General features: G+C 62.0%; 4 protein-coding genes, 1 long non-coding RNA gene and 1 other non-coding gene across 9 annotated transcripts; 2 read left to right on the top strand and 4 right to left on the bottom strand.

The window, feature by feature from the left end:
* Positions 1–2,438: 2,438 nt before the first annotated feature.
* On the bottom strand, positions 2,439–4,857 carry LOC149999049 (lysosomal alpha-glucosidase-like). Its single transcript, XM_090257597.1, has 5 exons — positions 4,764–4,857; positions 4,646–4,698; positions 3,357–3,527; positions 2,872–3,024; positions 2,439–2,542 (listed from the first exon to the last, which is right to left on the bottom strand). Exons 1-5 carry the CDS (start codon positions 4,855–4,857, stop codon positions 2,483–2,485), a joined length of 531 nt encoding a protein of 176 aa, XP_090113723.1. The 3' UTR covers positions 2,439–2,482.
* Positions 4,858–4,956: 99 nt separating this feature from the next.
* Positions 4,957–13,895, bottom strand: GAA (alpha glucosidase). The gene is made up of 19 exons (XM_090291050.1): positions 13,374–13,895; positions 12,302–12,447; positions 11,772–11,937; positions 11,594–11,690; positions 11,097–11,216; positions 10,892–11,010; positions 10,672–10,803; positions 9,684–9,794; positions 9,378–9,491; positions 9,197–9,281; positions 8,661–8,778; positions 8,192–8,325; positions 7,945–8,096; positions 7,674–7,822; positions 6,885–7,026; positions 6,267–6,416; positions 5,875–6,039; positions 5,390–5,542; positions 4,957–5,060 (listed from the first exon to the last, which is right to left on the bottom strand). The coding sequence occupies exons 1-19, from the start codon at positions 13,890–13,892 to the stop codon at positions 5,001–5,003; spliced, it is 2,832 nt and encodes a 943-aa protein (XP_090147176.1). The 5' UTR covers positions 13,893–13,895; the 3' UTR covers positions 4,957–5,000.
* Positions 13,896–17,244: 3,349 nt separating this feature from the next.
* Positions 17,245–42,076, bottom strand: CCDC40 (coiled-coil domain 40 molecular ruler complex subunit). Its single transcript, XM_090257596.1, is given in 19 exon segments — positions 17,245–17,374; positions 17,376–17,549; positions 18,501–18,659; positions 18,946–19,134; positions 22,398–22,518; positions 23,987–24,078; positions 24,168–24,337; positions 25,334–25,547; positions 26,404–26,649; positions 29,597–30,023; positions 32,399–32,520; positions 34,500–34,622; positions 34,774–34,931; positions 37,635–37,854; positions 37,934–38,017; positions 38,660–38,820; positions 39,112–39,250; positions 41,292–41,867; positions 42,062–42,076. Coding segments are annotated over 19 exon segments (3,465 nt in total). The 3' UTR covers positions 17,245–17,299.
* A 4,334-nt stretch (positions 42,077–46,410) lies between these two features.
* On the top strand, positions 46,411–96,864 carry TBC1D16 (TBC1 domain family member 16). 4 transcript variants are annotated; one of them, XM_090290790.1, is made up of 13 exons: positions 46,411–46,482; positions 58,238–58,475; positions 59,432–60,029; positions 86,878–87,039; positions 87,879–88,026; positions 88,922–89,086; positions 89,293–89,669; positions 90,052–90,186; positions 90,795–90,981; positions 92,730–92,909; positions 95,102–95,248; positions 95,921–96,169; positions 96,300–96,864. In XM_090290790.1, the coding sequence occupies exons 2-12, from the start codon at positions 58,298–58,300 to the stop codon at positions 96,167–96,169; spliced, it is 2,526 nt and encodes an 841-aa protein (XP_090146916.1). In that variant the 5' UTR covers positions 46,411–46,482; positions 58,238–58,297; the 3' UTR covers positions 96,300–96,864. The 4 variants fall into 4 exon arrangements, with proteins under 4 accessions (XP_090146916.1, XP_090146918.1, XP_090146915.1 ...); XM_090290792.1 differs by having other exon boundaries at positions 89,521–89,669; positions 95,921–96,864; XM_090290789.1 differs by having other exon boundaries at positions 95,921–96,864.
* On the top strand, positions 79,142–79,246 carry LOC149999046 (U6 spliceosomal RNA). Its single transcript, XR_016507394.1, has one exon. It is a non-coding gene; the product is annotated as a U6 spliceosomal RNA (small nuclear RNA).
* Positions 91,039–93,273, bottom strand: LOC149999045 (uncharacterized). The gene is made up of 3 exons (XR_016513942.1): positions 92,736–93,273; positions 92,151–92,355; positions 91,039–91,794 (listed from the first exon to the last, which is right to left on the bottom strand). It is a non-coding gene; the product is annotated as an uncharacterized LOC149999045 (long non-coding RNA).
* Positions 96,865–110,975: the final 14,111 nt, after the last annotated feature.

Here is a 110,975-nt window from a genome sequence, read left to right as displayed (position 1 = left end):
GCACATAACAGGACTCAACCAGGGAATGCATCGATGAGTGGAACAACACATAGATGTCCCACTCTAAAATCAATCAATAGAAAACAACTTATGAGAAAGGCAGAAATAGCAAATGGGTAGATTCAAAGTACCTGCAGCAGCATCACATGGGACGCAAATTCCCTACCTCCAGTACCCAGTAAAAGCAAGCTACACCCAAAGCAAGCAGGAGAAAGTTTCAAGTGGAAGGTGAAATTATAGAAAAAAATCAAGGAAACCCAAAGTTGGTTCTTTGAAAAGATCAGTAGTGTTGTCAAATTTTAAGTGAGATTGACAAGGAAAAAAAAAGACTCGAATTACCCAAATCAGGAAAGAGCGGTGGTGGTACACCTGCCCTTCCAGAATAAGAAGGGTCACAACAGGAGACTGAGCAACAAGCACGCCAGCAAATGAGAACCACGGACAGGTTCCTGCAAAGCTGCTCCGGAAACTGGCTCCAGAGTGCAGTCAGGACGAGCGCAAAGCGGAGGCTCACGCGGGCCACGTGGGCTGCACAGCTGTACGGGTAGTGGCGTGGCAGTTAGGGGTGACCGTAACACGCGCGTACACTCGCGCTTACAGCTGCACGCCTCTGCCCCGGCCGCACAAAGGCACACGGTTTAAAGGGGACAACAAGGGAGGGAGGCACAGCCAGGGCCCCGCTCGCCACCCCGAAGCTGGAGCGGCCGCGGCCGACGAGCATCCAGCCGAGTGTCACCGGGGGCAGAGGGCTGCTTCATACAACGAAGGGCAATTTGTCAGGGCAATGCGGGAATTCTAAACACCTGTGCACCCAACCGCTCCCAAACGGGAAACCCAGGACACAAAAACTGAACCAAACGCACGGAGGAGGAGGCCAGTCCCGTTACTTCTGGGGCTCCGTGACCTCGTCCTGCCCACTGACGTCCCGGCTCCGGCCCGAGGGCCCGAGGAAAAGGGCCTGAGGCGTCTCGAGGAGGTGGGGGCAGGGGGAGTCTCCAGATGACAGAACCTACAACAAAGCCCCTGGAGAAATGATTGTTTAGGAAGAGGGGCATGGAGCATCGGTATTCAAGGCCACGTGCACTCCTCTGGGCGAGCAGTGAGTTTGGGGCAGGGGAGCTTCAAGAGCCCCGTTTACACAGCACCAAACGCGGGCATACTTGGGGCTGCCCTTGAGCAAACATCGCTGTGAGGAACTAAAGACGTGAATAAAGGAGAGACTGTCCTCATGGACTAGAAGAGGCACTTTTAAGACAGCAATTCTCCCCAGTTCATCTATAATTTGACACGACCCTAGTCAAAATACCATGAGACTTGTTTCGTAAAAACTGACAAGCTGCTTCTGAGACTTATATGGAAACACAGAGGACCGAGCACAGTCACAGCTGTGAAAACGTGAGCAGCGTTGGAGGCCTTCCACTCCCTGATATGAAGAAATGAGAAGACTTTTCCAGAAGAACACAGAAGAGTCAGTGACCTTGGATTTGGCAAGTATTTCTTTAAAAGGACATAAACATATACAAGTTGGACGCATCAAAATTAAAATCTTTCACTCTTCAAGGCCCGGCTGGGGTGGCTCAGTGGGTTGAGCGCCGGCCTGCGAACCAAAGGGTTTCAGTTCGATTCCCAGTCGGGGCACAGGCCTGGGTTGCGGGCCAGGTCCCCAGTTGGGCGTGCATGAGGGGAAACCACACACTGATGTTGCTCTCCCTCTCTTTCTCCCTCCCTTCCCCCTCTCTAAAAATATAAAATATTAAAAAGAATTTTCACTGTTCAAAAGATCGTTGTAGAAGTAAGAAGGCTGCAGACCAGCAGCAGGAGTGCGCAGAGCCCGCACAGTTGAGCGCTGCCCCTGCCACAGCCCGGGAACGTCCAGGGCCACGGGGGGCGGGGGGGCTGTCTGCCCCATGTCATGGCCTCCGGCACACCCTTCGTTCCCTGGATGCCTGAGGGACCCACAGGTGCCCCTTCCCTTACAAATAATTGCACTTAAAACAAAAAGGCCCCCCTGTTCTGTGAATTCTCCCGAGTCCCCCAGAGAGCAGCCTGCAGCGGCCACCCAGCCCCATCGTGTCCCCACAGAGAGCATCAGCAGAGCCACTCCGGTGGGACTTTGGGGTGAGGTACCATCTCGCCACCCACGGGCAGGCAGCCGCTGACCTCACTCATTCCAATGACCGCTACGGGGAGCAAGCCTCCCGGGGAAACTGTCCAAATCCAGGCGACCCTCAGGGCACAACCCGACCTGGGGTCTCGGCCGAACACTGATAGAGGTGCCGCTGGCCCTGAGCCCCAGCGCAGGAGGGACACATGGAGGGCGAGTCAGTGCCATGCGACATGGGGAGCAACGGGGCCGCGGGGAACTCAAGGTCCTCCTGCCGGGGCCCAATACTCCGTGGACCTAGTTAACACACGTTGCGTTCTGGGGTATTTAAATGCCTTTTAGAAATGACGAGAATTCTCGCCGCACGTATGCAATGTGTTAAGACCAGCTGATGAGAAACTTCTGGCCCATCATCAGCGAGACAGGGATGTCCAGGGCCTGGAAACAAGAAAGAACCATTGACCACCTAACACTGAGAGCGCTAAGCCCCAGGGCAAGGAGGCAGAGCTTATCACGGGGTGGGTGGGGGGAGCGTTTGGGGGGTACTGGCACCTGAATCAAGCGGTTTAATGAGTCGCCCTTAGTGTAGTCCTTCCCAACCCCCCCAAGGACCGAGTCCCTCCCTGCCCCTTGTGAGGCTGAGTGTTCTCTGGCTTCTAGACGGCATGTCCCATGATGCCAGGGCAGACACTGTCACAAGGATCCTTGGCCCCCCGACCCTCATGCGTCCTGGGGACAAGCCCTCTGGCCCGTCTGTGGGCTCTTGCCTGGGTTTCTGGGCTGTAGGTGAAGTTGGAGACAGGAACGCCATTGGAGAGGACGTGCTGGGGGGCCAAGGCCACCCCCAGGACAGTCACCCTCCGCAGCTGCAGGCCAGCGCCCTCGCTGTCCACGTGTACCAGCTCGTTTGCAACGGTGTCCTGGCCCCGCGTGAGGCAGAGAGAAGTGGGGTGTGAGCAGACGGCTCGGGCAGGGAGCCCCGGGGACAGCACTCGGGGAAGGGATGGCACGTACGGCAGCCCCAACCCGCACAAGCCCCTGGTGTCCTGGTCAGTGCTCGGGACCCCGCCGGGTTGCTTGGCACTCAGGCTCTGCTCCCCTGTGGGCAGACATGGCCTGCATCTGGGATGACCCTCCAGGGGGCAGGTGCCCCTCGTGGGACCCCAGGCCTGGCTCCCTGCAGCAGGTCGGGGCAGTCACGCCGGGACGGCCCCCATGCCCCACACCCAGCCCGGGCAGGGCCAGGACTCACATTCCTGGCCAGGAAGATGACCTGTGTGTAGGCCCCGCGCTCCAGCGTCCCCAGGCTCTCCGTGACCTCGTCCTGCCCACTGACGTCCCGGCTCCGGCCCGAGGGCCCGAGGAAAAGGGCCTGAGGCGTCTCGAGGAGGTGGGGGCAGGGGGAGTCTCCAGATGACAGAACCTACAACAAAGCCCCTGGAGAAATGATTGTTTAGGAAGAGGGGCATGGAGCATCGGTATTCAAGGCCACGTGCACTCCTCTGGGCGAGCAGTGAGTTTGGGGCAGGGGAGCTTCAAGAGCCCCGTTTACACAGCACCAAACGCGGGCATACTTGGGGCTGCCCTTGAGCAAACATCGCTGTGAGGAACTAAAGACGTGAATAAAGGAGAGACTGTCCTCATGGACTAGAAGAGGCACTTTTAAGACAGCAATTCTCCCCAGTTCATCTATAATTTGACACGACCCTAGTCAAAATACCATGAGACTTGTTTCGTAAAAACTGACAAGCTGCTTCTGAGACTTATATGGAAACACAGAGGACCGAGCACAGTCACAGCTGTGAAAACGTGAGCAGCGTTGGAGGCCTTCCACTCCCTGATATGAAGAAATGAGAAGACTTTTCCAGAAGAACACAGAAGAGTCAGTGACCTTGGATTTGGCAAGTATTTCTTTAAAAGGACATAAACATATACAAGTTGGACGCATCAAAATTAAAATCTTTCACTCTTCAAGGCCCGGCTGGGGTGGCTCAGTGGGTTGAGCGCCGGCCTGCGAACCAAAGGGTTTCAGTTCGATTCCCAGTCGGGGCACAGGCCTGGGTTGCGGGCCAGGTCCCCAGTTGGGCGTGCATGAGGGGAAACCACACACTGATGTTGCTCTCCCTCTCTTTCTCCCTCCCTTCCCCCTCTCTAAAAATATAAAATATTAAAAAGAATTTTCACTGTTCAAAAGATCGTTGTAGAAGTAAGAAGGCTGCAGACCAGCAGCAGGAGTGCGCAGAGCCCGCACAGTTGAGCGCTGCCCCTGCCACAGCCCGGGAACGTCCAGGGCCACGGGGGGCGGGGGGGCTGTCTGCCCCATGTCATGGCCTCCGGCACACCCTTCGTTCCCTGGATGCCTGAGGGACCCACAGGTGCCCCTTCCCTTACAAATAATTGCACTTAAAACAAAAAGGCCCCCCTGTTCTGTGAATTCTCCCGAGTCCCCCAGAGAGCAGCCTGCAGCGGCCACCCAGCCCCATCGTGTCCCCACAGAGAGCATCAGCAGAGCCACTCCGGTGGGACTTTGGGGTGAGGTACCATCTCGCCACCCACGGGCAGGCAGCCGCTGACCTCACTCATTCCAATGACCGCTACGGGGAGCAAGCCTCCCGGGGAAACTGTCCAAATCCAGGCGACCCTCAGGGCACAACCCGACCTGGGGTCTCGGCCGAACACTGATAGAGGTGCCGCTGGCCCTGAGCCCCAGCGCAGGAGGGACACATGGAGGGCGAGTCAGTGCCATGCGACATGGGGAGCAACGGGGCCGCGGGGAACTCAAGGTCCTCCTGCCGGGGCCCAATACTCCGTGGACCTAGTTAACACACGTTGCGTTCTGGGGTATTTAAATGCCTTTTAGAAATGACGAGAATTCTCGCCGCACGTATGCAATGTGTTAAGACCAGCTGATGAGAAACTTCTGGCCCATCATCAGCGAGACAGGGATGTCCAGGGCCTGGAAACAAGAAAGAACCATTGACCACCTAACACTGAGAGCGCTAAGCCCCAGGGCAAGGAGGCAGAGCTTATCACGGGGTGGGTGGGGGGAGCGTTTGGGGGGTACTGGCACCTGAATCAAGCGGTTTAATGAGTCGCCCTTAGTGTAGTCCTTCCCAACCCCCCCAAGGACCGAGTCCCTCCCTGCCCCTTGTGAGGCTGAGTGTTCTCTGGCTTCTAGACGGCATGTCCCATGATGCCAGGGCAGACACTGTCACAAGGATCCTTGGCCCCCCGACCCTCATGCGTCCTGGGGACAAGCCCTCTGGCCCGTCTGTGGGCTCTTGCCTGGGTTTCTGGGCTGTAGGTGAAGTTGGAGACAGGAACGCCATTGGAGAGGACGTGCTGGGGGGCCAAGGCCACCCCCAGGACAGTCACCCTCCGCAGCTGCAGGCCAGCGCCCTCGCTGTCCACGTGTACCAGCTCGTTTGCAACGGTGTCCTGGCCCCGCGTGAGGCAGAGAGAAGTGGGGTGTGAGCAGACGGCTCGGGCAGGGAGCCCCGGGGACAGCACTCGGGGAAGGGATGGCACGTACGGCAGCCCCAACCCGCACAAGCCCCTGGTGTCCTGGTCAGTGCTCGGGACCCCGCCGGGTTGCTTGGCACTCAGGCTCTGCTCCCCTGTGGGCAGACATGGCCTGCATCTGGGATGACCCTCCAGGGGGCAGGTGCCCCTCGTGGGACCCCAGGCCTGGCTCCCTGCAGCAGGTCGGGGCAGTCACGCCGGGACGGCCCCCATGCCCCACACCTAGCCTGGGCAGGGCCAGGACTCACATTCCTGGCCAGGAAGATGACCTGTGTGTAGGCCCCGCGCTCCAGCGTCCCCAGGCTCTCCCCATCGTCCCAGAAGAGCTCCCCTCGTGCCTCTCCACCTGAGGTCAGGGCCACGGCCAGCGCCATGGGCTGCTTGCGGGACTCTGTGGTCGTGAGGCCAGGGCCCTGGAGACCGGGCGGCACATGTCATCACTGCCAGCCCAGCAGAGGCCTCCAGACCAGGGCGGGGGGAGCCCAGAAAACCAGGGTCTGCAGGGCAGCCCGCAGCCAGGGGGCCTGGATGCCCACGGTGGCCGGCCTATCTGGGGCAGGGCCACAGCCCTTTGCAGGACTGACTCCTGGCCAAAGCGACCAAGCAGGCCCCACCCCCCACCCGGCCCGGCCACAGGTACCTGCAGGGGGATGATGTGCCCAGCGCGGAGGTGGAGGTTGATGGTGTCCAGGGGGGCTGGCAGTGTCACCCACTGCCCCTCGCTGTGGATGGCAGGCCTGAGGGGCGCCGCCGGTGGAGGCGGGAGGCTGCCAAGAGCCTCTACTGGCACCTGGACGGGGATGGCACATCACCAAGGGCTCTGGCCCGTGCCAGCCCCGTGTCATCAGGGGCTCCCGGCAGAGACAAGCTGGTGTGACCTCAGGGGCAGAGACCGGACACGTAGTGGGAACGGGGCATGAGAGGCCCAAACCCCTGGCCCGGGTGGGGGCAGGTCAGAGGACACTGGGAGGTCACGGTGTTGACAGCGAGAGCAGTGGGGTCTTGGCTCCGCCTGCGGCAGGGAGGCCAGCGGGACCCTGGTAAGTGACTGCTCGGCCTCAGTTTGCTCATCTGGAAAACGGGTCCCTGCAGGGACCGTGAGGGATGGCGCCAGGGAGCGCAGGGCAGGGGCAGGGGGCACTGTGGGCCACCAGGCAGGCTCGGCTGCCCTCTCCCCACCTGCCCCCGCCGCTGACAGGACAGCAGGGAGGGACCCCTCGGTCTCCCGGCCCCCCTGGGTCAGGGACCCTGGACTCACCGCCTGCAGGTCGTACCACGTGCCGGCGGGGAAGTAGCCCGCCACGTCCTCCCTCCCGGCCTCGAGCACCGGCGTGACGAGCAGGGCTGCTCCCCACAGGAGCTGGCGGTCCACGGTCCAGGTGCGGGGGTCCTCGGGGAACCTTCAGCGGGACGGACAGGCGGGCGGAGGCCTGAGGCTGGCGCTCGCTCACAAGCCCCGGCAGGAGGCCAGGGCGGCAGCCCGAGTGCTGGGCGGGGGGGGGCAGGGCTGCTTCCGGCCGCCTGGCCCCGAGAGCCGGAAACCCACTGCTGGCCGCCCAGGCCTTTCCTGCCGCTGCGTTTTCCCATTTAACTAGCGAACCCACCTGGGCCTCGGGGCTGCGTGGGGAGGGACAAGGGCCTGACGGTTCCAGGGCTGACTAATGACCTTGCCACATGAGACCCCTGCAGGCCACTGAGCTCAGACGCCACCCTATGGAACGGGTCCCCCTCGAGTGGCCCCAGGTCCCATCGGGGCAGCTTTCCTGGTCTGCGTGACCCGATGCTGCTCAGCGCTCTGTTCTGCACCCTGGGGTTTCTGGGCTTCAAATGCCCCCAGCCCTGCGCTGGAATCTAACGGGTGGGAACAGGGGACACGGGGGGCACCCCAGTAGGGAGAACCCCCTTTTGGCCTCAGCTCACTCTCCTGCAACTGCTCTCGCTTGGTTACGGGGATTCTGCAGCAGGACGGACTGGCCCTCCTCCCTGGGCTCCGGTCACCCCCTCCCCCGGCGCCTGTGGGCTGCTGTCCCCGGCCGGGGGCACTCACTCCAGGAAGAGCGGCCGGGCCACGGTGTCGCCCCTGGCGTGGGCGCCGTGGAACAGCGTGTAGAGGTGGGGCAGCAGGGCGTAGCGCAGGGCGAGTGCCTTCCTCATGGCTCGTTGTGCTGACTCGCTGAACCTGTACGGCTCCTGGGGCTGCGCGAGGGGGGGGGCAGAGGGGGTGAGAAAGCACTGGCCCAGGGCCCCGCGCCCCGCCCTGGGGCCGCCCCTCCCAGCCCGGCCGCACAAGGCTGGTGCCCCCTGGGCCGCGCCCCCACCAGGCTGTGCAGGTCATTGTGGTTCCGCATGAAGGGGTAGAAGGCCCCCAGCTGCGTCCAGCGCACACACAGCTCCTCCGACGTGTCGCCCAGGAAGCCGCAGACGTCGGCCCCCACCAGGGGCACCCCCAGCAGGTTGAAGAGCAGGACCTCTGCAGGGCGGAGTCCGAGGGGCCGGTTCAGAGCCCAGTGCCCGGCTCGGACGCCCCTCCGCGGGGGCCCCACCGCCGCCCGCCAGGGCTCCCACCTGGCACAGACGACGACAGCTGCTCCCAGCTGCTCCCCACGTCCCCCGTCCAGTGGCCGGCGTACCGGCCGTGGCCAGCGAAGGTTGAGCGGGAGATGACGAAGGGGCGTGTCCCCCGAGCCTTCACCAGGGCCCTGGGTGGGGCAGGGACAGAGAGCTGTGCGGGGCAGCCACGTGCCCCGCCACGCAGCGGGGACCGAGCTGGGGGTGGGGGGAGGCGAGGCCGCCGCCGCCATCTGCTGGGCGCGCAGCCCTGCCCGAGCCACCTGACCGCCCTCCCAGACGCTCTGGGTCACAGGGAGGACGAGCATCCCTCCCGGCTCCCAGAGCCAGAGGCCTGGCCAGCCCACGCCTTCCCCTGAAGTTCTGGGCGTGGCGTGGGGGGCGGTGCTGGGGCCACCGCTGAGCCCTGGGGGTGGCCTGGGCTCCCTCCCTGCCCCCCACCCCCCACCCCGCACGGGGCCCTCACCGGCTGGAGGCCAAGGCCTCCGTCAGCCCGTAGAGGTTGTGCAGGTCGTAGTGTGTGGACAGGAACTGGCGGCTGGAGGCACAGATGGTGGCTGCCTGGAGCGTCCCGCCAACCACCCCTGGGGGAGACGGCGCTGTTTTGGGGGAGCCTCTGCCCAGCAGGCTGGTGCCGCCCACGCCCTGGGAGCACCCTCGGACTCGGGGCACGTCCCCATAGTCTCCACTCTCCCAAAGACAGGAACAAGGTGGACACCGAGGGCCGCCCTTCGCGGAGCCCGGCCCGTGCGCCTGCCGCCGACCCACGTCCGTCGTCCCGTACGTGGGTCTAAGCCCGGAATGCCCGCCACCCTGCCCTCCCTCCACTGCGCAGCCGGGGTCCGCGTTACCTGCTGGCGTCTCCCACACCCGAACTCACGCCTGGGTCCTGCCCCTTTCCGGGCTGGCTGCGCCCATCAACTCCTCAGAACGACTGTTCTGAGTCTCCCAAAGCAGAGAACCCAATCACGCTGGGCCGGGCCGGCAGGTGGGAGGGCTCACCTGGCACGTAGGGCGGCTTCTCCAGGTCATTGTCGGGGCAGCCGTCCACGGAGCCCGTCACAAAGTTGGACGGCTCGTTCATGTCCTGTGAGGGAGGCCCCGGAGGTGGGCATCCACCCGGCACAGAGCGCGGGGCCAGTGCCCAGGCTTAGGGAACCCCCAGGGCTGGGACCTCACTCACGATCCACATGCCGTCAAAGGGCACCTGGGCGTGGAACTCGGCCACCATGTCCTGCCACCAGTCAAGGGCCTCGGGGTTGGTGAAGTCGGGGAAGGCGGTGGGCCCCGGCCACACCTGGGGGAGAGACCAGAGGGGTGAAGCCCAGGGTCCCCTGGCGGAAGGACTCACGGTGGCACTTCTTGTCAGAAGCCACCACCACCCCAGCCAGGACCCCACCCTGCTCTGTCCCACTGGACAACACCCCCTTGCTCAATAGCTTCCTGTTGCCAGTGGCCTGGGCCCCCGCTTTCTCACCCCTCACCCTACCTTCCCAATCAGCGGCTGCCCAGTCTCATTGGTGATGAAGACCCCCCTCCGCAGCCCCTCGTCATAGGGCCGGTAGCTCCCAGCGGGGCCAGAGCTGCTGATGGCGGGATCCTGGGGGTCAGAGAGGCCGGTGGGAGAGGGAAGCGCCCGCAGCCTCGGCCCCCGGCACTGGGACAAGGGGAAATGCTCCCGATGGAACGTCAGCGAGGTGCTGCCGCAGGACGGAGCTGCATGCGTCCCACACCACGAGCGTGGACGGGCCCCCGGCTGCCTCGGAGGTGGGGCAGGGCACCAGGCAGCTGGAGGTGGCACCTGGACTCAGGCCTGCCTCTGCTCTAGGGCCCGTGTTGTGCAATGAGCCTTTCTCTCCTTCAGGATAAAGGCAGAGAGAGGGCTGCGTCTGCCTGCCTGCTGAGTGGCCGCTTACGCTAGCTGCCCGCAGAGGGGCGGCGAGGGCGGGGCACCAGCGTCAGTAGACGAACTTCCTCTATGGGTGTCCGTGGCGGGGACCAGCCTCAGCCGCCCCTCCCCCCGCCTCTGGCTGCAGGCCTGGGATGTACCAGTCCCTGAAGGTCATCCCTGTGAGGATGGCCCAGGGCGGGTGTCTTCGTGCTGGGCCACCCAGTCCTGCCACCTTCCCCTGAGACAGAGCTGACCGGGAGGCAAGGCCAGGAGGCATTCGAGCCCCCGCACACAGCTCCACCAGCCCTTCCAGGGCTGGGGGGTGCCCGCTGAACACCTCTCGAGCAGCCTAAACCCAAAAGGATGCTGAGCAGCAGACAGACTCCCCAGGGGCCCGAAGCGGGGCATGACTGACCGCAGGGGCCGGCTCTGCAGACCTGACACCTCCCCAGGACGCTCAGAAAACAGCCCCAGTGACCGCACAGGCGGGGGCGGGGAGGGGGCGGCACCCGGGGCTGGAGCCACTGGGACTGGGGGGACGACGGCTCTTCTTCCCCCAGCGGCAGCCCCGCGGGAGGGCACTCACCACGATCATCACGTACCGCCGGCCACCACGGTGGAGCTCCTGGACCATGGCCGGGAAGTCCCTGAAGCCGTCCTTGTTGAACGTGAAGTCCCTCCGGGCGTCCATGTAGTCCAGGTCATTCCACTGGACGTCCTGCGGCACACGGAGCCGGGCACTGGGGGCCTGGGGTGCCCCGCAGCCCCGCCCACCCCCACCCCAAGGACCACCCCCCCGCACTCACCAGCGGGAAGTGGGCCCTGGTCATGTTCTCCACCACCTGGCGGGTGATGGCGGTGGAGGAGTAGCCCCAGCGGCAGAGGTGGAAGCCCAGCGCCCAGTAGGGTGGCATGAACGGACGGCCTGTGGGACCGACAAGAAAGGCCGGCCGAGTGGGTGCGTGGTGGGGGGCAGTGAGAGGACGCGCACGGGGCCGGGGGCGGGCCTACCTATGACGTCCAGGTACTGCCGCACCACGCTGCCGGGCTCCGGGCCCAGGAAGACGTACACGTCCAGGATCCCCCCCGTCGACCTCCAGCTGAGGGCCGGGCTTGGCTGCAGGACCACGTCTGAGGGGAGGAGCAGCCCCGGGGCTCAGGGACAAACGCCCGCCTGCCCCCGGGCACTTCACGGGGGGATGGGCCAAACCACCTCTGGAGAGGGGGCGTCCTCCTACAGGCAGCCGGGGCCAGCCGCGTAGGCGACCAGGGGCCCTGAGGACTCACTGAGGACCGTGCCGAGCGCTGGACCCCAGGACGCCCCTCGCTGGCCACGCCACAGCCCACTGGACTCGTTCCTTGAAGAGCCAATGAGGCCTGACCCCGGGCCACCGCCCCTCTCCCGTCCCCACAGCCAGGCGGGGCCTGTGCAGAGACCTTGCTCTGCGTCTACGGGGGAGGGGACGTGGCCACGCCCAGGGGAGCCCCTGGCCTGGGCGCTCGCTCACCCATGGCGTTGCTGTTCAGGAAGAAGACCCCGTGGGCCTGCCCGCTGTCCTCCAGCACCAGGTAGAAAGGGTGGGACCCGTACAGGTTCACGGCGGGCTGGGGCAAGAGGATATGGCACTTGGCTCTCTTGCCCGTGCAGCTCCTCCAGCCTGGGCCTCCCCCCAGGCGTCCCCTCACCGTGGGCGCGATGTCCCGGTTCCAGAGGGTGATCTTGGTCCAGTTGGTGCTCAGCATGAGGGGCCCGAGGTGCTCGGCGAGGCCGACGATGTGCCGGGACGGCAGCGAGGTGGACAGCTGCAGGAACTGGTCGGCGAAGAACAGCGGCGCCACCGTGGTGTTCAGCCTGCAGAGCGGGAGCCCATGGCCTCGCAGCCGCAGAGGCCGTTGCGGACCCTCCCGGAGAGCCCCCAGGCCCTGGTGTCTGCGGAGGAGGCCAGCTCCCGACGGGGCAGCAGCCACGTGACGCCCAACAACCCGGGCCCTGGCTCGGCGTGGAGAGCGCGCAGGCCGCCTCCGGAGCAGCGGTGCTGCCTGGCTGTGCCCACAGCGTCAGACAGACTCCAGGAGCCCTGGCCGCCGGCAGGTCGGGGTGAGGGCTGCCCCAAACGCTTCCTGGCCCTGCGGTGCTAGAGAGGAGACCCGAGACAGGGCCAGGGACAATGCCACCCCAACTCCCTGCGCCCCACACCCAGGGCCGGGGCACTCACAGCACCCGGCCGTCCAGCTTCCTCCGCACCACCACCCCAAAGGGGTCCTCAGAGAACTCCACGCTGTAGAGAGTGGACGGCGCCTGGCCGCGGACACGCGGGGTCTCCATGGGCACCTCATAGCGCCTGCTGGCGGGGTCTCTGATCTAGATGGGAACAGTGTGTCACGAGGCCAGTGCTGGGCCGGCAGCCGCCCCTGCAGCTGCCCACTCCACCCTTTCCCCTCCAGGGGAGCCGGGCTGGGGGTCAGTTCAAGCCCCAGCGCGGCCGTGCAGAGCGCGAGCCGGGGCCGCCGGCCGCCCTCCCGGAGCCTCGGTTCCCTCCCCTGCAGGGGCAGCAGCGTGCCTGCGGTGGGCGCCGGGTGGGACACAGTGCCCGGCGAGCCCACATTTCAGAGAAGTAACGTGGTTTTTAGGGTACGTCCCAGGTATTGCATGGGTCACACACCAAGAGCATCACTGCGTCCCCTGGTTGCCCGGCTCAGGGTCGCCACGTGTCCTGCCTTTTTCCCTGCTGACCCCCCAACACTACCCAACCCGCGGCAGCTGCACGAGCACGCACAGAGGCCCCGCCCTTGTCTGCCGCGCAGGGACCGCGCAGCGAACAACGGCGCTCTAGGTGCAGCTAAAACCACCGGGCCGTCTGAGCGGGTGTCAGCCCTCCCTTCGCGCCTGCACGTTCATTCCGTGGTGGCACCCTGCTCAGGGGCCCGGATGTGTCCCGGGGGCGGGGACCCCCCCCCCCACCGCCTGGAACGCCCCCTTTCCTCCCTCTCCACCTTCCCGCTTGCTGACTGCAGGTCCTGGTGAGACATCACCGTTGGAGGAGGCCTACGCTCTCCCACCACGCCTGAGCCTTGCCCTCCAGAGCAAGTTCTAGAACCTCCCAGTCACCGTCTTAGCGGCCACTGCTCCCTGAGTGTGGGCACTGTGTCTGCTCAGGCCAGGACTCTCAGTGGGGGCTGGGTGCACATCTGTGCTGTAGACAGACCCCTGGGGAGCCCTGTTGTCCTCTGTCCCCACACTCTGCCCTGTCCTCTCCGCACGGGCCCGGCTCCCCTCGGCCTGCCCACCGTGACGTGGAGACGGCTCTCCGTTTCCAGCAGCACATCCAGCTGTAAGGTCAGGATGTCCTTGGGGAAGAAGGTCGGGGCGGTGCGTGCCAGGCGGGCCGTGTAGCCGGTGTCTGTGGCGGTCAGGTTCCTCAGCCTGTAGCTCGGGTAGCTGGGGGGGAAGAAGCACCAGGGCGGCCCCATCTGGGAGCCCCGGGGCCGCCCGACAGGCACATAGCAGCAGCCCCGGGCCTCACACTGCTCCTGGGTGACGGCCCTGTCTGGGGCGCAGTCGAAGCGGCTGTCGGGGGGCGCATCGCACTGTGTAGGTGCTGTTCCGGGGCGGGGCCCTGGGGTGCTGGCTCCCTGCTGGTGGGCTCCATACTTCTCCTCGGGTTCTCGAGGGAAGTCATGCAGCTCTTGGGGGATCACCGCCAAATCGTGGAGCAGGATGTGCCCCAGGAGGACAGCGGTGGCCAAGGAGAGGAGGGCGCAGACCCCCAGCAGGGGGCGGGAGCAGGGCGGCCGCCTCCCGGTCATGGTCTCCGCAGTGGTGGGGACCGGTCCCAGGGGCCTGTGAAGAGAGGAACCAGGCTCAGCAGGGCAGTAGGGGGCGGCTGGGCCTCAGGGCCCCCCAGTCAGCTTCCAAACGTGACCCTGCGCAGTGGCCCGAGGTGAGGTCTGCAAGGAGGCCGGCCGGCTATCACAGGGCCAGCTGGCCAGCGCGACTCAGACGTCGGGGAGGGGAGAAAGGGAAAGGAGAGAAACGTCCCCAGCCGGGGGCTGCAGAGTGCCGTGCAATGTTACAAATGAAGCGCATTTAGAAGGTCTGTAGAAATGACTTAATGGCACACGAAGACCCACTTGCTAGAGTGACAAGTAGAACGAGCATGAACCAACGGCAGGCGGAGCAAGCCCGCTTCTGCATGGAGACTGAGGTTGTTAAGTTGTGACCAATGGGGTGCCCTTAGGGGCACTGGCCACCTCCCCTCTGTCCCCTTCCCGCTGACCTGCACGGGGTTATAGCCTGGGCAGCAGTCTCTGGCACTGTAACTGAGAGCAGCCGTCGGCAGTGGCAAAGGCACTGGAGAAAGGCCGGGCCCAGGACGCCCTCCCGGCCAGAGGTCAGGCTCGGGGACCCGGCTCGGCTAGGGGAGCCTCGGGGGTCCCGGGGGGGCCTCCCTGTGTTTGCTTATCTGTATGTCCTGAATGTTTTATACGGAACACTCTTGGTCTAGCTCCTCCGAGGAACACAGATACCACCGTGGGACTACGGGCGAGGGATGCTGTGAGGGGGTCCTTTCTGTCTGTCTGAGAAAGTGGGGAGTTGCTGGGGAGGCTGGGAGTCATCGCACCCCACGCAGCACTGACCCCACGGGAGGGCGGGCGCAGTGGCTGGGTCCAAGTGTCCCAGACCGCCACACAGCGAGGCCACAGGGTTGGAGGGGGTCCTGGAGCCCAAGCTGGCCACCTGGGGGTCCGGGGCTCCCAGAAGCGGCTTGCTCTAGTGTCACGGGCCGGAAGTCGCCTGCTCTCAGGACGGCGGTGGACTTCAGAGCCCAGCCGCCCAGCGGGTGCCACCCCGTCCCATTCTGACACCAGCTCCGGAGACGGCACAGACCCCACAGACTGAGGGCTCGGTCCCTCCCACAGGACCGCTGCCTCAGACGCCAGCCCTAAGTCCCGGGTGTCACCGGGCCTCCGACCAACCAGCTGTAAACTCAAGGGTTCACAGCCCCAGCCTCCTCGGGGCCAGTATTGGCTGTAACAAGTCACGGAACCCGGTTTGTCACATGGGACACAACTCAGGAGCCGCCAGGAGGTGAGGTGTGGGGGCAGGGGCGCGGGGCTCGCACGCCCTCCGGGGGCCACCGGCCTGGAAGCTCCCTGAACCCCAAGTGGCTTAGGGTTTCGCTGTGCAGGCACATTGATTAGGTCACTCACTGGCCACTGGTGATTAATCCCCAGCCCCTCTCAGCTCCCCAGAAGTTGGGGGTGGAAGCTCCCACCTTGAGCCCCCCTTGTCTTTTTGGGGACCAGCCCCAAACCGCGTGTCCTCTCATTAGCATATAAAAGACACTCCCCCCTCCCAGGACGCCAGGGGCTTAGGAGTGGGGGACAGAAACTAACTGGCTTTCCCACCGCGGGGTATCCCAGCCCCACCAGCCTTCCAGGCCCACGACCCTTGTGATCGCGGTGACTCGGAAAGCAGGGACCTCGGAGCCCAGCAGCGTCCGCGGTCCGGGCTCCTGGGCCATGCCCGCCCCCCACGCAGAGCTCAGAGGCGGCGGAGGCGCCGGCACTGGCGGGACTAGCACCCCATCCCCTGCCGCGGCTTCCATCCACAGCCCGGGAAGAGACCCCAGAGTGGGGAACCGGGAAAGCCGTGGGGGGGGGGGGTGACAACGTAGAAAAAAAGGGGAAGGTCAATCGTTCCATCGGTCCCTCCCCCTTGTGGGCGACACGGCTGCCCCGGGCGGCCAAGCCCCTCGCCGGGACCGCACACAACCCGGGGCCCGCTCCCCGCTCCCCGCGGCCCGCTCTCACCTCCGCGCACGCGCGCTCCGCCCCGGGTCACGCACCCCTTTGCGCACGCGCGCCCGGCCGCAGGGGCCACCGGGGGTCAGGTGCTGGCAGGCACGTGACACGGCCGGGGGGTGGGGGTGGGGAGGCAGCGGCCACGTGACCAGCCCCCCCACCCCCGCCCGCGCAGGCACCGCGGGTGCAGCTGCGCTCCTCGGCCGCGCCCCCGAATGTGGGAAGGGCGAGGGGCGCGCACTTTGCCTTTCGGGGTTGGGGTGACACCCACCGGTGGGCACGACCCCTGGGCGCTGGCCGGGCGGCCCCGGGGCTCCCCTCCCGCCGATCCAGCCCGAAAGGCGCCCCGGCGCTCAGCACCGGGTGGCGAGGGAGCGACCACGTGGAGGCAACTGTAAGTAACTGACACGCGGGCCTCACTCCGTGAGCGGGGACGCGGTCACGGCCGCGGGGTCGCTGCGGGGCAGGGGCAGGTGCCGTCCGCAAGGAGTTTTCCCGACAGCGAGGAAGTGCCGCTCAGGCGGGCGGGCGGCCCGAGTGCGACGGAAGCGGGTCCCCGCGGGGTCGGGCCCGGCAGCGCCCCAGCCCGTCCCCCTGCTTCCTGGTGCTTGTCCCTCTCTTGTTCCCCAATAAATACGCCTTCCTCCACATCCAGAAAAGATTTTATTTTTGTGTTGAAAAGTCTGAAAGTGAAATTATTTGGTAGAACATTTTCCCTTTGCACTAGAGAGGCCGCAGGTAACGGGCGCTGCGGGGCCGCGCGTGGGCGAGAAGGACGCAGTGACAACGGGTGCAGGGCCGGGAACAGACGGGGGACCCACCGTCGGGTCTCAAACAGCCCCGGGGGGTCGCTCCCCCTGCGCTTGTCCCCGAGCTGAGCATCGGGGTTTGACCCAGGCTGGCGGTGGGGGCAGGAGACGGGGCCTCGGTTTGCGGGGGGTGCGGAGGGGCGGGGCACGCTGCGGATGAGAAGGCGGGCAGCTTGTGGGCTCTCAGATGCGCCCTAGCAGAGGCCTGAAGGCCCCCACGCTCCAGCTTCCGTGGGGTCCTTTCTCTGCTCCCCCACGAGCCGGTGAGGAGGAAGCACAGCTCCCCTCTGGGCACCCCATGCAGAAGTGGGGGCCTCCACAAACCCAGGTCTCACTCGAGTGAGCACGGGCCCCCGGGGAACAGGGTCTGGTTCACCGGCGCTGCCTTTGCCAAGGGAGGACTTCACTAAGTGCAGCTGGGAATATGGGGATTTGACTTGGTTTAAGCTGCTGGGGACTAGAAAAAGTTTCTCCAGCGCTGGCCTATTTATTTCTCTTAATCAGTGTCATTCTCTGAGAGTAGACACGTGGCTTTCAATGACACACAAAATCAGTCTCTTCCCCGGGGGCTGGCCTGGGAGGCGCCGGCCGGGCTGCCCCCTAGGAGGGCCCGGGGGCGTCCAGCTTGCTGGCCACCGTCTGTCTGAGCTTGAGCAAGGCCTCCTGCAGCTGCGGGGTGCTCGGCCTGCACGCGGCCGAGGATGGAGCCGATGGTGGCCAGCCGGCTGTCCAGGCGCCGGCGCTCCTCCAGCAGCGACGCCTTGGAGCGGAACAGGAACACGTACCGCCCGTCCTTCACCGCCTGCAGGTGCTTGGCGCGCGTCTGCAGGGCCACAAGCTCGGAGAGTTTCTTGGGTGGGACAGAGACCCCGTGTCAGGCTGTGAAAATTTAAAGAGGACACCCCCCACCCCACCCCCCACTGACAACCCCAGACTCGAAGAAATGACAGAGAGCAGAGCTCCTGAGTCCCCACGGCCAGGGGACCAGGCCGGGGTGGAGCCGTCCTCCACCGTCCAGGGGCAGTGGCCGGCCATGAGGCAGGCCTGGCGCCAGGCACTGCCCTCCGTCATCTCCCCACCCCTGCTGACCAGCCCCAACACCCCCAGTCCTGCCCGACCCTCTCTGCTCACACCGCCCGGGCTCGCAGGCAAGCCCAGTGGGACGAACGACTCCGAAATTCTGCGCGGAATCGGAGGGCTGCCCCACCAGCCCCACAGTGGGCAATGGCCCTGTCTGGGGGTCACCGTCCTCCTCACCCCAAACCCACCCGGCGTCTTCCTGCCTCCCCAAGAGAAAAGTCCCAAGTCACCGCGTGGTCCCTGCAGGCCAGCCTGTGGCCTCTGGTGGCCTGGGGCCGCCCCGAGACCCAGCTCTGCCTGGTGTCCCCTCCCCTCCTTCAGTCTGGCTCAGGTGTCATTGTCTCCGGCCCCCATCCCTCAGTGTGAGAGTCCACCCCACACTGTCACTGTTTATTTTTCTCCAGGGCATCTGTCACCTCTAACACCAGATGGCTTTTCTCTGTTTACTGCCTGTCCACGCCCCTGAGAGCGCAAACCTGGGAAGGGCAGCTATTGTCTCTTCTGTCCCAGGAGCAGCCCTGGCTCTCAGGGCTGTGCCTGGACCCCGGCAGGAGCCTGGCACATGTGAGGTAGACAGAGGGTCACCAAGTGCTTGGTGGCACTGCCACTAGCGGGCTCGACTGGTCAGGAGGAGGCCGTGCCCGTAGCGAGGGCTGCTGCTCCACGGAAAGACCCGACAGCCTGGGCTCCGGTGGCCCTGGGGGCCCGCGGTCCTGTCTACCTGCCGCTTGAGGGCCGTGAGCTGCTGCAGGTGGGCCTCGAGCTCCTCGGTGCGGGTCTGCACGGCGGAGAGCTGTGTCTGCTTCTCTACGAGGGAGTCGCTCACGCGTGTTTGGGTCTCTTCCAGCTCCAGGACAGTGTTGCTACACTCCTCGGTGGCCTGGGGGACAGACAGCATTACCCTGGGACCTGGGACCCGGCAGACAGAGGGCAACCAGGCCTTGGCAAGATTTCTGTGCACACAGTGCCGAAAGGGTCCCAGAGGGGACAAAGGCAGCCCTGCCCCCGGGGGCTGTGACCCAGGAGCTGTGGTGTGTCAGTCCCAGCCAAGCCCAGGGTGCAGGTCGCGCCCTGGAGGCCAGCGCGGTTGGTGACACATGCAGACCAGGAGGGAGGGGGCAGGGGTACGCCAGCCTGTGGACGGCCTTCCTCGGTAGGCTCCCTACTTTGTGAAGGTCCCTGATCTTCCGTCGCAGCTCTGTCTGCTCACGGTGGAAGTCTGTCCGGGTGAGCAGCTTCCTGTCCATCTTGCGCTGCCCCTCGGCGTGGATGGAGATGGCCTCCCTGCGGGCGACGGCCAGTTCCATGTCGCGGATCATCCTCTCCTGCTGCTTCAGCAGCTGCCCGTGTTTGACCTGCACACATGGGGCAGAGGGACCGGGTGGGAAGCCAGCCCGTCTCCCTGCACCCGACAGAACCGGCAGGGAGACAGTGAGGGTGATGTCACCAGAGGACAAGGAATCTGGCCGCCTTGTCCCCTGGGCAGAATGATTTAAAGGTCCACAGAGAGAATGAAAGGAAAACAGGGCACCACTGAGGACCAGTCACAGACCAGGGGAGGCCAGGCCACAGGAGGACCCCAAGTTGCCCGAGGTTGGACCCCAGAGCAGAAAAAGGGCGTCAGAGTTTGCAGTGGGTTCATCGCTTGTCCCAGGGTTGACTTCTCCGCTGGGACAGACACACCATGGTCTATGGGGCCAGGGGCTGGGGGCAGGGCGGTGGTGAGAGGCCCACGAAGGATCATGAGGGAACTTTCTGGAGCAGCAGAAGGGTCTGGATCGCGGCGATGGTTACACGCATGCGTACATGCGTTGTCTCACCATATGTTTAAAATAAGTACGTGTTACTGTATGTGAGTTAGGCCTCAACACAGTGATTTAGGATTGAATAGGATACACAGGCCAGAGCTCCTTAGTTAAGAGCAGGGGAGGAAGACCTAGCCCAGCCCGGTTTCAAACGGGCCATAGCGTGACAGCAAGCCTCCTCGAAGGGATTGTCACAACAGGGCGGAGCGCGCAGGGCGAGGCCAGGTCACACGGCGCAGCCTCTGCGGTCACGCGGTCACGGGGCTGCCGCGCCAGGGAGAAAAGCCTGGACTGTCGAGTAGGTGCTGCTGGCAGAACTGGCCCGCAGCCGAGAGAAGAGGAGACCGGCCAGCGCCCAAAGCAGGCTCCAGGTGGGTTCAGGGTCTAAAGACGTGCCAACAATCGGAAAGAACTTGGGAATATATTTGTGGAACGTCAAGCTGGGGGGCCTTCCTCAGCAATGCGGGAACCCTGGGAGCCACGCAGAAAAATGCCAATACGTCATCCGACGGCACCACCCACACTTGCTGAGGGGAAGGGACCCCACACAAAGCAGAAAGGCCAACAGCAGAGATAATATTTGGAATAGGCAGCAAAGGTGGGGGTTTGTACCCCAAAAGGAGTACTGAGGAGATCCTGAAAATTGCTAAGAAATAAGAAAGTAACCCAATAGGAAACTGACAAAATGCCAACACACACACACACACACACACCTGCTGAGCCAACAACACAAATCCACGTGACATTGAGAAATCTCTTTCCACGCAGTGGATTGTCAAATACGATGAAGACCAATAAACTGCCCTGACTGCCGGGATGGGGGTCAGCCTGCGAACCAAAGGGTCACCAGTTCAATTCCCAGTTGGGGCACAGGCCTGGCTTGCAGGTTTGGTCCCCCACCCAGTTGCGTATGGGATGTAACCAATCAATGTCTCTCTCTTACATCCATGTTTCTCTCCCTCTCTTTCTCCCTCCCTTCCCCGCTCTCTAAAAATAACTAAATAAAACCTTTTTTAAAAATGTTAGTAGACTGAATGCCCCTCAACTGCCTAGGCTGAAGGGGCACAGCAATTCTCAAGTACTTTCTGGAAAAATAACCTGGCAGACTCTAGTGTGGTCAAAAAGGTATGCATTCTTGAACCCTGTAACCCTGCCTGTGGGACTCTAGCCTACAGAGAGCAAACTAAGAGACACCAGGGCCCTTATCCAAGCTTTCAGTTTCTCGTGGTCAACCGTGGGCCGACGAGGTTACCCGGAACATTCCAGAAAGAAACACTCCGCATGTTTACATGCGCACCGTTCTGAGTAGCCCGATGAAATCGCCGGCCTCGTGCTCTGTCCTGCCAGGGCGGCGGCTCGCCCCTTCGCCCCGAGTCTCCACGCTGTCGATGCTGCCCACCCGTCAGTCACCTCGCAGCGACCTAGGTTGTCAGACCAACCGTTGGGTCAAAGTGCTTGTGTTCAAATCCCCTCATAGCCCCTGATAATAATGGCCTCCGCGTGCAAGGACAGCGATGCTGGCCATCGGGACACGCCCAAGAGAAGCCGGCAGGCACCTCCCGGAAGTGAAGAGGTCAGAGGTATCGGAAGAAATGCAGCCCATAGAAGGCTTGATGCGATCCGGGGTTCCAGGCACCCACCAGGGGTCTTGGCACGCACGCCCTGTGGATGTGGGGGCCACTGTACGGATACTAGGGTAACACTGTTTGTGGTGATCAGACAACTGACTTTCATCAACCTGGGATTGTTTCAGTAAATTCTGTGTGCGTAGTATATTCTGTGCCTGTTAAAGAATGGGTGACTGCCCATATGGCTCTTTAAAAATAAGTTGCTGGCCCTGGCTGGTGTGGCTTGGTGGATTGAGCACCGGCCTGCAAACCAAAGGGTCTCCAGTTCGATTCCCAGTCAGGGCACAGGCCTGGGTTGCGGGCCAGGTCCCCAGTTGGGGGGCACACGAGAGGCAACCACACACAGATGTTTCTCTCCCTCCCTCCCTCCTTCCCTTGCCCTGTCTCTAAAAATAAATAAATAAAATCTTTAAAAAAATAAGTTGCCGATCTACAGGTGCGAATCATACTTCTTGTTAAGGAAAAAGCAAACCACCAGCGGAGGCAGGGAGGCGGCGGCCCGCATGCGTCTGTGCGAGCCGTGCGGGAGCGGCGGGCCTGCTGCGGCCGTGGGCGTGGCTTCTGTGGTTTGAAAAGTCAACTAAATGGGCCATTTTTTTAAGGCTCCCACAGCAAATGCATCTGATCGGCACCCTCTGAGCTCCCCAGCCAGAGGGCTGATTATTCAAAACAGCCGCATGAAACTGACGTCACATTGACGTTCATGACCTGCTCTTATTTGTGTCCTTCAAGCCGGACTTGGCTCCTCAACAGCTTGTGATTTAATCACCGGTCTCTTTAAGGTCATGAAATCCAGTGAAAGGCAACCGTGGAGATCAACCCTGTGCAGAGCGCCCCGGGGACATGGGGGTGTGCTCTTTGGACCCTTTGATCAAGCGGGGCTCTCTCTGGTCCAACAGTGGGACACACCTCCGTGGTGGGTCGTGAGGTTCGGGGTCACAATTTGCATTTTCAAGTCCCCAAGTGCACGGATGGCACCGAGGGAGGGGACAGAGGCTCGGGATGTGCTGTGTGTGCGGCTGTGTGAGTCCGAGGTGCTCTGGGATTCGTTCAGTGCAGGAAGGACAGACCCCGGCGTAAGGCAGCGAGGAGGACAGCCTGCTTCACTTGAGCTTGGAGTGCCGGTCCCTGTGCTGGGGTGGCTCCCTCCCTGGGGCCCCAGGCCCCCGACGTGCCCCCACCCACCTGCATCCTGTGGATCTCTGCCTTCATGGTGCGGATCTCTGTCTGGCCCGTCTCCGAATCCACTGAGGCGCGCATCTCTTTGGCCAGCTGGATTTTCTTCTCCCAAAGCATGATCTGGTGTCTTTGGAAGGAGAAGAGGCCAGGTAAGAGCTCCAAGATTTTGGGAGCTTTCTTCCTGCAGCTCCCCTGACCTCAGGCTCAGACTCCCTTCGAACAGAGGGGCCCTGGCGGGGGCCTGGAGGTCAGGTCTGAGCAGAAGCGGGCACAGTGCTGTGTACGGGGGCCGGCTGGGCGGGAGGGCCAATGTCTGCGATTGCATGCGGTCGCTCTGGGAGACCCCCTGCCTTCCCCTCCCCCTCCCCCTCCCCCTCGGGGGCTGGTGGCATGTTCCACTACCCAGGCACAAGTGAAGGGCGCCGCCCGTGCTTGTTAAATTAGAACCAACTTGCCGCGTTCTGGGACCAGGAGGTCGGTCTAAACCCCTGGGCCCAACACCCACTCTGGAGTTCCCACTGGCCCACCCAACCCAGGGTCAAGGGGCCACGCCTCCCAGGAGAGCAGAGTGGGGCTGTGTCATGGCGGCCTCCTTCCCTGGAGGCAGGGGTGCGTTCACCACCCCACCGTCCCCTGTCTTCCCTCCTCCCTCTCCATGCTCGGGAAGGACGGGCAGCCGCCGCGGCCCACCCGGTCCTCCTGACCGGGAGCCCGACGGCGGCTTCTCCCGTCTGACAGCCCCCAGGGCGGGGCAGGGGGCAGCGGCTTCACAGGCTGCACCTGCAAGGCACCCAGGGCAGGGGGAGAGGTGGGCATCCGGTCTGCAGGGGCGAGGGGCCCGACACTGTCACGGTGCAGGCCGGCTGCCAGCTGGTCTCTCCCGCCTGAACACGGGGGCCCCACCACATGCGCCCGCAGCGCGTCTGAGCCCGACACGGGCCGTGCGTGTAAGATACACAGCAGGTCGCACAGAGCGGGTCCAGGACAGAGAGCGTGGAATCCAAACCCCAGCGTCCACCAGGGACGTTCATTGACACACAGCCAGCCCCGTGCCCATGTGTTGCCCGTGGCTGTGCATGAGCCGTGACCATTTCCACAGAGACCATCAGGCTTGATAAGCCAAAAATATGTACTCCCTGGCTCTCTCCAAAAAAGCTTTGCCAGCCCTTGAAATACACAAACCCGTGGCCTGGAGAGACAGAGACAGACAGACAGAGACAGACAGAGGGGCGGCGGAACAGGTAAGCTCAGCAGGAGCTGAGAACGGCCAATGCAGGGACAGAGGCCGACATAAGAAACGCAAAGCCTGCAGAGGGCACGAGGCTGCAAGCCACGAGGACGCCCGCAGGGACGGCTTCCGTGATCGGGCGCCATAGATCAACAGCGTTTAGAAAGAACTTAGTCTCAATGAAAGCTGCTCTACTTCCAGCGATACCTGGTCCGGCAAGAGAGCTGCCTTCCGGGCAGGGGAGCACACCCGGCGGTGCCGGTCAGCTGTGCCCGGGGTCCGCCAGCCCGGGAGGGTTTCAGTGGGTGGTGGACGCCCCTGGGGCCTGCGGGGGCGGGGGCGGGGGCGGGCGCCGCGCGGCACTCACTCGGCCTCCACCAGGCTGCTGAGGACAGACGCCTTCTCCTCCGTCAGCTGGTCCAGCCTCTCCTGCAGCTTGATGGCTTCCCGCTCGGCGGCCTGCGCGGGGCAGGGGACGACGGCTTTGCGGCGGATGTGGGAGGACACCCGCGCCCGCAGCTGGGCCCCCGGGGGCGGCAGGGACTGACCTTGAGCGCGTGCGCACCCTCGCTCTCGGCCACCAGGCTGTCCCACCGCAGGCCCGCGGAGCTGTCCCGGCTCCTGCCCAGCAGCGCGGTGAGCTTCCGCAGGTCGTTGCCCAAGCCCTTCAGGTGGCGCTCCACGTCCTTCTGCTCCCTCTGCTCCTGCTCGATCCGGTCTGTGGCGGAGAGCGGCCATGGCAGCAGCCAGAGGGGCCCGCGCCCCCCACAGCTCACCCACCGCCCCACTGTGCTCCAGGCGCCCGTCCCCGTCACGTCCCTCCAGGGCCACGGGTGGGACGGGGGCCTCCTGCTGCCCGGTTTCCAAAGCCCGGCCCTTCGAGGCTCTGGAAGGACTGGACACGATGAGCGGCAGGCGGGGCCGTGACGGAGGAGACCCCGATGTCCGGCTGCGGGGCCCCGCTCCTGCCTGCACTGCTCCCACCACACCCAGTGGCTGCAGGTGGGCAGCGACCCTAGTCTCCAACAGGCGAGTTTGGCACCCCGCGTCAGGGAGAGGAGGCGGCAGGGCCTCCCGGCGGAAGGGGCCCCAGCCCCTGGGCAGCAGCAGCGGCAGGGGCCGCGTGGCCAGGCTGATCTGCGTGGATCCCGGGTCAGAGACCAGGTGGGACCCCTCGGTGGGTGGCCATCGGGTGGACGGTGCCCAGGGGGACGCCCACCGCTACCCCGGGCACCCTGGCCTGTGGGAGACCCATAGGGTTTAGACACAGCCGGGGTGAGGCTGGGACTGGGGAGCAGGGCAGGGGGACAGCTTTCTAAGTTTAGCTGCCAAGGAAGATTCTCTTCCCGAAGCCCTGAGTGGGGGGCCTGAGGCATCACCTAGCTCCGTGGGCAGGGGACCCACCCGAGGCCCACCGCTGAGCCACCCTGTCCTGGACAGGAGGGCACCCTTCCACAGGACTCTCTGGCAGCGTCCGGAAGTCAGAACGTAAGGAGCTCAGCCCCGCCACCGTGACTGCAAACCTCCCGCCGGCAGGGCGCCACGGGTCGGGGCTGCGCTCACACTCAGACCCTGTGCCGTGGGCATCGCGGGTCTGCTTCGGAGGCTTCATGCAAACCGGGGGTGCTCACCGGGCGGCACCCCCACCCCTGCCACGGCCGGCACCCTCCCCTGGGGCCGCGGAGTCCCCGGCTGCCGAGCACGAGGCCCTTACTCTCAATGCGCAGCTTCTTCTGCTCCAGGATGCGGACCTCCTTCCGGCACAGGCTCAGGGAGGCCAGCCACTCCTCCCGCCCCTGCGTGGCCCCGACCAGCTCCTGCTGCAGCCGCAGCCAGCCCGCCTGTGCCCGCGTCACCGCGGCGCTCCGCTCGTCCAGCTGCTTGCCCAGCCTCTTCGCCTCCAGCTCCAGGGGCCCCAGCTCTTCCCCCTGAGAGGAAAGTCGCCAAAAGGCAAAACGAGCCTCCTCGTGGGCAAAGGCCTGCTTTCCGGGCGGGCGGCAGAGGGCCGCAGCCCAGCGCTCCTGCGGCCCTACCAGGGTCCTGTCTGCGTGCCCTTGGCCTGCTGTGGGACACGCGGGTCTCAGGGGGTCTGCAGCCCCTGTCCCCACCGAGCCGCAGCCCTGTGGGGTCAGGGTCGCGGTCAGGGCCGGGGCTGGCAAATTGTCTTTCCCGCTCAGTCCCTGTCCCGCTCAGGGACTTTATTCCTGAGAATCCACCGGGTGTGGCTTCCAGAGAGCCCTCGGCGGCTCGGGGCTGACCTACGAGCTCGCTGCTCATCCTCCTGTGGGGTTCAAGGCCTGTGTGGGGGCGTCCAGGTGGGAGCACCTGGACAGCCGATGGGACTTCAAGCCTCAAACCTAGACCACCTTCCCCAAGAGCTGCGCTCTGTGGGTCCGAGCCCGCCCGCTGCCTGTCCTTGCATGGCCCACGGCTGAACGCAGCGTCAGAAGGAGAATATTTCACGCCAGGTGACGTCACATGGGGTTCAAACTCCAGGGGCCGTACCCAAGGTGCTCCCGGACACTGCCACACCTGCCCGTTGGCCACCACGCGGGGCCGAGTGGCCTGGCCCTCAGCGCCTGCAGCGGTTCCTGTCTGGCCCTGGGCAGCAGAACGCTGGCCGCCCTGCCTCGGAGCAGCCCACACACGCGCTGTTTCATCCGCAAGACATGTGGGGAAGGGAGGGACTGTCCTCCCCGTGGGTTCATTTCCAACCGTGAGGCACCCCCGAAGCGGCCAGGTGCACCCAGCAGTGAGCAGCGCCCCAGCCCCCGCGGCCCGTACCCCCAGCTCGGAGAGCATCTGCTCCAGCTGCTTTTGGAGGGCGTTGATCACGCCCTGCTTCCTCTCGATCAGGGTCGTGCGCCGGGAGATCTCGCTGTTGCTGTTGCTGATGAGCTCGTTGACTTTCTTCACCTCCTGGTCCAGCTCGGCCAGCGCCGTCCGGTGCGTCTCCAGCCGGCAGGCCGTGTTGCTGATGTCCAGCGTGGCCTGGGCAACATCGCCATCAATTTTGAAAAAATGTGTCACCTGAGGGAGCAGAGGAAACACGTCTGAACGCTGGATTTTCCCGGGAGGCCCCAGCAGAGCCGGCTGACCGCGGCCAGGGCCTGGCCAGGCTGGAAGGAGCTTCACGTCCTCATGGGGAGGGCAGGGAGCCCTGCGCACTCTGTCTCCAGACCCCCGGCCACAGCTCACAACAGAGGAAGGTGAAGTCATTGTTTCTTCTTAAACGGACAGGAGCACACAAGGGCGGAAGTGTGTAGATGAGGAAACCGCCTCTAATCCCGCCACAGCTTCGGCCACGCCACCACCCAGAACCTGCCCCTCCTCCCAGTCCTTCTGTATAAAGCGGGGTCACACTGCACACACAGGTTTATAACCCACTTGTTTTCTAATCCTCACCTAAGAACTAGAAAAGTAATAATTACTGATTTTAGAGAGAGAGGGAGAGAAATGTCGATGTGAGAGAGAAACATCTATCGGTTGCCTCCTGTACACGCCCCAACCAAGGATTGAACCCACAACCCAGGTATGTGCCCTGACTGGGAATTGAACCCACAGCTTCTTGGGGTGCGAGACGAGGCTCCAACCAGCTGAGCCACCCGACCGGGGCGTGAGCCAGTTTTCAGCTTGGTAAGTCTTGTCTGACACTCTCATCATACTGTGTCTGATGGCCATGCAACGGCCCACTGTGTGTGTCACGTAGTCTCGGGCGTGAGTCACAGCTGGTGCTGGGCGCACCTTCGTCCGTCAGCCAGTATCAACCACGAGCCTCGCCATGGCCCTTGGTGGTCGGCACGCGGGGGTGGAGGAGGCCGAGGTGCCCGCCCTCACTCAGCCAGCGGGCTGTTGCCCACACCCCCGCTCTGAATGACGCAGGGACAGACACCCACCTTCTCATTTGCATCTGTGGGACACATGTCCCTACATTTTACCAGAGGGCTGGACACAGCCCTGCAAAGGAAAGGTCCCACCGTGGGGCGCTGTCGGCACCCAGCGGAGGCGTGTGACCTCCGTGGGCTCTCGGGAGGCAGGTGCGCTCGGGTCCCCTCCTGTGACACGGTTTATCACAAAGGCATTTGTGAGAGTCAGGCAAGCAGGTGGCTCAGTTTGGGGACAGGTCCTCTTCCAGGGGCCGCAGCTCAGCCCTGACCCTCCCGGCCAGCCCTCGGGCCTCGCTGCCCACGCGAAGCCTCAGCTCCCCCCGGCCCCTCATCCGGGCCCCCCCCAGCTCCCAGCCCCTCCCCTCCCCGACACCGGGGCTCCTCCCCTGGACCCCGGTGGGCTCAGCCTCACAGGCACGGTCTGACCGGCCACCTGGGTGACTTTCCAGGACACTCGACCTTCTAGGTTTTAAAGCCAAACCTTGCCCACCTGGAGCGGGAGCTCCGCATCTCAAGCCACCAGCGTCCTGGGGTCCACCCCGGGCCCTCCTGCCCTCTGAGCCAGGGCTACGGCGCCTGTGCGTTCCTTGGCCGCGATCGTCTGAGATCAGCAGGCCACTCTGGGGTGTTCACAAGGACCCCGCCTTCCTCTCTGCCCCGGTACTGCCCCCCCGGCCACCAGACGGAACACCGCGGCCACCCCTGCTCCACTCCCAGGCCGTCCTCCCCGCTGAATTCACCCCGGCCTCCCGGACGTCAGCTCTGCCCCTGAGTGGTCCAGACCCCACCGCCAGCGGTGCACACCTTCCCTCCGGACCCCGGCCGCGGGGGGCTCTGCGCCTCACCTCCAGGCGGGACCCCCCCCGCCCCCCCCCCCCCCCCCCCCCGCCTGCCACCAGCCCACGGGGTTTCCGCGCGCGCTTTACTGCCCTCTTCTGGACACTGACGGTAGTGCACACGTGAGCCTCGTGGGCGGCTGTGGGACAGGCCTGGGGACGGTCTCCGGGGTGCCCGGGCCGGTCACGCCACACCCACCACACTCCTTAGCTTCTGCAGTGCTCCCCAGGACCCCCACTTGGGCTCCCAGCTGGTGGTCTTGCCCCCAGTTCCCAGAGAACGGCCTGGCGGGACCCCCACCCACCCAAGTGGGGGGCTGAGGGGGCCCAGCCTGTGCAGGCTGCAGCGACCTCCACCGGGGCCTCCAGCGGGGTCACAGCACGGGGACAGGCCAAAGAGAAACATTCAAGCAAAACATTGCTTTTCCAAGGACGCAGGGACCTGGGGCCACAGTGGGGGGAATCAAGAGAGAGAAACCATGGCGGGGGAGGGGGTCCCAGGCCAGGAAGGCCACATCCTTTTCAGGAACCCCAGGCCGACCTCGGCCCCGGGGCTTCGGCCCCCGGGGTCACCCTCAGACGGCGGAGGCTGGGCTGTTAGCAGAGCCGAGCCCCTAGCAGCAGCCGCGGCGTCTCACGGACAACATTCGACCAAACGCACACATTGGATGATGAGACGCGATAGAAAATCAAAGTGGGAGTTTTCAAAGAATATTTTTTAAAAATGTCATGTTAAATATGGCCAATAAAGTAAACTGAGGCACCAGCGCCCGTGAAAAATTCGACTTTCCACTTACCATGCCTGCACGTGTGCACCTGTTTCAGGAAAACCCGTGAAAATGGGTTAGAAAGGACTGACCCACTGACCCGCTGACCCGTGTGAGGCCCAGGTCACAGTGGGACGACATGTGTGTGCCTACGTGTGTGGTCACGAGCACGGGTGTGCGCATGCACTTCTCCGTGTGCCTTTGCGTGCATACCTTTACTGGGTTGCCCGTGTCTGAGCACGTGTGTGTAGCAGCACTTCCAGAAGGAAAGGCGCCACGTTCTAGAAGGACCGTCGCTGGGCGGTGGGGTGACAGCCCCCTTGGCTCCCTCCCCCTGCCCGTCCGCAATTGCAGGTTTTCCAGAACACAAACGCGCCGCTTGGACAGCGAGAGGAAGTGCACAGGCACGCCGAGCGCCGCGTGTGTCTGTTGCGTCTGCGGGTCCCCCCCCCCCGCTGTCCCCGGGGCGCCCTCCGAGGCGGCCTACCAGGTTGGTCTTTTCCTTCTGCAGCTTCAGGATGCGCTGGTGGAAGTACTTAGTCATCTTGTTGGAGGTGATGTGCTCCTGCAGCTTCTCCACGACGCAGGCGTCCAGCTGCCTCCTCAGGTCCAGCTCGTGCCTGATGGCCTGGTGGACCGTCTGCAGCTCGCCCGTGGCGGCCGCGTACTCCGCGTGGGCCCGGCCCAGCGCCCCCTCCGTGTCCTGCAGGACCAGCCGGTAGGTGTTGACCTGGTTGTGCAGCGCCTCCTGCCTGCTCAGGCACTGCGCCGTCAGCTTCTGCACCAGGCCCGCCTCCGTCTCCGCCCGGTGCAGCAGGCGCGCCAGCCTCTCGTGCCTCTCTTCCTCCTGCACGATGGACTTCCTGTAGGCTCCGGCCTCGCCGTGCACGGACTGCAGCTGGTGCTGGCACTCGCTGCCGAAACCAGAGCAAAGCCAGCACGTCAGGACCCGGGGACGCGCTCGTCCCGCCCTGGAGGGGACCTCAGGACGGGGATACTCAGCCGTCCCCACCCTGGAGGGGACATCAGGACAGAGACCTGGAGGAAGCTCGGGAGGGCAGAGGGTGGGGGTGCGAACTGGGAAACCAATTATTTTAATAGCAGCCAAGTCTTGACTTCTGCTCCTGATACATTGAGAGAACCATTTTGAGTCCATGTCTAAGACTTGTTCAAGATGATGGTGACGGGGGAGGGGGGGTAAGGGGGAGGATGAGAGAGGGAGGGGGAGGGAGGGGGAGGGAGGGGAGGGAGGGGGAGGGAGGGGAGGAAGCTAGCTTGCAGAGGCCCCTCTCCTGTCCTCAGGGTGACGGTCCTGCCCAGGGAGCGCTGTGGCCCAGTTAGGATGCGAACACGGAAGGGACAGCATTACAGAGGCCCCCCCACCCCTTGGTGGCCGTCACTTGCAATTCCCTGCCCCCCTCAGCAGCTGGCCATGGAAACACCTGCGACTGGTGTCAGGTTAAGGAGGACAGGCCCGGCATGGCCGAATCTGACTTCCTGTTCATGGCAAAGCTCTCTCCTCCTCACCAGGAGCTGCCCGCTCCCCCGTACCTCCCCACGCGCCCGCAGCGCCCAGCACTGACATTGTCACAAAGGGAGAGCAGCATGTGAAAGTCCTTTACCCGGTTTTTCAGGGTTCCTGTAACGTAATTGCTTATCCTTGATAGAAATTATTTACACACACACACACACGCGCGCGCGCACGCTTTAAAAACTTCCTTGAGCCCTGGCTGGAGTGGCTCAGTGGACTGGGCGCCGGCCTGTGAGCCGAAGGGTCGCCGGTTCAGTTCCCGGCCGGGGTCCGTGCCTGGGCTGCGGCCAGGTCCCCAGTTGGGGGCGTGTGAGTGGCAACCAGTTGATGCATCTCCTGTGCATGTTTCTCTCCCTCTCCTTCTCCTTCCCTTCCCCTCTCTCCAAAAAAAGAAAAAGGACCATAAGAGCAAAAATCAGGGCACTGAAAAAGAAAAAAACGTCCTTGATTGGCAGCTACGGACAGAAAACCACCGAAACAAAGAATTGGTGGAAGCAGGACGGTGTCCTAAGCTCTGGGCCATCTGAGGATGAAGAGGGGACCTACTGCCGGGAAGCAAGGCACAGGCAGGTAACGAGGCCCAGGGTACCCCTGTCCCTGAGGGCGTGTCATTTAAGGCAACTCCCCCCCTCCAGCCTCTGTGTTTTCTGGTTCGTTTGAGGGTTTCGCACAGAGATGGCGTACATCCCCTGGACAGGTGACCGCCACGCTCCCCGCAGCCCCATCGCAGGCCCCACCTGGGGCTGGAGCCCACTGGGGTGCGACCTCGCTGCTGACCCTGTGAGGGTCACCCGGCAGCCAGGCCCCGGTCCACGCGGCGTGCCTGTCCACCAGAGCGGTGGGGGGAGGAGGTGCGGGACCCAGTGTGCTGTTACACAGTCCCGGCCTCCGTGCCACGGCCTTTTGTCCAGGGACACTGTTCCCACGGACGCTCTCTCTAGGCAGAGCCTGGGCAGCTAGGCTGGGAGGAGGGCTGGGAGGGGCATGCTCTGGGTTGACCCTGGAGGCACTGAGCATTGGACGGGGGGAGGGCCACAGGGGTGCCATATGAACCCTGCAGTTTGTTCCCTCGTTAGCAAGTCTTCCTTGGGCGCCTGTCCTCTGCCAAGCTCCACGCCGGCGCCAGCAGCGGAGACCAAGTGGAAGCCAAGCAGGTGAGCGGCATGCCACCGGGGTGTCACATCTGTGTCCCCGTCACCTGGGTGGGTGGGGAATTAAGGCAACACTGTGCCTAGAGCCCCTGTCTGCAACACCCGGCCCCAGGACGCACCCACCCAGGCTAGTAGTAACAAAGAAGGGGCCTCTTCCTTCCCCCTGGGGGGGGGGGATTAAACAGGATTTCAGCTGGAACGCAGCCGTGGCCAGAACAATCGGCAAGGATGGAGTTTCCGAACACAGGTGGTGAGGCTTCAAATCAAAGGGACACCTTATCTCCTGAAGATAAACACCTCTTTCTCTTTTTCCTGTTTCTCCTTAATCCTCCCAGGAAATCTGAGCTTGAAAGCCTGCTGCTCCAGGCCCCCACGGAAGTTTGAAAGGACTTAAGAAACGCTGAAATCTTTGTGAACAATAAGGGAGCTTTCAGGACGGAAGCAGGGCTGCAGGTGCCTCCTTTGTCCCAGGAAGCCTGCTCACCTGGATGGGGTGGGCCCACCAGAGCTCCGTGACAGCTCCCACGGCCCCGCCTGGCGCCCAGAGCCCGTTCCCTCTGCCGTGGGCCCCAGAAGCGCCGCGAGAGACCCGGCCGGGCCGCGGTACCTGAGCGCCTCTTGGATGGTCCTGTGAGCCTCGTCCCGACGCTTCATGCCCACCAGGCTGGTGGCCCACTGCTGCAGGATCTGCCTTTTCTCCATGGCGATGGCCTCAATCTCCGCGCAGGCCTGTGGCCGAGAGGGGACGCTGCGCTCACGCGTCACACTCGGAGCCCCGCACCTGCCCACACCCCCTTCCCTCCCTGTCACCTCGCTTTTCTTTATCTGGTTCCAGCAAAAGGGCCACCGCTAAATGCAACGCGGCTCTAAAAGCTCCTCGAACCCCCGCCTGAGCCTTCGCCCGGGACCCGCGGGCTGGACGCCTGGGGAAGGGGAGGCAGGGGGCCGACGTGGGCAGACAAGGGCCGCAGGCCAGACCCACACGTGGGGGGTGGCCTCGGTCCCCAGGCGCAGGCTGGGATGCAAAGATCTTGGCTAAAGCCACTCTTTAAGTATTTTAAACACCCTCCTCATTTAAAAGAAACACAGCTCTGGCCAGGCAGCACAGTTGGTTAGAGTGTCCTCCCGAGGTGCCCAGATTGTGGGTTCAATCCCCCGTCAGGGCGCAGGCAATGAGTGGAGGGCAAATCAATGTTCCTCTCTCTCTCTCCCTCCCTTCCTCCCTCTCTAAAATCAATAACTAAAAAAAAGTTAATAATGTGTTCATTCTAAATAAGTAAGCAAAAAGAAGATAAAGCCCCCCAGAAGAAGATAAAGCCCCCCAGAAGCCCCCCACTTAGCGCAGCCCGTTTCTGTGTCCCTCCACGCACGCGGTCACATCCTGCAGGGTGTTCGGTACTTCAGTATTAAAAGTGAGCATATCGTGAATGGGCTTCCATGTCAGCCAATATTTCCCGCTGACCTTGAACGGCCCAGGGGCGCGGGGAGCTGACCCCCGGAGCAGGCATTTCCGGGTATCATTGGCAGTGCCCCAGCCTGCGGAGGCTGTGTCCGCGCGGCTCCCCTTTCCTGTACCGTGCCTGCGTTCCGGGTTACGCTTAGAAAGGCCTCTCTGGCCTGGGATTTTATAAACATTTTTCTTTTATTTTCTTCTGGTACATTTTTCCCATTAAAATGCTTGATCCCATCTGGAATTTATTTTAGTGTCTGGTATGAGGAAAACGCCTAATCCTCTTTTCCCCAAATGATTAACCACATGCCCCAGCACCACGGGGTGTGTAACTCACTCATTTTCCATAATTTACAACCTACTAGGTTTTTATAGAAATGTTTGCTGGCCGCTGGCCTCTCGGCAGGTCGCACGGCCTGCCCGGGTGCCCCTGGCCCAGGAACACAAGCTTTTAGCCTTCCGGGCGATGCTGGGGGCACCCACCACCCCAGTTTGTCCAGGACTCTTCGGTTGTGGCACAAAAAGTCTCACATCTCGAGAAACCCCCCCGTGTGGCTCAAACTGGGATGGACAGCCGGTCACCCTTCCAAACCTTCCCTTCCAAACAAGTCTTGGCTGGTCTTCGGAATTTATCTTTCAGATAAACTAAAGCATCGCTCGGCTAACTGAAAGCTGTGTTTCCTGAGATTCCAATCGAAACACGGCTGGTGTATTTCCAGGCTGGGAGGGCGGCAGCTCTCCCCAGGGGACCCCGGGGCGGGGGGCGGGGGGGGAGTGTCCGGTCCACCCACCCGAGCCCTGGCCCTCCCCTGCCATGACAGTGGCCTGTTCTTCTCTGTGTCCCCACACACGTAAATGCTGATGGGGAGTCACAGAACAGGAAGTCACAGAAGCTTTGGTTTCTAGTTTTGGCCACGGAACTGGGTGCTGTGTTGGGTCTGCCCCCAACTCACTGCCTGCAGAGCGAGGTCGTCAGGGAGCCTCGGTCCTCCCTGAGGAGGCGACTACGGCTGAGGGTCCGCCCAGCAGGCAGGACACCGCGTGCCGCCTCCCAGGAGGCCTCTCAGTCCATCTCTGGCTGCGGAGGAATACCTACGCGGCCGCCGTCGGCCGGCACCTGCTTCTTCCCCACACGGGGCAGCCGGGGGCTCGGAGGTGCTGCTGAGGACCCAGAGCTCGGTCACTCACCGCATGGGCACGTGGGCAGTGGGTGCCACGTGCGTGCTTCTGCGGCTGAGCGCCTGGGGGCCACTCCTACCTCGCTCACAGCCTTCCTGAGCAGCCGGGTGTCCTCGGCCTGGGCCCTGGCCTGAGCCTCCGACAGGGCGATCTGTTCTTCCAGCTGGTTGGCTCGGGTGGTGAGCCGGTCCACGTGCAGGTCCTGGGAAACGAGACACACTGGCCTCTCAGGGACCGACCCTGGACCCGAGTGGGTGACCCCAAGGCTGGCCACGGACTCTCCGGGGTGCAGCGAGGCACCATCTGGAAAGCCGGGGAGAGTCCCCGAGTCTCGGACTTGCTGAGTACCGTACCTGCTGCTTCTTGTCCAGCTCGGCCCGCGCCTGCTCCACTTCCGACTTCTTCACGACTTGCTTCATCACGCGGATGTCGTTCTGCACATCCTGGTCTATGTTCTGCATGTAGAAGACGTTCAGAGCCAGGTCCTCCATCTCAGTTTGCAAAGCCGCCACTGGGGAGAAAGAGGAGCCCCGGCCAGCGGGGTTAGGGCCCACTGCCCTTTTCCTTCCCGGAACCACCTGCTCCGATCACTGGCCGCTCTGCAGCCAGGATGTTCGACTTTCGCTGATGGGCTTCTCCTGGGTGCACGGGACTTGTAGGCGGCTCCCGTAACCTTGGCCCCCCGCGTTACTCGTGGGGATGAATCAATCCCAGGAGTAACACTCATGTGGCAGAGGGGACACTTTCAGGTGGGCCTGACCGAAGCAGGCGAGCCTTCAAAAGCAGAGCGTTTTCTCCCGCTGGTGGCAGGAGAGGAAGTGAGCAAGTTCTTGGGGTCAAGGGGATGCCATAAGGGCCAAGTTCTGCATTGCATGGTGCTCACTTCCTATTCCTCCCGCAGCCAGCAGGGGCGCCCGTGGGCGTCTTCCCCACGCAGCGTCCCTACGCCTGGTTTTAACTAATTTCTCCAGGCTCTCTGTGGAGTTAAGCTCTCTTGTTAGTTCCTGACAAATACTTACCAAGACATTTTCTTCTATCCCAGTTTAGGGTGCACAATGGGTTTTATCAAACACCCCTTAGCATCCACCCAGAAAATAGTCCCTCTCCTGTAATCGATGAATATAATATATTAAACCAGTAAGTTTCCTAATTTCAAATTATTCCAGAAATAAGCCCTTGTTGGCTAATGGGTATTTTCCTTTTACTATATTGTGAAGTTAATCTTTTTTGTTTTCTTTTTTCTTTGTTTTGAAGTTCATCTTTTACTGCTGAACCGATATTAAATATTTGCTGATGTTTATCTAGGACTCTCGCACCTCCGAGGTGGGACAGCTTCATAGTTTTCTGTTCCCACGTGGCCGGTTTTGGCGGTAGGATTATACTAAGCCTTGCAACACGAGCCTGGGAAGCGTTTCCCAAATATTCCACCCACGGAGGGTTGAATAACATAGGAACGGTTGTCCTGCCTCTAAGCTTATAGCGTTTTCCCCTTTCCTTTTGGGATTTAAAAATGTCCCCAGCTGTGTCTACGCCTGTTCATCATTTCTGCCACCTGCGTGGGCCCCAGGAGTCTTTGCATCTGAAGACTCGTCTTTCTTGAACTCAAGCAAATGTTTTCCCCGGATGCCGTTGGTCAGTGCCCCTGAGTTCCTGGGACGTCTCTTAGAAATGTTACATTCCCAGATCTGCCAAGCTTTTCTCTCTTCTTCAAGACGCCCATCGCTTGGGGGCGTTTGCCCAGAAATCTGGGGAGCATTCCCCAAACGAGCTTTTTAGTTTTCACATTCAGTTTTCAGCAGTATTGATCTGAATATTTGGTGCCTTTCTCATGGCTGACGGTTATTTTTAAATCCCAGTATCCTCTTCCCCAGCACTTCGGTCTCATTTGACGGACAAGCTGCCCGGAGCTCCAGCTGGTGCCCTGCTCTGTTTTGAGCATCTGCTCTGTCCGGCCAGCCCCGCGTCCTCTCCTGCATGGGGACTGCCCCCAGTGACTCACACGTCCATGGGAAGGTTTAGTGACTGGTGGGCTTCACCTCACTCCCAGGGGAGGTGGGCAGCCATGAATATTGTTCAGTGGCAAAGCCCCCTGATGACCAAAGGGATCAGGCAGTGGCCGCACCGGCGGGCAGGGCCAGGGGAGGGAGAATCGAAGCTGTTGGCTGGAACCTGGGCTTGGTGGGACAGCTGCTGCTGCTGCTGCCTGGCAACCTCCAGAAGGGACACAAAGTCCACAGAGATGCTTAGATCTTTCCAGAAGCCCATCCACACTCTGAGCCTCTGCTGAGGGACGCTAAAGGGCGGCCGGGGGGCTGTGCCCTCTTTCAGGTCGTTTAAATCCTATTACACCTGGAGGATGGACACAGCTCTTCACTGCTGCAGCGCGAATGTCATGTTCTCTCTGTGGCATTTCCGCTCACTTGGGTGGCACTCAGAGCTGGATAAGTGAGCACCAGCTGGACCTCATCGGGAAGTCTCTCTGGCAGTTCTCGGGGTCCACAGCCTTTTTTTCCGGCCACAGCTGGGACACGCATGCCATCCGGTTCTCTTCCAGATCCGTTTGCGTCATTTCCCCCATTATGACAGAAACACAGAGTTCTTCAAGTTGGAAACATGAGAAAGCACCAGGCTGAAATAACCCGCGGCGGTGTGACAAAGTCGCTGTTCCCGTGACCGACACGCGCCGTGCTCTGGGCGGGGCGTCGCTCTAGTAGCGATAGCGCCTGTAAGGAGTTGTGGTCCTGCCGTCTCCTCTGGTCCAAGGCCGCCGGTTTCCCTAACTCAGCGGCTGCCTCCGGGCCGCGGGCCCCCTGGCTTGTGGAAGCACTTGCGCCTCGGATGCGCTTCCCCCCGCCGCTCCCACCGGTCTGCGCCCGCGGTCCCGCGCTCCCCGGCCTAGGGAGCTCCGCAGCTCAGCGCCGCCCCGTTCTCCACTGTATGCGCCCTGATGTGCAAGCTCCCAAGTCTGCTGCTTCCTAAGTCGGTGCCTTTTCAGACACTTATCCCTCTTCTAAAAGGCTGGGCACCGAGCAGGACGCGGTTTTCTCGATGCCCTGCAGCGGCAGGTGGAGAGCCAGCAGGGGTGACTGCACGTGGGGATGACGATGGGGGTCGCAAAGGCACATGCGCATGCCTTACGGGACGCCATGGGGGATGGGGAGCCCCCGGGGACGCGAGGGCACTTGGGGGCGCCGCGGGACTCCGAGCCGCTTACGCTTTCTGCGCTCCTCGTTGGCGGCCTCCAAGGTCCGGGTGTAGAGCGCACGCACGTGCTGCAGCTCCTCCTCCTTCTGCTGCCGCGCGCACGCTGCGATGGAGTGGCGGTCGTGGCTCTTCTCCAGCTGCGTCTGCAGGTTCGCCAGGAGCTGCTGGACCCCATAGAGATCCACCCCCAGCTCCTGCCGCTGGGCTCGGCTTTGCTTGGTGGCCACGCCCTGTGGCGGAGAGAGAACCCGAGTGGGGCGGGTGTGGGCGCAGGCTGGCGGCAGGCCAGGCGGGGCCGCGCATACGCACCAGCTCGCGGACCTCCAGCGTCAGCTTCTCTATCTGACGGTTAAGGTAGCTCTTCAGCGCCATCTGGAATCTCAGCATCAGGGGCTAAAACAAGGGCAGAGGACGCGGGTGGGTCTCCTGGCCCCTCTCCGCCCCAGCCCACGGTGTTCTCCCTGGGGAGTGGGGGCGGGGCAGGAATGACCTCCACGCTGGGTGCTCCCTGCTGCTGCCCCGCATTCTTACTCTGGAAGCCACAAAGTAAAGGCGTCAGGGCTCACGTCTCAGGCACTGGAGACCTGAGTGTGTTTTTGCAAAAGGACGGGGCAGACCGGGGCGGCGGCCCTGGCTGTCCTGCAGGGCCACAGGGGTGCTGGTACCAGGGAGCCCTCAGTCCTGCTCCCAGAGCAGCTGCCACCCCTCCTGCAGGGCCGGAGACTGGGCCTTTGCGGGCGGGTCCTGCCAGTCAGGATCTGCCGCCCCTGCCCACCCACGATGCCCCCGCCACCAGGCGTGAGCCAGCCCCAAACATCTGCAGCGCCAGGGCAGAGCAAGGCTGGTTTGGGGTGCAGGCGCCTAAGAGGAGAATGTGCTTTGCAAAGCAGCAGGCCGAGACCAAGCAGAGTCACTGTTCTGGACAGGTGCCCTGGGGGCCCAGCGCTGGGGTGACGGGGGCGGCCGGGCCGCGGAGGCGGACGGCAGAGAGAGGCCTAAATGTCTCCCAGTCAGAACTGGGTGATGTTTCCTTACATGGTTTGGGTCCAAGACCATCAGCTGGGATGCGTCCTCTGCCTCCTGGCTCCCCTCAGACTCCATTCGCTCCACGACCCCTTCCTCGGAGAGGCTTAAGTTCTGGATCCTGTCCAGGAACGAGGGTAGCGGCGCCCCCCTGGGGTGGGCATCAGGCTCCTCTGGGGGGGACAGCAAACATCATTGAGGAGTTAACAGGGAGAGTTGGACGCCACAGCTGATTTCCACCCTCAGGACGCACGAGGGGAAGTAGAAAAGCCCCTTGGCGGGTGGGGTCGGGGTGCTATCTAGTGTCTTCTGTTCATGAATCTTCCCTTCAGTGATTCGACAAGCTCCGTAGGGAGGGCCACGCACGTAAACAGAGGGTGGAAAGCTGGCTTCTTACTGAGGGGGCGTCCCTGGCACAGAGGGGGCTGGGAAGTGGCTTCTCCTGAGGGCAAGGGTCACGGTACCTGGCTCCTGTGCCAAGGGCCCCTCCGTGGTCGGGGACAGCCTGTCCAAGGACGTGGCGCTGCTCCGCGGGCTCAGCCTCAGGGGGTGCTGTGTCCCCAGAGCAGGGGCCTCCTGCTGAAGCTCTTCATCAGACTGTTCCTAGAGCGGGAACAACCAGGCCCGAATCTGTGAGCGCTCAGTCAGGACTGAGACGTTACTGGATTTGATTCATTACAGAATCCAACGTAATTGTTAAAGGAATAGAAACCCATTCGGATATAAAGGTGATCTGGCTTGCTCTAACCAGTGTGGCTCAGCTGGTTGGAGCAAAAGGTCGCCAGTTTGATTCCCGGTCGGGGCACATGCCTGGGTTGTAGGTTTGGTTTCTGGTCAGGGTGCGTAAGAGAGGCAACTGACCGTTGTTTCTCCCCCTCTCTTTCCCCCTCCCTTCTCTTCTCTCTAAAAATAAATAAAATCTTTTAAAAAAGATTATTGGCTTTTGCAAATGGTCAGAATGGAAATGATCTCCCCGCCACCCGCAACCCCGACTAGGGACCCGGGCGTGGTCTCTGCCTGTCCACATCTGTAAATGCGGAGGGATGGGCGTGCTGGGTGTGGCTCCCTCCCCTCTAGACGCTGACCCCCCCCCCCCGAGGACAGCAAGAAGCGTCTCTGAGCACCCTCTTTACAAAAGCACACTGGGAAGCCTCAGCCCCACGATGGTCTCCCAGGAGGGCTGTTTCTTTTCTTTCAGACCATTCACATGGGGAATACCTTCCCCTGATAAAAACACCTGGCTCCATTTTAGTTTTAAAATAGACTGGCAATGCTATTGTTGGCAATAATTCTCGCTGATGATTACCAGGTGAATATCAGGAACAGCCTTGACCCTGTATGGCCACCCTAGGAGGGAGACAGGATTGTTTCTCTCACCTGGAGGCAAAGTAGCCTCATGGGAGCTCAAGACCATGCCCAGTTTGCACAGCCAGCCAAGGTTAAGTTCAAGGTCAGGCTGTCTCCATCCCCAGCAAGTGCACTTTCTAATTGTACTCCCTCGGATGATGTTGACTCTGGAAATGATATCCGAGGCACCCAGAGGCTCAGTGACATCACTGAGGACCCAGAGTCAAACGCCCACCTCTGGGGTGTCCCACAAAGGGTTCCCTAACGGGAAGTCAGCGCGGTGGCCCCGCACACCACTGGCCACAGCAGCTCACACTTCCACAATTCCTGTTTCTTCTAAAGACCTGGCATTAGCCGGGGGGAAGGACACAGGGCTCCCTCGGAGGGTTTTTTCCTGCTTTGCTGGTTGATCGTATTTGTAAACCCTTTGCCGGTGACTTTTCTAGAGACTAGATCCAAGGATGGGCGTTGGGTTTACAGCTCCCCAAGTGACCTACACTTCAAATCTCCTGGTCATCTTGGAAGGGGAAGACACTTTTTTCTTGTTGCCTGATTCTTCAAAGGTGGTCTTGATCGTGCATTTGCCAGTTATTAATAAGAAACCTTAATTAGGACCCACCAAACAGCAAGTTATGAGCTCTTTCCAGGCTCAGGGGGTGGGGGGATACGGTTGCTCCCTGGCTCAGAAGGCAGCCTCGGAGCGAGGGAGGCCACTGGCGTCACGGCTGCATGGCTGGGGCCGAGCCTCCCTCCGACCGTTTCCTCGCCTGCCCAGCGAGCCTAATCCTAGTGCCTGCCTCACAGGGCTGTCGTCAGGGTCCACCGAGACGGCACACGGCGGGGACAGAGCAAGGATGGAGCAGTGCCTGCCGCAGAGCTGGGACGCAGCCGTGAGACCCGTCTCTTCCACCCGCCGCGTGCTCTCCCTGCAGAGCAGTTCGGACGCAGACCAGCAGAGGGCGCTGGCCTACAGCGGGGCAGGGAGGCGGGTGGCACAGGTCACCCTTGGGGGGTGGCAGTCCCGGAACTTCTCTGTCTCCCGGGCCACATCTGGAGTGACTGATGGCTCCCACACTGGAGGGCGCAGATAAAGCTCCCTCCACCCCTTGTGGTCACAGAGCATCTCACTGGCCACCAACCTGGAGGTCCTCCCGTGGAGGACTCCCACCCTTGGCCTTCAGAGACGTTTGCCAAGACATTTCTAACACGGGTCGCAACGGGTGTTTTAAGGGTACCCCGAGTCCCTCACATAGGGTGACAAACCACAGGGGCAGTAACACGCTTGCATGACACTCACCAAGCCACTCACCCTGTGCCCAGAAGCACCCTGGCCAGTCCGCTCAGGGGAGCCTGCTGCCTGCTGCGAGGAGATGCCCACTCCTCTGGGTTCTGATGGGCGGAGGGACTCTCTGTCCCCGAGACTAGATTCCCTCCTTGCTCCTTCGTATGGGGACCGGGACTCATCTTCCCCTTCGACCACGTCCCCAGGACTGGTGCCTGAATAGGTCAGATCTGTAGAACTGACTTTCCCCTCCTGGGACATGGTTTCCATATCAGATTCCAATTCCTCTTCAAACTCCAGTTCCTCTTCCATTTCCACTTCCTCCTCGCTTTCGACTTCCCCATCAGGTGCATCGTCTGCATCCAGTGTGACCTCCCCAGCAGGTGCGACTTCCCCTTCAGGTGTGACTTCCCCAGCAGGTGCGACTTCCCCGGCAGGTGTGACTTCCCCTTCTGGTGTGACTTCTCCTTTGGGTGCAACCTCCCCATCTGGTGTGGCCTCCCCAAGGGTTGGGACGTCCCTTTCAGAAGGTTCTGTGGCACCAACAGCTTCTTCATTTTTCTGGGCACTGCTCTTCTCTGCTGTCGACACCTATGGCCATGCGGCAGGAAAAAGTCAGGAAACAAAGTTACAAGGGGTCTGTTGAGGTTTTATTTATTTTATTTTTATTACATTTTATTGATTATGCTATTATAGTTGTCCCCGTTTTTCCCACTTTGGAGGTTTGATTTCAGCAGTGCAATTGTACCATGAAGAAACTCCGCACACACACTCCTGAGCCTCACGTAGAGGTTTTTCATGCTTTAGCTCATCTGTGCTCTCTCTGCTTTTCTTTTCCTTTGTGTAATTATTCTGCAGCCTTCACGGCAGGGAATGACCCCTAAATAACTCAGGGCCCTCTGAGAGCGGGGTGCACCCGTGTTCCCACCTGGCCGCCCACACTTGGCTCCCCGCAACTGAACGGAGTCCGTTCTCCGGCAACGGACACCCTGCTGGAGTGAGTCCCAAAGGTCTCCAGCTCCTAGTAAACACAAGCCCAGGACAAGCCATCCCTTGGGGAACCTCACCGTGTCGCCTTCAGGATTCCAGGCCTCCTCGCCTTCAGCAGTTGGGTGTCCTTCCGGGTGAGACCTGGTTGCAGAGAAACAGTGTAAGAGCTTCACACAACAGCACCGTGTCCTCCTGGATGTCTGTCTATCTAGGCAGCTACTTATGAATTATCACATTTGTCAGTGCCTCTCACCTGATGGGAGGGCAACGAGAAGGTGGCTCCATGAGTGAATGAGTGAAACATACAACTATTGAAACATGAAAGGAACAGCATGAGTAGGTCCCACCAGGAAAGTCACCGGAAACATATTGTGTTTGTGACAAAACCGGGGCAAAGAAAGTTGCAGGACATTGCAGACAAGGGACAAATATCCGTAGAGTCTGGGTTGGGCAGGACAAGAATATCCTGATTTACAGATTTAAACTTACTATTTTTCTAATTAAAAATACAAGCTCAGACTTCCAGCCAAGATGGAGGCGTAGACAGACACGCTGCGTCTCCCTCCACAACTAAGAAGGAATACAACTACCTCAAAACTAGAGACAACCAGAAGTTCCAGAAAATCAAGCTGCATGGAAGCCCAGCAAACAAAGATATAAAGAAGAAATGCTCATCCAGACAAGTAGGAGGGCCGGAGCCGGGGCGGAGAGGACTCAGTGTGGTGGTGGCAGCAGCGGCAGCAGCGACAGGCTGGCAAAAAGCACAGTCAAACATTTAAAAAGTCGGGAGGGACACTGGGGAGCGTTCCCAGCTCCTCACCAGACCACTCAGCTCACAGTCCCAGCACCGGGGAAGATCAAGCCTCATTGCTTCTGACTGTGCAGACCAGTGGGGGTTGGGGCGGAGGCAGAAACTGCTCGTCTCTCAGCAGAGTCCGCTTGTTTGAAGGGCGCCCACGATCCTAGAACATCCGCAGACCCACCCACTCTGGGAACGACGGCCAGGGCAGCAGCTAGAGGGGCGCCAGTCTGGTGCGGAAGTAGGAGAAGTGCCTGGAAAAGGGGTGAGTGCTGGGCACACAGCATTGTTCCCTCTCGGACCCCTCCCCACACACAGCACCACAATGTGGTGAAACAGGTCACCTGTACTGATGAATCCCTAAGGCTCTGCCCCTTACAACGTAGCAGCTGTGACAGCTCTGCCTGGACACGGCGGCAAACACACACAGGAGCCTGTCAGAATGAGGAGACAGAGAAGTATGGCCCAAAAGACGGAACGAATCAAGGTTCCAGTGGGAGAACTAAGCAACGAGGAGATAGCCAACCTCACAGATGAGGAGACAGACAACGTAACAGATGCAGAATTCAAAACACTGGTGATAGAGATGCTCACAGGCTTCAGAGATGTGCTTGAGTATGGCAAACGCATAAGGGAGGAAGTGAAGTCTATGCTAAATGAAATGAAGGAAAATCCACACAAAACCAAGGGTGAAGGGAAGGAAACCGGGGTTCAAATCAATGATTTGGAACATAAGGAAGAAAAAAGCAGTCACCCAGTGCTGAATGAGGAAGCAAGAATTGAAAAAATGAGGAAAACTTCCCAAATTTTGTGAAGGAGATGTACATACAGGTCCAAGAAGCACGAAGAGTCCCGGGTGAGCTAGACCCAGAGGGGACCACACCAGGACGCATCATGATTGAGATGCCAAAGGTGAAAGATAAAGAGAGAGTCCTGGGGGCAGCAAGAGAGAGGCGGAGAGTTCCCTGCAGGGGGATGCCTACAGGACTATCAGCCGATTTCTCAGAGGACACTTTGCAGGCAGGAAGGGACAGGCAAGCAGTATTCAATGTGATGAAAAGCAAGGACCTACAACCAGGATCACTCTATCCAGCAAAGCTATCATTTAGAATGGAAGGGCAGATGAAGTGCTTCCCAGACAAAGTGAAGCTAAAGGAGCTCATCGTCACCAAGCCATTATTATATGAAATGTTAAAGAGACTTATTTAAGAAAAAGAAGATCAAAACTATGAACACTAAAATGACAACAAACTCACAACTATCAACAACTGAATCTAAAAAATAAAAACAGAATCCAACTAAGCAAACCAGAATAGGAACAGAATCATAGGTATGGGGATCATTTGGAGGGTTATCAGCTGGGAGGGGGAAGGGGGAGAAATCGGGAAACGGTGCAGGGATTAAGAAGCATAATCGGTTGGTACAAAATAGACAGGGGAAGTTAAGAATAATATAGGAAAGGGTGAAGCCAAAGAACTTATATGCACGACCCATGGACATGAACTAAGGGAGGGTAGGATTGCTGGAGGGAAGGGGAGTACTGGGCAGAGGGGAGCAAAGGGGAAAAAAATTGGAACTACTGTAACAACGTAATCAATAAAATATACTTTAAAAAAATACAAGCTCATTATTTTTTTAACGGTCAAACTAAAACAGACATGTGTGAGACAGACAATCAAAGTCCCCATGACTTGCCTCTCCTTCTCAGGGTGACCAGTGGTAACAGGAAGAGAGCCAGGGGCCCAGTCTTCCAAAGGCCTTCCTGTGAGTGCAAACACTCGCCAAGCTGGCGCTCAGGCTGCGTATCTGGTTGGCATTCATGCTTCTCGCTTACTGGGACCCGGACTTAATTCCACGCCAGTACTCTGATTCCCACACCAGACCCACTTTTTTTTTGACACAGTACAGAGTGCCTCAGGTAAAAGGCAAATTCTTTAAAATAGTGTCTACGCTTTTAAGCGAAGCATAAGAGACGGGCCTGGTGGCAGGACCGTTCCCAGACTACCGTCTACCTGTGCGCAGGTGGCTCGTGTCCTCCCTCATGGCTTCCTGACTCAGGGACCCCCTAACCCAGGGAGGAGGAGGGATCGCGCTCACAGGAGGGAAAGGAGGCTGGGCGGGTCTCCCGCTCCCGGGGCCACCGCAGGAGCAGCCCCCGGGGACGCCCACCCCGCTTTCGCCTGGCTCCGGCTCCGCAGCAGAGGCTGCCTAGTGCAGCGGTTGCCATGGTTACTGCCGGGCCAGTGGGTCCCGGGTTTAGGGAGGGGAGCGTGTAGAGCCACAGGAAAGAGAGAAGGTACGAGAGAGGACAAAGGGTCGCTGAAGCGAGAGAAGGGGCGCGCATGGGGTGGGAACGGCCCCAAGAGTGGGGATGGGAGGGGCAAAGGCGGGAATAGGGGGGCCAGAGGGGAAGGGGCGTCCTGGGGGCTACGGGGCAACTATGGAAAGGGGGAGCCATGGGGGCCGTTCGGAGATCCGCGGTCTCTGGACCCCGCTTACCCGCCGGCCCCGGCACCGGGCTCCGCCATCTCCCGTTGCTAGGCGACGCCGTCAACATCCGGCCGGCTGGGACCACGCGCGCGCGGCGGGCAGCCTGAGCGCGCGGCCATTGTACCGTGTCTCCGCCCCAGAAACACAGGCTAGCTAACTGTAGATGCATCAAAGCGTCCGTGTGACTTCTCCGTCGTCCTCTCTCGGTCCGAGCTCTACCCCACCTGGCTCGGTTTCTGTAAAGCGACAATCGTGTCCTCGCGCGTCCACCCGGGAAACTCCGATGACCCAGGGCACCGCGCGGGGCACCCGGGGACCCGGGGCCGCTAAGTCCCCAGGGTGGCAGGCGGAGGTGGAGGTGCGAGGACCCCGGAGCCTCTGCACCTTCGGGGGTCCGGGGAGTCCAGCTTGGCGCCCGCCCATCCATCTGCAGATCTGCGGGTCTCGGCGCCCCCTCCGCAGGGTTCCTGCGAAGGATCCTCGGAGAAGGGGTATCCGGGTGCCGTTCCCTTCCTGGCCCCAAAATAGAAAATAAAACAAATCCAGAGATCCGGATGGCGAGGGCGAGAGTGCACGTGGAATATGCCCCAGGGGCTCTCGTTGCGGCAGAGTCCAGGGCCTGGGACCTGTCGGGGGTGGCGAGGCCCGGAACTGAGGTGACTGGGGCGGGGGACCTGGGGCCAGAAGGCGAAGTCGACTGGGGCGTCGCCAGGTTGGGCACCAGGTCGGGCCGGGACCCGCATCGGGCCTAGGCCCTCTGAGAGCTCCGTTGGGCCGAGGGCGGGGACCGGGTTGGGCCGGAGGCGGGCCAGGGGCCGGGCCTTGTCGTGCGTCCCCGCCCCGCCGCGCCTCACTAGCGGCGGCAGCGGTGGTGGCGACTGCGGCTCCCGGAGCCGGCGCGAATCCGGCCCCCGCGGTGGGATCCGGGTGGGTATTGGGGCCCGACCTAGGGCCAGGGGGGCGAGGTCCGCTGGGCCCGCGGGGGACCGCGCGCGGCGCCGCCTGGGCGGGGACGGAGTGGGCGCGTGGGCCTGCAGCCGTGGGGCCGGGAGGGGCCAGGGTCTGGCCGCAGCCTCGAGAGTGCAGGCCCCGAGCGGGGACCGGGCGGCGCGCAGGCGCTTCGGATCGCGCGGGGCGCATTCTGGCGACCCCCTCCGCGGCGATGGGGGCGCCCCGGGCAGAGAGTGGGCCTCGTTCCGGGACACCCGGTCCCCGCCTGTCCGGAGCGGCGGACCGGAGGACGAGCGGTCTTTGTCTGGCTGGTCCGAGCCCGCGAGTGAGAAGTTGCAGGGGCCGCTGTTTGCGGGTGCAGCCCCCCGACGTGTCCACCCCGCAGCGCAAGCTGCCGGCGTCCGGCTCGGGCGGGGGTCTGGCCACGCACCTCATGTCAGGAAACTCACTTCCCTGAGGCCCAGGCTCTTCCCCTGGTTCTTTCCTTTAAAAAAGGCGAGCAAGTGAGAAGAGCAGAAACAGGGAGAAAGGGAAAAATAGCAACGTGAGTGCTAAATGTAACCTCAGGGCCCTGCCCGGGCCTGGAAGCGCTGTGGTTCCCACGCTGGGAAGCTGGCGTCCACGTGGGCCACCACCTAGTTCAGGTTCTACTCAGACAGAGGACAAGACAGGCCACTCTCTTTCCTGGGCAGGGGTTTGTTTCGCTGTTCCCTCCGGCTGGTGGGGGGCGTGGGGGGTGGCCAGCCCCCGACCGGTCGCTCTGCATCTTCCTTCACCTCTGAAGGCATTGGTGCTTTTCTGTGGAAAGAAGAGGTAACTGTTCTCTAAAAAGGCCGCTCCACCCGCACGTTATTAAAGGGCCTGACCAAAGGCCCAGGGTCAAGAATTCTGTTCCAAGTCTGCCATCCCCTGAGCAGAGAAGTTTTTAAAATCTGCATGTTAGTTTTAGAAATTCCTCGTGAGAAACGTTGACATTTAATGGGTGAGGACTAGACCATGAAGCTTTGACAAAGGAAGGGTTATTCACGTGAGGAACGCCTTTCCACAGTAACGATAAAGCTTGTTCCCGGGCACGTGTGTGCTGGTGCAGGCACCCTTTTGTCCAGCACTCGTGGGCCTCTGGGAGCCTGAGTGGCTAAAGGAAGTCCTTATCAGGGGGACTTCTAAATCCGCCGGCAATGATGCGTGTTGTGTAAGTGGCTTCTGATATTCATGCTTGAGTTCACTTACCCCACGAAACAGACCCATAAAGTCAGGATGGAGAGTATCCCCTTTTTCCAGACAGGAACACCGAGGCTTAGGGAAATGACTTCCCCAAGTCCATGCAGCCGGAACTCGGTGCCTTGGGCACAGGACGACCCAGCTCCTTAAGAACCCCGCTGTCCCACGGCGTCCCCTCTGTGACCAGCCCCCGTTGTTCACAGGTCCACACGCCCTTCTCCCTCTCATGAAGACGGGACTGCTCAGTAACATGCGAGGGAGTGGGGCCTGACCCCGCGTCGCCCTCAGCGGCATCTGAGACGACAGCCAGGGCCTTTGCACAACCTGCCCCGACGCGCCGGCCTCCCCGCCTGGGATCTGGGCGGCTCGGTGCAGCAGCTGCAACATGACGTCCCAAGCATTGGTATTGGTTGGTCCCTGTGCCAACCCCGGTGCGCAGGTCCGGCTCAGTGCCTCTGGGCCTCAGTCTCTCTATCTGTAAAGTGGAGCTAGTACCACTGCCCGCAAAGGCCCTTTGCCACGATTCAAGTATCTAGTTCCGGGCACATGCTAAGGGCTTGTTACTGTTTATTACTGTTGTTATTAATGACCGTGGTTTGCATTTCTAATGAGATGGGCAGAAACCTGTGGGTTGTGTTTTTTGATTCTTTGTATGTGTGGTCCATGAAGTAGAAAGCTCATCATAAGCAGGAGTGGGAGTTGCCATTTAGGTATATTTACACTCATTTTCGTAATTTTGCAGGGGGGCTGGGTCCCTGCTGGCTGGTCCAGGGAACAGGGCAACCAGGTTGCCTGGCAACATAAATCTTGAGTAGAGATTTCCCCTTGTCTCCCCGCCACCCAGCTGAGCGACCTAGATTTTTTCACCAGCTTGAATCCTCTTTTGTCAGAGCAGCGACTCCGTTTCCTAGGACGTCAGGAGGATGGCGGCTGAAAGGTGAAGCAATTACAGCAGCAGGGGTGGGTGTCACGGGTGAGCATTGCCTCGGCTGTTGTCCGCTGGACAGCGGGGCCCTGAGGAGCGCCGCCGGCCCGAATTACATTGTTTCGTTCAGTGCCGTTTCATTGTAACATTGATTAGTTGCCGTCGGAACTTAACTGGTGTTTGCATCCATTAGCTGCCGGTGCGATGAGCGTCGTTGCCGGTCATGGTGCTTCATGTTGCAGAAGCTAGCCGTGGCGTCTGGGGAGGACACACTGTGTTCGTCGTCTGTTAATGGGTCCCGGGCACGGAAAAGGAAAAGGTGCGCTCTCCCCGCCAAATTCAGGGAAACGGGGGAGGGAGTCGGGGGAGGGAATCTTCCCCTGTTCACTTCGGTGGCGGTTTTTCTATGCTGTTGGCCACCTGTGTGTCCTTCGGGCACCTGGCCTTGCATCTGTAACAGAAGGCGTTTGGTGAGCTGTCTGAGAGCTGGCGTCGGGTCTGCACCTCCGTAGCCACCCCCAGGGGAGGAGAGGAGCCGGGCTGCGGGAGCTCTGGGTTCCGTGTCTGGCCGCGGTTCCGTCGAGCAGAAAGCACGAGGGAAGGGTGGGAGGACCCCAAATCGGTCGTCCCATCCGGGCGGCCACCTTGGTCCGGCTGAGCGTGAGCCCGTCCAGGTGTTGGAAGTGATGTATGAATCCGCCTGACGGCAGGCGCAGAGACGTGGCTTACCTTTTCTGTGCTCTTCCGGATCGGTCGCTGTAGAAACTGTGGGAGCGGGTGTGCCCAGGACCCGGGCCACGCTCCTTGCCCACTTTTCCACACTGAGTGACCCTGGACTCAGCAATCTGATAAAGTGCTCATTATACCCGGCATTCTGGAATTGGGCAGAGGGCATAGTCAGGTGTCCCCTGGTGCCCCTTGCTTTGCAAGTTCTGTAAGTAACATGCTTCCCTTGGGCAAGGTCAAGTGTGCTGCTTCCAGGGGTGTTCTCACTGCTGCCCACCCCTGCCCCCCATTAAGTTTCTGCTCTGCGGCGCGGTAGCTGCTCCTTTACCACCGACAGTGAGACCCTCTCTGTCCTGAAGCCTACGGGTGCGATAGAGAAGTCGGGCACCCCGGTCCCCTTTGGGGCCGGGTGTTGGTTTCCTGGCTGGATTCGCGCTTTCCCTTGCCTTTGGGGCTTAGTCCTCCCTCGGTCCCGGGTCCTGGCTCTTTAAGGTCGGGTTCATCGCCCAGGCCCCACTTTCTTGGCTCTTTGGGGGAAAATGGTATTTCAGTTGAAGGGGCACTGAAGTCTGGTCGCCAGGTCTCCCCTCGCCCTCTTTTCTTTGCCTGTCTCGTCCGGTTACAACCTCGCAAAGGTCCCTTTCTCGCGGCAGTTGGATCAAAGCTCCAGCACGGGGCTCTACACCATCAGCTTCGTCCCTTTGTTTTATTATTTATTTACTTATTTTAAAGATTGTATTTATTTTTTTTTTGAGAGGGGGGAAGGGAGGGAGAGAAGCATCAAAGTGTGGTTGCCTCTCACACGCCCCCAACTGGGAACCTGGCCCGCAGCCCAGGCCTGTGCCCTGATTGGGACTCAAACCAATGACACTTTGGTTCGCAGGCTGGCGCTCAATCCACTGAGCCGCACCAGTCAGGGTGTTCCTTTTTTTTAAATGCAAGTTGTCTGGTCCTCAGGAGGCCCAGCCCTGCCCCCAGCAGCCCTGTCTTTTCCATGTGAACCCGGCAGCAAGTGTATTTCTTGGCTGCAGTCATCTCAAAACCTGACACGAAATGCAGCTGGAGGGGCCGGGAATCATCTCAGGCCACAGGGGTAAAGGAGAGCCGCTCCCCAGGCCGTATCACCTGCATGATTGACAGCACTGCGCCCTTTGAACCGAAGCTGCGGGTTCCCTGGAGACCATGGTCCTTGCCATGGGTGCCTGGTCCTGGGGAGGGAGGGGGAGCGGGGCCCCACCAGGGTGTGTTCGCAGCAGGTGTTCAGCGGGAGGGAAGGTCCTGTTGGCATGTGTCTGGCTCCCACTTACCTTGGCATCACCTTATCCCCGGTCTTGTTGACTGGGCTTTGAGGGCAAAGCAGATGAACCGGTTTCTGCCGGCCACGTGCCTGGCGCTCAGTGGAGCAGTCTGACAAGGACAACGCTGGGGAGTAATCACCTCTGGACTTCTTCCCATGACATGTCCCCATAGGGGCCCCACCCCCACAGCCTCCCTGCCACCCCGGCACTGCAGTGGGCAGCTGCCAGGACGCCTGTAGGCCGTGTCCTGTAGGTGTGTGGCAGCTGCTGGCTCCACGACGCGCCGGGATCACGTCTGTCCTGCTGACCGCTGTATCCCAGCACCTGACCCAGGGTCCCCAAGGCAGGGGAGGCGCAGAGCAGAGAACAGGAGGAGTTGGGGCTCCCCGCAGCTCTAGGCTGCCATATCTTTCCAGGAAGGTTCCGGAAGAGACGTTTGCGGCTTAGCTCCTGCTTGCTTTCCTGTTTGGGAATTGGTGGGGCTCCTTCTTCCAGGACAGGAAACCAAGGCTTTGGGCCGAGGGGGCACTGAGGACAGGCGCTGGCCTTTGAGCGCGTAGCGGTCCTCAGTCCTGTCCAGAGGCTCCTGCGGGTCACGGGCCCAGGCTCTCCTGTCCCGGTGCAGGCCTGGGTCCTCACCGGTGGCTTAGAGGGCTCTGAGGACCAGTGGGGTGGGGGTAGGGGATGGAAAACCTCCCCAAGGCAGAGTCAGCTCTTGACAGTGCCCTCGGTGTGGTGTGGGCAGAAAAATTGTCCCCAAAGCTGTCTACGTCCTAATCCTGGGAACCTGGGAATGTGTTAGGTTACATGGCAAAGGAATTAAGGTTGCAGATGGAACTAATGGTGTTTAATCAACTGACATGGAGCTGGGAGAGGGGCCTGGAGTCCCCAGGGGCCTGGTGTCATCATCACAGGGTCCTCGGGAGAGGACGAAGGGGCAGAGTTGGTGTCGGAGTGACGCGGCGTGAGCAGGACCGGGCTGTCCTGCTGGCCCTGAGGGTGGAGGCGTGTGGGCGCTTCTCGAAGCTGGAAGAGCAGGAAGGCAGGCGCTCCATTGGAGCCTCCGGAAGGAGTGGGCCCGCTCAGTGCGGCCCCCGGAGCTGGAAGACAACAACCTTTGGGCCACTGGGTCTGCGGGGACTGGGCAGAGTGGCCGCAGGGAGCCGCTCCGTGTGGGATGGGAGCGCTTTCCGAAGGCGGCCACACAGGACTTGTCTTTTCTGAGGGGCGTCGCTTTGTAGTCTGGGTCTCGTCCATCCCTGGCTTTTCAGTGACTCTCTTTATCTAGCAGGAGTCTCCTTCCGGGTGTAAGTCAGCAAATCTTGGGGAATGGATGTTGGGTAATAGCCGTCTGAGCTTCCCTGCTGAGTTACAACAGCCTTGGCCTCCTCTGGGCCATGTGTCAGCGGCCGCGTGGCCCCAGGACAGAGGCGGGCACGGTGGTCCACAGCAGGCCCACGCTGCCGGCCCCAGCCCCGCGCAGGGCCCAGAAATAAGAAATCTGCTCCCCGGCCTGCCCCCGCGGGGCGCCTGCGGTTCCTGCCCTGGCTCCTCTCTGCGCAGCTGCCGGCACTCGGGCAGCCACAAGCCTCTCTCCTCCTGGGACCAGACAGGCGCGCTTCGCAGCCCCCCTTCCCGCACGTGGACCAGAGGCCGTGGTTCCAAAGGCCGCTCTGACCCTCAAAGACGCGCGGGTTAACGCGACAGAGCGCCTCCCTAGCCGGGGGCCTCTGCAGAGAGTTTTTGTTTCATTAGAGGAGGCCAAGCGCGCTTTCCTTTCAAATTGTGTAACACCCTGTTTTGCAAAACCCTGGCCGCGCCCGGCCGCTGCGGCTTGGAGCGGCGCACTGCTAACGCGCAGGCCCGCTGCCTTCGGGGGCGCAAGCCCCGCGCGGGCACTTCACTCCGGGCCTTAGAAGCCGTTGCCGGTCCGTTTCGTTCGCCCTCGCGGGCGCCCTTTCTCTGGGCCAACGGCCCGGTCAGCGTTGCCACCCTTCCCACGAACAGAAACCAGGCCTCGGGACTTGATTGACGATGGCTTTCTGGTCAACACCGGATAACAGGAACTTTAGAGATGGCTTGGCCTCGGGACCTTACAATCTAAAATCAGCAAGACGGTGATGGGCGTAACCATTTTTAAAATAAAAATGTTAAGGACGCATTCGAGGAGAGATTTTTTATCATCACGGAGCCCTCGATAGAGAGCTGTCCGTCTGCTCTCAGATGCGGGGAGAGGCTCTGCCGTCGGCGCCACGCGCTCTGAGCCGCTCCGGCTGCTGCTTTGATTTCAACGAGCCCTGAGTCCTCACACGAGGTGGGAGGAGCCGACGGAGCTTCCCGGCCGCAGGCTTCTCCCCGGTCCCTTGTAGCTGATTTTGTGTCTTAGGATCTCTGCTGAGGGCGTTTGAAGGCTGTGCAAGATGTGCCCTGCCCCCAGCTCTATTCCCTGACGGGAGACTAGGTCGCCTGGTTCCCAGGGACACCCCGAGAGACGGGAGGGGACAAGCCCACACCAGACCAGGGGAGCTGGAGCCCAGGAGCGGAGGCCAGGGTGGCCTCCCAGGGCCTCTGTGCAGGGCAGCTCCTGGTCCCTCCTTCGACGCCACGTCCTGGGTCACACTGGGCCGCATGCTTCCTGCTGCTCCCTGTGACAGGGGGGCTGCTGGGCAGGGACAGACGGCTGCAGCCCCATCCGCCCAGCAGCTGCCCCTAATCCTGTTTAACATCCGGCTGGTGAGGAAGTACCCCCTGAGCAGCTGTGTCTGCGGGTCACAGCCCAGCCCGAGGGGTGGGGGTGGGGCTGCCTCCTGTCTGAGCCCCGCCCCCAGCTGCCTTCCTCCGAGGGTGGGGGCGTGGTTGAGTCCCGATCTCAGCTGCGGATAGTCACCTGGGCAGCCCTCGCCCGGACCTCCCAGGTCAGAAGCCCAGGGTCTGCCTCTGAGTTCCGTGACGGCCCTGATCCGGAGAAGCCGTGGGAGCTTCAGCTAATGGCCGTCCCAGGGCTGGGTGCTGCCGGGCCGCTCATAGCCACCGTGGTCCCCAGGGGTGCCCTGAGCTGGGGGGCCGAGGCCTCCTGCTAACCCGGGAGGAGGGGCTGGCCCAGCTCGGCTCTTTGGGGCCTTATTCCTCCTGTCCCCTCTGACCACATGGGGATAAGCTCGGATTCAGGTTCACCAGCTGGAGGGGGAGCTGCCGAGTTAGGACGCTGCCAGCTGCACTGTGGGAGCTGAGTGGAATCTCACACGAGCAAGGAGCTCACGGCCACACCAGCTTGCGTGTGCCCCCCCTCCCGTGTCACAGGACACGAAGCTGTGGGAGGGCGCGTCCTGCGGAGCTTGGTGGCTGTGGGCCCGTGAGGTCGCGTGGACGAGCAGTCCTTGTCCCTCCTGGCTTGGGTGGCTGTGAGGAAACCTGGCAGGACCACTGAGTACGAGTGCCCTGGACCGTGGGCCTCACATCTGCGTGGCTTGAAGCCAGCTCTTTAAGTTAAAAAAAGTTTTAATTCCTTGCCTGAGGACATGTTTATTGATTTGAGAGAGAGAGAGGGAGGGAGAGAGACATCGATCTGCGAGGGAAACATGGATCGGTTGCCTCCAGGATGTGGGGACCCAGCCCACAGCCCAGGTATGTGCCCTGACCAGGTGTGCACAGGACGACGCTCCAGCTGACCGAGCCGCCCAGCCAGGGCAGGAAGCCGGCTCTTTAAACAGAAGAAAAATGAGGCAGGAAGGGGGTTCCAGACGGAAACGGCCGCAGGGCTGGGGACGGGGCCGGTAGGGTGCGTTTGTAGGGCTTGCTCAGGGCTCATTGCTTTGGTCCTAATGAGGCGCCTGGGCTGGCGAGTCCCCCGAACTGCCAGGTGGGCTCCTGCCCCTCTGATCAGAGGCCCCTGTGTGTGCCCGAGGCTCTCCGTGGGCAGGGGGTTCCCTGGGGACAAGGGTAAAATGACCTCCCCTCCTACTTCTCGCAGAAACACGCCTGTAACAAGGTGTTCTCCTTAGAGCGTGTTGACAGTGGGAGATCACGGGTTAACATGTGTGTCCATCACAGGTGCAATGTGGGAGAAGCTGAGAGGCTGTGCCCAGAGCTTGGGCCAGGCCATACTGGTCTCTGGGTCCCAAGTGAGGGGCCCCCCTCTTTTAAAATTTCTAGTAAGTATTCTATAACAAGCCCCCAGTGTCATCCATCTAGAACAGATGTCCCCATTTCTGTCTGACAAATAGCTGCACACATCAGGCCACATGGACCATTCGATGAGCTGGTCGATGCTGCAGAAATGGACCCTTTGAATTGGGATTTTTGAAAACTCAGAACTCCTTCACTGGAAATTGAACTTATAAGGAAATGTAAGCCAATGATAAATGGATCTTCGGCTCAGGAAGGATGATATAAAGTATAAAAGTAATAAAAAAGCAGATCGTTAGGGAAAAGTGACCACCAATCTCACTTCACAGAAGTTTAAGACGTGCTTCAAATAGATAATACAATGAAAAGGCAAACCACGAATTAGGGAAACACGGGCAGCAACTGCGGTGGAGGATGAAGAGCTTCGCTATGTAAAGAGTTTTCACACATTAACAACGAACCCAGACCCCCGCAGAAACATTGGCAGTGCGCGCCAGCAAACAGGGCCCGGGATGGATACAAACATCTAAAAAACAGGACAACGTGTTCAAGTGAACCGATGACCAGAAAACCGTTTTCCCAACCAGACTGGCAAAGATTCAAACCTCTGGCAATGCTGGCGCCTTTGGGAAACCCACGGGTGCTGGGTGTCCGAGGCCCAGTTTGTCCAGCCAAGACACGGTGAGGAATTCCGGGAACGACCCTGAGGAGGTAGGGAGGATGCAGATGGAGCTTTGTGTATAAAAATGCGAGATCAGTCACTGAACAGCCGCTCCCTGGAAACCAGACGGCAGGCCGGTTGAAGAATGATGTGTCGCCGTCTTACGCATGCAGCAGGGAGGTGGAGGGGTGGCGTTTTGAATTTTTAATTTGCTACTAACACGGTGCGTTTGTTTTCTGTGGTTGCCATAGCAAAGCGCTACAGACTGGGCAGCTTAAATGACAGATTCGTTGCCTCCAAGCTCCGGAGGCCGGAAGTCCAAGGTCAAGGTGTGGGAGAGGCTGGTTGCCTCTGAGGGCTCCCAGGGAGGCTCTGCTCCCAGCGCCTCTCCTCGGCTTGTGGTTGGCCAGCTTCGTATCCTCCGACGTGGGTGTCTGTCTCCAGTTGTCCCCTTCTGAAAGGACACTCGTTGCACGGGGTGAGGACCCACCCTCATGACCAAATTCTGACTTGAGTCCTCTTTGAAGACCTGTCTCCAAGAGGGTCGCAGTCTGAGGTCCTGGGGTTTAGGACTTGCACATGTGAATTTGGAGGGCGGGACACACTTCAGCCCCTAACACCCGGGAAATGGCTTCACCTGAGGATACGTTTATTGATCTGAGAGAGAGAGAGAGACGGAGACATTGCTGTGGCAGAGAGACATCGATCAGTTGTCTCCCGTCTGCGCCCCTCCGGGGATCAAACCCGCAACTGAGGTACATGCCCTGACCGGGAATTGAACCTGCAACCTTCTGGTTACAGGAAGACGCTCCCAATGACCGAGCCGCCCGCCAGGGCTGGGAAATGTAGTTTTGAGATGAGTAAAGGCAGTTATGACGTAATCCCAGTGAGGGGCGTTTCCTGTTGTTTGTGTTTTAAGAAAGGCAATGAAGGGAGTGGGAAATACACAAATATTTTTGGATTGTGTGATTGCAGGGACATGTGGTCTTTTTTTATACTTCTGAGCACATTTCATGATTTTTTTTAAAAAAGCTTTAAGAAGTTGGTCAAGGAATCTCCATTTCTAAAGAGACCAGAGGTTGGGGACCAGGTTATAGGCTCCCAGACAAATAACTAAATTTAAAAATAGATGAGAATTGCCTGAAGAGAGCAAATATTTGTGGCTAATGTTCCGCAGACAGGCCCGGATCCCCAAAGGCGCACTGTCTCCCCAGAACCATCTGGGCTGGAGCCGCGTGGGGCTGCCCCGCCCCCCTGGGTGGCCGCAGTTGGTAGGAGCCGGGACTTCGCTGTCGGAGGACAGAGGTCCCCGCCCCAGGGTTCTCCAATCACTGAGTGACCCCAGGTGCCCTGAACCTGTTAACTGCTTTGCAAAACTGCACTTCTGGGGTGCCATTTACAGAGCTGGGACGAGGGTCACATGGGACGGTTTGTGGGAAACGCCATATTCCGCACACTTGTGATTTGGAACCTCCTTCAAACCTTCCGGCACATTCTTTTAATTATCTTCACTCAAAGATGCTGCGGTTTGGGGAACCAGCAGAAACTTGTTGGCAGCCCGTTCTGGTGGTCATGGAGATGAAACTGAGCCGTGCCATCGGGGGCCCCAAGGAGGGGGCCCCGCCACCCCGGCCTCGCCCGCCTCAGGCCACCGGCAGCCACGGAGCACCCGGGATGTGGCTGTTCTGAAATGCGGTGCGTTTGAGGGCCAAGCACACCCCAGACTTCGGAGCCCTAAAGAATGGGACAGAGTTCATCAGGAATTGTTTTGAGTTGATGACGGGCCGAAGTGACATCCCCGGGCTACCATGGGCCAAGTAAAAATAAGATCCACGTCCCTCGTTTATTTTCCCTTTTTACAAACGTGGCTAATGGGACATTGGAATTGCTCACGCGGCCCACACTGTGTCTGCAGGGCAGCACTGGCCTAGGAGAGGGGCTCGTGGCTCGTTAACGGGCTGTAATTCTGGAAGAATTCCTGAATTTTAACAATATTCCAGACAGTGGGATTATCGCTAGGAAAAGGGAGCGGCTTTTTCAGATGATTCTTTGGGAAGACAACACATTTTGATGTATGACGTTTTTAGTTTCCTAGCGTGGCCGTCCTCTGTCCTAGCGTGGCCTGAGGTCTTCAGAGTGGGACCACAGGTTAGCACAGCACGGCGGGAGTTGGCAGGAGCCTGATCACTTTGCAGGGCGACAGATGATCGCTGGACTTAGTGTGGTGACCGCATCGTGAGGGGTGCAGATGCTGAGTCACTGTGGTGCACCCCTGAAACTCACTCACTAGGAATGCCGAGTATCCTTTCATAGAAAATGTAAAGAAAACAGATAAGGGACGGACACCCTGGACTTGGAGTGGCCCGGGAGGGTCGGCAGAGGTGATCTGGGTCGAGAGGAGTGGCCCTACCCGAGGTGCCCAGAAAGTGGTTGAGCCAGGGGCCGGCTGTTTTGTCCCCAGGGCACATCTGCAATGTCTGGAGGCGTATTTGGTTGTCCTACTGGGGGTGGGGGGTGCTGGTGGCATCTAGTGGGTGGAGGCCAGGGACGCTGCTCACCCCCCTACAATGCACAGGACGCCCCATCGCTAAGAAGGACCCTAGCGGCCACAGTGCCCGGGCTGAGACCCCGCTCTGTGGCCCATGCCGGTAGGACGCGCTCAGTAGTTGACCAGACCCGTTTGGGGCTGACAGTGTGAGGCAGGACACAGCCCCAGGGACGCTAGCTGAGCCCGTGACCGCGGCCTGGATGCATCTCCGCTCTCTCCCTTCCCAGGCCGTGCGAACAAGCCCCACCGGGCCCCCGTGTGCGGAGGATGGGCACACCCCCCTGGCAATGTCTCTGGGCCGCCTCCTCCGCCGGGCCTCCTCCAAAGCCTCGGACCTCCTGACCCTCACCCCAGGCGGTGGTGGTGGGCCCCCCTCTGTCCTGGATGGAGAGATCATCTACTCCAAGAACAATGTCTGTGTGCACCCACCAGAGGGGCTGCAGGGGCTGGGGGAGCACCACCCAGGTGAGCCCAGGAGAGGGGAGGGCCTGGTCAGGGCCTGGAGGGAGGGGCCAGGGACACAGGCCTGGATAAGGGAGGGCCTGGGTTCCCAGGCTTGAAATGAGCTCTAATCACCAAGCCCCAGCTTCAGAGGCTCCTGCCTCGGTTCCCCATTGGCCCTCGCCTTGACCCCGTGGACCCCTGACCAGTGACGGGGCCAACCCTGTGGGCGTGTGTCAGAAGGAAGAGCGTGGCCCTGGGAGGGCTTTGTGGTTTAGTCCTGCTGTGATGGACGGTGGGGGAGACAGAGGGGGGCTGGGGCCTGGGGCTCTCTTCCCGTCCCAAAGCCATGTGATCTGAGTGTGGACACATAGGGCCTCCCGGCCACACCCCTTGTGCACCGCTGGGCGGTAGCCCCAAGCTCTTCTGGAACGGGGGCGTGCATGGGGCCAGAGCCTAGAGGGCCCCAGCTTTTCAAAACAGGGTTCAGGAGGCCGGGGGGCCTGTGCTACAGGCCTGGGCAGCACTCTGCTGTGGGAAAGGCCAGCCCACCCCCCAAACTAAGCATTCAGGAGCCGAGAAAGCCCACCCAGCGCTGCCGGCCTCCGCGAAACGGCCCTTGACAGCAGCCCCGGGCCTGACATGGAGAGACGCCCCTTCTTCCGAAACGCTGCTTTAGAGGAGAAATGCCGACGGGGCTGCCGCCGCCCGGAAGAGCCCGCACGCCAGCCGGAATTATCCTTGTGAACCGGGGGCTGCGGCCGGTGTCCCCCCTTACCGTGCTGTGAGGCTGGGAGCCGGTTCCCAACCAGCCACAGGCAGAGGCCAGGGCGGGGCTCTGAGCACCGGGAGGGCTCCCGTGCGTGGAACAGCACGCGGAGAGCCACTGCGCGGGGCTGGTGCCCAGGCCTGCCCAGTGTGTGAGCCGGGCCCGTGCCACCGCCCCAGCATGGCCCTGACCTCTGTCCTCACCCTCACAGGCTACCTGTGCTTGTACATGGAGAAGGATGAGCTGCTGGGGGCCACCCTCATCCTCGCGTGGGTCCCCAACTCTCGGATCCAGAGGCAGGATGAGGAGGCGCTGCGTTACATCACCCCTGAGAGCTCCCCCGTGCGCAAGGCACCCCGCCCGCGGGGCTGGCGCGCCCAGAGTTCGGGCACCCCCCATCAGGCCTCACCCACGGAGCCGAGGCCCACCCTGATGCCCAGAGAGGAGGACATCCTGGGGGTGGCCCAGAGCCTCCGGGACACCGTGCACGTCAGCCCTTCGCCTGAGGACGGGGAGAAGCTGGCCCAGGGCCTGGGGACGGACGGCCCGCTCCCAGCCTCGCAGCCGGCCCACAGCGACTCCGGGATCTTGTCCACGGTCAGCTCGCAGGATGGGACCGAGGAGGGGCGGGAGCCGCGGCCCGAGGCCGGCGAGGAGGAGGGCTCCCTGGAGCTGTCAGCAGAGGGCGTGAGCAGGGACAGCTCCTTCGACTCCGACTCGGACGCCTTCTCCTCCCCCTTCTGCCTGTCGCCCATCAGCGCCGCCCTGGCGGGGAGCAGCAGCTCCGTGTTCCTGGAGAGCGAGAGCAGGTGAGTTCCTGATGCTGGTCCTGGGCTCTGTGGCCGGGCACGTTGAGGACAGTCGCATGTGTCAGCAGCTCTGCTCACTGAGCCCTGGGGACGGCCTGCATCCCGTCCTGTCTCTGCTGCAGGCGCCAGCTATGCCCACACCAGGGCTGTGGCACCAGGCTCCTGTCACTTGATGCCACCCGGGGGTATTGTGTCTGCAGCAGGCCTGGCAGGGGACGGCTGTCACAGCCAGCACTCAGTGGCCCTGGCTGTGGTCCTCGCTGTCCTGAGACGTCTAGGCAAGCAGTGGGCACAGTGACAGCAGGCACTGGCGTGAGGCTGTTGGTGAGGGCGTGGACGGTCCGAGCATTGCGCGGGCCTCGGGTGTGCTCACAGCGCCCCCAAACCCCGCCAGGGAGGCCCTGCCACCTCCCCTGCACTGTCACAGGCAGAAGTAAGGCCCAGAGCAGTCACCCAGCCAGTACACCAGCCAAGTGGGATGCAAGCCCAGCTGGGTACATGCCAGACGTGGGGCACATACGGTCCCTGGGGACCCTGTAAGCCCTGCAGCCAAGGGGCCGGGTGTAGGGACATGGCACGCTCTGCTGGCCTCAGTGGGAAGGAATTCTAGATGTGTTCTTTCTGATAGCAAAGCCCCAATAAGTGGCGGCCCCTGAAAGCCTGAGGGGGAACTGATAACGTTTGTTTCCAGTAGGGGAGTGGTCACATACAAGGGGCAGTCAGCTGTGACCAGCACTTGGGCACCCGGGGAGGTTCGCTGAGCTGTGTGGTGCTTCCAACCTGAGAACCAGGCTGCGAGGGACACACCAGCCCCAGCCTGGGGCCTCCCCATGGTCCTCAGAGCTCCCGCGGGTGGTGCCACATTGCCAACGCAGCGATACCTGGGGGTGTCCGGCACCCCCAAGGTCCAGGCAGAGGGACAGGTGTCCAAGCTCTTGTCTCCACTGTACCTCACAGAGGCAGCAAGCAGGCCTGGCTGACGGTCCCATGGCTGAGGTCTTAGTGGCAGAACCGGAATCGGTGCCAGGTCTGCTTGGCTCCATTCAGCAGCCTGATTGCATGAGGGGCTTGGGTTTGGGACTTGGGGGACCTGGTGGGCGTGTGCTGGACAAGCTCCTTTCCCTCTTGGAGCCTCTGCTTCCTCATTCATACGATGGGGTAGCACATCTGTGTCATGGGGTAACACATCAGTGTCGTGGAGTAGCAGCGTCTGTCATGGGGTAGCGGCACCCCTGCCATAGGGCAGCACATCCATGTCATGGGGTAGCACATATGTGCCGTGGGGTAGCACATCCGGGTCATGGGGTTGCCCCGAGACCGCCCTGCTGGGCCTACCTTCCTCTCCCTCTGGGGTTCCCCCCCCCGGCTGCCCGAGAGCCCCCCGGGACCTTGTATACAATCCAGTGCCCAGGCAGTTCCGGAGCAATGACTCTCACCCCGGGCTGCTCTGCCCCCAGAGGACATGTGGCAATGTCAGGAGACATTTGGTTACAGCTGAGGGTGGCATGCTCTTGGCTTCTTACTAGAGGCTAGGGATGCCGCCGAGCACCCCACAATGCGCAGGGCGTCCCACGACAGCGTGATGCGGCCCCAGTTTCCTGGGGGATCTAATAGCCTCAGCAGATGTGGGACCCTGGAGTAGGGACATCGATTTCTTTTTTTTAATTGTCATAAAATACGCAGAGCACAAACTTGCTGACAGAGCCAGTTTGAACTATGGTTCCGTGACCATCCGTGGTGCTACATGCCGCTGCCTCTAGCTCATCACCCCAAAAGGAAACCCTGTGCCCCGTCTCCCTCCCTGGCCCAGGGCCACCACCGATGTGCTCTCTGATCTGGGTTCGCGCACGCTGTCACAGGTGGGACCAGGCAGTGTGTGGCCTGCTGGGTCTGATGTCTTTCACTCAGTGCCATGTCCGCAAGGCCCGTCCACGTCCCGGGGTGTGCCCGGGCTTCCTTTGCCTGGCTGGCTAGTGTTCCGGGTGGTTCTGGCCGGCAGCGGGATCCGGGAACCTGCCCTGTGCTGCAGCGGCGCCCTCTGCCTCCCGGACCCGCTGGCGCAGCGGAGGCTGGGGCCCCTCCGTCTGCGCAGTGCGGCCTGCCCGCAGGGTCGGTCCCCGGGCGCACTCATGCGCTGGCTGCCGGGGGGGCCCTCCCTTGCACGACGCACCAGGAACACTATGTGGCTGCTCTTCTGGCCACTTTGGCACCCCGGGTCCCCCCAGCCGTGCACGGCAGCAGCTGGAGCTTAAAGAAAATGCAGAAACGGATTCCGAAAGGCGCTGGCACGGGGCACGGCACCTGCATTTTGTCGCAGGTGATTCTAGGGGGAGCCAGATGTGGGGGCCCTGGGTGGTCCCCGCAGCGCACGGTTTTCATGCGGCCCACCGCACCGGAGACCCTTTCTGCTCCCTCTTGTCCCCTGCAGTGCCCACGTGCTAACGGGACTGGAAATCCCGGACTAAAGGGCCAGTGGTACTGGGCACCACAGGACAGACGCTCCCGACCCCCGCTGTTCAGGAGGATACCTGGGGCAGTTTGTAAACCCCGATGCCCAGACCAAACCCCGACCAATGGAGCCAGGGTGGCCGGCGGTGGGGCCCAGGGAAGGACAGTGTCTGAGCTCCCCAGGGGGTCCCAGTGTGTGGGCCGGTGGAAGGCTCTGCTGTGAGGGACGCCGCGGTGAGGGAGGCAGGGTCCCTGCACCTCCGGCAGAGAGGGCATCTGGGCCGACGCTCGGAGTGCAGGCGTCCGGCTGGACCAGACCCCCTCGGGGGACTGGCGTTGAGGACATGCATGCGCCCGAAGTCTAAGTGAACAAGGCTTTGGGTCCCCCAGAGGGGAGCAGGGCAGGCTGGCTCACGGGACCCCTCTAGTGGCAGAACCGAAGAACTGCACATGGAGGCTGCGCGCGGCTGGGGATGGGCGGGGAGCAGGGGCAGCGCCCCACGTGCAGCGCCCCCAAAGGTTTTGTTATGTGGCAGGTGGGCTGAGTGGTTAACGGTGACGCTGCCCATTCCTGGGCACCTGCGGGGTATAGCTGGCAGGGCCTGGTCTCTAGATGGCGAGGCTACCACCTTCCCGGCCCCCTCGACCCAACGGGGTTCCAGGCCAGCTGGGGACGGGCGGGCGAGGGGGGCTGCCGCCCTGCCTCGTGGTCACGGCCCCGCCTCCCCTGGGGCCTGAGTCCCGCCAGCGGGGTTCGCGTCTGCGGCTCCTAGGTCTGCCCCCTCTGTGACTGGAAGTCAAGGCTCTGGGTGTGGGCGCAGGTGAGCGTGGCCAGGCCCGACCAGTGCCGGCGCGTCACCCGTTTCTGTCCTGAAGGGTACTGGGTCAGTCCCAAGGGCCCGTTGGGTGAGGTTGGAACAGGACAGGGCCCCCCAGTCTCCTTGTGGACCCCCACGTGCACGTCATTTGGCCTTGCCCGTGGGAAGTGTGTTGCTCCTCCCACGAAATCAAAGTGTCCCTTCTAGAACTCGCCCGAAGAAGTGATGGGAATCACAGACACCAGACGCGCTGGCCTGAAGATGTTCGTCGCGGTATGCTTTACAATGGAGGGAAAAAGACCTACGCGTCCGAAGCAGAGAAGGGGATAAATCAGTTACGATCCATCTCTTAGATCGAGGCTTCACTGGGGGTCCTGTGCCCCCCAAACTCATGCCATGTTTTGTATGTGCGCTCACGGGGGCGCGTGCTTCTGAGGAGGGGCCCCCACCTGGCTCCCCAAAGCGCCTGGGTGCTGCCTGACGGAGAGCGTGAAGGATCTATAGACTGTGCGGCCGTGTGGAAATTCAAAATGTTTTGAAAACAGCAGGTAGCGAGTTACGTGCACATTGTGGTTGAAAACTCACAGAGCCCGGGGCCCAGGCAGACGCTCCAGGTCTGGGCCCTCCCAGGTGCGGCCGTGGGCTTCCTGCCGCTCGGGAGCCTTACCTGGCGTGACCGAGACACGGAGCTGTATACTTCACAGAGTTGATTAACACAGATGCAAATGGCACCTGGGACCACCGTCCTGGACGGCGCAGGTTGAGAGAAAGATATGCCGATAGGTTAGTGTAATTTTGAGTCATTTTTTCTTTTCTCAACTTTCAAAAATGTTGTGCTGTGCTTACATGAATCTTAGGAGGAAACCACGTTTTTAAAATAGCCAGTTAATCCCCACACGCTAAGCACTGGCTGCTCCCCCCCGCCCCCGCCCCCGCTGCTGCCCCCCAGCTGTCTGACATGCTTGTTAATGAAATAGCCCCTAGGGCTCTGTGAGGCCCTTCCAACAAAGCTGATGCTAATGACCTGCCACCTTCAGTCCCCAGAGCTTGTCCTCGGGGTCCCCACCCTTAGGGGAAACTTGTCACTCTGTGCCTTCTCCCAGCGGTGGGCATAAGTGAAGGGTGCTGGCGTGCGGGTTAGAGCAGGGGGGAGCCTTGCCACGCAGGGGGCCTCAGTGGCTTCCTTGGGGCCGTGGCCCAGCCCACGCGGGTCCGGAGAGCCAGGCACTGCTGCAGGGGCCCACGGCCCACCCGCCCACCCAGTCTTCCCTCTCGGCCTTTCCCATGGGCCCCGGGGGTCCCAGCCTCGCTCCCTCTGCTGCAGAAGCCGCACCACCTGTGGGGATCCCTCTCGGGGACCCCTGCTTGCATCTGAGTCTCCCTGGGCGGAGCGCCTGCCACTCCCTGTGCGTCTCGCTCAGGTGCCTTTTAAACTTCTGTCCTGCTCTGCAGCTCGGCGGTGAGACCGGCCAGTGGCCGCTCTGCGTGAGGGGCGCTGCCCTGGGCGGTGCCCGGGCCGCAGGTGCCACCAAGCCCTGGAGTGTGGTTATCGCACTGAGCAACTGGATTATAAATTGTATTCGTCTTCAACGAATTTAAATCTTAATAGCTACACGTGGAAGGGAGCTTCTGTGTGGCTGGCGCAGGCCCGACGCACCAGGCCTGGCAGGCGGGGCAGGTGCCGCCACCTCCTGGCACAGAGCGGGTCCCAGAGGAAAGGGGAAGGACAAGCGAACAGGTGCCCCCTCACGCCACCCCCGGGGGGGCAGGATTCGCAGGGGTGGCTGAGGGCTAAGGTTACCAGGAAGCCACAGGCAGAAGCCAGTGTGGAGGCAGAGGGACAGTCAGGGATGGTTACTGCCGGGTCCTGCCCGCGCGCTCACCGCAGGCCCGCGAGGCGGAAGTAAATGGTGTCTGAGGGCAGCTGCTCGCAGGACGCAAAGTCTCTATGGCACCAGGCTAGCAGCCACCGAGGCTGAATTATTAATGCCTGTCATCCTCGCCAGCGTAACAGCCCTGCTCCGCCCACTCACGGGGACAGAAATGGGGTGCTCCGGGGAGAGCTCCGGCCTCTTGGAAGGATCCGGAACCCGTGAGCTTGGTGCACCAGGCCCCAGCCCCTGAAAGTGTCCTTGCCCCGAGGGACCCTGGAGGGCGTCCGCACGGTCACCCAGAGCCGGGCAGGTGGTGCCCCGTGATACGGCCAGACCCCTAGTCGCTTCTGCTGGCTACTCCTTCTCTGTGCAACCGTCTCAGGGCAGCGGACGGGGGAGCGGATAGCTTCCCCCAGAAACGGGGTGCAGGGTCCAGGGGCTGTGGCTGCCACCCAGGAGAGGAGGGTGACAGTCTGCGTGGCCAGCTGTGAGCGGGATGCTGAGGCATCAGCAGGTCCCAGAGGGACAGGCGTGGAGTGGCCGGGAGCTGGGGGGTGCACCCCCGCCGGCCCCCCCCTCATTTCAGGCAGGTGTCTCCGGGTAGCCGAGTGCTTGGGCCGGCCCCTCCCGCCCTCCCGGGCTCCCCGCAGCAGCCTGGCAGCCGGCGAGCTGGCGGCTTCCAAAGATCTGTTGTTTGGGTTTGTTTGCGCGTCTGCAACCGGGAGCTGAGATGTGCTCCGAGGCCCGACAATCTGTTCTGCGCTTCCTTAGACTCATCTTGTCTGTTTCTGAAGCACCCGGCAGGGCCCGCGCAGGCACCTCTCCTTTCCCGCCAGGCCTGCCCCACCCCCGGGAGGGTGGCAGTCACCAGCTGCTCCCCCAGCCTGGCCCCTGGCCCTGGGGGTGGCCAGGGCCGGGGGTCCAAAGGCAAGGTGGCCCGCTGGTCTGAGCCCTGTGGGCTGGCCCACAGCCACCGGCACTCCGGAGGCACCGGGTGTCTCACTGCCGGGCCAGGAAGCCAGGATGGCCCTTTGCTGTCCCCTGTCAGCGCTGGGAGCTCATTAGCAGGCAGCGGTGGCCCCTGGCTCCATGAGCTCGGAGGGGTTCCAGGGAATCCGGGCTGGATCTCGACAGCGCCCCGTCCTTTGATATAGGGCTCAGGGCGGCTGTCTGGGGAGGGGAGGGGAGGGGCCGGTCGTGGGTCCTGCCAGGCTGGGCGCCTGAGCCCCACCCGTGATCCCTGGGCCCCGACCTCTGCGAGGTGCTTGCCCTCCCGAGCCTCCATTCCCCATCTCTGAAGTGGGGCTGGGGCGGAGTAAGTGGGAGTTCATGATGCCGTAACAGTGGGACCTGTCCTTTCACGTTCGTCCAAACCCAGAGAACCTGCGCCGCAGAGTGGACCCCGTGTGCTCTGTGGACTTCTGGCATTGATAACAATGTGTTGGCACTGGTTCATCCGTGATAACAAGGGCCCCAGGCGCAGGCGCGATGTGGTAGCAGGGAAAACCGTGTGTGTGGGGACGGAGCTCTCTGCGCCTTCTGCCCGACGTTTGTGTAAGCCTAAAACTCCTCTAAAAGGCAAAGTCTTAAAAAATATACCCTTAGCTGCTGAGCTGAGCAGTGACAGGAGCCGGGACGGCGCTGACTCCTGGTCTGAACCAGCCCCAGCCGCAGACACGTCACGTGAGCCACAGAAGTGCTGACAATTGTCTAGTAGCCACGTCTTCAAAAACTTCATTTCTAAATATCTATAAAGTCTCAGGAAGTTGCAAAAGACGTACAGGGAGGTCCCGCGCAGCCGCCACGCCGCCTCTGCCCTTGGCGACATCCTGCAGAAAGCCACGGGTGTGTTCCGGGCACAGGTCCCGCGCATGCACAAGCCGCCGTCCGTGGGTGTAGTGGGTTAGGGTTAGGGTTCAGCCAAGCGTGGATCAGGAATATTTGGAAGCAGAAAAGCTTCCGGTGTTGCTGGCACGTACGGTGAGGCTCGGCCAGCTCTGTCCTGAGCATGTATGAACTTTCTTTTCTGTCCTTGGTCCCTAAACAACATAATGTAACGACTGTGTACATAGTATTTACATCGTGTCAGGTGTGATAAGTAATCTAGAACTGAGTTAAAGCGTATGGGAGGGGTCCTGGCCGAGTGGCTCAGTTGGTGGGAGCATTGACCTGATAAGCCAGGGTTGCAGGTTTGATCCCCAGTCAGGGCACATACAAGAGTCGACCAATGAATAAATACACAGATCGGTGGAACAACACATCCATGTTTCTCTCTCTCTCTCTCTCAAAACAAGAAATCAAAAACTGGAAAAGTGTACAGGAGGGTGGGTGTAGGTGAGAGGCGGATACTATTCCATTTATATGAGGTACTTGAGCATCCGTGGATTTTGGTATCTGAGGGGTCCTGGAACGGGTCCCCCGCGGATACCGGGGACGGCCGTATGTACGTGTGCAGTCCCGCGCGGTTTGGAAACCGCTCCCGTCAACATCCCGATGGATCCCTCACCACACGGCTCCCGTAGGCTCCCCCTTACAGTCACAGGGAAGTCCTTGTCCCCGTCCCTAGCCCCGGGCACTCCCTCCCGTGTTCTCCGGACGAAGCGGCTGTGCACCCCCCGCGCAGGTTTCTGTGTGAACGTGTTCTCGCCTCTCCGGGACGACCTCCCGGCAGCGCTGCCGCGGACTCGCGTGGACGGTGCCCGCATGTCTAGTTACGAAAGGAAGTGCCAGCCTGCTGTCCGGAGCAGCTCTGCCGTCCCTCGTTGTCCCCGCCGTAAGGGAGTGACCCGTTTGCTCTGCGTCTCCCCCAGGGTTCGGGCTGTTCTGACACATGGGTTGTGATAGCTCCTCGTGGTTTTAACCTGCGTTTTCCTGGGGCGGCGACCATCTTTTCCCGTGTGCGTCGTACCCATGTGTCCTCTGTGGTGAAATGTCTCTTCATAGTCGAGCGGGGTTTTCTTCGCACCTGTCGTATTTCTGAGAGGTCTTTATACATTCCGGACACGAGTCCTGCGTCACATATATGATTTTGCAAGTATTTCTCCCAGTATGAAGCCCTCTTCTTGCTCCTTACAGGGTCTTTCACAGGGGAGAGAGTTTAATTTTGATCATGTCCAACGATCGGTTTTCCTCTCATGGATCTTGCCTTTGGTGTCAAGTGTTAAGAACACGCAGGCCAGCCCGGGCTGGTGTGGCTCAGTGGGCTGAGCGCCGGCCTGCGAACCAAATGGTCACCGGTTCGATTCCCAGTCAGGGCACAGGCTTGGGCTGCAGGCCGGGTCCCCGGCTGGGGGCGTGCAAGAGGCAACCGATCTATGTTTCTCTCCCTCTCTCTCTCCCTTCTTTCCTCTCTCTAAGTAAATAGATAGCTAAAATCTGTTTTAAAAAAAGAAAAATAAAAACAAATGATGTTGAAAAAAAAGAACTTCTAGCCTAGTCCTGGGTCCCAAAGATGATCTCCTGTGTCATTTTGCTGAAAGTTTTATAGCTGGGCACCGAAGCCCGTGATGCACTTGGGGTTGGTTTTTGCACGAGGAGTGAGATTCAGGCTGCGGCTCACCCTCTGGCCCGTGGACGTCCGACCGCCCGGCGCCGGGTGTGAGGAGGCTGTCCCTTCTTTGAAGTGTTTCTGCATCTTTGCCAAAAACCAGTTTTGCATATCTATGGGGGTCTAATAGCCACATTTTAAAGACTTCATTTATTTAATTTTAGAGAGAGGGGAGGGGGAAGAGAAGGAGAGAAACACAGATCGGTTGCCTCTCACACGCCCCCAACCGGGACCTGGCCTTGCAACCCAGGCGTGTGCCCTGACCGGGAATCGAACCGGTGACCTTCTGCTTTGCAGGATGATGTTCAACCCACTGAACCACACTGGTCAGGCAGCCACATTTTTTAAAGTAAAAAAAAAAAAAAAGACATGGAAAATTAATTTTAATAATCCCGTATACCTAAAGTATCACCATTTCACTATGTGGTCAATATTCAAGAAGTTGTGGACGAGAAGTGTGCTATGTTCTGTTTGAACCGCGTCTCGGGGACCCGTGAGCGCCGTCCCCGAGGACGCCCTGCCTGCGGCTCGGGGCCCTGGTGCGGCAGCTCCCGCCTGTGCCGGTGTCCAGCCATTTTCTAGCATTCTCTGGCTGCCCTTTTCTCCCAGGGTCCCCTCTTCTGTCGCCCCGACCCGTCCCTGGCTCTGAGGGTGAATCCCTGAAGTCACCGGCCAAGGGGACAAAAAAGCAAGACTCTGAAGAGGTGCCTGGCAGGTCATCCTGAGATATAGCTCTTCATGGCTGCCTGCCCGCCAAAGGCCGACAGCCTCCCGCTGGAGCTGTCAGGACGGGCCGGAAACGGGGTGTCTCTCAGCCCTCCCGAGTCGGGGAGAAGGAAGTGCAGCCTCCCCAAGAGGCAGCGCTCCCTGGGGACCGGGGTGGCGGCTGCAGGAGGGACATTGAGGACAGGCAGGCAAGGCTGTTGTCGCTCACACACCATGACAGCCCCCCTGGGGATCCGTGACGCAACCCATGCTGACTGTTGCACTAGCTGTGGGCTGTCCTCCGGCTGAGCCGCCCAATGGCACGGCGCCCTGGGGAGCAGGAAGCCCCCGCCCTGGGGCCCCCACTCTTGCATCAGCAGCCCTGGCAGAGGCCCATGTGGCCTTCCTTCCGAGAGCCCCGAGCGTGAGGTCGCAGGCCGTGAGATAGGCCTTGGGAGACCCAGGCCTGGCTGTTGCAATGCAACCCAATACCTGATGAAATCGCCCTAAAAGTGGGGGGTGGGGGGGACAGATGATGTCTGTCTGTGATCCGACCACTCCATCTGTGCTTCCGTGTGTCTTAGCGCTCCTCCCCAGCCCAGTGAAGGGAACGGGCCTCTGCGCCTGGGTTTTTCCTTTGCCTCGGTCCGTGCTCCTCACATGCCCGTGACGTGCAGGGGCCCGGGCTCCCGGGGGCCCCCCAGCGACATTCAGAACTGCTTCCTTGCTTCAGGGAAACTGGCTTCCCAGGAAGTGTGGGGCCACCGAAGACCCAGCCACACGGGTCATTCCTGATGTCGCCCTTTGGCCGCTGGACTGCTGGGAGCAGGCCTGGGCTCTGTGGCTGGCAGGTGGCCTAGAGCAAGTCCCGGGCTTCTGGTGGCACAGAGCATCCCTGAGTGGGGGCCCCTGGGGCCCCGACCTGGCCCCTTACCCCAGCTCTGCTCGCTCACGGCCCCAGCTAGCCATCGCCTCATTCCCTCCTCCGTGAGGTGGGACGGGGGCCACACACGCCCACGGGATCGTCCAGGGGAGCGGCCCCTGAGTGCGTGCGGGCCCCTGAGACCCGTGGCAGGGTGCCCACCCCAGCCCGGCTCGGCCCAAGTGCCCAGGAGGGGAGTAGGCACTGAGGGCTACGGGGGTACACCTTCCCATTGCAAGGTGCTTGCTGGGTTCCCAGACGGGGCGCAGACCCTCTAGACAAGGGTGTCCTTTCCCGAGGGGCTTCGGGGACAGAAAGGACCACAGGAGGGAGATGCCTGCCAGGGGAGAAGTAACAAGGGAGGAAGAGGTTGGAATGGGATTGTTCTGGAAAGAGGCAGAGTGGCTCTCGCGGGTCCTGGGAAAGGAGACCCAGCCACGTCAGGGGGCAGGAGGAGGGGGCAGGGGACGGGGACCTGGGAGGTAGATGTGGCTGCTCGCAGGCGGCCCCGTGCGTGGTGAAGGCATCAGGATCTGTCTGCTTCTGTAAATATTTAAACACCAGGAGGATTATTTTTGGTAGCTACGGTCTCTCTCTGAGCCTGGCAGGCGGCCGGGCAGGGTGTCGGGTGACAGACGGCTCTCTTCACACGGCCATGCTCCGCGTGGCCACCGTCCCAGCCGCCACGGCACGGTGGGGGTCGTGGCCCCCCCTTTCGGGATGGCATGGTCAGACAGAGACTTCTGGGCTGTCACCTTCAGGGTCAGACCAATGTGACAGGCACGGGTCTTGTGTCTCAGGAGTTTCCCTGACGGCCGTGGAAAGCGACCGTTCCCTGAGCTTCCAAACCGCACACGGCGGGGCGCAGGGCCAGAGCCGGCGTGCACCCCAGAGAGGCCTCTGTGCCCCCACAGCCCCGCCTGGGGTGAAAGCACACATTGTGTGTCCTCAGTGCGGGGAGCCGGCAGAGAGGCGTCTTTGCCGGCCCCCCGGCGGACATGTGGGCACGCCCTCCACAGGGAGGCTGCTGGTGGGGACGCAGTGCCCCAAGGCCCACCTGGGCCCCGCTTTCTGGGAAGGGACAGGCTGTTCCCTCCAGGCCCAGGGTCCTGAGTCTGGGCTCCCGGTCCTGCCACATCCCCCGCGAAGGCCGAGGCTGCAGTCCCCACGCTTGGGCTCCATTTTCCTGGAGGTGCCACTTCGTTAGGGGGGAGCTCCGCGTGCCCAGCAGATGGCAGGCTCCCCCTGATCAGCCGGGCCACCGCCCTCCCCAGGCCCCCACTCAGCTGCTGAGGGCCCAAGACGACCCAGAGAAGGAAGCCCCACCGGCCCTGGGGGCCCACCTCCCACCGCCTGCTGCCACGCTGGGTTTCTTTCCTGAGCGGACGTGAACTGGCCGGGGCCTGACCCGGGGGCCGTCACCAAGGCCGGCAGGCTGCGTGCCGTGGGGAGGCGGGTGCGAGCCCAGAGCCCAGCCGGGCTGCCGGGCTATGGGCCCCTGGCCACTCCTTCCCTGCGTCCTGTCTCTGTAGTTAGGGGACCACTGTCTCCCCAAACTTTCCATTTCCTCTCCAGGTGTCCGGGGCAGAGTTGCCAGCAGGCCCGCCCCCCACCCTCCTCATCCCAACCACGGCCTCCTCCAGCCTCAGAGCAGAGGCCTCCTGCTGACGGGGTGGGGGTCAGCCCGGGTCAGTTGGACCCAGGGACGCAGCCCGGTCCCTGCTCTTCTTACTGCCCGGTGCGGACACCCCGACCCCTCACACAGCCCAGCGCAGTCTCCGGGGTGCTCCTGCCTGGGACGCACTTTGCTGGGCCCCTACTTTTAGAAAGATAATGATTATTACTATACATCTAATACGTGGTCAGTGCAGACGTGTTGGAAATAAGACGTGGGTGGAGGATGGGCAAGCAGAATGGAACGTCACTCGGCCCTCGAGAGGAGGGGATCCCGGCACCTGCTACTACCTGGGTGGACCCAGAGGACAGTGTGCTCGGTGGCATCAGCCAGACACAGGAGGACGAACCCTGTGTGACTCCATTTGCACGAGGTCCCTAGAGCAGGTGAGCCATAGACCAGGAGCGGAAGGGACGGCGCCGGGGCTGGCGGGGGTGGACGGGCTGCACGTGCGGTGGGGACGGTGAGAGGGGTCTGACGGAAGGGGACGGGGGTGACCGCTGCCCAGCAGTGTGACTGTGCTTAATGCCACCGGGCTGTGCTGGAAAAGAGGCTGAAAGGGTAAATTTTATATTATGTATTTTTGCCCCAACAGAAAAGAGAGGGAGGGGGAGGAGGACCTGAGGCAGCAGGGTAGCCCAGACACTGAGGAGCCGCCTGGGGCTCCCTGCCAGTCTGAGGACCAGCTTGTCCGAGTTGGGTCCTATAAGCCTGGGCGCCCTGGCCGGCTCGCTGTGGCAGCCCTCTGCCCTCTGCCCAAGCTGAGAGGGAAGGCTCTCGCAGCTGGCTGCAGCATCCTGGCCTTGGGCTAATAGTGGTGGCCGGGGCTGACCGTGTCCTCTCCCTGGCCGGGGCAAGGGACTCCCTGTAAGGTGGAGCCCTGCTCTCCCATCCGAATTGAAAGCAGCTGCAGTAAACTCTGGAGTCAGGCCCTGAAATCTTGTTCCGAGGAGGCAGCTCTTAGCCTTTTTCAGAACCTGGAAAAGTGGGCTCTCCGTTGCCTCCTGGGAGTTGGGGCAGGTGGGCTCCCTGAGGCCGGTGGCAACGTCCCTCCAGCTCAGCCTGCTCACTAAGCGTGAACGTGGGTGGCCGGTCACAGGTGACGCCCGGCGGCTCACCCACCTGAGGAGGGAGAGCCGGGCTCGGAGGGGCTTTTTATTGGGGAGGCCGGGCTGCTGCTTATGAGGGTCTGTATGGGTGCCCGTGGCCACCCAGGATCCTGCCCGTGAGCAGGGTCCCAGGTCCCCGCTCCCTGACCATTCATGCTCTGCACTGACCGGAGTTCATGTTCCTCTACTGAACAGTGGGACGGATCCCCACTCCCCTCTCCCGCTGCTTTTTTTTTCCTAATTAAAAAAACGTTCTTTGGGGAAACCTTTTTTCTTTCTTATTGATTGCAAGGCTTGTCCTCAGGGGGCTGAGGGGGCTGGGTCCCCAGAAAGGGCTGGGGTGGGAGGCACGGGGCGGGGGTGTGGATGGCACCGGCCAGAGCCCGAGCGACATGGCCACGTCAAGGACGGGCCCGGACAGGCTGCACCGTGCTGGTCGGAACCAGGCTTCGATTCCGACAAAGCAAGCGGGGGCCGCTGAGGTTTGCTCGGGGCTGCTTAATGGAAGGACCCACAGCCCACACACAGAACCTTCCAGAAAACCCCCTCGCTCCTCGAGTGAATGCTTTGGCTGCCCCCGCCCCCGTGCTGTCGTCGGTTTGGGGGGCTGCCCAGACTCTGTGGGACTCGGACATCTAAGTTCACCGGGAGGCGCCCCGGCCGCCGGGCAGGGTGCAGGCGGGCTGTGTGGGTGGGGCGCTGGCCGCTGGGCAGCTCCGGGGCCCGGACCCCCGTCTGGGCGCCCACGGGGCCCCGGGGAACGGGCCTGATGGAGCGGGGCGTGGGGCGTGGACGGAAGGAAGGCACAAGCAGAAACCGTTTCCGCTTTGGGCAAACCGGCCGCAGCGTCTCTGGAGCGGGGGCACGTCCTGTTGCCCAGCGGGACTCCTCGGGGCCCCGTTGTTTGGTTTCGGGGCTCCGGGAAGAACATGAAAGGCTGGGCAGACGCCCACTCGCTGAGGAGCCGGGCTGGAGGCCAGGCCAGCACATCCCTGGGGATGTCCGGGAGAACACTCAGGGTCAGTAAACACCGTGGCTGCTGAGCACGCGTGAGACCGTCCCTCTTTCCCGGCCCCCGCGCGGGGCGCTGGAACCCCGGGGGACACTCTTGTCCTTTCGTAGCTGCACACTGGCCTGGCCCTGGACAGGAATGCAGGGCCACACACACACAAACACGCCACACACCACACACGTGCACGAGACACGCCACGCCACACACACGCACGAGTCAGAAGCGGATGATCAGTGCCCGCCCCCTCCCCTTGCGTGTTCCGTCTTTCCTTCGCGTCTCTGTTCTGTATGAACTGCTGTCCGACGTGCAGGGCCGCCTGACTCCTCCGGGTTACGCCGCTTCCCTCAGGATCACACCTGCCTCGCTGCCCAAGACCCTCAGAGGGTCTCGAGCCCGTGCGCCTCCCCGCTCCCCCCGAAGGACGCGGATTAAAGGCTCCAGGAAGGGCAGGTCCTGCCTGCCCGGAGCCCGCGCGTTGGAGGGAGCCCCTGCTGCCCCTCCTCAAACTCTGCTGGCTCTCAGGGAACGCCCTTCACCCGAGGGGCGCCGGGGGCAGCATGCAGGGCTCTCCAGGAGTGAGGCCTCGTCACAAAGCTGGGAGCACCCTCACTTCCCGGGGGCCCCGCCCCGCCTCGCTCTCTGGGAGTAATGGTTCCTGGTCACCAGGCGCCTGTTTATTCTGTTAAAAATAGCCACCCTCCAAGAAGCAACACCCCCCCCAAAGCTGCGCTGGGGCACTTCCCCCTGTGGGTCGGGGTTCAGGCCATGGGCGGAAAAGATGCCTGCTCCCTGCTGGGGGCCCAAGTGGGCCTTGGCCTTGACGCCGGCCCCAGCTGACCTTGTCCTGACCCTCCCTTGCCCACAGTGGAGGAGCCTGGGCCCCACCTCCTGTTCAGGGGCCTCTGTGGACACAAGATACACCCCAGACGGCTCTGCTCCCAGGCTGCTGCAGGAAGGGAGCCGGGGAACATGGCAGCGGGGACCGTAGGATGAGAAGGGACAGCTGGCCGCAAGTCCAGCTCCTTCCAATGGTCGTGACAAACGCAGCCCAACTGCCTCAGCCCCCCGCCCCCCACCCCAGCCTGCCTAGCCTGCCCAGCGCACCCCACCCCTGCCCAGCCCGCCCTACCCTGACCCTGCCCGCCCTGCCCTCCCAGCCCGCCCAGGGAAGGGCCTCAGACGCAGGGCTGGCTGCAGGCTTCACTCTCAACCACACCTTCCTGTGGACCTAACGGTGGCGTCCCCCCTAAAGACACAGGATGCAGGGCTCAGAGCGGTCAGGCCTTTCCTGGCAGGTGGGAGGCCCAGCAGGGACTCGGTTTCCGAGACTAAACCCAGACATTTGCTGTGGTGGCTCCGCCCTTTAAGAAGAAGCTGGGAGTGGGGTGTCTGGACAGCGGCCGATACGCCTGCTGTTCATCCTTCAAAGTGGGGAGCGCCTCTGCGGGGGGCTCTCTTGTCCCTCCCACTTGTCTTTTCTGATGAGGGTGTGGGGGGAAGGCTTCCCTCAGATGCTCTGCAGACGGGGTGCGGGGGGAGCGCTCTGCTCCTGAGCTCCGACCGGATGCTGCGGCCGGGGGGCCTCAGTCGCTGAGGACGATCAGAGATGTCCTTGCGTTTGCAGAGGAAACGCAGACCTGCGACATGGAGCTCGTGCCCAGCGCGCCCAGCAAACGCAAGGTCGGGGACCAGGGCCGGGATGGGGCGATGGCTCTGGCCCACGATGGGGGAGGGGACCCTGCATGGGGGTCGGGCGGTCGCTCCTGCAGGTGCTCAGCAGTCGCTCCCGCTTCCTGATTACCCTTCCGCCTGATGGATGGCAGCTGCCGGTTCCGTCAGAGGAGCCGCAGATCCCAGTCGGAACATTTCAAAGAAAACATCAGCCATTCAGAGAGCAAAGACTTCCGTGGGGAGACATTATTCTCTATCACCTCTCGTTTTCCATTGAAACGAAGCTTCGCCAAGCAGGTCTGGAGTGGCGGGGGCTCCTCTTTGGGTCCCCCTTGACCTCTGCAGCCTTGACGGGCAGTTTGTTGCCCGGCAGAAAGTGGCACCTTTGCGTTAGGCGGACCAGGACCAGTGCCCGAGGACAGCGCATGTCCCCAAGGGCCCAGGCAGAGTGGATAGTGTACAGTTAGGAAGATCTTCACCCAGAAAGTTAATTAGTGACTGAAGAGTGTTTGGCACAGTTTCCGGCCGGAGGCCCATGTCTGAGAGTGAAGGGAGTCCGCGCAAAGGGCTGCTGATGGGAGGACCATTCTGCGGCCGGAGGGGACCCTCCTGTCTGGCTCAGCACTGCAGTCTCGGGGTGTGGAGCGGGCGTTGCCTGCTGGGCGGAAGGGAAGGACCCCGGCACGTCCCACGAGACAGACTGGCCATGTCCCCAGGAGCTGTCCCCTCCGAGAGTGGGAGCCAGCCACTCTGGGACCAGCGGGTGATGCCCCCTGAGCCATCAGACGGGCCTCAGAGAGGCCACCCTGCCTCCCACACACTGCCCAGTGTTACCGTCTTCATATGTGTCTGCACTGGGTTGAACACTGTCCCCCAAATTCACGTGTCCCCCAGAACTAAAGAGTGGGATCTTACTGGGGAGGTTCTTTGCAGATGCGATTAAAGAGCAAGGTGAGGCCACCCTGGAGGACGGCGGGCCCCAGATCCAGTGAGTGTCCTTATGAGGGACAGAAAAGGGCACGCGGCATGGAGGCCACCTGACGAGGAGGCTGACCTCAGCGTGACGTGTCTGCCAGCCAGGAGCGTGAGCGGGGCAGGCGGGCTCTCCTCGGGCCTCTCAGAGGCCCACAGCCATGCACACCTTGGTTTTGGACTCCTGGCCTCCAGAACTGTGACGGAATCAACTTCTCTGCTTTTAGGACCCCTGGTTCGTGGTCATTTGTCACAGCAGCCCGGAAAACTGTGCCACTGGCCTCGATAGAGACCCCATCTGGGTCCATGGGGACGGGAGGCCCAGTGTGGGTGCGGGGGACGGGAGGGGCGGGCAGGCGGAAGCCAGGGGCCCCGGGAAAGCGAGGGAGGCCCTGGGACGGCCTTTGTTTCCTTCCGGGCTGAGGACTGACTCAGGTGTGGCCACGTGACCCCCTGTTGAAACTGGTTTGCTCAGTCAGTTTTTGTTTATGGAGGGTAGGTTTTCGCTTTGTCTTGTTTGTTTGTGTTTGCCTTTGATGTTCTTAATGATGGGGGAGATGCTTTTCTTGTTAACGATAAAAGTAACACCTACTTACCCGAGACAGTTTGGAAAATAGGGAAGAGAGGAGAGGAGGAGGGGATGCCCCCCAGCTGTGCTCTGCCCCCGACCCAGCCACCACTCACTCCTGGGCCTCTCTCCTCCGGCCTCGCGTTCGCTGGCCCGTTCTTCTGTTTCTGATGCCTTAGTTATTTGACAGAGTTGTAGGCACACTGTTTGGTTTCTTGATTTTTTTAAAAACATAATTTTAGATTTTGTTGTGTGACATATGCAAACGTATATGTGAGACGGAGAAGCCACGCAGCTTCGTGAGAGCACGGCAGCCGGACCAGACCGAGCCCTCGGGCTGCCCCCACCCCCACCCCCCGCCCCCTCAGCCCCGGATGCGTTCGCCGGAAGACGTCCCCCTGTGCGGTGCCGGTGCCTCATTTCCTTGCTCCTCCAAAGCAGGCTATCCACACGTGTGCGCCCTTCCCAACGGCACCCCCAGGGCGTCCGCCGGACCGTGAGCTTCGGAAACACGTCCTTGTCCCTGGCACGCTGCTGTGACGCAGCTGCGGGTGCCCAGGGGCCGCGCTCTCGCCGCCCGCCCTCCGGTTTGTCTCTGGGGCCTCGGTCTGTGAGCAGTGCCGCTGGCAGCCTTTTGGTGCCGGGGACAGGTCCCTGCCAGAGGGCGTGTCGGCCTCGCAGGACACACCTGCTGTTCTCTGCGGGCGCTGGGCAGCTTGCACTCCCGTCACCGGCTCGTGTGCGCTCCCACCCGTGCCCAGCCATGGGTCCTCCCCACGCTGGCGTGTGTCCCGAATGGCCGTCAGTTCTTACACCTGCATAGGATCCTAGGGGGTGGGTATATGACGTTGTACTGACCATACATCTGAAGGACATTCCGTTGTTTCTGATTTTTGACACGCCCTGGAAACATGTCTGTGCACAAAGAGGGTTATTCCTCCCGGGGGTCCCCCCGAGAGAGGGGAATATCGGTCACTCTTGGGACATGTTGCCCATTGCTGCTGTAAAGATTTGAGCCTCAGTTGCGGACAAATTCACAGGTGTGCACAAAGGCATAAATACGTGTGCACACACATGTACATGCAGAGGTTCCATGTACACACATGCACAAAAGTTGGACGTGTCAGTGTGTATGTGCACAGAGGTCCATGCATGGCTACGTGCACCTGAAGCGGCCCTCAGAGAGAGGAGCGGCCCGCCGGATGCAGGGACCAGACAGAGGCCGGGACGCGGTGGCCGGCCAGCCCCAGCCGTGCCGCAGCAGAGGGAGAGCCGGGACACCGTGTGCTGCGACGGGTCCTCTCGCTGCCGAGCCTCTGCGTGCGTAACAGGCGCCCTCCTTCCGACTGCAGCGAGCTGGTGGGGAGGGCAGAGCCCCGACCGTTCGCGCCGCCTCAGGCGGGAGGGGTGCCTGATCCCCCATCCCCACCCCACCCCCGTTTGGAAACAAGCCGCCCGGGATACACCAGCTAGAAACCCGAGTTCATTTGCACCCCTCTGCAGTTGGGGGTTGTGTGTGGATTCGCTCTGTTTCTTTTGTGAAGTCTAGTCCTCAGCCCATTAACCTCCTGGGGTCTCTGACTTCTTCTTAGGAGGGCACATCAAACAGAGGAAGGTGTTGGCCCCCCCTCAGAGGGTCCCCAAAGCCCCCTCCAGTGCCCCCCTGCTGGAGCCGTGTTCATGGAGACCCGGAGGCAGGAGCCGCCCCGAGCCCCTGGGACCTGCCACTCGCCACACTCTGGCCTCTCTGTCCCCCCAGGACAGACTGCCGCGGGGCCAGGCCGCAGAGAGAAGTGCCTCCCGCGCTCGCCCGCTTCAGTTGGAACGATACAGAGAACATGAGCATAGTCCCTGCGCAAGGGTGACATGCAGATTCGTGAAGCGTTCCGTGTTTTTAAGAGAGACCGAGAGACAGACGGATAGAGAGGGGGAAGAGCCTCTTAGCCCATCCTCCCAGGCTGGGGACTAGCCCTCTTGCCACCTCCACGCCCTCACTAAGTCCGGGGCGCAGGTGCTCCGTGACTCCGGCCTCCCCTCCCAGTCTGCAGGGACCCAGGGTGGCGGTCAGTCCCAGGAGGGCGCTCTGAGCGTCCCAGGTGGCATGTTTGGAAATAACCGTTCAGGACTCTGCCACCGGGGCTCCCGCGGCAGTGCACGGGGCCCGGATGGGCTGCGAGTGGAACAAAGCCCGCACAGCAGTGCCCAGCCCGGAGCTCGGCGTCCCGAAGGTCCTGACGTCCAGCCCCAGCCCCGCCACCACCGCTGTGTTTCCCAGCCGGTCCCCTCAGGCTGCGCACCTCCGTGCCCTTGCTGGGACAGTGCATCGCCTGGCCCTGCCGCCTTCAATGCGCCTGTGACCACACGCTTCTCCTGGGGACGGACCTCCGTTACGGCAGCCCCTGCCCGCCCCTTCCGTTTTCTTGTCCCCCTTGGGGGGGGGTGCGTGCCAGCCGGCCCGGTGGAGTTCGCAGGCCCACGGGGTGGTCCAGGAGTGGAGAGAGAAGGTGGATTTAGGCAGCGAGCCTGGAAAAGAGTTTATGAAATTTAATCAGATGCCTGATGCCTGAGGGGACACCTAAATTTAGTCAAATTATTATTAGTATTCATCCCATTTTTAAATTGCCTAGGGGAACGTCACCAGAAAAGTTAGAAAACCACCAGCCTGGGTGGTGACAATTCTGTTTCTGCAGAGCTAAGGGACGTGTCGGGGACCCCAGGGCGCTTGACAACCACAGACCTGCCGCCCGTGCGCCTACCCTGGGAGCCGCAGGGCCTGGGCGGGCCGGTGCCCACGGTGGGGTCAGGCAGGCCCTTGGGCTTCCTGGATTTGGCCGTAAGAAACCTGCAGGGGACCGCGTGTGGGCCTGGGCCTCGCCCACCGGTCAGCGAGTCCCCACCCATCCTGCTTCTTGTTCCTTAGCTACCTAGCTTGGCTGGGGCCTCTGCTGGCCCTGCAGCCAGGGAGGCCTTTCGGACAGGGGCTGTGGTGGAGGAGCACCGGGGTCCTTCCTGTTCCCGTGACCCCGTGGGAGGCGGGCATCAGCCTGCAGGGTGACAGTTCCTGGCTGATGCTGCCCTCCAGGTGTCTTTGCAGAAATGCCTCACAGGGGCAACGTGGTGCCTTTGGAGGGCACTAAACGCCCAACAGGGAGAGGACCGAGCCACTTCCTCCCAACGGCGCCTGGATGGCGGGGATCTCGCGGTCCTGCAGAACGGCTCACGCCCAGGTGTTCCGCCTCCTGCCCTCCCGCCCGTCCCCATCTCCCCTGAGCAGCCCGCTGTTGGTTTGGGTTGGGGTTGCCGCTTCATGTGACTGGTTGGAACCCTGAGTTAGGCCTGACCCTGGGGACCCCAAGTTCATAATCTCAGTTGGGTGTCGGGGGCAGGTGTGAACCCCCACGCGCGTGCCGCTCTGGCTTTGTCTGCCAGCTCGGAGAGGCCAGGGCAGCTCCTGGGGGCCTTGCCTCTGTCAGGGCCCTGCACTGGCGAGAACTGGGGTCACTCTGCATTTTCTCTGGGTCACGGACACCCCCAGGTTCACCCGTGATGGGCTGAGTGCGCAGAGCTAACGAGAGTGCCTTGGTTTGGAAATAGCCTTTCGTAGCCACGTGGAGTTCCTGCAAAATCCGGGTGTGTGCAGCTCAGCCTCCGTCCTTTTTTGGTTCAGAAAGCCCTCTCTGCTGGGGTCTGCTCGGGGAGGTCGCTCAAGGTCGCAGTCAGCGGGGGATGGCGCGGAGCAACGGGCCCTCAGCAGCCTGGTGCGGCAGCAGCGGGGCGCAGTCTCTAGGCTGCTGGTGCTATTAATTATTTTGCTTTATTTATTAGAGGTACCCAGTACCCCTTAGCCTCCAAGCACATCTGCAAACGCCTTCAGGGAGAAGGAAAAACAAATGATGGCTGCCATCAGAGTCTCCGGCCCGTAATGAACGGCGCCGGGTAATCACGTTACGGGGGAAGCCTGGGTAGCATCCGGGCGCAGCCGGGCCACCTGCTTAGCTCTCACACACGCCCGTGACGCACGAGGCTCAGAGACGCGTGAACGCAGCCGGGTCGGTGAGGTCAAACGGTTCTCGCTTTTACTTCGGAACCTGACAATGTCGTTCTCTTGGAGTCAGGAAAAAAACAAAACAAATAAAACCCAGAAGCCAAAGGGGGCTGCGTCCTCTCCTCCCGCCGGCGCGCGTTCTCGCCTGCCCAGCCCCCTCCCTGGCGCAGAGAAGCCGGGCTTGGGCTGGTTATGTTTTCCTGACTTGTGTTGGTCATAAACCTGAATAAGGTGCCTGCTCTTGTCCTCCCAGGATGTATGCCTTCCGTAATCAGCCCTGCGCGATCTCACGTGGCTCAGAAGGGCAGAGGGGGCGGGGGAGGTGACATTGGAGCACAGGCTGAGGGCTGGGGGTGGCTGGGGTCGGGAACAGCGGGTGACAGGCGTGTTAGAAGGCCCTGGGACTGACTCTCCAGGAGCCAAGGGCCACTGCCAGGTTGGCCTGCCACATCTGACATTTCATATAATAATGGCTTGGTGATGATGAGCTCCTTTAGCTTTACCTTGTCTGGGAAGCACTTCATCTGCACTTCCATTCTAAATGATGGCTTTGCTAGACAGAGTGATCTTGGTTGTAAGTCCTTGCTTTTCATCACATTGAATATTTCTTGCCAGTCCCTTCTTGCTTGCAAAGTGTCTTTTGAGAAATCAGCTGTTAGTCTTATAGGCACCCCTTTGTAGGTGACTCTCCGCCTCTCTCTTGCTGCCCCCAGGACTCTGTCTTTATCTTTCACCTTTGGCATCCCAGTCATGATGTGTCCTGGTGTGGTCCCCTCTGGGTCCAGCTCGTCTGGGACCCTCCGTACTTCCCAGACCTGTATGTCCATCTCCTTCACAAAATTTGGGAATTTTTCCTCATTTTTTTCAATTCTTGCTTCCTCATTCTGCACTGGGTGACTGCTTTTTTCTTCCTCATGTTCCAAATCACTGATTTGAACCCTGGCTTCCTTCCCTTCACCATTGGTTTTGTGTGGGTTTTCCTTCATTTCACTTAGCATAGCCTTCACTTCTTCTCTGATGCGTTTGCCGTACTCAAGCATATCTGTCAAGCCTGTGAGCATCTTTATCACCAGTGTTTTGAACTCTGCGTCTGTTAGGTTGGCTATCTCCTCGTCGCTTAGTTTTCCCACTGGAACCTTGATCCATTCCACCTTTCGGGCCATACCTCTCCGTCTCCTCATTCTGACAGGCTCCTGTGTGTGTTTGCCTCTGTGTCTTAGGTGGAGCTGTCACACCTGTTATGTTGTAAGGGGCGGAGCCTTAGGGACTCGTCAGTACAGGGCGACCTGTTTCACCACGTTGTGGCGCTGTGGGGGGGAGGGGTCTGAGAGGGAACAACACCGCCTGCCCAGCACTCGCCCCTTTTCCAGGCACCTCTCCCACTTCGTATGGGACTGCCGTCCCTCTAGCTGCTGCCCTGGCGGTTGTTCCCAGAGTGGATGGGTCTGCGGACCCTCTAGGACCGTGGGGCCCTTTAAACAAGTGGACTCTGCTGAGACCGGCAGTTTCTGCCTCCGCCCCAACCCCACTGGTCTGCACAGTCAGAAGCAATGAGGCTTGATTTTCCCTGGTTCTGGGATTGTGAGATTCGAGGTCTGGTGAGAAGCTGGGAACACTCCCCAGGTGTCCCTTCTGACTTTTTAAAACGTGTGACTGCGCTTTCTGCTGGCCACACCGTGTCCTCTCTGCCCCTCCTGCCTGTCTGGGTGAGTATTTCTTCTTTATGTGTTTGTTTGCTGGACTTACATGCGGTTTGATTTTCTGGAACTTCTGGTTGTCTCTAGTTTTGAGGTAGTTGTCTTCCTTCTTAGCTGTGGAGGGAGACGCAGCGTGTCTGTCTACCCTCCATCTTGGCCGGAAGTCTGGACTTGACTTTGTAGAGCGCTTTTAGGCTCACAGCAAAATGGAGCAGAAGGTGCAGAGGTTTCCCACGTGCCCGGCCCCCGCACCTGCACAGCCTCCCGCCGTCGCCGACCCGCCAGATGGTGCGTTTGTTACAATTACTGCACCCCGCTGACGCGGCACCACCACCCCGAGTCCACCCTGGGCTCACTCTGGTGTTGTACATCCTGTGGGTGTGGACCAGTGTACGGTGACGCGGATCCACCGTGTAGGGGTCACGCAGGGTGGTTTCACTGCCCTAAACACCCCCTGGGCTGCGCCTGCCCCCCTCAACTGCCCACAACCACCGATCTTCCCGTCCCCTCAGCTTCGCCACTTCCGGTGTCAGATGGTGGGACTCCTACCTTGCACGCCCTCTCAGACTGGCTCCTTTCCCTCCGAGCTGCCCGGTTAAGTTTCTCGTGCCTTTCCAGGCGTGACGGCTCCTCTCTTCGGAGTGCTAAACGGCATCCCGTCATCTGGGTGTGGCATGGCTGGTTTATCTGTCGCCTACGGAAGAGCATGTTGGTTGCTTTCAAGTTCTGGCAATTATGAGGGGCCACCAAAGGGGTACATTGCTTTCGTCCCCTCTCCTCAGTCCCTACCGCCACTCTGCATGCACCCAGCACCTGTCAAAGTCAGCATGCCTTCCCAGCACGCCATGTCCCGGTCACCCCGTGGGGCAGGCCACGGGTCCCAGAAACCAGATCCAGGACGGAGACTCACTCGGACAGACTCACGATCAGAAGACCCCTGCTCCACTTCTGGGGCCAGGCGGACCGGTCCCTGGCGGGGAAGGAGCCCCGGAGAGGCAGAGAGATGGAGAGAGGAAGCCACGACCCCCCGCACCTCCTTGCAGCAACCTGCCTCCAGGCAGAAGTCTGCTTTGCCCTCTCCGACTCCTCAGGGGGAATTATCCGCAGGAATTAATTGATGAATTAATTCAAGATGCTGTGCTTGGGCCGTGGCTGGTGTGGCTCAGTGGGCTGGGCATCGTCCCCCTCCACCCAAGGGGCCGCCAGTTCGGTTCCTGGTCAGGGCACAGGCCTGGGTTGTGGGCTGGGTCCCCAGTTGGGGGCGCGTGAGAGGCGACAGATCCATGTTTCTCTCCCTCTCTCTCTTCCTTCCCCTCTCGCTAAAAAATAAAATCTAAACAAAAAACAAAGACATTGTGCTTGGGACTTACCACTGGAGTTCTGTCAGCTTCCACAAAAGTCTCAGAACGAAGAAAAACAAGAGCAAATTGATAAGTTTGGTTATTTGAAAATGTTAAAATCTGGCCACACGTCTCTCTGACCTTGAGAACCATAACTCAGTCCGTTTGGAGGTGCCTTCGTCCCCCCAGGCTTTTTCTAAAAGCAGACGCCTCCTGTCTGTATCGGGCAACTGGTGCTGCGTAACGAAGACTTCAGCTCTTGCAGCTGAAAACAGCCACCCGTCCCAGGCACGAGTCTTACACGCCGCACGCTCTGGGCCCTGCCTGGGCCGGGGCCGGGGATGCGGAAGCCACCGAGAGACTGCCCTGACACTGCGGCAGCCGGTCTTGAGGGGGACACACGCCGTCCTAGACGACCCAGGCGACCACATGGAACCGAGGCTGCCCTCAGCTTTGCTCGAGGACGAACCCGTGGAACCCCGACCGCAGGGCCCAAGCACAGCATCTTGAATTAATTCATCAATCAATTAATTCATGCAGATAATTCCCCCTGAGGAGTCGGAGAGGGCAAAGCAGACTTCTGCCTGGAGGCAGGTTGCTGCAGGGAGGTGCGGGGGGTCGTGGCTTCCTCTCTCCATCTCTCTGCCTCTCCGGGGCTCCTTCCCCGCCAGGGACCGGTCCTCCCGGTCCCAGAAGCAGAGCAGAAGGTTTCTGCCCAGGACTGTCCGAGTGAGTCTCCGTCCTGGATCTGGTTTCTGGGACCCGTGGCCTGCCCCACAGGTGACCGGGACACGCGTGCTGGGAAGACATGCGGTTTTGGAGGGCAGAGCTGGGTGTGTGTGGAGTGGTGGGGGGTGGGGTGGGGAGAGAGGCAGGAAATAATGCCACCCTGTGAGGGCCACAGTCCAGCTGGGTCTGGAGGCGAGCCCTGGGCGGGCCGGCCTGCCGGCAGGGAACTCCAGCAAGCAGGGCTGTCCCGGCCACAGGGCCTCGGCCTCGCTGTGCAGTAAGCAGACTGACACCCTGATGGGGGGTTGTCTCCAGATCTGCAACCTGCCTCGTTTTACAAACTGGGACCTTGTCGCACAGCCGGTCAGGGTCCCCGCGGAAGGCGGGCACATCCCTCAGCCTTTCTGGGTCCCAGTTTGCCCTGGAGGCCCTGTGGTTCAGCTTTATCTGCCAGCCTCCCCGCCCGGCTCTCTGTGTTCACCTGAGTCCATTTCCTCGGACAGCCCTGGTGCCCGGAAACACGGAGGATGCGGCTGAGCCCGCGCGGGGCGGCGGGCAGGGGAGAGAAGCCGCTGTTCCAGAAGCTGTTAGGACCCCAGACAGGCGCCTCTGTCTTTAGGGACGCCCCCAACAACCAGAGTAGCTGCATTCAGAGACCGAGACGTGCCTGAGACCAGTCACCTCCAACGCGGTGCCCCGGGCTGAGGCAGGGAAGCGGGGCACAGTGACAGTAGCCGTGTCCTGTCAGATGCTGGGCCGCGGGCCCCAGCCGAGGCCTGCCTTCACTCCGATGCAGGTCCTCAAATCCCAGGAGACTGCATTTAACCCGCGGTGTGGCGAATCCATGGGATAAAGCGTGTTACAGCTGGGCTTCTAAACAAACTCGTGAATTTTTTATTAAAGCAGAATAAATGGGGTCGTGCTGCTGAACTTCAAACTCTGAAGCCATCAAATATGCTCGTGAGGACATGGTCACCAAGCTTGGGGTCAAGTCCCAGCTCTACCACCTGCCAGCTGTGTGGCCTTGGGGAAGTCACTCGCCCTTTCTGGCCCGCAGTTCCTCTTCTCTGTGAGGCGGGCGCTAACACTGCTCCGTCCCTGGGGTTATCCCGAGGGTGACAACAGCACGTGAGGCGTGGCTAACCCAGCGCCAGGCCCATACTGTTTAGTAAATGTTTCTATTAGTATGAATAGTATTAGTAACCCAAGTGTTTTCTAACTGCACCAGTACTTTTTCAAGAAAATGGTGAGCCAATCTGAACCCTAACAGAAGCCCCCTGCTGTCTGCAACGGTCGGGGAATAGCCCCTAGGACCTGGGGACCCAGCACTGGCCACCCCATCGCCCTTCATTCTACACAAAGTCCTGTTACCATCCTCACTTGGCGAATGAGAAAAAGGCTCAGAGAGGCTTGGTAACTTGCCCAAGGTCACACAGCAACGACATAGCAGCATGACCTCATCTGTTGTTTTGAAGTGGAACGGATTTGAGCACATGGCAATGTCACTGGGTGTGACCTCTAAGGCATTCACTCATTCATTCATTCATTCATTCACGGTGTCTGGAGATCCTGCTACTTGTGTGTGTGTCTGGCTGTGTCTGCGGGCGCCTGAGCCTGGCGAGTGTGTTTTCATGGTTCCCCAATGCCCTCCCTGTCCTTCCCCCTGGGCTGCGGGGACAGAGAGGCATGTGGCCATCACACTACCTGCTCCCCCAGCTCCCCCTCCAGTGTGGACGCCCACCTGCAGTTCCCGGATGGCAACGGCCTCCTGCAGGCACCGCGCTGGGACGAGCCGCAGAGGGCGCGTGCCCTGGAGCAGATCTGTGGCGTGTTCCGCGTGGACCTGGGACACATGCGCTCCCTGCGCCTTTTCTTCAGGTGAGAGCCGGCTCCCCGCGGCAGGTGAGCCGGTGGTTGCTCGGGGCCAGGGCCCTGGCATCACTGATATTGGCAGCAGTGGGACCCCAGACTCGTTCGTCCGCCTTCAGGGTGGCGGGGCCCGCTGTTGCTTGGGACTCTGGCTTGAGGGGTGGGGGGACACGCCGAACTGGTAGCTGCAGCTGCTCCCTGCCACCCACTGAGCGGCTAGGGGCTTTCCGGAAGGATGTGCCCTTTTGTCTGTGATGGGCGGACCATCCCTAGGACTGTCCTGCCCAGTAGCCACATCTAATCCCTCTTGAGAGGCTTAGTGACCCAGCCACCAGATGGCACTAACCAAAGAAGCAGACGTGTTCCCGGAGAGGGTTGACAGACCCAGAGCCACATTCCAGCCTCTTAGGGAAGGCTGCCAAGGCCCGGCTGATGGCCCTCGTGGGTGGGTGGTGACTTCCCAGGAGGGTCCCCCAGAGTGCCACCCATGCCTGCTGGAGGGGCAGCCCCTGGGAGAGGTTGTCTGGCTGCTGCCCACCTGGATTCAAAACCCAATTCCACTGATGGCATCTTCTCCCCCTGCCCGGAAAGAAGCCGCACAGAAGGCCTCTCTGGCCGGTCTCCTGGGGAGTAAACAGGGGCGGCCCTTTGGCCCTTCCTCAGCAAAGGGGGTGCTGGCTGCTGCTGGGAGGTGACTCTGTACCCCTCTTGGGCCCACAGCCAGATCCCACAGGGACTTCCTGTCTCCTGCCTCCGAGGTCAGTGACAGTGGCCTCTGATTATACTGGGAAACCAAACCCTGTGTTTACACATCCGTCCCTTTACCTCCCCCTCCCACGGCCGCTCAGCGACGAGGCCTGCACCAGCGGCCAGCTGGTCGTCGCCAGCCGGGAGAGTCAGTACAAGGTGTTCCACTTCCACCACGGGGGCCTGGACAAGCTGGCGGATGTGTTTCAGCAGTGGAAGTACTGCGCCGAGACCCACCTCAAGGACCAGGTAGCGCAGGGGAGGCCCCAGGGAGATGCCGGGCAGCCGAGGCGCTGTGGCCTCCGTCAGGGCCCACGATGATCCACACACACCTCTCCTCCCACCCGGGGCCTCGTGGGCCGTGACCGCGGTGGCTGCGGCTGAGCGGGCAGCAACTCCGCGTTTGAAACAGGCGTCCGGGGCTTCTTGTAAAGTCAGTGCTCCGCACGTGAAGGGTCGTGTTTTGACAAGGCCTCCTGCCATATTTTGCTCCATCTCCCTCCAAATGTAATAAGCGCTCTTTAGTTATCTGTTTAAGAGATGGTGCGTCTGTATGTGCTTATTAGAAATGGGGCCGACTTGAAACCCCCTCCTGCCCACCGAGCCTCCTGCCGGCCTCCCCGACTCCAGGAGCCGGGCTTTCCCCCCTGCCTTGGACAACCTTTGATTTCTGAATTAAATGTCAGCTGTAGTTGTGCCCTGGATTCGTGACTGCCCATGGAGACAGCGTGACAGGCAGGCCCGGCTCGCTGAACAGCGATCCCTTTGTATGTGGCCAATCACATGTAATTTATTGCAGGCCCTTCCGGCAGAGACAGAGGGAAGTTGGGCCCAACGAGGCATTAATTCCATTTTGTGGCTGAGGGTCGCAGGGAGAGTGGGGGTGGGGAGGGCAGGCTGCTGGTGGGAGCAAGCCAGGGAGCCAGGCGGGGGCGGGGAAGCCACGTGAAGATGAAGGTATTTTCATTTTAATTGCGTTTGATTACAGTCGCCACTTAGGGGGTCTGAATGCAGGGGAGAGGCGCCCCCTCCCTCCAGGAGAGAGGGAGGGGCTTTCCCATCCCTTCAAGATCACTGCGGGCCTGGCGGCCCCCCAGCCCCCGGGGGTGGCACACTTATCTCTCCACGGTCCCCTGTGCGGCAGGGCGCCGACGAGAAGACCTGCATGAAGTTCTCCATCCGGCGCCCCAAACTGCCCTCCTCCGAGACGCACCCCGAGGAGAGCCTGTACCGGAGGCTGGACGTCTCGGCCTGGCTGCGGCACCTGAACGAGCTGGGCCAGGTGGAGGAGGAGTACAAGCTGCGCAAGGTGAGGCCGCCTGCGGGCAGCGCGGGGCCGGGGGCGGGGGGCCCCCTCCGTGGGGCGGGGCCCCCGGGGCGGGAGTCGGTCCCCTCCTGTGCGGAGCGGGGCTAGCACGCGCGCTGGAGCCAGAGCCCTGTCCCTGGGACTCGGGGGTCCCTCCTCCGCCGGCCTGGAAGAGCGCGCGGTGAAACGCAGCTCGTCCACACCCGCAGATTAGGCCGCCACGTGGGCAGCCCCGGCGGTGGCGGGGAGACACTGACATTGAGACGAGCCTGGCTGCGTCCGGTGTGGGAACGCAGGGCCCGCGCCTTCCCCGTCCACACAAGTGGCCTCGGTTGTCAGAAGGCGCGGCCCGGCCACGAAGGCACAGCGCCCGGGGATCTGGGGGCGCTCCAGCCGGCTCCGCGTGCGCCCTCCCCAGCTGCTGCCGCTTCCTCCAGGCCATTTTCTTCGGCGGCATCGATGTGTCCATCCGGGGGGAGGTCTGGCCCTTCCTGCTGCGTTATTACAGCCACGAGTCCACCTCGGAGGAGAGGGAGGCGCTGCGGGCGCAGAAGCGGAAGGAGTACGCCGACATCCAGCAGAAGAGGTAGCGGCCCGCGCGGGGAAGGGCGCCTGCAGGGGCTATGGGAGTGCGTTCAGCATTGACGCGTTCGGAGGCCCCGCGTCTCTTTCGAGAATGGTCTCCGGGCCCAGCAGTGCGGTCGTTATCACAGGCGCCCTTTAGCTCACATATCCAAGTGGGGGAGGGGCGGGGGGCTCTGGGGCGCCCCAGGAGCCAGGCTGGCTGAGGCCTGTCTGGGCCTGGATGGTCCCTGGGCTGCAGTCAGCTCTCCTCCCATGAGGCCGAGTTCATGCTGGTAAGGCCTTGGGGACTCACCTGCAAGTCAGTGGGGAGATGGAGGGTCCCCAGGTCCCATCCAGGGTCCAGGGAGTGCACAGGCCAGTCACGGACCCCTGCCCTGCGCCAGGCTCTCCATGACCCCTGAGGAGCACAGGGCCTTCTGGCGTGATGTGCAGTTCACTGTGGATAAGGACGTGGTCCGGACTGACCGGAGCAACCAGTTCTTCCGAGGCGAAGGCAACCCCAACGTGGAGAGCATGAGGTACCCGCCTGACCCCTCCGACCTCAGGTGACCCTCTGGGCCGTGGACAAGGGGGGCATGGGTTCATGCATAACCCCGGAAGCAGAGAATTATTAACTACTTTGGCCAACTTCACTCCACCTCTGTGGTCATCACGTCCCAGGGAAGCCGTCGGTCTCTCCCAAGGGTGCCAGCAAAGCCACCATCCCCTGGGCATCCAGCCAGGCCTTGCTTGGCTCATGCATGTCTCCCCGAGTGTCTACCAGTGGGTGGTACTCTGGGTGATGAAGCCACACTGAGCCCAGGGCTGACATCTTTGACGTTCTGCTGCTGCCTGGCAAGTCATTGCACAAAGTCAGCAGCCCATAAAAATGTCCCTGCCCACCCGCCTTTGTCACAGGCAGTCGACCACTGAGAAAAGCAGACTCACGTGAGGCCTGGTGAGCCGCTGATTGCAGGCCGTTACCTTCCCCAAGGCTCAGGGACGGTCCCCAAGCTGCCTGCCTTCCCCTGGGATGGAGGCGAAGGACAGGGGTCCGGGCAGCCTGGGCGGCATGCTGCTGTTAGGGCGACAGGGTGGGTCGTGGCCACCCTCGCTGACCTGCCCGCTCTCTGGGCCGCGTCACCAGGAGGATCCTGCTGAACTACGCCGTGTACAACCCGGCCATCGGCTACTCCCAGGGCATGTCAGACCTGGTGGCCCCCATCCTGGCCGAGGTCCTGGACGAATCAGACACCTTCTGGTGCTTCGTGGGTCTGATGCAGAACACCATCTTCGTCAGCTCTCCTCGGGACGAGGACATGGAGAAGCAGCTGGTGAGGCCTGGGGGCGTGCGTGGCTGCGTGGGCCAACAGGAAAGCCGGGATGGGCGTTGCTGATGGGGTACGGGGGCTTCACCAGGGCCTCTGGGGGACGGCCGTGTGCTGCTCCCGGTCCCAGGATGCCTGCCTTCACCTCCACCCCACAACCCCTGCAGGCTCAGAGGCTGGGCGGTGCGGGGCCCTCCCTGGGGGCTGTCACCTCCTGCACGTAGCACCCCAGCCCAGGCTCCCCAGCAGGGTGAGCAGGGAGGGACCCCCCACCCTGGCCTGAGCTCCGTGACACAGGTCCTGAGGTGCATCTGCGCTGCCCCCTGCCAGGGTCCAACACAGCCAGGCTCCTGAGTGGGAACGGGGAGGGGAGGGGCTCCTGAGGTCACCCTGAGGCCCACCGAGCAGTGGCCACACCCCCAAGGGCATCAGGCCTTCCCTGCAGAGCCCAGGCAGCACCGAATGTTAGGGGGCCAGGCAAAGCTGGAAGAGGCGCCGGGGGGTTCCAAGTACCTGCCAGCTGCTGGGCACTGGGATGTGGTCTCGCCTCCCCGGTCCTGGGGAGAGTTGACAGGGAGGGAGGATGCTGGGGGCCAGAGGGGCTAGGGAGGGGCCCGGGGAGACAGATGGGAAGTGAGGCAGGTGGAGCAGATCCACTCATGGGCCCTGGACGCTGCCAGGGCCTGGCTGACCGGCGTGTTCTGGGCTGTGACCCTGCGGGCGCGGTCATGACAGGCCACACGTGTCATGGACAGTGAGGGTCTGAACACCAGGGCAAGGGGCTTGTCCTTTAGAGTCCCCATAAGGGGCTGCTGAATTCTGCGGACAGGAGAACACAGCAGAGGATTTGAGGAAAGGCAGCCGGGAGCAGGGAGGCGTAGATGGGACGGTGAGGGGTACCTGGGCGGGGGTAGGGGTGTCCATGAGGGTGGGATCAGCCACAGATGGAGAAAGTGGCTGGTGGGGATGGACCCGCAGAATCAGTCCTTGCAGGCCCTGTGCCTGCCTCACGCGGGAACAAAGGGTTGCTTGTGTGGAAAGGGCCAGTGGGTCACAGAGCCCCCGCCCCCAAATCCTGCAGCTGTGACCCCGAGAGCGTGTGATCCCAGCCGAGCCGGCTTTCCTCTCTGCATCCGGGCGATGTCAGGGTCCCGGGTACCCGGGGAGGCAATTACCGGGCCTGACGCTCTCGCCAGGACGTGGCCCTGTGACGCGTTAGCCGCTGGAGATTGATTTTCCAGTGGCGCTGGCCGGCGAAGTCAGCAGCCCAGCCAGGCGCTGCCACAACTGCTGCGGTCTTGTTCCACGTCACTGGGCGACCTTCAGGGCAGGAATCGAGCGTGCTGGGGTCCCAGCCGCCGCCGCCCTCCTCCGTGTCCGCTCCAGAAAACAACAGGCCTTCAGGATCAGGGCTCACAGGAAGGCCGGGGTGTCAGACACAGACCCCTCAGGGCGGCTGAGGCCTGGGGAGTCTTCCCAGCACAGAGCGTGTGTGGGGCTCCCGTCCACGGCAGCGCACTGGCCTCTGCCTGCCCTGGGCCACCGCGTGGCCCCCGGAACAGTCTCCCGTCTGGGCTAAACTGGCAGAGACAGGTGTGGGTCAGGCCGGCAGTGGGATGAAACACGCAGGCGCAGACAGCAGGACGGCGTGGCCTCCGTGGGGCCGGTGGGGGGTGGTCCAGGGGCGGGCGGCCCGAGGACGGGCCCCGGGGGAGCGGCGCGGGCCGGGGCTAGCGGGCCCTGCCTCTCCTCAGCTGTACCTGCGGGAGCTGCTGCGGCTCATGCACCCGCGCTTCCACCTGCACCTGGTCTCGCTGGGCGAGGACGGCCTGCAGATGCTCTTCTGCCACCGCTGGCTGCTGCTCTGCTTCAAGCGGGAGTTCCCCGAGGCCGAGGCGCTGCGGATCTGGGAGGCCTGCTGGGCCCACTACCAGGTGCGCCGGGGCGGGGCGCCGAGGGGAGGGCCGGGCACCCCCCCTTTGCCCGCCTCCCAGGGGGGCGGGGTGCCCGTGTAACCGTGCCCTTCCTCGGAGTCCCCCTCCTCGGAAACCCCGGAGCCCCACCAGCCCCAGGGCAGCCCCTCGCACTGCCACCACCTCCCAGCCCACCACGCTGGCTGCAGACCTGCCACTCGCCTCCCAAGGAACTGAAATCAATGCAAATTGCCTGCTGCCTGCCCTCATTACCACCTTCTGGGGCTGCGCTCAATTCTGTCACAACCAATCAGCGTGAAAGACATTTCCGGGGCCAGGCAGGCCCACCCCTGCAGCCCAGGATGGTCGGTGCCCACCCACGTTCTGTTCTTCTCTCCAGACAGCTCAGAGAAAAGGCTGAGATCCTGCTTCCCTGCCAGGGAGCCTGGGGCCAGCCCCGCCCCCCGGCCAGCCCTGCCCCCCTGTCCCCTCCCAGTCACACCGATTTACACCTGCGGTCCCTGCTGTTCAGTGTCTACTTGGCAGACCTCCCCGGGAGCCCCGTGCTGGCCCTGTCACGTGGCTTTCACGCCCAAATGAGCGGCAAGCTGACGATGCTAAAGGATAGGCCAGTCTCTTTGAATCTGTCAGCCTTAAAAAAAAAAAAAAGCAGGTTTGAGGCATCGGGAGGTGACCAGATCACTTCCTGTGAGACCTGTCCCCACGGTGACAGCCCTTGCAGCTTTGATGGCAGCAACTGCACAGGACAGGCGGGAGACACACCCCCACCCCGGGACAGTTTGTCTGGTCCTCTGCTTGGCGAGGCCTCACGGCTTGTTCAGGCTGAAGTTACCAGTAAACTCTGAGCCCTGAGCTTCACCCGAGAGGCGGGGCCTTTTCTCACTGCGGCTTGGTGAAAGTTCGGGGGGGTGGGGGGCGCTGGTTCACCTCTCTGGGCTTGAGGTCCACGAATGACGTTCACATCCTTTTCAGCCCTCAGGCAGAGTGTAGCCACATTTGCCTTCTCTTCTTGATCAAATTAGGAGGTGGGGGGTTGGTGGTAGTCGGGGTACACTGATCCATCAGGAGCGAGCACTGGGTTGGGGGGTCGCTGTCAGGTGGTGCCTTCACTTTGGATGTGACCCCAGAGTGAGGAAGGCTCTGTTCTGCGCGTTTGCCGCTAGCGTGCCAGTGGCGGCCAGGCAGCGCTGGGCTGTGTCCTGGGACCTGAAATCAGTCCCGTCCCACCGTCCGTCCGGGCTTGGGACATCTCTGCACCCCGCCACCCTCTCTGAGAGGAGCTGGACACCCACTGTCCTGGAGCCCCTCTGTCTTCCCACGCCGGCGCGGGTCCCAACAGCCGCGGAAGGGTGGCTCTGAGCCCAAACAGGCGCTTCCTGAGCAGTTCCGGGGAAGGGGCCGGCAGCCCGGGCCTGGCCGCGGGGGTGTCCTGCCCGGGGCACATGGGGTGTGGGCGTCTGCTGCCGGAACCACTGCCCGCGCCATGGGTCCACCCGGCCTGGTTTGTCTGACTGGGTGGTCGACCTCAGGAGACTGAGCACCCGCTTCCCGGCGCCCCTGGCCCTTCCTCTGCTCCCGGAAACTCGTCTGAATCAAAGTCCACAGGCCCTCGGAGCATCCGGACAGGAGAGCGAGCAGGATGCCGGAGGTCAACACCAAGTGCCGGCTTCCTGCTGTGGGCTGGGCGTTGCCTCCCGGGGGGCCATCGGGGGTCTTTCTTAGGGTCTTCTTTCCACTTTCTCTGCCACAAACCTGAGCCATCTCTGGGTCCGAGTTGGAACCTCGGGGGGCTGTTGGGTGGCGGCTGCGGGAAGCCCTGTCTCGCTGGTGCGCCCCACCCGCCCGGGAGTGTGTGCTGACCCTTCTGCACCCACTGCGTCTGAAGACTTTTACCAGCAAGCTTTAGAACGAGCGCAGGCCCGCCGTCAGGCAAAGGGTGCTCTTCGCCCCCCAGACAGAGAGCACCCGAGGGCTCCCTCAAAGAGGCCAGGGCCCGTGCCATCCCCTTGGGTGTCACAGCAGCCTGTGGGTACTGACACCGGCCCTTGCAGGGTGGGGACTGAGGACGACAGAGGGCGGGCCACGGGACCGCCCAGACAGCCTCGCCTGCACCTCTGCCTCAGCCTCCCCCTGCGGCAGGGCCCGGGGCAGGGGCAAGGGCCTGGTCTGAGCCCCACTCTCCACCCCCCCAGACGGATTACTTCCACCTCTTCATCTGCGTGGCCATCGTGGCCATCTACGGGGATGACGTCATCGAGCAGCAGCTGGCCACCGACCAGATGCTCCTGCACTTTGGGAACTTGGCGATGCACATGAACGGGGAGCTGGTACTCAAGAAGGTGAGCGACGGGCCCCGCCCCCACACGCATAGCCCCGCCTCCCCGCAGGCCCCACCCCCACTGGTGATGCTGGGAGCTCCATCGCCCATGTGGCCATGCCCCAAGAGCCCCCTCACCTGGGACTGAACAAGTGACCAGGGTTGTTAGGTTCCCCCCTTAGGGCACCTCACTCACAGCCCAGAGCCAGGAAGACAGAAGCAGGCTGGCCACTCACAAGGGTTAGCGGAATGCAGCGGGCTGTGGGCTGGGCCCCGCCCCCACCTCCCACTCCTGCTCCTTCAAGCCCACTCGAGGTCTGCCTCTAGGGGGGCAGTGAGGAGGGGCCGGGCCGGCCTGCAGGTGGGTCAGAAGAGGGCTCGAGTGGTGGAAACAGGCCCCACCGGGCTGGCAGGTGGGGCGGCGGGCAGGACAGAGCGCCAGAGAATGGTGGGGGCCCTAGGAAACGGGCGGGTGAGGGCGGGGAGCCTTCCTGGTCCGGCGCTGAGGACCCTGTGGGTCCTGTCACTGCAGTGGGACCGAGGGTCCCTCCTTCAGGCGTTGAAGGCGACGCTGCTGGCAGGGCCCTCAGCCCGGCCTGCCTCGCTGCCTGCAGGTGTAGCCTTCGCGGCGCGTGCTCGTGGGCCACCGGCGCCCCCCCTGCGCCCCCTCACCGCCCGTCCTCTCTCTCTGCAGGCGAGGAGCTTGCTCTATCAGTTCCGCCTCCTGCCCCGGGTCCCCTGCAGTCTGCACGACCTGTGTAGGCTGTGCGGGACCGGCATGTGGGACAGCGGCTACATGCCGGCGGTGGAGTGCACGGGCCACCACCCGGGGTCCGAGAGCTGTCCCTACGGGGGCACGGTGGAGAGAACCCCGCCCAAGCCTCCCCGAGAATGCAGGAAGGGCCCAAAGACGCCTCGGGAAGGCTTTGGCTTCCGCAGATAGGTGAGGGGACCCCGCCGGCGGCCCCAGCACGTGGGAGGGGGTGGGGATGGGACAGGGGTGGTCGAAATGTGAGGAAAAAATGCCTTTGGGCGCCACGAGGGGAACATTTTCATATTAACCACGAAAGCAGAGTCCGGACGTGAGAGAAGGGAGCCCCGCCAGGCTCCCAGAGGGAAGTCAGCGCCTGAGAACCGGCCCTCCGCGCCCGGAGGTGCAGGCAGGCTGGCTCATCGCGGGGCCTTCCTCGGCGCGTCCCGCCAAGGCCCAGGGTGGCCTCCAGCTTTGTCTGCAAACGCAGGGCATCGCCGGGCAGTGGGGACAGGAAAGGATGGTCCAGTTCACCCACCAGCGCCCGGGAAGCGGGACGGGAGGCGGTCCCCTCAGGCGCAGAGCCGTCTTTGCAAGCTGGACACACCTCTCCGTCAGGCCCGTTCTCCCAGCGAGCCAACCGCGTCTCCCAGCGTCTCCAGCCGCAGCCGCAGCCCCGGTGGGAAGACATTTGCCCCCAAAAGAGAAAGTGCCCCACTGATCTCAGGATAGACAGGTGGGATCCATGGGGGGCTGGAGAAGCTGGAGGCTCCCACACTGTCCATTCGACACTGTACCCCCTGGTTTGTGAAGAAAACCACCTGCCGGGAGCCTGGGCCATGGGGCGTTGGACCCGGGCCGGCTGCCTCCCGGAGCTGAGAAATTTCCACGGAGGTCCTTGACGTTAACATCAGCCTCACCAGGGCAGGGGTGGGGGCTGGGTGGGCAAGGGGTGTGTGTGTGTATGTGGGTGTGTATGTGTGTGCAAGACCCTCTGGGGAGAGTCACGCGGTCTGGGGGACATGGCAGGATAGTCACGGACCATCTAGTGCAAAGGCACTTGAAGGCAGCAGGGTGGTTGGATGCAAGAGTGAGCACAGGACAGGAGCCAGCGCTCTGGGCCCCTCTGCTCCTGGATAGGAGGCAGGTCCTCCCACTTCCCCCGTGAGACGTGAAGTGGGCAGACCAGGGCAGGCAGGGCCCCGCCCCAGCCGCCTGCACAGAAAGCCACCTCTTGGACTGGTGGGAGCGAGGATGCCTGAACCCCCCAGCACACTCCTCTGGGGAGCAGACTCTGTGAAGGGCTGGGGGTCACGGGGACACAGGCCTGGCTGAGAGCCGCTTCCTACGCAGCATGGCCACAGGACGGAGGACGTCAGCAGCCCCTCAGAGCCCCCCTGCAGTCTGAGCCCTGATGCCTGCAGGCGAAGTGACTGAGACTGGCACTTCCAAGCTCCAGGTCCCCGTGTCCAAGAGCCTTTCGGGGAGGCCATCCTGGAGCCCCAGCTGTGCCCAAATCTTGGGGTGCTGACCATGATGGTCCAGGGCAGGGGTCCCAGCTGAGTGGGGGTGGACTTCTCATCCCCTTTGCTTCTGGGAGAAGAGGATGGCTTCTCTGTGTGGGCTCCTGGTGCCTATGGAGCTGGGTCAAGTTAACCAGGCCCTACACGGACCCTCCTCTAGAAACCAGGGCCCGTGAACAGGCGTATGGGCTCCCCGTTGCCATAGTGATGCTGCAAACAGCCCTGAAACGTGGTGGCCTCACCCCATGCCCACTTGTGTCCCATGTGCCTCTGGGGCCAGCGGCTTAGGCCGCGCAGTTCGGGGCTGGGTGGGGCTTGCTCCCATGTCTGGGGCCAACCTGCTGTGAGGCCCCAGAGGGGCGCCCACCTGGGCAGAGGTCAGACCTGGCTCTGCTCCGTGTCTGCATCTCTCCTGCCGGCTAGCCGTGGCCAAGCCAAAGACACACTATCAGGAACGCTCAGCCGCCTTTCCCACACCTGCTGACATCCCATTGGCCAAAGCAAGTCACAAGGAGTGGCCATGGGCCGTCTGTCTCCACAGGGAGAGAGGCCACGTGGTGCCTGGGCAGGGCTGGGAGTTTGGGGCGGGCAGTGGGGACAGCCTCGCCACCACCAGGAGGTCTGGGTCCGAGTAACGTGCTTTGGAACACGCCTTCTGCAGCGGGGGCGTGACGTCCCCTGGAGAGGCAGAGGGTGCCCAAGATGGGAAGAGCCCTGCCCACCCCCCCAGGCTGTAGCAGAGAGTCAGGCATTGTTCTGCAATACCTTGTGCCTTTGGGCTGCTGGGAGTGGGGGGATTGTGCAGGGATCCCCTCGTTTGGAGAGTCCTAATGCAAAGCATTTCTCCTGAACCTCCCAGCTCCCACAGCTTCCCAAGACCCTGTACCAAGTGCCACCCCGACCCTCGGTGCTCCCGCCTCACCCCGCCCCCCCCGTGGGCCCCGTGAGGTCGCCTCACAGCAGCCGGGAGCTCGGAAGCCCTGGATGTGTGCGCTGGGGACAGCCTGCCCGCCAGGATCCCTTAATCTGGATGCAATTAGAGGAAGCCAGCCCAAGCCCGAGGCAGCTGTTGCCAGGATGGTCCCCAGCCAGCCAAGGCATTAGAGTGATAACGCGGTCATTAGACCCCCAGCCTTCCCGCCGCCGGAGCGAGCGCACAGCGCAATCAGCCTGCGCTGCTGTCCTCCCAGCCGCTGCTTATTTAACTCATTTTTTAAAATGACACTTAATGTTATTGGCCGGGGTGCGTGCGCACGCATACCTAAGTTTCCCCTCGCCGATGTCTGCGCCGCACCGCGGGGTGTCATCGGGCCTCCGGGAGGAGAGGGCACCTTTGATGGGTGCCTGCTGGCTCGGCCAGGGCGCCGGGGCGGGGAGCGGGGTGGGGAGCGGCCCAGGCGGGGGGGACACACAGGTGGTTGGGTTGGGGTCTCGTGGGTGCTCAGTGATCTGGGCTGGGACGAGGAGCCCTGTGCGCTCACGTGGGGTTCCGGACCCAAGTCCAGCCTGGGAGCATCGGGCAGCTGGGGAGGCTGGGCGGGTAGGGAGGGGCCCGGCCCACCCCTGCAGGAGGAGGGCCGGCCCTCCAGAGGGGCAGCCCTGTGCTGTCTGGACTGGCCACATGTCACAGGTGGAGGTGTTTCAATCGAGGACCTCAACCCTGTGTCCTCGGGGTGTTCTGTGACAGCCCTGCCTAAAGCCCCGTGGGGACAGGATGGACATGCTGGTCCTAGAACGTGGGCCTCCCTAGGCTAAGCGGCAGTGGCCAGCGGCGGTCAGCCATCTCCAGCCTTTGACAGGTGGATATAGGAAATGGGGCAAACTGCAGGGTAGGACAGGGCGCTCTGGTTCTCCCCTCAGTTTTCGGGGGTCCCTCTTGGCTCTCTGGTCGATTTCTGTTTGGTAGAAATGACTTGGAGGGGGACAGCCCCCTGGGTGATGGGCATTGGTTCATCGGAAACCTCCACCCCCACCCCGGCGCCCGTCCCCCTACAGGGAGGCTGGAGAGCATCAAGGATGCCTGGTTTTGGGGTGCAGCCTGGGCCAATGGCTGGCCAGGAGTGGCCTTTGAGCTGCACCATGGCCACAGGGGAGCCCACCAGTCCGGCCTGAGGGCGGCCACTCCCCCTGGGGGCCCCAGGAACCAGGCAGCCTAGGACCGGTTAGCCCCGTGTGTCTCATCCAGGCCGCAAGGCGTGCCTTGGAGTGAGAGCATTCTGTCTCTGCTCAGAGGGACGCGCCCGAACTAACAGCTCCTTTCCCCCAAAGCTGCGAAGCTACTGGACGGGTCCCCTGTAGGGTGAGCGGCCCTGTGTTCGAGGACGACACTTGCCTGGGGGGTCAGGAACCTGGCTCTGGTCCTGCCTCCGACCCTCCCCGTGCCCGGCTGTCCACCAGCCGAGCCTCCGTGTCTTTGCCTTTGGGATGGATGGTGACGCCCACCTCACGAGACGGCCGTGGGGACTCTGTGAAAGCTGCCGTGAGAAGGTTTACCCAGCCCTTGGGACCTCACCTGCCACTCAGGGAAGAGACCACTGACCTTGGCCTTCTGGGACCTTGACCAAGAAAAGTGTCCTGCTCAGGACTCCAGAGCTCCCTTCCATGGGGTACCTCTCTGTGCCTCTTTTCTGTAACATTCACCCCGTGCCACCCCATGCCCTGCCACAAAGAAAAGTCCACCGTGACCCCTAACCGCGGCGCCCCCCCAGATGCGTGTCTGTGTGAACGCAGGCTGCCGGATGGTCTCACCCCTTGATGCGCCGCCTGGGCTGGGACTCTGGTCCCCGGGCCTCGGGGAGCACAGCGGGGTGGGGGGCGCAAATAACTGGCAGGCCTCTGGCCACTGGATCTTCTCTGTAAGAAGGTAGCATTCCAAGTTCAAAGGGAGACCCAGCCACGAGGCCATCTTCCCTCCAGCATCTTTGCTTAAAGAGGACACATTTGTGTTGCTAAGGGGACATTTCATGAAATTTCCGTCACTACCAAGAGATTGTGATGTCCATGGCAAACGATTCCTTCTCTGTATTTTGTTTTGGTTTTTAAACACGACCAGCTGCTGGTCAGACCCTGCCCCAGGCCCAGACCAGACACCCTGACAATGCTTCCGGCTCTCCTGGACTCCACCGCAAAGGAAATAAAGTGCTGACAACAAACATGTGCTCCCAGGTGCCTCCGGGAGGTGGCCTGGCGGGTTTGTTAGGTCAGAACAGAGCAGGTTCTGGGTGCCGTGGGGGGGAGCAGAGAGCCAGGCTGTTCCGGGGTGGGGGAGGGGAGGGAGCAAATGGAACTTGTGAGCCAGCAGGGCTGGCGGTGGGAAGCCGCTCCTCCCAGGAAGCTGCTAGTCCACGGGCCCCGGGCACTGGACCTACAGCCGGAGGGTCGGGGAGAATTCATGATACACGGGGAAGAGCCTTGGACCCCAGACGCTGGAGGCCGAGGCTGGAACGCACGTGTTTTAGTGAGACTCGGAGGCCAGGACGCCCACCTCAGGGGAAGCTGAGACGGCTTATGTCCGCTTTGTTAAGGAGGCAACAGGGTGCATTTGACCTTATCAGGGTGGTGGTTAGAGGAGGAATCAGTATCCTCTTCGGGAGCCCCAGGAACCTGCTTCAGGGACATGCCCCAGGGTTGCCAGAAGGGTGGCGAGGGCACCGTGGGGGGTGGCAGACTCCCAGGGCCTTCGCACCCTCTGCCTGCAAGGGGACGAGGGAGCCCGTGCGCTCTTCTGAATGTCTACACCCCTGGGGGTCTCAGGAGTGCAGGGTCCGGCTCCCTTCCGCCCACCTAGCCTTGGCCAGGCTGTCCAGGGACCGTCGCCCTTCTGTGCACAGCAAGGGTGCAGGCTGGCTGGGGAGGTGCCAGGGGGCAGGACGGGCTGCGGCCCCGGTGCCACATCAGTGACTCAGCATGGCTGGTGGCCGCACTGAGAGAAACCTTTGTCCTTCTGGGACAAGGGGGCTGCTTCCCCAGGATGCGTAATGCTGAGACCCCCCGCCCCAACCTGCGGTCCGGTGCCCCAGCAATGGCCTGGTGCACAGACAGAGCCTGGCACTCGGGGACAACAGCACCCCCACAGCACAGCAGCTGCGGACAGTGTGAACAGCGGGTGAGCAGGGGCCCCCAAAACACAGTCCTGCAGGAGGAGAGGCCCATTCAGACCCCCACCTCGGGCCAAGACTGGTCCCCGCCCCACGGCCTGAGGGGGCCTTTCCAGCCGGGCGGCAGCTGGCTCCCTGGGCACGGCCAGAGTCAGGATGTTTGTCTTCACTCCGGCTCCGTAAACAACCGCGGTGCGCCGGCCGTCAGCAGAGCCAGACTGCAGGGCGGGGCCCGGAAAGGGCCCGAGCGTCTGGGAACACGCGTCGGTGGCAGTGTCGGTGGCTGTCTGCACCGTCAGAGTCCGGAACTCCACCAGGGACATCCTTGAGGTCTGTCCCCCTCGCAGAGCGTGTCCTGTGCACGGCCCGGCTCCGCATCGTTCATTCACGCAGGCATTCAGCAAGCCCGCCGCGGGCCGCAGCAGGGGCCCGGGGCCGGAGCATGCCGGGTCGCTGGGGCCCCTGGGACAGACCCTGCCGGCCCCCAGGTGGGGCCACTTGGACGGCCACGCCTTTGGGGCCCTCAGGGCAAACCTTGGGCCCCGCCTCTGAGCCGCCTCTGGCACCCACCCTTCTCCGCAGTGTGACTCCCACCTCCAGAGGCCAGGGAGCCACACGTGTCTTATTCTCTTTCACTCCAGTGAGGCCCGCATGAGCGCGTCAGCCCGGTTCAGCCTCGGTCATTACTGGGGTCTCCTCCGCCCACCCACCTAAGGACGTTCAATGCGCGGGGCCGGAAGAGTCTCATGAGAAATTGCACAGGGGCCCTGCTCCTGCCTGCTGCCGCCACTGAGACTCCCTGTCCCCAAACCCAAGGAGGCCCGTGAGGTCTGAGCCCTGGCGCCTGGGACACCTGCACATCTGTCCCGTCCTGTCCCCGTGAGGAGGCCTGCGTGCACACACACGCACACACATAGGGAAGGCCCCCAGCCCAGGAAAGGACCCCCAGAGGCTGGCTGCAGGCCCGCCTCTGCTCGCAGCAGCCTCCCGCACAGAAAGGACCCGCAGGGCGGGACCAGGCCGGGGACACTCCTGGAAGGAACCTGCAGTGAGAACAGAGCATGGCGTGCGTCCCTCTGAGCTGCCGCCCCACGAGGGTGGCCTCAGTGTTGAGGGGAACCGGAGTGAGCCCGCCACCTCCTCCAGGAGACCCGGAGGGGCCGGACCTGCCCGGCCACGCTCACACCTTCTGCAGGCCAGGGGACACCTGCCGGTCTGAGCACTGGGGCACTTGGGACGTCCTCACGTCCTCCCAACCCACTCCCTCCCCCACCCTCTCTGCACGTCAGGAGAGCAACCGGCTCTCCGGGCTCCTTGGGCGGGCACTGTGTCATTTAGACAAAGTGGCTTGCAAATGTGACATTCCATCTCCGTGACAGGTCAGATGCCACCGCTCTTCCATCAGCAATTTGAACAAAAGAGGCCCCTTCATATTCTGAGTCATTAGAGAGACTAGCTTGACTTTCTAAACCCGTGTTTGGATGTTGAAATTAGGGTGCAGCTGGGGCCCAGCGCCACGGGCTGGGTGGGGCAGCAGAAGCAGGTGCACACCCCTCAGCCAATGGGAGACACGTGCATTCAACGAAATGGGTAGGACCAGCCACAGACGTTACTGATCAAGTTAATTGATTCCTGGCCATGAGTCAACACAACAGAAAAGACACCAGGGGTCCTAGAGGCCACAAGGCCATGACGAGCGAGCCCAGTGGTCTGGCAGCTTGTAAACCCAGCAGCAGAACACCAGTCCTTCTGGGCGGGAGGTCTGCGCCCTGGGTCAGGCTCACTGGAGACCTGGCCAGTGTCTGCTGGACACCAGCGGCAGGGGGACCGGCCGAGGATTCTGAGAGGGACACCCAAAAACCCTAGGAGTCTGAAGGGCAGGAAACGTTACCCAGGGTTTGTGACCCAGTGCAGAGAGCGCCAGCTAGCTATTCCAAAGGCACTGCCCGGGGCCGGGCGTCAGGAGAGACCCCGGAGCCCCCCACCAGGGCCCTGGCCAGCCTGCCCAGGCGAACTGTGGACTGTTTGTGTGTTGCGCCCCCTTCCCGGGAGGAGCCTGTCCCGCAGGGCCCTCCGTCTGTGCAAGGAAACGGGACGGGAGCTCAGACTTTCTGTCTTAGCTCACTGGGAGCCTGCTTTCGGATGGGGGCGGGGGGATCTCTGTTTTGTTCCGTAAAAGGAAACCCAGTGTACTTGAAAACACCCAGAAGCTTCGACAGTGGGTGGGTGGGTTCCAGGCGTCTTGCCCCGCCCTCTGTCCCGCCAGCTCCTGCGCTCTGGTCCAGCTTTAGAGAAAAAGTGCCTGTGACTCTAAGACCCTCTGGGCAGGTGCCATGGTGGGGGTGGGGGAACCCCACCCACCTACCCAAATGGCAGATGGAACCGACGGTCCCCTTCCAGGAATGTCTGTCTCCAAAGCCTCGGCATCCCCTGGGGTTTCTGACAAATTCCCAGGTTCCGTCAAATGATTCATTTAGATGGGAGTTTCCCCCGCCTTCCTCTCCCTGCTCCGCTGGGCCACATGACCACCTGAGCCAGGCAGATGAAGAAACGTGAACTTTTAGGGGTTAGGGCGGCCCCCGAACCAGCCTGGCGAGGAGGTGGGCAGGGTCGGGTACAAAGGGAGCCCCTGGCTTCACAGGGCGAGGGGGTGAAGCAACGGACCTCACAGGTGTTTCTCCAGGTGCCCCCGGGTGGGAAGCGGCCCCTCCCTCCCAGCCTGCCGCCCCCCCACCCCCGCTTCTGCACCGCCCCTCCCCCACGCTGTGGCCAAGGGTTCTGCAGATCTGAAAGTCTCGCTGACAGGACCATCCAGGGCCAGAGTAGGGCCCTCACCTTGACCCTGCCCCTCAGCCCTGGGCTGGAGTGCAGCCTCCAGGGTGGCCTCAAAGTGGGCCCAGCTGGCCTGGCCTGGACTGCTGTGTCCCCCCCGCATGATCCCCCACCCTGGTCACGTGCTGAAACTGACCCAGAGACCAGTGGGCTGCTGGGCCCCCAGACTCTGGTTAATGATGACTTCAGTCAGAGGGGACACTCCCCCCGAAAGTGTCCCAGTGACAATCCTAGACCCCTGTGGCTTCCGACCCAGCCGTGGAGGGGGCCTGAGACAGCCAAACTCCAGCCAGGACTAGGATCCCGTAGGGTGTGTGCGTGCATGCCTGTGTGTGTGTGTTTTCCAGAAAGCAAGTTCCAAAGCCTGGACTGGGGTCTGCTTGGCGTGCCCTGGCCCCAGGCCCTGGGACACCAGGTGGCGTGGCTGAGACCGGAGGCAGTCTGCCCACAGCCCCCACTCCTGTCCCCAGCCATCTGATGAATCTGATACACAGACCCGGCCGTGGGTCTGCAAAGCCTGGGCTGTGCACTAGGCATGGCCTCCTTGGAGGGAGGGAGGCAGGCAGGCACTCACAGGCCCCCGCCCTGACTCAGCCTCCCGGAGCTGCCCCACGGGGGCCCCGGCAGAGGAGATGTGTGTGGGGCCTGTGTCCTCAAAAACCCTGCTCCGGCTAACTCCCACGTGAGCAGATGAGGGCCGGCGCCGCGCAGACCCCTGCAGAGGGGACACAGGTGGGAGCAGGCCCCGGGGAGGGGGCGGGGAAGGGCGGGGACGGAGGAGGGACGGCCCCTCTGTGGGCCCGTGACCCAGTCGTACCAGGTGGGCTCCCGATAAACATTAATAACCCAGCGACAGAGGGAGTTTGGGAGAATCTAATTAAAAGGGCACTGCGCAAGCTGGCGGCTCTGCCAAGCGATCACTGCTGTGAGCCCGGGGCCGGAACCTCGCAGGGCCCCTGAGAGGGACCCGGGAGGAGGCCGGCACTGCCCCCAGGGCCGCAGGCGCCCCTGCCGGAGAGTTCTGCTTACACCCCCCGCCCCCCCCCCCCCGCCCCACCGGGCGCGTCCACCCAGGCAGCACTCGCAGGAGGTGCCCACCCTGCCCCAGCCCCACACCCCCAAGCACTGTCCCGGGAACCAGCCTGAGCCTGGGGCACCTTACCACCCACCCCCATGCCATGACCTTCACCCCGCAGCTCACTCGGCTGCCCCCCCACCTCTGTCTGTGTCCAGCTGATGCTCTGTCTTTATGAACCCTGAGCATAAACACCAGCCCCCCTCAACCAGAGGCAAAGGAAAGGGGACCTCAAGCCCTGGAAGAGCTGGGCTCCCCGGGGGCGGCGGGGCCTGGCAGTAACGCCGCAGCCCACGCCGGTGGTGGCAGAGGTCTCCCCGGGCCCAGCCAGCTCCGCGGTGTCTGTCTGCCTGGCTGGCCCCTGTCACCTGCTCTCAAGGCTCATTTTCCCCTGAAATCAAGATTGATGCGGGTCCCTTGTGTGAGCTAATGGGGTTCTTCGCCTTCATTGACTGACTGGGCTTGGTCCAGCGGAGCAGGAGACGCGGGGCCCGGTCGGCTGGGATGAGCCCTGAGCACAGCAGAGGCCCCCCACCCGGGTGCCGCCGGCAGCCCAGCCCCCGCCCTCACGGGCCCCTGGCCCCCCTGCCTTGTTCAGCCAGCCAGCCAGCCAGGGCCAGCGGCTTGGCTCCCGCGCCTGAACGGCAGCGGCAGCGGCCCTTCCTTCTGCGTTTGGGGTTAGCAACTTGCACTGTGCGGTCCCCACTGGCCCCCGGGACTGTCTGCGGGAGAAAGCCCTGGGAGGGGCGGGGTGTCGCTGACCACCCCTGCTGTGCAGAGGTCTCCTTGGAGAGGCCTGGGGTGGGTCGTCTAGTCCCACACTAGGCTGGGCCTTGAGCCTCCCAGCCCCATCCAGCCCTCTGATGGAGAACTCACCACGTGTCAGCAGGAACTGCTCTCTGGCCAGGGGTCCCAGGGACTCGACAGGGACTCGGCAGGCCAGGGCGCGGGGCTGGGGAGGCCCACACTCAGTACCCACAGCAGCCCCATTTCATGAAGGAGGCAGCAGAGAGGTTAAGTAATGGCCCAAGGTCGCCCAGCGGGCGGGCGGCAGAGCCAGGACGCATGCCCAGGGCTCTCTGGTTCTCCTTCCCAGCTGACCCCGGCAAGGGCCTGGGCTGTCCCTCCCCAAGGGAGGGGACATTGTGAGCACTGTCCAGCAAGCACCATGCATTTCAGCTGACATGAACGGAGCTGCCTATTCTCTCTGGATCCTCCCTCACGCCCACCCAGGGGTGAGGGGCCGACACACAGGCGGGACTTGCTGTGTGACCTTGGGCTGCTGCCTGTTCTCTCTGGGCCCTGTGTGTGGGCAGGAGGCTGGGGTGTTGGTACCTAACCTGAGGACAGAAGCCTTGCTTTCCAGCAGGGAGCACCTAAGGACACTGGTAAGGCCGCCCGGACTGACGGTCCCAGGGTTGCACCCAGGACGCAGGCTGGCGAGAATCCACACCGACTCTCCTGCCCACTAGGCTGGGAGCCTGAGGGGCAGAGGGGCAACCGGAATTGGTTGCGTCCCTGGGCTTGGTCCTGGGGGTAGAAGGAGGGGCCATTAGCTTTAGGGACCCTGAGGGCAGCCCCTCAGAAAAGGGGGAGTGAGGACAGGCCCAGCTGGAGCCCCCCAGGAACCAGGGGGCAGAAATGGGGGCACGGCAGGGCTGTGGGAAGGCCCTCCGCTCACCACCGTGGCCCCAGCCTGGCCTTGCCTCGGGGTGCAGTGGGGTAGGGGAGAGTGAGCGGGGCTGACCCTGGCCCCCCGGGCTAAGCCCCCACACGCACTCGGTGTCTCTTGTGTACCAAACGCCCAGGCCAGGCCTGCGGGGCGTCCTCAGTGTGAAACAGTGGGGGGAGGGGAGCCGCTAACATCGCACAGAGAAGACGCAGGAAGCTTGACCAGCCGCGATGGCTGGGCCCCAAGGGGTGATGATCGGGCTCGGGGCGGGGGGCAGAGAGGGAGGGTGCAGCCTCTGGGCCCCCCGCACGGCTCAGCAGCCAGCTGTCCCCTCCCCCGGCCACCTACAAGCAGAGGCGGCACACCTGCCTTAAAGGCGTCCCACATCCAGGTGCTCAGGGCCCCGACACAGAATGGGTGCTCATGCTCACCCGTCCCTGGCTCTGCTGGGTGCGCCCCGCCCCCCCGACCGGACAGGACAGTCTCCCGGGGCTGAAAACCAGGGATGCCTGGATCCCTCCCAGGTATGGGGGGTAGGGGGAACAGGGTGGGGCCCTGTCTGTTTGAAGGTCCCCTGGAGCCTCAGAGAGGACACCCCAGCCCTGCCCTCTATGGGGGCTGCCCCCAGTGAAGTCTGGCACCCCTCCCTGCCCCTTTCCTCCCCCCACCCCACTGACCTCTGAGGCTGCAGGGTGTCTGGGGAAGGGTTTCTAGCACCCAGTGTCTGGGCATGCAGGGAGGTGCCCACCCCTCCCCGGGGCCCTTCGCCTCACCCCACCTCTGCCTTTATATTCTGGAAGCCACAGAAGTGGACCCTCCCTGCCTCTTCGAGCTCCGATGGTGGCAGATGCAGACTGGCTGACTCTCCAGGGTGTGGAGCTGGGGCGGCCGAGAGGTGTCCCGTACACCTTCTAAGAGACGAACGAGTCCCAGAAGACCTCAGCGGTCCCCCCGACCCCCTCCAGACCTGTCCTGTCCGCCTCACGCCTTCCACCTTCTCCGGGGCCACTGCTGCAGCGCTCTGGGGTCAGCACCCTGGCGAGAGTGGCATTGGGCTGCTCCCACCTCCACTCAGCTGGGCCCAGCTGTCACCAAGTGCCCCCCAATGGAGTGGCTTGTCCCCTCACCCTCTGTGACCCCCACAGCACCTTATTTTTCAGGCCCTGGTCACCACGAGGAGCAGCGGGGAGATGGGTGTCCCTGGCCCCGCAGATCAGTCATTTCTAGGCAGCCAGGGACGCCCCTAAGGTGGCCTTTGGTTCCAGGACTCCCCATGTCAGGGGCTAGGGGCTGTTTCTAGCCCCAGAGCTGGCTCCTCCGCCCACACCCACGACACGCTGGACCTGCCACGGGACCCTCACCCGGCACTGCGTCACCGGCATGGCCTGTGGCCCCCACGCCTGGCCTGCAGCCGCCTCCCGGCGTTTACAGGACGATTCGTTAATAAACAAGGGCCCCGCCCTGCCGGTCAGCAAATATTGTTGGAATGAAGGCACGTCCCCACCAACACGGACCACGTCAGAGCACACAGGCCACAAACGGAGCTCTGACAAGTGCTGATGGGCCGATAAGATTAGAGCCGGTGCGGGAGGCCAGCTCAGCCGGTCACGCGGGCGCAGGGCAGCGAGTGCTCAGCTCAGCGCCGAGTCTGAGAATGCCCTCGCCGCCCTCTGGAACCTCCAGCACGGCGTGGGCAGCCCCCTCGCACTGTGTGACCGGGTGCTAGTGGCCCTGCTTCTCTGAACCCCACTTTGCTCCCCTGCCCAGCGTAGCAGCGCCCTTCCAAAGCTCGTTCCGGGGGTTTAGTGGAAACTGAGGAAGGACAGCAAGTCCGTCCCCTGAGTTTGTCCCGGGCCATCAGGACCTGCCCCCGTGGAGTGAGGCTGTACCCGCCTCAGCTCGTCCCCAGCTCTGTGCCCGCACCTGCCCCGTCACACCTGGCCCCGTGTCGGGGTCTCACCAGGGACACAGACCAGGAGACAGAGGGGGGCCCACCTCCAGAAGCTCTCGTGTCCTTGGGAGGAAGCCAGAGCAGCCCAGCCAAGGCCTCCATCCTGTGGGAGGGACTCGGAGTCCCTGTGGTGACGGGGCTTCTGGCCAGAAGCCACCCTGAGGGGGAGGGGCGCTCGGGCCCTAAGCCGAGGAGACGGGGCATCTGAGGGGACCCTGCCTCTGCGAGACTGCAGTGACTCAGCAGGAGGTCCCCGAGCTGTGGCTGTGGCCCACGGACCCCAGCTGCCCCCCACGCCCAGGCTCGTGCCTTTCGGGGAAGAGCCGGGTGTCTGGCGCCGTGCAAGGACCAGAGGCCCCAAATTCAGAAGAAGGGGGCCCTGAGTTTCTGGGCCCCATGGTTGGTCTACACAGTGAGGGGCATGGCCCCTCAGCAACGCAGGGACCCAGGGACCACACCCTGCTATTGCTCCCGGTGGCCATCCGTGGTAGGACTGTGGCTGTCCCCACTTCCTCGGTTAGGAAGCTGAGGCACCGAAGGATGAAGTGACCTGTCCAAGGTCACACAGCTGCTCAGTGGCCACCCGGCTCAAACCCCAGAGTCTGGCCCCAGAGCCCCGACTTGGACTGTGTCCCTGCAGTCCCCCCCGGCAAGGATGGCAGCTCAAGGACAGTGTCCCTGGGAAAGATGGGCCCAAGTCAGGTCCCACCAGAGGGCACTGAGCAGTGGGCTGGGGCTGGGGGGTAGCATGGAGCCTGCCACCTGGCCTGGGTCCCGCTGACACTGTCAGCCCATGTCCCAAGGGAGAGAGTAGAGGAACCAACAACAGGAAGGGACCCAGGAAGCTCAAGGCTGGGGTGTGTCCTCCCCGCAAACCGGACTTCTGAAGGGACAGCCTTACGGGGTAAACAAGGAGCAGCGTGGCGTGGTGAGAAAGCAGGCCCCGCAGCTCTGGTTCAGACCCGAGCATCCTGTCCCCCACGCGTGTCTGAGGGCCGGTGAGGTCCTGTGTAAACAACCCTGTCACCCAGGGCCCGGCAGGCCCTCAGCTGCTCAAGCTGCCCAAGAGAAGGTGGGCAGAACCCTCCGACACCAGGCCCATGACACGCGGGAAGCTGTGGGGCCGGTGAGCCAGGCCCCCCTCCTAGGAGCCCAGGAGCGAGGACCCAGGGACACACAGGTCTGCGGCCAAGGCGGTGGCCAGAGGAGGGCCCGGAGCTGCCGGCAGGGGCTGCTCCTGAGCACTGGTCTGGGCTCCCTCCTGGCCTTGACCTCGCTGTTCTGTTCTACAATCAGTTCAGAAAGAGTCATTTCTAGACTCTCTTCTTATCACCCAGATGCTTCTAACACAACAGTAGCTGATTGTCCCGCCTTCCCGGGCGGGCGCAGGGGTGGCTGGGTTCCTGGACCCCCCTCCCCGCCCCCCACACACCTTTTTTGTTGTTGTGGCTTTAGAATTATAATGATGCCGTTGTGATCGGTCTGTTCAGATGACAGTGTGACCCTGAAGCTTAGAAGCTTGAGAGGGTGGGGGGTGGGGAGAAGGGGACAGAGGAGGGGAGAGGGGCCCCCAGAGGCAAGCAGAGAGATAACCGAGGGAGCCTGCCAGAGCTCAGGGACAGGACTTTGCTCCTCTCTGGACACGGCATCACCTGACCTGGTTGGACTGTAAAATATGCAGTGATTTGTCAAAACACCAGCGTTTTAGTCCCAGTTATTAAGAAATGAAATAGGTTTATAATTTTTTTAAAAAAATGATGTCATATACTTTTAGAAAGCAGAGAAGGGAGGGAGGAAGAGAGGAAGAGAAACATCGATGTGAGAGAGAGACATTGATCGGTTGGCTCC

This window comes from Furipterus horrens, unplaced genomic scaffold, assembly GCF_987537825.1.
Source record: "Furipterus horrens unplaced genomic scaffold, mFurHor1.1.pri manual_scaffold_11, whole genome shotgun sequence".
Taxonomy (NCBI): Eukaryota; Metazoa; Chordata; class Mammalia; order Chiroptera; family Furipteridae; genus Furipterus; species Furipterus horrens.
Note: the sequence above shows the minus strand (reverse complement) of the source record. Positions and strands in the feature narration are given on the sequence as shown.

Excerpts from the sequence above, each read along its gene's own strand:
- LOC149999049 (XM_090257597.1), bottom strand. The coding sequence starts at position 4,857 with ATGTCGCATGGCACTGACTCGCCCTCCATGTGTCCCTCCTGCGCTGGG. Across the intron at positions 4,699-4,763 it reads GTGTTCGGCCGAGACCCCAG|CGGTCATTGGAATGAGTGAG; the intron begins GTCGGGTTGTGC and ends TGCTCCCCGTAG. Across the intron at positions 3,025-3,356 it reads TCATCTTCCTGGCCAGGAAT|GACACCGTTGCAAACGAGCT; the intron begins GTGAGTCCTGGC and ends ACGCGGGGCCAG.
- GAA (XM_090291050.1), bottom strand. The coding sequence starts at position 13,892 with ATGACCGGGAGGCGGCCGCCCTGCTCCCGCCCCCTGCTGGGGGTCTGC. Across the intron at positions 11,011-11,096 it reads GCAGTACCTGGACGTCATAG|GCCGTCCGTTCATGCCACCC; the intron begins GTAGGCCCGCCC and ends TCGGTCCCACAG. Across the intron at positions 10,804-10,891 it reads CCAGGGCCCACTTCCCGCTG|GACGTCCAGTGGAATGACCT; the intron begins GTGAGTGCGGGG and ends CGTGTGCCGCAG.
- TBC1D16 (XM_090290790.1), top strand. The coding sequence starts at position 58,298 with ATGTCTCTGGGCCGCCTCCTCCGCCGGGCCTCCTCCAAAGCCTCGGAC. Across the intron at positions 58,476-59,431 it reads GCTGGGGGAGCACCACCCAG|GCTACCTGTGCTTGTACATG; the intron begins GTGAGCCCAGGA and ends TCACCCTCACAG. Across the intron at positions 90,982-92,729 it reads AGGACATGGAGAAGCAGCTG|CTGTACCTGCGGGAGCTGCT; the intron begins GTGAGGCCTGGG and ends GCCTCTCCTCAG.